Source organism: Rhipicephalus microplus, chromosome 6 (assembly GCF_043290135.1).
Source record: "Rhipicephalus microplus isolate Deutch F79 chromosome 6, USDA_Rmic, whole genome shotgun sequence".
NCBI lineage: Eukaryota > Metazoa > Arthropoda > Arachnida > Ixodida > Ixodidae > Rhipicephalus > Rhipicephalus microplus.
The window spans coordinates 140,503,470-140,634,641 of record NC_134705.1 but is presented as its reverse complement, the minus strand read 5'-3'; the positions used below and the strand labels follow the sequence as shown (position 1 = coordinate 140,634,641).

The 131,172-nt window shown below is 46.3% G+C and overlaps 3 protein-coding genes across 3 annotated transcripts in view; all 3 read left to right on the top strand.

Moving 5' to 3' along the window:
* The first annotated feature begins 42,668 nt into the window (after nt 1-42,668).
* LOC119167299 (uncharacterized) lies at nt 42,669-85,920 on the top strand. Its single transcript, XM_037418759.2, has 5 exons — nt 42,669-42,812; nt 53,646-53,775; nt 74,839-74,984; nt 82,108-82,240; nt 85,527-85,920. The coding sequence occupies exons 1-5, from the start codon at nt 42,755-42,757 to the stop codon at nt 85,783-85,785; spliced, it is 726 nt and encodes a 241-aa protein (XP_037274656.2). The 5' UTR covers nt 42,669-42,754; the 3' UTR covers nt 85,786-85,920.
* A 12,470-nt stretch (nt 85,921-98,390) lies between these two features.
* On the top strand, nt 98,391-113,704 carry LOC119167300 (uncharacterized). Its single transcript, XM_037418760.2, has 5 exons — nt 98,391-98,497; nt 101,036-101,165; nt 101,689-101,834; nt 103,292-103,424; nt 113,282-113,704. Exons 1-5 carry the CDS (start codon nt 98,443-98,445, stop codon nt 113,538-113,540), a joined length of 723 nt encoding a protein of 240 aa, XP_037274657.2. The 5' UTR covers nt 98,391-98,442; the 3' UTR covers nt 113,541-113,704.
* Nucleotides 113,705-119,971: 6,267 nt separating this feature from the next.
* The window catches only part of LOC119168428 (arylsulfatase B), a 23,322-nt gene continuing 12,121 nt past the window's right edge, over nt 119,972-131,172 (top strand). Inside the window, exons 1-4 of the mRNA XM_075867850.1 lie at nt 119,972-120,055; nt 126,985-127,130; nt 128,569-128,680; nt 130,124-130,175. Coding sequence (XP_075723965.1) covers nt 119,979-120,055; nt 126,985-127,130; nt 128,569-128,680; nt 130,124-130,175 — 387 coding nt within the window. The 5' untranslated portion in view covers nt 119,972-119,978. The remainder of the gene's footprint in view (nt 120,056-126,984; nt 127,131-128,568; nt 128,681-130,123; nt 130,176-131,172) is intronic.

Here is a 131,172-nt window from a genome sequence, read left to right as displayed (position 1 = left end):
AGCCTTGAAGAACAAAGGTCCGCTTGTGTGAGCGTCGGCTTCACACAAACCCTGTTTACGGATTTTTCGCCGTTTAGTACAGCACGCATGAAGCCTTCGCTAAGTTTGTAATAATGATTAGTAAATTGTGACCTATAAGTTGTCATAAATAATGGCGTTGCAGAATGTATCAACATTTCCCCGCAGGCTGTTTTTCTTTGCATACCTAACGTGACACTGCAGTGTGTACTTAGAGAAAAAGCATGTCTAACTTTGAAATTTATGCAGAATACATTATTCAGGTTGAATTGATTTGCATCGACTTGCTGTATTACATTTTTTTTAGTGCGCGCAAGTGACATGAATGAGGTGCTATCCTTCTTCTCTCTTTAAATGGCTTTCATGTCAGCTTTGAAAAAAAAAAGACACATCACCTGAAGTGGCTTTCTCAAGAAAACAAATAACACGAGGCCTGTACGAAACACGCAGCACAGTCACACTAAAAGCTAGAAAAGCGGCCTTTCAGAGCCTTTTCTAAACACTCTTTCAGTAACTGCTAGAAGCACACTGGTGGGTAACCACTACGCCATAAATAATTATAATTTTTGTGCAGTAGGCCAGCATTCACTATGCGATCCTTTGTCATTATTTGGAGAAGCGTGGTATACCATGCACACTTGTTACAAATTTTATGCATTTTTTATGCAGTGCCTGACGACGCTGAAGAATTATGCTTGAAGTGAGTATACACCACCATTAACAGGTGATCAAGAACAAGTTTTCTAATTAGTTGGAGCATTCCATTACCCGCTTGGTACGCGATTCGCATTGTGTAACTCCTGGCTGTTCCTTTCAGGTTTTAAAGTGCTTTAATATACTCACATTAACGCAACTTTTTTTCCGAAATCAAGCCTGTCTAAGGTTAGTTCAGAAACGAGTTCAAAGCACTGGCGTGGCTTAGTTGTAGAATACTAGGCTGGCACACAGCGGACTTGGGTTCAAATTCTATTGTGTCGTCATTAGTGTTTTCATTCACTGCGTTTTTTTTTTCTTTCTATACTGGTTACAGACACCGGTGGCGGCGGACAACTACGGCACCGCGAGTGACCCGTGTTCTTATCTCATAACAGCTTTCGCTGTAAAAATAAGCCGGTGCTCGAAGTGATGATTCAATCAGCGCTGCCTACAAACCTAACAACGTATATGAGCACAAGGTTTGGTTACCGAGGAGTGGTTTGGACGCTTTCGCTAGCAATAGCAGCTGGAAATTCTTGCGAAGTACCTATTTGCTACACTAGACACGTTTATTACACACTACTCACAGGTGCGAGCTCGAATGAGGCCTGACACCAAGGTCACCGTGAGATTGAACGTGCGAGTACACTCACAGACGCTATACCGCGTTCTGACGCATACTAAGAGGAACAGTGCGTGTCTGCAATTACGCCTATTGAATCTTGTCAAGTGAGCTCGCACTCACCGGATCTGTGCGGATACGCTCCTCTGCAAGGCTCAACAAGCTTCGTTTTCGTACGCTTCTCCGGTAAAGCAGTTTATGAGGATAGAAGCAAAAATAAATTATTACAGGATGAATCAAACAAATACTATTTTCGGCGTGTGATAAAAGATGCGGTTGTCAATGCATCGCTTGATTCCGAAGCAACAGTGCTGATTAGCACTTGAACGAAAATTGCTGAACCTCTCGTTTACTACTAGTTTATGGTACCATCTTGTTCGTTTAATGGCGCTTCACAACATTCCCGACCATTTATGATCATATTATTATTCAAGATCTCATATTGTGTAATTAAACAACTGTTTCGAAAGTGGTTTCATGTTTTTTTTGCGTTTACAGGAAGCGGTGCAACGTTTCCTCAGAGCTTACGATGTCGTGCAGGTGATGCCAAGGTCGCGAGTCCGACTCACGGTCACAGCAGTTACTTAAGTGGAATAACGCTTTAGAGTAGATTTTTTGTTGAGTTCGAAAAGACGGATTATAAAGAGCTTACACGCATGCACTCATGCCTGTTTTGGTGTCATCTATGAGTGGCCATGGTTCGGTTCTGTAGTTTATTGCACAAGTTATTGAATGCGATGCATTGCTTACCGAACCTCGGCGACTTTGAGCGTATCTCTCTATCTATCTATCTATCTATCTATCTATCTATCTATCTATCTATCTATCTATCTATCTATCTATCTATCTATCTATCTATCTATCTATCTATCTATCTATCTATCTATCTATCTATCTATCTATCTATCTATCTATCTATCTATCTATCTATCTATCTATCTATCTATCTATCTATCTATCTATCTATCTATCTATCTATCTATCTATCTATCTATCTATCTATCTATCTATCTATCTATCTATCTATCTATCTATCTATCTATCTATCTATCTATCTATCTATCTATCTATCTATCTATCTATCTATCTATCTATCTATCTATCTATCTATCTATCTATCTATCTATCTATCTATCTATCTAATCTATCTATCTATCCAGCCGTTTACATTTGTGTGCTCCCGTGGTCACCCCCTTAACTTGGTGTGATTGATTGATATGTGGGGTTTAACGTCCCAAAACCACCATATGATTATGAGACACGCCATAGTGCAGGGCTCCGGAAATTTCGACCACCCGGGGTGTTTCATCGTGCGCCCAAATTTGAGCACATGGGCCTACAACATTTCCGCCTACATTGGAAATCCAGCCGCCACAGCCAGGATTCAATCCCGCGACCTGCGTGTCAGCAGCCGGGTACCTTAGCCACTAGACCACTGCGGCGGGGCAGCTTGGTGTGAACCAAAATTATCATGGTAGGGTAAGATGGTTTGATGAATATGACGCGCTTGTCAAGACAGGAATAATGGCACAATCCCGTTACGTACGTCGTCACACACCTCCCGCCGAACGATGGCACATACCCACGGGCCGGTATGTGCCGCAGCTATGCGGGCGGGCATGTGCCACGGGTGATTTACAATTAGTGCTTACCCAGGAATGACGAGAAGACACATGGGAAATTTTCACGCGCAATCATTAAGAAAAACCCGCCATCGGTAGCGTCGACCGGAGAAATACAAAGAATAAATGCCAATGTTAAGAAAAACCTGCCATAGGAAACGTTGACCCCCCGACGAATGCCAATAATAACTTCAGCATCCCAACGGAATTGAACCCAACAATTCTGCGTGGCAGTGCGAGCATTCTACCACAGAGCTATTCTCGGAACTACTTTTCAAATAGACGCTAATCTTCGTGAAACAACAATAGTGGTTTGGTGCTGCCTAGCCGATTTTATAAAGATTACATATGTACTCCTTTGATGCAGCCGTCACGTCGGGTTAACGTCGATTGGGGTAAGGTGCCATGTGCTGAAGTTGATTTATGTAGCAGTGTCGAGGGCCAGCATCCTCACAATCATATGCGCTTCATATGAGGTTCTGGTGCTGCTAAAACACATTTCCACCTGACATCGTTGTGCAAGTGGAAATCTGGTTATATAAACATCTGCAACTCTTCAACACACATGTTGTCTTTCACATATTTCACTGCGTGCAAGATTCGTATATATATTTAGCGTCGTTTCATGACGTGTCGCTCAATAAAAAAATTACAACACGGTCAACACACGCGTGCTTCGCATAAAGTTGATTCCCGGGCGCGTGGGATCTGCCGAATTTTTTCTGTGGCTGAAAGCAATGCCACCTCACAGCGCTAATTATGCAGCGGCGTCACCGTTACGTGTCCCCATTGTTTGCCCGCATAGCGCCGCGAATGGCGACACGCTATCTGAAAATATCGTATAACTTACAGAGCCAGCGTGACCACCAACTTTGTAATCTCAAGGAATGCAAGAGGTCGACTCAAGGATCTGTACACAACGGAACCGAAATTGCTCTACATTATACCCATCGGGAGGCACTGCATGAGGGGCGCTCTTCTCTATGACCGCAAACGCGAAGGCTATAGGCCATAGTTGAGAGCATGAAATGGCTTGAGGAAAGGGTGCTGAACGGCCGAATCGGGCGCATCTGGCTGGCATTAATAAAAAAAGAGGATGCACTGGCCGAACAAACATGACCATAGAACGTTTCGGTAAAGGCAAAAAATTGTTACCATGTTTGATAAATGATTAGGTAAAAAGTGTGTGATCGTTCACTAGCGGTACAAAGTGGGGTAGGAACAGTACTTGTGACAGATGGAGATCACTATGAAGGCCAAAACTTGCACAGTTCTTATTAGTGTGGGCTTAACTAGGAGGGTCTTGGATAACAATTTTTTAATTCACAAGGTTCAAGTTAGAATGATTTTGAATACAGTAAAATACCACTGTGCCGAACATCATCTAAACGAACTATTCAGTTGGCTGAACTTTTTTTTATCACCCGCCGAAGCATCATTGAACCACTGTAGTTTAACAAAATTAGTGCAGATTGCATTTCTGTCTGACCAACACAAGGTGTGACGCCATCTATTGCGTCCCGCATCATACTAGTGAGAAATAATGTTAAGAAGCGGGCACAGACAGTGTTTTGAGGACAACGTCACCAGTGAAACTCGTGCTGAGACAGGCGTCACTATGTCCACTCCAAACAATTTTAGCGAGAATCTTCTCACCAGAATAATAGAAAATAGCCCTTGTAGGGGAAACACTAAAAATTTTAGTTAAAAAGCCATTGTTGTACTTCGAAAAAGTGAAGTTCTTCGCTTCCCAGCAGTCTATAATGACCGAGAAGTTTGTTGACAGCCTACAACTACACAGTGACTAAATTCATGACCACAGAAGTCCTAAGTGCACAAGTGCAGCGATAGGTCAACACATTCTTCGAAACATGCTAAATAAGTTACATGACCATTCAGCTAGGCAGCAGTGCAAAGAAAAGCGTTCAACTTTGATTTTTACTGCTGATGTTTCTTTTAAGTCTCGATGAGTTGCAACGTAGCTAGTCGACTTCAGCGAACTTTTCGTGGGGTCCCTTCAAATTCGTTCAAGCAATGTTTCACGGTGATGTGGTCTTAGTTAGCAACATAGTAAATAACATGTTCTTAATAACCATGAACCTAAAAGGTATGGTTTTGTGCAATGGCCTCCTATTGGCATGTCTTATGGCAATGCCTCTATGTTTGCAATGCCCTCTTAAAATGCCCTCTTATTGGCATGTCTTATTGCAATGTTTATATATTCGTAGTAGTAGTAGTAATAGACTTTTATTCAGCCACAATTTACTGGCCGAGCATTTCGACCGCCTGTGCGACCAGTCGACGCTGCTCTTCGTCCACTTCGGCGCCGATCCAGTCGTGCCAGGAGGTGATGGAAAGGGACGGGGGAGGGTAATAGCTGGATTGCTGAGCAGTTGGGCAGTAAAACAGGCAGCGTGACAGGTCAGCGTATGGGGACGGGCAATTAGGACAGCAGGGGTTTGACCTATATTTATAAAGGAGAAGGCGAGAGGGGGTTATCAGGCGGTTCATTTCGATGTGCCGTAGAGTTCGAGCCTCGAGCGCAGTGAGTGATGGATGAGAGGGAGGGTAAAGACGCTTGTCGAGCCGGAGCTGGAGATATACCTCCTTGATAGTGTGACGCAAGATCTGCCCATCGTTATTCGCAGAGCTCTCACTGTCTTCCGAAGGTGTGGGCCAGGGAATGAACGGTGCCCGGTGCAATATATCGCGGGCAATGTAATAACGGCAATAATAACGGCAATGAGCTAGCTCATTGCCGTTATTACCCGAATGCCCAGGAACCCAGCGGAGGAAGACGGAGGGTTGAAGAGCAGGTTGTGGAGGGTTGAAGAGCAGGGGGCAACGTGTTGTTCTGTATGTGACGGATGGCGGCGTGAGAGTCGGAGTAAATCTTGTACTCGGGGAGAGAAGGGAGGGAGGAAAATGACTGCATGGCGTGGACCATGGAAAGGACCTCGAGCGAAAGTACATTTGGCGGGTGTAAGTATAGCCCGCTGGTGTGCGTGTCAGGTGCCGAAAGGTGAGGATGGTAGATAACGTAGCCACACGAGCCCCGAGGAGCCATGTATGAGGCATCCGTGTAGACAAATCCCTGTGTAGAGAGAGGAGGAGAATGATGCTGTGCTGCTGCATGACGCCGGTGGCGTGAAGAACGGGAGACATATTGGATGGAAGAGGAAGGATGCGAAGGTTATAAGCAGGGGTGCTAGCGGCAGAAGGCAAGGTGGGAACGGAAACGGGAATGTGAGGGATACCGGCTTGGGCTAATAGCCATTGGCCTTGACGAGTGAAAGAAAGACGGGAAATCTGAGAGTCGTGGCGCAGAGAAATAAGAAAACGTAATGAATAGAAGAGGCCTGTGGCAAAGAGCTTAGTGGTAGAGGTAGTGACAGGGAAGTTTAGAGCTGCCTTGTAGAGGCCTAATAGAGCTCTTTCGAGTGTGTTGAGTTTTGTTTAGGTGAAATGAACGTAGGGTACAAAGTACAAAAACTTGTTAAGGGCAAGCGCATGTGCTACTCGGCACGCATGAGCCTCGTGGAGCCCCGACTGCCGAGTGACAACGCGTCGCAGGAGGTGGGTCACCGAGTGGCAAGTCCTCACAGCGTCATGTAGGGCCTGCGCGTTCTTTGTCACGTGCAAAGGGAAGCCAAGAACTTTGCATTGCTGAACAGTGGAGATGAGAGGGCTAGAAAGATGTAGGCAGATGAGGGTATTGTGGGAGCGCTAATACGCACACTGGTTTAGCAAAAGTTGTTCACATTTCTCCGGTGCAGGGGACAGGCCAGCAGTAGCGAGAAAGGAAGCGATAAGGTCCAGGCCACGTTGCAAAGTATCCTGCACGTGGCCGGGACATCCAGACGTACACCAGAGAGTGATGTAGTCTGCATAAAAAATACGGTGGAGGTCAGGTATTTGGGACAGTTGGGCGGCAAGGGGGGCCACAGCCATATTAAATAGAGTAGGAGATAGTACGGCACCTTGAGGAGTGCCGCGGGTGAGGGAGTGTGGGTTAGACAAATGAGTATCGACTCTAAAGCGAGCAACTCGATTGGAAAGAAATGATCGGATGTAAGAATACATGCGGGAGCCACATGACAGGGAGGAAAGCTGAACGAGTATGTGGTCATGACTCACGCCATCGAATGCCTTCCGTACATCGACGGTTACAAGCGCATGGATCTGACTATGAGAAGGTGAAAGAAAAGTATGCTGAAGAACAAGGAACATGTCCTGCGCACAAACGTGGCGTCGGAAGCCAACAAGAGAAGGAGGGAAAAACTCTTTCGCCTCAATAAAATCAGACAGTCGAGTCAAGGCCATTCGCTCAAAAGTCTTGCCAACGCATGACGTCAAAGAGATAGGGTGAAAGTTAGAGAGAGATGGAGGTTTGCCCGGCTTCGGAATCATTGAAATTAGAGAGGATGTTCAAGAGCTTGGAAGACAGCCGCTGTTTCATGCTTCGTTGAATGTGTGTAAGAGAAATTCTTTCGCGTTGTCGGGGAGATTACGTAGTGTAGTATATGTTATGTCATCCTGACCGGGTGGCGAGCGGGTAGATTGAGTGGCTAAGGCAGCTTCCAGCCCCCTGAGCGTGAATGGGCGGTCCAGGTCTGGGTTAGCTTCGCCACAGTATTCTGGGTAGGAAGGTGTGAGGGAGGGTGGGAGATACAGAGATTTTAAATTTTCAAACACATCAGATGGAGTCCCTTGAGCGAGAGCTTTAGCTAGGCTGGGAGCAACGGCAGGCTTGGTACCTAAGAGAGACCTAAACAGAGACCATGTAGGGCGCGGATTCAAGGCCGTCACACAGCGTGTTCCCACGAGAGTTCTCGAGAGAAGTGCCGTAAGCGATAATTTCAGCCCGCAAAGCATCAATTCGGAAGGAAAGTTGGGCGTTGTGTGGCTGGTAGCGGAGAGCGCGTTTCAAACGTTGATGACGTCGCCATAAGCGGAGGAAGTGAGGATCAGGGTCAGGAATTGGGAGTTGAAAACGAGCGGGGTGACTACAGGATGTCATTGCTGCGGAGATCCGCGACGTCCAGTCGTCGGAAGTTTTAAATGAGTCAGACAAAAGGTTATTACGGAATGCTTCCCAGTCAGTGTGAGCGACTCGTTGTTTCCGCCTGTTGCGGGAAAGAGGGGTGGTGATGTGTTTGAGGAAGTGATCACTGAAAAGATTTTCAGCGGACACCTGCCAGTGAAAAGGAAGGAAACTCCGAGAGAACTTGAGATCGGTTGTAGTGGAGCGCTGTGAAACAGTGCCCACTCGAGTAGGGGTGTCAGGAGTATTAAGAAGGGGGAGATGGCGTTCCTGGGCGAGGCAGTGTAGAAGGCGACCTGGTTGGAGTGTTTTGGGGTAACCCCAGAGCCTATGAGGAGCATAAAGTCACCCCTAAGGAGGATATGGGTGGTCGATTGAAGGGAGTGCAGGAATTCGCCAATAGCACTAATCAAAGAGGACGTGACAGGGGGGTTGTAAAAGGACATCAGAGCGAGAGAAATACGGGTAGATGATTGGTAATAGACCACACCAACTAAATGTTTCAGGAGGGGGGAGGGTACGTCTAGTGGTTCCACGAGAACGTCATTGCATACATAAATGGACGCAAGTGGCGTTCCCGTCATAGCGTCATATGCACGGTAGCCCGGGACGGCAAGGGCTGCCCGAGTCTCCTGTATAAGGAGAAAATTAGATAATGTTTGGCGGGTGAGAAGATATTGGTGGAGAGGGGTCCTATTATGACGAAAGTTGCGGCAGTTCCACTGCAAATTATCGAGGTCTTTTTCACGCGTCATCTAGGTCTTTGAAGAAGGAAGCGCCTACGCGTGCGCTTTCCTTCTTTTTTGCCGGGGGAAGCGACTCTTGCAGGGAGTTAAGCATATAGGTGAAAGATTCCAGTTGCTTGGATTGGGTTTCGAGGGTCGTAAGAATCCGGACAATTGAATTTTCCAGCTGTGCCAAACGAGTGTGATGCGCATTGGTAGTGGTTTCGACCATGTTGGCCAATTTGGTTACATGGGAGCTTGAGGTCGGGGTGGTGAGTGTGGTGAGTTGCTTATTTAGCTCCGTGAGTTGAGAGGTAAGAGAGGATGTGGTAGTTGCGAGTGTCTGCGTCAGTGCGAGTATTTTCTGTTGTAGCTCATCTGAGACGCGTTGTGGCTCGCGCTAGTTGCGCTCCAACATAGCCAGTCGCAGATCGAAGGAGTGGCTCTCGTTACTTAAAGATGGTGAAGATGTGTTTGATGAAGAAGTGCACATGGGAGGTGTTCCCATAACCTTAGCGGCGTATGAGTCCGGGGGGGATGTTGCGGGAGGTGATAGGAACTCAGGCGCTGAAGAGGAGGGCGGCGAAGGCTGAGTGGCTCGGTGCATGACTGTGCGACGGAAAAAAGTTGTTTGGCACAGTCGTGTTGCTTAGCTAGAAGGTAGGGGCAGGTGGAGTCGAGAGATGAGTGGGTGTTGACTTGGCAATGGATGCACCAGGGTTGGGCGCAAACGTGAGCATCGGGATCTGCTGGTAGAGGAGATGCACAGTGGCGGCACTTGGCTGGAACGCTGTGTTGTGGGCATTGATGAGCACGGTGCCCTATAGCAAGGCACCGAGTGCAAGTAGGGGGCTTAGGTTTATGTGGACGGCATCGGAAAGAGACGCGCTTGAAGTACACAAAGCGAGGGATGATGGTTTCAGCAAATGTTATGAAGACGGATTCAGTGAAGCCCATCATACGTGCAGCGAGTATGTCTGAAGTAAAAGATTCGAGGTCATGCAAGAGCTGAGATGATGTGAAGTGATCACCGACGTTGTGTATGACGCCGGGACATGATATTGGAAGACTGGGGGCATAGGGCTTAATGGTGATTGGCTTACCATTAAGTTCCAGACTTGTGAGGGAGAGTAGGAGGTGGGCATTGAGAGGTGAGTGCGTTTTCAGAAACACCTGGCTCTGAGCAGGTTTGGCCTGAAGGGTGACCTCCGCACTGGTTTTGGGAGAGAGATTTGCGGCGGCTATGATGGTAGAAGCAGGTCACAGAGAGGCAGTTTCGGCGTGAGTGTTCCGGGTGGAAGTTGGATTCCGACGTTGATGAGCTCGGAGCGGGGGCGGGCGGTCAAGGCAGGTTTTCGATTGGCACTAACGGTGTTCCAGCTGCCTTCAAGGGATGGTGTATTGTCTTCGTGGACCTGCGACACCGTGAAGTCCATTTCCGTCGATAAATTGTCAGCTGAAGTGATGGAAGGCAAAACTTCGGCGATGGAAGGAACGATGCTCGTCGAAACGCGCTTGTCGACAGACTCGGAATTTCCAATAGGTAGGCCAGACGCAGATAAGGTGGGGAGAGCATCAGGCGTAGTTGATTGCAACATCAACGCTGCATTACGGCTCTCGGGCTCCGGCGTTTGCGTGGCTATCAAGCTGGGAGTAGCAGAGACGCCACCAGCGTTGCACGCTGCCGGACCGTGCGCGCTGTTGAGGAACGCTGCCTGTTGCTGTATTGTTGTCGGCGCGGGGCTGGTGACATTGCCAGATGTTGACAGCGGAGGCACGGCTGTATGAGCGGTACGACTGGAGGAGGCTGGGCTTACCGAGAGGGCGTCAGTTGTCGTTGGTGTGGAGTGCTGTACGGGACGCTGCAACGTGGAGGTGCAGTCGTGGCGCGTTAGGGTTAGCGCGGCGCCGCGCCGCTTCGTACTTTTGAAGGGGCCTGGAGGGCCATCCTGGGGTCGGACCGGGGCCCGGATGGTGTCGGCTTGTCCCGGAAATCTTCTAGAAGGAATAGTGAGCTTGTCCAGACACGGGTGGGGCCCGGTAATGGGCCAAGAACACGTGAAATCGGAGCACTATATGCGGCTGATGGATCGATGGATGGATGAATAGATATGGCTGTACCCTTTAGATCGGGCGGTGGCTAGCGCCACCAAGCCGTAATACTTAATGAACCAAAAACTAGATTTATTTTTTTCCCTAATATCGAGGTTGAGGATTCATACTTTCCAGCGAAGGGTTCAATTTTCACTCGTGCCTTGACTTCAGCCACCAATCAGATAACCTCCTTCTAGTTAATTCTACCCGCTTAAAGTCTATTTTGCCCTAACTGTCCCTAAACCCCAGTGCTTAGAAAAACTCTGCGCCATCAACCTGAACTACAGAGTGAAGCCCTTTACAGAACATTATAAAGTGTTCGACAGTTTCTTCATCCTCTCCACACGCCCTGCATACCGTGTCTACCCCTTCATATTTGGCCCGATATGTCTTTGTTCGCAATACTCCCGTCCTGGCCTCAAACAGTAGAGAACTACCCCGAGTATAATCATAGATCCTTTCTTTGGCTATTTCCTGCTTAAATGTTTGATAGATCTCTAGTGCGGACTTTTCAATCATGCCAATTCTTCACATATTGGTCTCAGCTTCCTTCATCTTCTTCTTAACCAATAATTCTTTTTGATTTGGCCCCCTGCTGTTTTCCAAGTATTTACCATTCAATTTTCTGGTTCGCTTCCGCTATTTTGTATCGACATTATTCATAAACAAGTTGCTGATACCTTCCTAGCCCTACGCTTCTCCCCCATGTCTCTCAATCGCTTCTCAAATTTTATCTTTCTGCTATCTTTCCTGCCCTCAAATGATGTCCATCTTATATCACCTTGTACTCCCTGATTTGGTGTATTCCCGTGAGCTCCTAAGGCAAGCCTACCTATTCCACGTTGCTTAACTTCTAATCTTGCTTGAACTTCTGTTCTCATGCACAAGACCGCATTGCCGAATGTCAGCACAGGAACCATGACCCGTTTTCATATTCCTCTCACAACATCATACCGATTGTAATACCACAGTGCTCTGTTTTTTCATTACCGCTGCATTCATGTTACCTTTCGTCGACACGTATATTCCGTGTTCCCTTAGGTACACGGCCCCATTGTTTATCCATACGCCCAGATATTTGTGTTTATCTGTTATCTCTAGCGTGACGTCCTGTATCCTAAGCTCACTACCTCCGTTGTCATTGAAAATCATGACTGCTGATTTTCCCCTACTGAATCTAAAATTTAACCTATCTCACTCATTACCGCAGATGTCCACCAATCTCTGCAAATCTTCCTTGTTGTCGGCCATTAGCACTATATCATCTGCGTACATCAATGCTGGTATTGCATGTTCAATTAGTTTTCCTTGTTTGACGAAAGGGAGGTTGAAGCCCAGTCCACTTCCCTCCAATTTGGCTTCTCATTCTTGTAGGTACATCATGAACAACAAGGGTGACAGAGGACACCCCTGCCTAAGCCCCCGTTTCACCTCTGCGGGCTTAGATACCTGTTTTTCCCACTTTATAACTACCTTGTTAATTTTATAGATCTTCTTTAAAAATTAGTAACTACATCTTCCACGCCTAGTGTGTCCAGTATTCCCCACAGTTACTCTTGAACCACGCTATCGTACGCTCCCCCTTGATATCCAAAAATGCTAGCCACTGGGGCCTGTGTTCCTTTTCTGCTATTTGGATGCACTGCGTCAGTGAGAACAGATTGTCTTCCAACCTGCTGTATTTCCGAAACCCATTCTGCAGTTTCCTCAGCACCCCCTCATCCTCTATCCATGCCTGCAGTCTTTCCTTTATAATCTGCATCGCCAGCCTGTAGACCACTGATGTCACTGTTATAGGACGGTAGTTGTTGTTGTCAGCTTTGTCCCCCTTTACTTTATAGATCATGCTCATCCTGCTAAATTTCCATCCATCGGGAACTTCTCCATCAATTAATATTTTGCTCACTGGCTCTCTCAAAGCCTGCTAAGACTACGGACATGTCTTTATCAGCATAATTGGAATGCCATCTGGGCCTGTTTATGTACTACTAGGATCCCTTTTATCAGCCCTTTCCCACTCTTGTTGTGAAAATGGAGCCATTGCGCCACTTGATTAATCCTTGTCTCTTGTGGTGCATAAAGTACTTCTGTGTTGAAATTTTTCTGTCACCCTTGTTCTTATATATTCAATAGCTTCGTCCCCTTCTAGCCTAGCACCTTGAGCTGCAGTTATAAACCTCTGTTCTAGGCTCGTCTCATTTCTTAGGGAGTTTAGATGGTTCCGAAATTTCGCAGCTGCCTTTCTATCTTTTTATGTACTTCTGTCAGCCATTGGGCTCCCTTTTTTCTAATGTTTTTATTGTTCAAAAAGGATGCATTCATTCTACAGCTCAGAAAGATTTCCCATTTTTTTCAACATCATCTATCGGTTCACCCCGCTGCTTGGCATGTCTGTGTTCCCTAGAGGCTTCCTGATGTTTTGCTATGGCTCTCTTAACTTCCTCATCCCACCAACTTTTGGGTTTGTGTCTTCTTTTCCGGTGTGACTTGTCACGCGTCTTAGCAAGCTCTAACTCAAACAGCCTATTTAGATTCGTGTATGTCCACACTGTTTTATTATCCTCCGTGATTACTTTCTCAATTTGTTTAGTGGCTACTTCAATTTGCCTTTCTGAATAAAAATTTTCCTGTAGTTGCTCATCTTGTCTCCTTCCCACTTTCACTGCTCTTCCAAAACTTAGCTTGATACGTTTGTGATCACTACCCAGACTTCTGAAGCCACCTTCATCTATGTGCATTCCTCTGAGCTTATCATACATCCTATGTGACATCAGTGCGTAATATATCGTCGACTGCAGCCTTCCTATCTCCCAAGTTATTTGCCCTTCAAACTTTTCGGTACTATTGCAAATGATCAAATCCAGCCTTTCACACATATCCTAGCCAAACAAAACGGCGCCACCTTGCGGCTCTATATTCGTTAAATTCAAATTCAAATTCAAATTCAAATTCTTTATTTCTGCCTTGTAGGGGTACAGACAGTGGAGGCGCAGAAAAAGCTGTCAGAGACAGCTTGACAAAGCCGCGACACCCTTTTGCTTAGCAGCAGCTTCACAGCAATGTTCATTAAACAACAGTATTAACATAGTGTAATGGCAAATACACAATAATCGACAAATACAAAAGAGACTCTAAAAGATATTATAAAATAGAAAAAAAAAGTTCCCTCAAAAACAATGTAATAGTGCAATGTTTATACATTTCGCATTTTGTTAAATTGGTGAACTATTAGGATACTTGGCACTCTAGTATGTGAGAGAATAAATCCATCCTGTGGGCCTCACACTTGATGACACCATGCTCACAAAAATTACGCCGTGAAGGGGTCAAGTCGACGAGCCAGTGGCTGCTCACTCGCAAGATTTAGGTGTGCTTAGAAAAAGTTGTTAGCGATTTAGAATACTTGGTACTCTGGAAGAGCATAAAGCCATACCATAGGCCTCACAGTTCATAAGGCCCTGTCGACAAAAAAAAATGTGCTGTATCAAGAATATGTGTTTAGAAAAAGCGGTCTACAATAACAGTACACTTTGTACTATACTATGGGAGAGCTGAAAGTCATCCTGGGGACTTCACACTTAATGAGGCCATGTGGACAAAAGTTACGGGCGAGCACGAAACACAAGTCGAGAGAATTCACCCAGTATTGATAGAAATGTGCGCTTAGGAAAAGTGGGTAAAGGGTTAGAGTACTAGGTACTCTACTATGGGAGAACATTAAATCCTCTTGTGGACCTCACACTTGGTGAGGTTCTGTGGACAAAAATTACGTAAACATACAGTATCGCAGATGCGCTGCGAGCGCGCGACGAAGCAAGACGTGCGGCGGAGATGCAGTGAGGCGCCCGGCAGGAGCAGTCGCTCATCGCGTCGACTCTGTGTTTTCTGGATGTTTTGCGGCGGAAATCACCATATCCAGCGTATTTGTCGTTACGAATCGACGCCACAAGTCATCGCGACCATCCTGACGAAAAATCAGGTGGGAGGACTTGCATTTAACCATTTTATGTCCGTTTTTGTGTTCGCTGCGCCGGAAGAAGAGCCACCTGCATAGCGTTCGCCGTAGACACCGCCGTCACCGCTGCGACGCAGCTAGCGTCGCGAGGAACCACGAAGAACGTGGCACCGTTTTTTCTTCGCGGTGTGCCGACAAGACGCCGGGTGAAGACTTCGAGGGCTCAGCGCCCTACAGGTACGAGGTTCCGTTATCAAAGATTTGGCTAGTACGCGACCACTACGGTGGTTGGTAGCCATCGCCACGAGCCTTATGCTCGTCCAAGTGCGTTAAACCACATGAGTGATACTGCAGGACACAATGAAAAGCCTGGGGGCTTACAGGTGCGTCCAAGCATCATAAAGCCGGCACGTTTGCAAATTCACAACCGCGAAATGGCTCAAGCGAGCACAGCAGCATTGGAAGACGATGAAGCTGGGAGCAAAAAGCCTCGCTTAGAAGAGAATCCTCTCGATGATAAAACGTCAACTTATCACCTAAGTGATGAAGAAGACATGGGCGAAGATGAACCATTTACGTTGGTTACTTATAAAAAGAAACGAGCAGAGGGTATCCCAGTCGTCTTTCGTCCAACAGCTGAAGGTGCTAGCTTCTGGAAAGTGAACCCAAATCGAGTGTCAGCTGAAGTAGTTTCCGCTGCTAAAGAAAAAGTGCAGTCATTCAGAACGACCAGAGATGGAAGCTTTAGTGTCAGCGTTGCTTCCTTAAGTTCAGCTAAGCGACTTCTGATGCTTTCAAATGTAGGTGGCCTGGAAGTTAAGCCTTTCATCCCAGAGTCATACACTCGGAACATTGGGAAAGTAAAACATGTTCCTCTGCAGTATTCAGACGAACAACTCCTAGAGTACTTGAGAGATGCAGGGGTTATATCGGCGTGACGGCAAATAAAATACTACCGCCAGGAAGATGGAGGAGTAACGACGCGTCCACTTCATTCAGTGATCCTGACTTTTCGAGATGACCGCCCGATTCCAGGAAGAATCTACTTAGGATTCACCAGTCACCCAGGGGAAGAATATCTTGGTCCAGCACTTCGGTGCTATAACTGCCAGCGATTCCTACACATGGCGAAAAGTTGCCGTAACACACGCCGGTGTAAGATCTGCTCAGAAGAACACCATCATAAGGAGTGCAAGTCTGTTCTTCAGCCTAAGTGTGCAAACTGTACAGGTAATCACGCTGCCTCATATTCAGGCTGCCCGCAAAGTAAAACTGCTGCAAAAATGCGTCAGCATGAGCTCATCCATGGGAGAAAACTGCGCCCCAATGAACCATCTCCAAACCTTGAGATTGTTCATCCTGTACGTGATCCACCTCAGCGGCCACCGCAACAACAGCCGACAAGCACGCCAAGAGAACCGCCAAGAGAGACGCCAAGAGCACACTCGAGAGACCACTCACGAGAAGTACCTTCAAATAACCCAACCTACGCGTCAAAGCTACGAACGCCCACGGAACCTCTGCCGGAAAGTAGCAAAACCGACAGTGCCAGTGTTCGCCCCAAAACGCCACGTCATTCTCAACAGGCCTCAGAAAATCAACCATTCAATGGAGACCGTGCCTCTGCATCATTCATGCAATTGATTCTGCTAATGCTTTTCGCAGCACATAAGGCAATTCTGTCTGCTTTACCGGAAGCAAACAACCTGCCAGAAGTAAAAGCCCTGCTGCCTCTGGAAGCACTACTGTGTCAACAGTCCGGGTCAAACCTGCGACAAGTAGCATATGAATAATCGCTACAAAGATGTCTCCATATACCAGTGGAATGCCAATGGTCTTCGAAGAAAGTGTGCTGACTTCCGTAAACTCCTTCTGCAGTATAACTTTCCAATACTTTGCATCCAAGAGGCAGGAATGAATGATGATTTCCGCCTCTCCAACTGCGTGATATATAAGTCATCTCGTCGAAGTGGTCCTAGCAGAGTACATTTGTGCGTCAGAAAGGACCTACCTTCTCATCAAGTTAACTCAAGTGATTCGGACTTCCCGGAATTCGTCGCTTGCAAAGTATCCTTTGGTGAGCAGTGCTTTACTGTGATCAATTTTTACCTACAACCTTCAAGCCGCATTTCGGTGGAAGAGCTAACAAATATCTTCAACATTTCTAATTCATATACGTTTATATGCGGAGACTTTATAGCGCACAACATAATCTGGGGTAGTGATCGATGTGATGCACGTGGGAACATTGTTGAGTGTGCCGCAAACAAATGCAACTTGACAATTTTAAATGACGGCTCCCAAACTTTTCTCCGAGGGCATAATTACTCTAGTTGCATCGATGTAACCTTGTGTTCCCAAGATCTAGTGAATGGTGTGGTATGGACGACGGATGTAGAAACACGTGGAAGTGACCATTTTCCCATTCTAATAAGTCACCCCTACTTGCGAAAAGACGACACCAGACGCTACAGCAAATTGACGAACTGGAAAGCTTTTCGGCACCACATAACAAACCAAAATAGTGAACTCACGACAGTTGAAAGGTTTACTGAACTTCTGCAAGGTAATGCGAATAAATGTACAAAGAAAGTCCCGATTCCAAAAGACTATGCTGCAGTCGATGGAGAGTATGAACATCTAAGAGCCATCAGACGACCTTCAGAAAGAGCATATCGACGCAGCGGTAGTTTAGAAGCATACAAAAATGCACAGAAAATCCACAGTGTATTGCGCAGACGGCTAGAAAATTTAGGTAAACGACGCTGGCGTGATTTCTGTGGCACTCTCTCCCCCCACACACCTGTTCCAAGAATTTGGCTTGTAATTCGAGCACTTAGTGGCCCTGTATCACAGAGCTTCCCATTTCGTGCTCTTGCTGTAGCTTTGGACAAACCGGAAGCTGTGGTAGCAGATGAATTTTGTCAACTTATCAGTAGGCCCGCCGCATCACAATGTGCCTTATTTGATAATTCTGTTGCATTAGCCAGTCAGAAAATTAATGCTTGCTTTTGGGCCCAGCATCCTCAGCTAGACCCTGTATTTACGTTAAGGGAGCTGCATTGTGCTATAGCATCATGTCGTCAAAAATCGGCCTCTGGACCGGACGGCATTACGTACAATATGCTTAAGAACCTTGGGCCCACAGGCACAACTGTTCTCTTAGATATTTACAATAATCTATGGACGCAAGAAATTGTACCCGAGTCTTGGAAGTCTGCTCGCATAATTCCGATCTTAAAACTGGCTAAGACACCCTTGAACCTTGAATCCTTCCGTCCAATCAGTCTGACAAGCTGTTTATGTAAGGTAATGGAAAAAATGATTGATGCGCGACTTCAATGGTGGTGCAACAGAACTGGTGTATTCTCCAACTACTTGACAGGATTTAGGAAACAGAGATGCACAATGGATGCAATACTGGACCTAGTAACGTATGTGGAGCATGAACACGCCTGTGGTAGTTTGACGGTCGCAGTGTTCTTGGACATCAAAAGGGCATTTGACACTGTCAGTCACACTCATGTTCTGCTGAGTATGTTGGAACACGGACTATCCGGCAGGTCTTTGCGGTGGGTATCCAAATTTTTATCAGGTCATAAAATATTCATTCAGACGAGCGAAGGAAAAAGTGCAGAACACGACGTCAGACAGGGAGTGCCACAAGGAAGCGTACTCAGCCCTCTTCTTTTCAACTGTGTTATGGCTGATTTAGCTAAAAGACTGCCTTCCAGGTTGAAATACTCCTTATATGCAGATGACGTGTGCCTTTGGGCATCTGGCACGGACATACGGTTAATTCAGATTGCATTGCAAGACGGAATAAATATTGTCAACAACTTTTTAAAAGAAAGAGGAATGATTCTATCGCACGCAAATACAGCTGTATTGCCCTTCACCCGTAAGAAGTTAAAGAACTTCAATCTCAATTTAGAAGAAGAACCACTAATGATTGTGACACAGCATCGATTTCTCGGAGTAATACTTGATAGGCAGCTATCATGGGCACCTCACATAAAGAAACTCGAAAACGAGGTGAATACACTAGTGAATATACTCCGCAGAATTGCTGGCACATCATGGGGTGGATCTGTATCATCCACGCTCGCTGTTCACAATGCTTTAATACGACAAAAAGTTGCATATTCTGCAGCAGTGTTACACGGCCTTTCCCGCACTTCAGAGGAGCGACTTCAAAGACTATTAGCTAGGGGACTGCGCGTCTGCATAGGTGTTCCACGAGCGACTTCCAGCAGCCTTGTCATAGCAGAGACTCGACAACCACCCTTTCCAGTCATGAGAACAATTGAAACATGCCGCCATTTTTTTCGCTTACAGACGCAACACAGGGACCACCCATTGGCGCTGGATATTTTACTAAGAGATAAAAGCAATGCTCATAACGAAGTCCAGAGTAATGTACATATATTACCCAGCCATGAATTTTGGAACTCTGAAATGGACTATCCTCCATGGGTGCTTGTTATACCAAGCATTGAATTCTCAGTGGATGGCATTATTAGAAAGAGAGACATGTTCATCCAAGCTGCTCAACAACTAGCGCTTTATCAGATACACATGCGGTATCCAGGGTACATACATATTTACACAGATGGCTCAAGTACTACAACGTCTTCAACATCGGCATTTATCATACCACAGCTCAATATTCAGGAATCGTTTAAATTATGCCGCACGACGTCATCTACAACATCTGAGCTCTTCGCTATTCTGTATGCTCTAAAGTTTATAAACTTGGTAGCAGACGCTAGAAAATGGGTACTTTTCAGTGACTCACAGGCCGCATTAAGATCACTTTCCAGTACAAACAGGACAGTAATAAGTGATAGTATGACATACGAAACGCTGAAGGAGCTCACTAAAGCAAAGAAGGCGCAACATGAGATCGAATTCCAGTGGATACCTGGCCACTGCAACATTCCTGGAAACACAGCTGCCGATGAAGCAGCACGACAAGCACATCGTAAAGACGTTACTGTTTCTTTACCGATTTCGAAAAATGAATTGCGTAGTATTATAAAAAATACAACTTTCAGAATGAGCAAAAGTGCTTGGTTTGACCAAAGTACAAAGAGCTGCGATTTATATCACATCGATCCATTTATTGAATTCAAAATTACGCTGGCATTATATAGAAGGATGGAAACTCTAATTCACCGATTGAGGCTAGGCACCGCATACACAAAACATTTTTTGCACAGAATCGGCAGAGCTGAAACTCCCGAATGCGTTTGTGGATTTGTAGATGAAGACGTATGTCACCTTCTCATAGACTGTCCACATCATGACGCGCCAAGACGCCGTCTTAAAAGCGAACTGTTCGCATTGGACCACAGACCATTTAGCATGAAAAAACTTCTGGGCCCGTGGCCAACTGGAGTTTTACAGTCCCACGCTTTAAGAGCATTAACACGTTTTTTACAAGACAGCGGGATTGCTGACAAGTATTAACAAAGAACAAGCTTTCATTTGTAACACATGTACTTATTATATACAGTATCATGTGACACCCATCACGTGTGTGTTGTGAAATGAATGACGTGTCGACTATTATGTACATACGAGCGAATGCATCTTTATAAGGACCAGACGTGTGCTTTGTTGTTTTGTTGTTGTGTTTTGTGTTTGTTGTTTGTGTTTTGTTGTTTCCAGAGACTTCTTACAATGACTTTCAAACATTTACTTACCATTGTGATACGTACGTATAAGTGTGTCTTTACATATCTGTGCCTGAGTTTTCTATTTTCCATGCACTGCTTTGTATGTTTTTGCTTCAAGATACGTGTTCAAGTTTCAATTAACGGCTAAGGAGTAGCCGGCGCCATAATGGTGCGCCAACATCTTCTTATATATCATATCAATAAAAAAAAAAGACGTGCGGCGCATCGGCTCCGTCAATTTTAGGTTGGAGCCGCGGCTCAATCAAGTGCACTCCGCCAAGCCCAACGTCCATCGACGCAGCAAGTCATCTGGACCCCATTGGAATCAACTTTGACCCAGCGGGCCCACTTTTCAAGTCATTACGGCCGAAGTTCTCCCGGCCACGGGGGCGCCGCAATTACGCCTAATGGCGACTCCGGGACCTGGTGGCCTGGAACGCCGACGGCGTCGCACCGGGCACCCGAGGTAACATGGAAGCCACCGCGTCTCACCTGCGGAGTTACAATCCTGAAGACATGGCTTGGACTAGAGTTCTATCCTGTCAAGACGAAAACTACGCTATTCCGAGCTTTCGGCACCAATCGCTGAATGAAGCGGTCGCGTGTCGTGCGTCCGTTCAAGCAAAGACAGCGGCATCCAACGCCATTCCGGACTCCGGAACACCGGCCAGCAAGACGCAGTCTCCCGTATCGTGGGCTGCAGGAGGCCAAGACAAGGCTATTACGAACTGGAGGCCTCACCCATTCTTAAAACCAGGCCCAGACGACTTCGTGGTCGTGCTCAAGCCACGAGAACATGTCTCGCTGCACCAAGCTTTCTCGAAGAACCACTACGTAGCCGCCTTTACGGCCTACCTTGGACCCGATTTGGCAAAGTCAACCAGGGTTGTGCCGTCTCGTGAGCCAAACATCATGTTGATCCACACCCCGAACCTAGCGGCGGCAGAACGACTTCTCAGGGACTTTTCGGTGAGCACTGAGCCTGGGGTGATCCCGCTCCATGGATACCTCCGACAAGACGGCGGCGACGTGTGCCACGGCGTCATCGTCGTCAGCAACTCAGACACCACTGAATCGCTTCGAGAGCAGGTGCAATGGAGAACAGGCACCATCGTCGAGGTGAGGAAATTCGGATCCTCTAACAAGGCTCGGGTCACCTTCACCGGGAAGAGGAAACCACGTTTTGTGCATTATGAGAACATGCTTATTCTGGTGCGCAAATACTACCGGACTATTCTAGCTTTAGCCTGTGTGGGTCCGTCGGTCATCGAGCGGATGCATGTCCCAATACGCAGCCTAACATGTGCAGACTCTGCGGACAAGAATCTCCTCTTGTGGAGGGGGTGTGGATCCCTCACGAGTGTATTCCGCGGTGCTCAGTGTGTGGTGGTGAACATGCAACAAGCTCGCGAGAGTGTGCGGCAAAATTCCGCACCCATAAGGTGATAGCCATGAGGGGTGAGAGGAAAAAACAAATCGGCAGCCAAGAAGAAGAGCCGCCATCTCGGCCTCTCCGGTGAGACACCGCGCCGGGAAGACAACACTGCGAAGCCGGCACCATCTGCTGGCAATGAAAGTAAGGGGCCGCCGACGCAACTACCGCCACAAGGTAACAAAGGAAAACTGTCGACAACGCACCACGTGGTGAGGCCAGGACCTAGGCCAACGTTGCAAAACGCGGAACGCAGGTGAGCGGTACGGGCAGGGCCGCCCCCCCCCTTCTTCCCCTGCGGCCCGCAGAGCTGAGTGAACCAAGATAGCAGCTCTCGGAGGCAAAGTTTAGGTGTTGCTAAAAAATAGCGCTAGTAGAATTCAAATCGAAAGAGCTAACCAATCCCTCCTCACCCGCAACTGAGGCTATGGAGAGTGACCGCGAGGTAGCGCTACTGCTGGTGCTCCCAGTGCTAAAAATGGCGGGTTGCCTGCCTATTTTGAATAGTGCTAGATCAAAAATATATAAGTCAATAAAAGTTATAGTTAATCATCCCTCTGCGTTTTAGGTCGCGAATCGCTGCTATGGCGTCTATGGCTACTCGCTGACGCAAAAGTCTTGGCATGAGTTAATTTGATGTCAGTGATCCTTAAGAATCTTTCGTTCGCAACACTCTTCTGTCGCGCCCTGAAGGCTGTAGGCAGGGATATCCTTGTGATCGTCGGCAATTTCAACGCTCACAGCACACTCTGGGGGTACGTGCGTGATGAGAAGAGTGGGCGCAAGCCAGCGGAACTTGCGTCCATGCTGGGCCTAACTCATCACACTGAGCCTGCATATCCAACGCGAGTGGGTAGCTCCGTCATTCGGGATACCTGTCCGGACTTTACCTTCACCGAAAACATTAGACACGCAGACTGGGCCGACACCGCGGAAACCCTTGGCAGCGACCACTGCGTACTCAACACAACCGTTACAACCATACCACTGGCTAGATCCCACGCCGAAGCGCGCCTACGCGACAGGAAAAATTTCCGGAAGCACTACACCAATTTGGCCCCGATTCAAGAAACAGGTTACCACGCGTGGTCACAAGAATTGGTTACCCACCTTCGTTCGACAGAAACTCAAGTTCAACTCTCAGAGGCTGCGCCAGGGGTGGACAACTACCGCCTTCACCTCTGGGAGGCGCGGCACAGGCTAGTCCGCAGATGACGCCACCAAAAACACAATGGAAAGCTCAAAATTCGCATTGCCGCGCTCACCGAACGAGCAGCGGAGTACGCGACCGAGCTCGCCAACTCGAAGTAGGTGGAACGATGCAATGTGGCTGCTAGACAAATGTTCAGCCGGAACACTTGGCATCTCTTTCGTGCCTTCTTTGATCCGACCCAAACCAGAGCCGAGACACAAAAACATCTCCAACGGGCTATCCATGCCTTTGGTGGAAACACTTCAAAATTAGCATGCAAACTCCGCGATCAATACCTCTGTGTCCGACGTGACATTCAAGAGCCAGCGTACTCGTATGCAGGTTTCGAGAACGCAGAGCTGGATCAACCAATCCGGCTCCATGTCCTGAAGGCGGCCCTGGCTAAAATGAAACGAGGAACGTCTTCAAAGTAACAGTGAAATTACTTGCCTATCTTCCAGATCAGGCGTACGACGCACTACTCACGTACATAAACATTATATGGCTTGCTGGGGCACCCCTCTGAATCGAATGGAAGACTGCCCTGGCCACTTTCATTCCAAAAGCTGGCAAAGCCATAAACACGGATAACCTTCGCCCCATCTCTCTCACGCCTTGTGCAGCAAAGATGATGGAGAGTATGGTGCGAGATCAGCTATCCGAGGTTTTGGAGAACCAACACGCATTTGCTGACACCATGTTCGGGTTCCGCCCGCACCGGTCAGCACAGGATGTCTTGCTTCAGTTGGACCGCGAATTCCGAAAGCCTACCGACTACCCCCTCAATGACAAGGCAATACTCACCCTCGACTTAAAGGGAGGTTTCGACAAGGTCACACATGATATCATTCTGACACACCTTTCCCAAACCAACTGTGGACACAACACGTTTCGATACATTAGACAATTTCTCTCTGACCGACACTCATATATCTGAATACAAGATGAAAAAGATGGCCCCTACCAATTATGAACGAGAGGTACAACACAGGGCACGGTCCTTTCACCACTACTGTTTAATGTGGCTATGATGAACCTACCGGCTCAGCTGGAGAATGTTGAAGGCATACAACACGTACTTTATGCCGACTACATTACCGTATGGGCTAAACACGGATTGGTAGGAGACATAGAAGCCAACCTGCAGCAAGCGGCGGAGATCGTGGACGCCTACGCCCGCCGCTGCGGCATCCAATGCTCCCCGACCAAATCAGAATTTGTGCACATTCGCTCCTCGCCAAAGTGCACTACCAAAATTGAACTGTCCTTGCAAAGCGGACCCATCCCAGAAAACGATGAGATCAGAGTACTGGGCCTGTTTATCCACAAACATTGCCGAGTCGACACAACATTGACAAAACTGGGTAAGGTGGGGGACCAGGTGGGCCGTATGGTCCGCCGGGTTTCCAACAAGCCTGGGGGGTTACGCTGCAGAGACGCCTTGTGGCTGGAGCACGCATTCGTAACCAGTCGAGTCCTCTACTCGGCTCCTTACCTCCACCTGTGCAAGTTCGATGAGAACGCCCTTGTGGTGATTCTCAGGAAGACGTGCTAGCGTGCCCTTGATCTCCCAATAACCACGTTTAACCAGCGCCTTATGGGCCTTGGGATGGTAAACATTTTTGCAGAGCTCCGGGAAGCACACTTGACTAATCAATACACGATGCTTTCAAAGACTCCGTCGGGTCACCACCTATTAGAACGACTACACATCCATCATCCAACTGAGATAGAGAAGCGCGTATGCATTCTGGAAATCTGGAGATACGCCCTGCATGTTCACCCTCTTCCGACCAACATGGCACGTGACGACCACAGTGGCAGGCGCCTTGCGCGGGCGGAGGCACTAGGTCGCCACTATGGGAACAAACAGGCATATTTGACGTGGACGCCTCCGGCACTCACTATGGGGTTTGGTACACGGCTGCAGTCGTCCACCGAAATGTCACGGTGAATGGCGTCACATTGAAAGCACATGACATAACATATACGGAGGAAGTCGCCATCGCACTGGCTGCCGCAGACCTCTACTCACGCGTCATCATTACAGACACGAGAGGGGCCTGCCGAAATATTCAACGCGGGTATGTCCCACACCTTGCATATTGCATCTTACAAAACAGCAATTACGTCGGGGTCCCCGCGTCCGGAAGGATCATATGGGTTCCAGCTCACATGGGCCTCGAAGGCAATGAAACAGCTGACGCCGGAGCCCGTGCGCTCACTCTCCAGGTAAAGCCTTCAGACCCTTCCGAAATGGATCTCGACCCCAATCCGGCATTAACGATTCGAGAAATTACTGAATTCTATTGATTAGGCCATTCAATTTATCCTAAACCCTGTAACGGTCTTACAAAGGCAGAGGAGCGTTTACTCCTCCGCATTTACACCAAGAAACAGCTATGCCCGGCAGTTTTTAAATATCTCGATCCTGCCTGTACAAGAAAATGCCCGCACTGTGCGGAGAAGTCTTCCACATGGTGTGGGCATGCCAGTTAACGCCTGGCCTCACCCCAAAATTGAACCCCACCCGGGAGAACTGGAACGCGGCCCTGCTCGGCTGCTCCGACCTGGCGAGCCAGAAGGCCCTATAGTTAACCGTGCCCGAGTCGCGTTGGACGCCAATGGGCTTCTGCAAAGAGGAACCCACCTAGTGTTTCTGAGGGGTGGCCCACAATGGGCCCCTTCCCACATACTCCCTGTATATAAATAGAATACAGTTTCTCTCTCTCTCTCTCTCTCTACAGTATCGGAGTGCTAAACGTCGCCGCATTGCATTTGGATACTACATCATTACCAATGAATGCACTGTAGATTATTGGCCTCGAGAACATACCGTGGCACCACCCACGTGATGACGTCACTCACAGGATGCCGGGTTGTGTTGCCTGCTAGAACACTGCATTTCCTGCGCTTTTGCTGTGGACACCGTGCGTGCTTCCCTTTTTTTGAAACTCAGTGCTTAAAGAAGCGGTAAGGCCTGATGATATGGGCAAGCAAACTACAAATCCGTGCTTCGGGTGGCACTCTTGTGTCTAATTTGCATCGTAAAGTCGTGACTAAAACCGTTGCAGCTATGGGGGACGATGCTAGTTGTCTCGCGAAAGCAGAGCCGCCGTATTCCACAACTACTACGCAGCAAGGTGGGCGCAAGCGTCCAATCTGTGACGTAAAAACTATCACAGCACTGGCCGCTCTAGTGGAGGCACTCGCGGCCAACATCTGTGAGCTTAGAAAAAGTGGGTAAAGTTTAGAGTACCAGGTACTCTACTATGGAAGAGCACAAGGCCGTCTCATTGGCATTAAACTTGCTGAGGCCCCATTTCTACGGCCCCGGCGTTTAGAGAAATTTATTCTCACGAATGGTCAACATCAATTACAATCCAACAGAACATCGTGACGGAACACAACATCCACAGGCACACCAAAAATTGTTACAAAAAGATATGTTTACATATGTACATGGAACACAACATACACATACACAAGAATTGTTACAAAAAGATATATTTACTTATGCACAATGCATGGTAAACGAAGAACACACAAATGAAATGTAAATATCTATATGTGAGGTATTTACATAGTACTTACAAGGTATTTGTGTGAGTACTAAACAAAGGTTAACCAACCAATACGAGGCATGCCTGAAAACAAGCTCTACACGTCTCTCGCAGACGAACAAAAAAGAGCAGGACCAGTGCCGACGGAATTCCTCCTCACCCAGAAAAAAAGAGTTCCTCCGAGAAAACAGATAGTATTTCTCTGTGCAGTTGCTCCAAAATCGGGAAGAGTGCGCAACGGTGACGACCTGCCGCAACAGCCTTACAGCGATTGCACCAAAGACAGTAGGCACCAGCAACAATGAGAAGGCAGGGGAAGCGGCCTCGAGAAGAACGTCCAGAATAAACAAAGCAGTTTACTTCGAGGCCACGAAATCCAGCGTGCACGGCCCTCCAGAAAACACGAGCAACGACACAATGTCTTAAAACATGCCGATTTGTTTCCCGTCATTCTCCACCTTTCGAGGCGGTCCAGGGAAAGAAGAAAACCCCACCCCAGTCGCGACATGAAGTCCCTGAGGTGGCCAGGCAGAAATGATGCCGTCAGCGTGCTCCAAGACGCACGACTAGAGCGGGTGCGGCGCGCTGGAGGAACTAACGGGAGCAACAAAGCGGCTTTGTGTCAAAGATAGGATTGTTTAACGCATTTACCTCAGGGCAAGTCGACTAGATATGACAAAAAAACGCTACAGCTGTTGCATAAAATGAAGGAAGTAATACTGATTGTAGGCCCCGATTAATGTGCACATTAGGCATCAAATACCGAAGGTGAGTGCCTAGAAAATAATGTGCCAGAGATTGCGCGGGGGGTTCCTCTCCTTGTACGAGGCACAACAGGAAGCGCAGGGTCAGTAGCCGGCAGCGTATTGATACCGAAGGGAAAGCAAAACCTCCCTAGGCACGCTGCTGTTCTAACGTCGCACGAGAAACGAACTCAGCGGCACCGGACCAAATGAAAGAACACAAGGCAGACTGCAATGATCTCACGATGCGTAAAGGCGGCTGCTACACGTAAGAAAGGTACCAAATGTGCCCGCAGAACACAGCCTGCGCAAGGTACCTCCACTCAAGAAGCAGGAAGTCGAAATACCGTGCGTTCTTCATTTTTTGTTTTACTTAGTCGAGGGCATTTGACCAAACGGAGTTACAAACGCCATAGTGGTTGTACAGAATTCATAAAATTCGAAGAGACGCAGCCGGTTGAAGAAGAGATGTGGAGCTAAGTTTGGAGTTAGGACAGCCGATGAACAAATACTGGTATTTTGAGAGGTTTAGCATGGTACCTGTAATGTCACCATACTAAAAGAATAAACGCAGGCTGTGTGAAAGACTATCTTCATCTGGAAGGTACAGGGTTATGTCGTCACCAAAAATCTGTCACTTTCACGGCACTGCTGCCCGGAAACGCATAAGCCCTGACACGCGAATCCTCTTCTAGAGCTTAGAAAAATGGCTCAAGGCTGAGGACAAATAGAACAGGAGACAAAGGGCATCCCTAAGGCACCCCACGTGTACTAAAAAAGGCAGCACTCTCCGAACCGTCTAGAACTAGTGTGCTTTTTATACCAGAGTAGGTATGTTAAAAAATTCCACAAAAAACCAAGAAAACAAAAGGCTGTGAGCACTTTAAGAATATACGTGTGCTCTAGTCGGTCAAATGCGTTCTCTTGGTCCAAAGGCACAAGGAGACCACGCGCAGATCACGACAGTGTAGAGGTTATGATATCCCGGGTGGTAAAGGACAAGCTGAGTATTTCTCGTCCAGGAATAGAAGAAGCCTGGTGATGACCCACCAGGGTGTTGAACAGAGCCTTGAAACGTTGAACGATCGCCGTCGTGAATATCTTATAGTCAACGTTAAGAAGCGTGATATGTTTCCAATCTTCAGGACTAACAGCGGAAGCGTCAGCTTTTGGGATTAGTACAGTACGGCCATCTAGAAAACTTGATGGAAAGACACCATCCTCGAAACATCGTCGGATAACCACGGTTAAGGCAATGCCAAGCTAATTCCAAAATGACAAGTAAAATTTAACTAGAAAACCGTCTAGCCCAGGGGCTGTCCCCCATTTCATAGATTGTAGTGCTGCCTTTACCTCTTGGACTGATGGAAAGACGTAAAGAGAATCAGCAGCTTGTTGAGAAACGTGAGGCAAACCCCTAAGCATAGGCGGTATTATATCACAGTTTGTCCGCATGACCGAACATTGCACCTATTCAAAATGCACCAGAAAAAATGCCGACGTATCCACGAAGTGAATGATGATGAGTGGGCGAAGCTCTGGAGGTAAACCTGGTAAACCATGAATCCTCCGTACATTTTGCCCACTCAATCATGATTCACTTCGTGGATATGGCGGCACATTTTTAATCATCATCGAGCGTTGGTGTTAGAATTAAAAAGCTCCGGTAGGATTCATTGGTAAACCGTGAATCTTCCGTGTAATTCGCGCAGTCGATCATAGTGTATATACGTTAGAAACACTGTGTGTGTATATACACAAATCAACTTTTGTTTGTTTTTAGACGATGAATGGCTTGCGTTTCCCGTCATTATGACGGCTTTATGGTCTGCGAAATGAAGGGAGAGCGGTTCCTGCATGGGTTGCAGAGGACGATTCGTAAATACTAGGTCTATGCATGTTCCTAGGATCGTGGTAGGTTTCATATGGCCAAACGATATACACCCGAGCGCATATATAGAAGCCATATGTAGGATAAGCCAATTATTGTCTATGATATCCACGTTGAAGTCTACAAGTAGTACAAATGGGCCATTCTTGTATTCTATTTTATAACATCTCGCATCTTTCATCATCAACTACAATTGCTGCCATCTAGTTTATAACATCTTGCACTTTTCATCATCAGCTACAAGTACCGCCATGTAGTGGACACTCTAAGAACTAAACAAGAGGTGGCTACATACAGGGGACGCACAACCCACGCCTTAAGAAGCTTCGCCCCTAAAAGAGATAGATCACGTGTAGGAAGCGGCTGAGTAGATGGTGTCTTCGTGGTCATAAAAACAGGTGATCATGACTGCCCAAAGCACGATTGTCTCACATAGCGTAGCACCTCAGGATGGGCACAAGAGTTGTGCCTACAACGCCATGCAGCCACTGCCAGAGACCAGGCGGCAATCAAACGCTGGAAGCGTTCACGTAGTTCATGTTGCCAAGCTCGCATCAGGAGAGACGGTGTTTCGGCGCGCAAGGCGACGCGTAACTTCGCTGCAGTCGGCCAGCTCCTCAGAAACGCGACGACGAAGTGAATGCCCTTCAACTGAGCAGTGTAGACACCACTGCGTTTTCAGAGAACCTCAATCAAATGAATCAGACGCAGCGAGTGACACCCGTATTGCACGGGGCAAATTTGACCAAGAGCACGCGTCCTTGAGAACGCAAACATCAAGACGCTAAGGTTTCTGCGAAAAAGAAAAAAAAACTCCCAAGCATTTCCCCGAGGGTGAACATGGTTAAGTGCGAATGCACGGGGTGATGCTATGAGGGGTATTTATTCATTCGCACTAATAAATTTATTAATAATACTATGGAGCCTTTATGGTGTAATGGCTCCTGGGAATTGCAATTTGATCACACGGGGGAGTTTACGTTAACTCACTGGCGAATGTCAACAGATTTTAACTTTACTCCCCCTCATAGCATCACCCCGTGCATTCGCACTTAACCATGTTCACCCTCGGGGTAATGCTTGGGAGTTTTGTTACTGATGATGATGATGATTAAAGTGTAATTAATGAATTTAAGTGTTGTTTGTCATGAAGCATTTGTACCCAGATACATTATATACGAAGTATTATTTATTTACACTTCACGATTTTCGTACGATGCATTAAATACACACATCGCAAGCGCGTCACACACACACACACACGTTCACGATCTGTCCCTTAATGCCGTATTGACAGTTGCCCCGCGTGAGCCGCCTGATGCTCATGAAGGGGAGTCGAGGCGAGATGAGGCACTCTTCCACCGGGTTCAGATCGGGGAGGTCCGCGGGACGAGGCGGGTACGCGTAGCCGTGGCTCTTGCTCAACGGCGGAACCCGCCCGGCCCGCAGGGACTCTCGGCAAGACTCACACACCCGGAACGCACCGAAGGGAGCCAGCCGCGGGTCTTGCGCATTCTTGTCGTCGCATCGGTGTTCGCCCGACCGTCCTCCGAACTCGTACCAAAGAACCCGCAACACGTTCAACCTGTTGGTCTCGTTCCTCATGCCGGAAATGCAGCTCAGGTTGTTATCGAACCACAGCCGGTCACACGCGGCGCAGCTGTTACCGAAGCTGCGATCCACAAAGTCGCGTTTGAAACGCGCGTCCGGACGAGCAAAGTCCAGGACTCGCACCCTCTCCCGCGCGGCACGTTCACTGGCTCGAACGGCTTTGGGAACGTCCACTCGCCGTTGACGATTGCGAGCGGCGTCTTGACGCCGGCCTTTATCGCCCTTCTCCGCCTGACGCTTGCGTTGTCGTTCCGCTTCTTGGGCCGCGTACGCGGCTCGATGCTGACGCCTAATCTCGGCCTCGCGACCGCGCAGTTCACCATCCGCTGCACGCTTCGCCCGCTTGTCCTCGGCCTCACGAGCGCGAAGTTCGGCATCCTCAGCACGCTTCGCCCGCTTGCACTCGGCCTCGCGAGCACGCAGTTGGGTATCCGCTGCACGCTTCGCCCGTTTACGTTCGGTCGCACAAGCCCTTCGCAGCGCCGCCTTGTCTTCCAACGTCGGCGAAACCACCGTGGTACCGTCACCTCCAACGACGGGTGCAGTGCTGGCATTCGGTTGTACTGCATTCGTTGTTGATGGCAGCGTTGCCTCCGGGGCATCCATCGCACGACCCGCTACCGACGGGAGACTGAGAGAGAAGGCGGGCGCGCGAGAGAGAGGGGTGCGCGCGCAGCTGCAGCGAGCGAAGAGAGCGGAGGAGTGAGCGAAGGGGGAGGGGGACGTGCGCAGCGGCGTTAAAGATATAAGGTGCGTTGCTGACACCGATATCAGCGTCACGTCCGTGGCTTATTCGATAGAGCGTCGCGCTGTGGCCCGCGAAGTCCTCTTTCTTTTAAAGATAGAGAGAAGACTGCGGACACCGTCGACGGCGGTGGATGGTTTGGGGTCGCTTATAAAGTGTATTCACACTTAATAGAATTTTTAGTTCTGAGAGAATCGGACGATGGTCAGAGATGTACACAGGCGAAGGTGGGATGGGCGGAACACGTAAGTTGGAGAAAAACGCCTCTAGTGCATGTGGAATATGATCCCGGTCGAGTCTGTTGGGGGATGGTCCGTGGCGCCATGTCCGAACAAAAGTATTCCCGTGTATGACACTAAGCACATTCAGCAATGTAAAATGCTGGACAACGTGTCGCAGCTCACGTGAATTCTACGCAGAACGACACCAGCCAAGACCATGTACATCGCATCGCGTATTTAACACACAGTTAAAGTCTCCAATTATAATTACGTGACGACCGTCTACAAAAAAACATACAAATTTCGGAAAAAAACAAAGACATTAGGCTGCAGCTTTTGCAGGCGCGTACACACAGAGTATCGTCATTCGAGAAGAAAAGTAGGTATAAACCAGAGCCAGAACTCTAGCGAATCCGTCATAAAAAACAAGGTGGCCTCTCAATAAAGCCCGAATAAACATAATAATGCCTACTCCCGTAAAACGAGTTGTAGTGAAAGAGAAATAGCAATCTAACTTAAACTTTTGTGTAAAAGGCCGAACATCTGATAGCGAAAAGAAATTGGTTTCCTACAGCCGCAAAACATCACAATTTGCAGCAGGGGCGACACTAATCACCTGAGCCTGCTTTACCGGACTGTGAAAACCTTTTACGTTGAAGGAAATAATATTCAATGAGGTAGCCATCATAAAACTAAAAACTAACCTGAATACTAGACGGTGCACAGTTCTGACAGACGCGGGAGCGAGTGCCCCGCAAGCGACCCATTCACTTTTTTTGACCAGGCGACCCTCCGGAAACACGAGGTATTTGGGACGACGTTGAAGTCCGCAGGGGACTTCTGTCTTTTCTGGGCGCCTTTGTGTCACTGCTGGATATTCGGTGGCGATTGGTGCCAAGGCTCTTGAGCGAAGTTGGTACAAACGCGTCCGGACTTTCCCGGCTGATATCGCTTGGAGTGCTGTCGTCGTCTATGTGCAGGGCCGTGTCACTCGCAGTGCTGTTTGAGTCCTCGTTGATGGAAACCTCGTCACCTTGGGGCAAAGTATCTTCAATGATAGGAGGACTAACAGAGGACCGGGCAGCCATGGGGTGAGCATGAGATATCGCATCGCCATCTGCGATGCGTTCACCGAGAGGCGCTCCCTCTGGCGAGGGCCCGACTAGTGGTTCTGTGGGAATGACCACTGGTCGCGGGCCACTGGATGGATCATCTGCACCTTGAGGGGCTGCCTTATCCAGTCTGGCTCGAGACACTGTGGGCGTTTGGCGTGGCGTCTGGTGTGGCGTCACAATCCACCCAACTTCATCCTGGCAAGTATCCGGGCCTGGCGTCGATGATATGACGTCCTTGATCTTGAATTGCGTTCCGGGCTGAAATAGCGCGTAATTCAAGGACGCCGCCTTGGAATACGACGGCCTGATAGTGCAGGCGACGATGGTATGCGGGTCACCACAACGGCGACATGGCAGCGAGCAGCCCTTCCCGTTGTGGCCATAAACGCCGCACTTTCCACAAAACGGAGCTGGGGAGTTCATGCGGAAGTGCCCAATGTCTGCGTATTGGCGGCACACTCGCTGGATCCCTCAATAGTCACAGGTCGCTCGATGGCCTGCGATCTTCAGGTAGTTGGGCACCGGAGACGATGTCTTCAATTCCATCCGGAAGAATCGCGACCCCATGAGTTCCTTGCTGATGTGCAGCATCTTCATTACGGAGTCATGTCGTGAGACATTACGGAGTTTTAGAATAGCGCACCGCGAGCCCTTGCGGTGCCGTCGCTGCCACTGCGCATGCGTCGTACTGCGAGTCAGCGTTCACGCTCTCGGCCCGCGCGCAGAAAATCCGATATAGCGTGCGGCAAGCACGGCTCCATGTGGGCCGCAAACGCCGGTTTCAAGGCTACGTTGTCGCTGTGATCGTGCGTTGTGGTTTGGAGCAGGGCTAACGCTATTTTAAAACTCATATGGCGCCCGCTACGCCCACAACGCTCACAACGCTTGCAAACGGTATTCTAAATCTCCCTAGTGCTTGCGCGAGGACCTCGCTGGGGACACGGCACGGCAGGAACAGAACGGTGACTTGGGGTCTCAAGGGCGCGACAGCAACGCACTCTCCTCTGATGATGAGGTGAGACGCGTCGAAGATTTGAGCCAGAGCGGCTTTACTGTTAATGGTGACTCGGTAATTTCGGCCTCCAAAGTGTTGTACACAGTAGACCTCTTCGATTCCCACTACTGAAGACGTGACGACGACGACGTCTTCGGGACTAGTCTTCTCGGGGATGACTACGTCGAAGGCTAGTGCCTTCTTCGGGGGCTGGCTTGCCATAACGGGTGTCCGCCAGCCCAGGGACGCCCTGAGACGCTAGCGAAGATGAAGGGGCAACACAAGCACAGTTGGCAGCACTGAGAACGGCTGCGGTTATAGGTGTGTTTACAAGAAGTGGAAAACGGCTTAGAGTACTAGGTACTCTACTATGGGAGAGCATAAAGCCGTCCCGTAGGCCTCTTGCGCTGCGCCCCTAACATCTACGAAGTCAATGTTTTATTGCGAAAACAGACGTTGAATGATTATATATCGCACATCTACCATGTCAACCTCAATGAAAGTGCTGGCTATATCGGCTCTACACTCAGCCAAATCGCTATGGAACACAGAAAAACGCACTATACTTATCGTCATTGTTTGAGCGTGCGTCGCCAAGATCAAATTGTCTTTATTTCTAGTTACATTTAGGATGCAGAAGAGAGCAAAAAGAGCGTGCGCCAACCAAATTACCGCGTCGCACAAGCTATGCGTGACTTACTATTCTGGTTACGCGACACGGCGGAAGAAAAGCCGCGAACAGTACTGTGTAAATAGCAGCGGGGGAGCCTGCAGGATAATGTCCTGTTCGGCATGAATTGCGTACACCTGACGTCCATACCTGACAACTAATTACACACTGACAATGAATGTTGGCATGGCGAAATGTCCAAAACCACGACACGATTCTGAGAAATGCCGTGGTGGAGGGCTCCGCAAATTTAGATGACCGGGGGTGCTTTCACGCGCACCTAAATCTAAGAACACGGGCCTCAAGCATTTTCACCTCTATCGTAAATGCGGCCACCGCGGTTGGGGTTCAATCCCACGACCTGCGGGTCAGCAGCCGAGTGCCTTAGCCACTAGACCACTGTGGCGGGCACTAATTGCCCACTCTTTTATTTCTACGGTTATAATTGTTCCTCGCATTTCTCATCTTAGCAAGCTTTGCGAAGAAATGGCTCAACTTCCTGCAGATTCTGTTATGTGCTGCTAAGAACTATGGTTTATGGGGTGTAGTGTGTGACGCTTTTGCTACTTTCGGCCGGGTTTATACAGCTCGTTGCTTTAGCGCGCACCTGAGAGCGGTTGGTTAGCTTACGTACTCATCACATTTTTTTTCTGTTAGCAATACATCACAGGTCGTGCAACTGTACATAATTGTTGTGCAACTACATTGTCCTGTTGAAAATGAATATAAGCAGGCTTCCTCAATCACGGAAACATGCCTATGTAAAAAGCTGGCAACGGTGGTCAATCTACCGTATACCTTCACCCAAAGAAATGAATTAGTGTCGCAATCTTTGTGTAATAAATGGCAGCATATTTCCGTGCTTCGCTGAAAAGGACATCGAATGACGACACTCTTCTTTCGGGAGGCGCTGCTTGAGATATGGCGGTACGCGGTAGTAATGTGAACAAACGAAAGTTTTTCTTTTTTTTTTGAACGTCTAGGTGGCAGCCAAGGGTGGGAACCCGGGGTCACTTTAGTTAAAGCCCCTGAATTTTTCTGCGAAGCGTAGGAAACAACTGCCTTTTTTATTCAAAGCGTCGCATTGTCAGCGCAGAGTAATATACGCTTCGGTCTTGAAAATTACGTATCCGTGCACTTACAAAATAAAAATACACACCGCCCAACACTTGCGTAATATTGTTGCACCTCAAATATGCGTAATATGTGTTTTTCTAGTGACAATGCTTACATGTAAGAACGCAGTCACCAGATCAAGGAGGTCGGGCTGTGGGAACGGGCTGAAACTTTCGCCAGGTGGCTGAATCGTCGAACGGCAGTGATGCCAATCCTAAGGATTTCTCCCTATTCTGGAACACTCTAAACTGCCTATAATAGGTAGTTTTCTGGGCGGCTCATATTTCGAGTACTTTGCACTCGAAATCATTATACACTTTTTGTACACAGACCCATCGATTTTTTCACCTCTTTTAGAGATTTCGCGTCTTTTTTGTTGAATGTAGAGTTTTTTGTAGAACTCTGGAAATGTAGGATTACGCGTCTTGACTAATAGTGGTACTTAGTAATCACACTCTTTTAACTAGAAAGGCTTTAACAAAGGATAATTTTGGGTATTTTCTATTTTTTCTATTTAAGACAGTCTTGGTGTTTTGATGGGCCGCGTGAAGGGGTTGCAGTTCTTTAATCGAGATTGTTATAGTATGAATACAGTGGGAAATTAGGTTCTGTTGTCAAAAAAGTTAAGCACACGCAGATCATGAGCTCTCTAAGTGATTACTGCACTCTGAAACAAAGGTAACTTTTGTAATGTAGTGCACATAAATACGTGTCAAATTTATGCTCACTGCATGTCTTCGCCGAGCATTGTCTCCATTTGAAATAACCACGAACATTTTTGATGGAGGCGAAAATGCTGTAAGCTCGTGTGCTCCGATTTTGGTACACAATAAAGAACCCCAGGTGTTCAATCTTCCGGAGCCGCCAACTACGGCATTTCTCAAAATTATATGGTGGTTTTAGTACGTTAAATCTAACATATAAATTAAATCGATCAATCAATGAAATAACCAGGAAGATTATAGATGAACACGGCTTAAGTAGGACTAAGGATTTGGCTAGGAGAAACGGAATCAGTATTGCGTAAGTGCTGTGAAAAAAGAAGACAAGTAGACTGTTCGGGTTTTTTTTTTCATTTTTTCTTCGTGCCCTTTACATGAGAGATAAAAAGTGGCGAATACATTTGGCCAAATGGGGAGCTGAGCGTTGGTACAGAGCAAAGGCGTAGCTATCAGCCATTAGTAAAGCGCCCACGTACTACAGGCGTCAAATAATACGCCAACAGTGGAGGGCGTAAATGAGGCATTATCGAAACCACAATGCAGGCCATCCATTTATTGTGACAGGAAGTCGCACACATCAGGTACAGCGTCACTGTGTGACTCCAGTCCAATATTTTCGCTTATGCTTGTGTTCTGATATGGCAATAATGGGGGCTGACTTGTGCATGCTGCACGCCTTTGCTCGCTTTGATTTTTATTTTTCTCTTACTTCATCCACTTTTGCTTCGTTTAAAATATCAAAACGTTAAAGTATCTGTTTGTAGGGGGATCTCTCAGTGCTACCGAACCGTATGTGTGCACCTGTCAGTGGTGATGACTGCACTGCGCTCACCGTACCTTTTATTTATTTATTTATTTATTTATTTATTTATTTATTTACCCTCGGGGCCTTTTGGCATAACAGAGAGAAGTCGGTTACAGGAGGAAAAAAAGGACAATGGTAATAGCAAAGGTAACACAGTTCATAATTAGTGCAATGTTTGCTAATCATACAATGTTAGCTAAGTATGACGAATATCGTGCACAACGAGAACATAAATAAATATAAAACACGCGAATGTTTTGCTCATACAGTATTAGCTGGGTAGGTGAAATACAGTGTTGGATGAAAAAGTGCATCTTCATTTAAAATGAGATGATGAGATCGACAGGTGCTGTATGCCATGAGAATTGTTCAAGTAACATTAGTTCATACGTGTGCTTGTTACTGTACATTGATTTGTAATGCTTTACGAAAGTTCTCGTAGTTAATGATACTCACAATATCAGCCGCGAGGTCATTCCCATTATGTTGCGAGTAAGGTATCAATGATTTTGAAAAAAAAAAAGAAATCATCTGGAGTTACACGCAGAAATTGTAACTTTGTGATGATCAATGCGGTGAGATAAGTAATATGGTAGTGATAGGAATTACGGATATAATGTGGGCTGGTGGTACAGTTTATGATAGAATGACAAGAAAGAAACCTTACGTCGTGAATCTAGTGATTCGAGATGCAGACGTGACTTCAATAAATTTCGCTGGGTGTTCGGTTGTAGTGCCATAAAATAAATTGCCAAGAGTTAGTTTGGATTAGTTTATTGGATTGAATAAGGTTGTGGCGATAGGGGTCCCAAATAGCTGAGGGGTATTCTAGTTTTGGCCTTATCTATGGATTACAAAAATAGTAACATTAACGATGATGGATCGCGAGAAAAGGTACGGCGCAAACAACCCAACAAAGGATGCTAAGCTTGGTGTGCGCGTGCTCCGCTGAACATGTTTCATTTGATGTCGAAAGTACATATACTGAAAATACCGCAACATGGATTGCAAATGGGGAAAGTGACGAATACACTACCAGCTCAGAAGCTGCAAGTACAAGAAAGGCACCACAGACTTGCGGTTGACCCGAATGACCACATCTATGTGCTCATTGCGTGCGTTAACTAAACTTGACGTGCTAATCTGTCTATGTGACCACTGGGGCCGTTTGCAAGCTTGTTACTCCACAAAACGTCTAGAAAAAATGGCCTTAAAAGTGGTCAATGCGGATTTTTACTTTTAAGAAAATTCGGGAGAATGAACGGCCAAAGAGTGAGCGAATAATTTTATTCAGTTCCTGCGGGATAGCGGGCTGGTTTCGAGCCTAGAAGCTTTCTATGCCTGCTGGATGGCGCATTGTTGACTATAGTCCTACGCTGAGCAGCATGGTCTGCCAATGCACCCGAATGTCCTCGTTGAAAGCTGCGTCTCTCATTTCGCCAATTAGTGCGGGATACTCCAAAAGAATATGTGCTAGTGGGGCCCTTTTACTTCAATTCTTGCACGAGTTGGTCATATACAAATCGGGGTAAGCGAGTTTCATAATTGTGGGATTAGTGTAGGCGCCTACAGGACGCACGATCCTATACATAGTTGGGAGTCTTTTACCCTCAATAATGACATTGAAATGCAGTCTAGCGGATGACATTGTAATATAAGAAATTTTTGAGGGTCATTTTAGGGATAAAACGATGTCTTACGTTGGCATCACTGTTGGACAGAAGCCAACAGACAGAGCAATGTTTTTGCGCTGAAATATCCCGAGAACGGCCATCGTCTTCAATATGTGTTATGTGCCCTTCGAACTTGCGGCGTATATTTCGTCGTTGGTAAAGGAATATTTTGTTCACTTACCTCTTCTAAACTCTAGTGATGCGCAGCGGGTCCCATGCTTTTTTATTTACTTTTGTCATCCGCTCCTACAACTAAAAAATAATTCAGTAACAACTGTGCGGTTGTCCTAGCCTGTCCAACTTTGAGCGTGTGTTAGCGCTGCGTTGCAAATTAGTCACAAGATATATATTGCACATGCTTTGGAACCTTTATTTAGAGCATCTGTGTGTGGAGTACAGCTGGAAAGTCGCCACTGTTACGAGCAATGCTCATGTTCCCATTTCTGATGGTAATTGAAGCGCTAACATTAATCCTTAGCGAAGAAGAATTGTCAGACAGCAGTTCGTCGCTCGTGAGAATAGCAGTTAGCAATGGCCCAGTTAATAATAACAACGTGTCTCGACAGAAGGTTTCGTCTTAGGTGGTGTATGTGCTCATGAATTCATTAGGAGAATGTCAAATGTGCAAAGTTCGCCTGCTGTAAATACACCGGCAGTGTGAAAGCTGGAGGTTCGATGGGGTTGGTCTTGATCCGCCGAAGTACGTACTGCACCAGTAAAGAACGGGTGTCATTGTCGATTGGGACAAGTGTTTTGATGCACGAAGGAAACCACGATTTGTGCACACGTGTAAAACTCCATAGAGCGGCAGAGCTGTTGTAACACTTCAAACATTCGTTCCTAGTAGCAAAATGACACGAAACATCGGCTGCCAATTGGCGTACAGGACAATGCGTACTTATTTGGGTGTGCATAGATCAGGGAATAGATCTTTTCAGTAGCAACTGTACGAATATTGATCACAACTGTTGCGTATAAGTAAAAGAAATGGGAAGCTAGCGCCAGGTGCAAGTAAACTTTTTGGTTTACTGGGGCCAACGACCTTAAAGTTCAAAATTTTGGTAAACGTTTTAATAAATATCGTATACCATGGGACAATTCACAATAATATCTCTGTATTGAAACCCTGCCAAATGAACTTTAAAGGGAAGAATTCGATATAATATCCAACTTTAAATTACATCGCTAAATGTTGGCCATAGCCTTGACAACATCAACGTATAGTTAAATGAGCCTAAACACTTAAAAAGAAGCTGAAGGGATGTTAGAATTCAATCAAACATCGTGTTTACGAAGAACCGACATTATTGTTGTTGATGTCATAATTTTTTTCGTGGTTGTAGCAGCAGGAGCTTCCGAACAGGTAAAATAAAAGCTCTTCTTGCTCCACCCCGGCAGGCGCGCTCAAAGTGTGGGCGTGCAAACATACGTCATCTTCGTTTCCTCTGTCCTCGAGGTAGTGTACTTTCTTATCTTCACCCATGGCTTCCGTGACTAGCCCATGACGTGCCGTTGCCGGAACTAATAGAACAGGCCACACTTCAGCAGTGCTGCTGTTGCAGATGACGTGGCATGCCGAGAATGACGCCACCGTGTTCGCCCTGCGTCTCAAGAAGCCCGGCGGCCATAGCCACTATTGTTCCACCGAAAAGTGCTATTGGCGCTCACTTTTGAGAACTCTCACATCGCTTTTATAATTCAGTAGGAATCAAACTGTCCTTACACGCTCTTGCGTCATCTTTGAGAGAAGTGCTTCAGCTTCCCTTTAAAGTCTAAATTCTTACAGATCAGATTGGCGAGTTTTAAAAATCTCAGAAACGAAGTTTGCCCAATAGCGATAAGTTATTGTTAAATATTTATCTGACTTTGAGCTTCACATTTGAACTTTCTAAAATTGGACAATTCTGGGAATTCCTAAGCTGTTTAGCAAAATAAAAGTAGTTCCTTGTAAATTGATCGCAAAGAACTATCGTCATCATAAACGGGTATAAAACAAACAGCACGATCATATACCACTACTCAATGTTGTTCAATTAAAACTAAAGGGGGCGACAGTTATCCTAACGAATGAATGTGAAGCGACTGCGGTGAGCCGAAAAGCCAGAATTCATAAAAGGCCTACTTTAACGATGACGTTCATGTCCGTCAATTTTGTAGAGCTGCGAACGCTTTGTTTCACCACGAGTTTCTTTTTCCGGTGTTTGGACAACCACTTCGGGGCTGCAACTGCCTGTGGTTGGAATGCAACGTCTCATTGCGTCACCCAGCTAAGGCTTGCCAAGAACATAACAGCAACCTGGGGCCTAAATCACATAGCCAAAGCCTAAAAATTACCTAGAAGCAATCAGATCAGTCTTCATATTCCTCCTGATTTGCAGTTTCAGTTCTTGCGTGATTTGCGGCATGCTTCATCAATGCTATTCAATGCGAGTCCCAACCCCCCCCCCCGGCAAACTATGGCCTTGAAAATTCTTTCGAGAGGAAAGGGCCAAAGTATAGAATTATTTGGGCCATATATATGTTATGTCGTGAACACATTTTTTGGGTGTTACATAAATTTGCGCGTGAATATTAGTATTCGGCAGCTGACAATACTAGAGAGAGAAACGAGCAGGATTGTAGCATCCCGTTTGCTAGCCTACGTTAAAGAGAGGGAGAAAGACCGATGAAAAGATAAGTGGGGAGAAAATAGCAGCGTGAGAAAAAATAAACAAAGAAATGTTTTGTAGGACAGGAGTACAATATCGCTTTTAACAGGCGAACGCCACGCAGAAAAGTTTCATAATAAGGCATCGATTGATTTTCAGTGCGAACACAGTTAGTTCCAGCGTTCGATCGCGGACCGTGCTGACAGGGTGATGTTGCCAAGGGGACCTAACAGCAGCTAGCAGCCGTCCGTGCGCGCTGTTGGGAAGGTACTGACAAAGACCGTGGTCTATCGTGTCATCACTGCCACAGCGATCTCAGGCAGCAGAGTGTTGTTCCAAAGCAAAAGTTTTGGTGAAAGTGCCTCCAAGCTACAGTGAGCACACCATCGTTTTCTCGAGTCAAGAGAGTACGGACGGCGCTTGATGCCTGCGAGACGAGTGCAGTCTGTGCAGTCAGTGTTGTAAACTTAGTGTATTTGACAAGAATTTTATGTCTTCATTGGCAGTGTCTCGAATTTTCATTGCAGCATCTGTCTCTCATAACGGCATGAATTCTTGTTCACGTGAGCTGATCGAGCACCTGGGTCGGAATGTCAGTCACCCAGTGCGCTGCAGAGACTTAGAGGCCGCTGAAACGCGATGTTTTGTCCTTGCACGAAAAGGTAATGAAGCGGCTCTCGAATTTCCAGCTTTCACCAGCGACCTCACGAGCAACTGCCAATTAGAGATTCTTTTTAAGGCACTGAGAACAAGTTCATTAAAGGCACGTAAGCTTTGACACAATTCGAGAATTTTATGAGAATGTGGAAGCTATTGGTAAATAGATGTTCATGCAAGAAAAAAGAAAACATTCAATGTCTTTAATGAGATTTCCCGATTCCGACCGTTCTCTTGGCGAAGACGTAACTTTTCCTCGCGTTATGGTCGTCATTCGCCTTTTTTTTTAAATCGAACTACGTTATACTGCATACTATAAGAGTAGGCCGAAGCAGCAATGCGCCAACGCGGAACCTGTTTCTGTGACAAGATCTCTGTTTCTCTTTCCTTTTACGTTTCTTGCCCGACCACAGTGGGCGTGCACACACATTAATAAATTTGCGTGAACTGAGCGGCTGGCGACACTTTCTTTCGGGACACCTTGCAAGCAGAAGCGGCGATGATGGCTTCAAGGACTCGTGTTGTCGGTGCCGTGCTACTTTGGGCGTTGCTGATCGGTAAGCCTTATTTCGGTTCGAGCCACTTCATTATAACGCTCTGCATGACGTACTGGCATAAAAAAGGGAAGGGCGAAATAAATGTAGAACAGTTAGTCAGCAGTCTACCATTGAGATGAAGGCGACAATAAATGTCCTTGAACAAAGAACCTAGCGAAGCAACCATGGCCGAGTTTTCTAATAGCCTCCTGTACCGTCAATTTAGGAGAGCTACCAGTAGCATAGCCAAGACTGCATGACCGACGTGTTTTCAGAGGAGAACTGTTTTAAGTGAGAGGCCTCATAGCTCCTTTTAAGGACGTTTGTAACTCAAAGACATTAGAAAAAATAGTTTCTTTTAGAAAATTATATTTTTGAACTACTAAAAAGTGTCTGGGCGCATGCAGTGAACGTGCATGCATACGCTGAGCACAAGAGCAATTTTGTGGAAGCTTTGAGAGGGAAGAAATAAATTTTATGATTTTTTTCTTAAATACAAGTAAAGCAAAATCTCACGGAAAATTAATCTAAAGAATATTATTTATTATTTATTATTTATTTATTACATACTGCGGACACTAAGTGGTCCAAACAGGAAGGGCACGTCACGCATACCACACGCGTAATGACGTACATCATACGAAAAACACACTTTGTTTTACACGCTACAATACACTTCGTTATGTAACAACATCACGCTTCGCTCTATACACTACAATAAACTTCAATATGCAAAGCAACAACACTACATTACACTATGTTCCACAACACAAGTAGTAACTTACGCCAAACAACGACAATACATTGCATACCTCATACTTTACAATACGTTACACATACGTTACAATGAATGATTTATGAAAAGAAACTATTTCTCATAATATTTGCATAAAAATTGCTTGCTCGAAAATAACTTCTACGAAGCTCGCCCTTTTCATAAAAGTGGATGTTCGGTGAAAGCGCAGGCAAAGTGTTCAGCAAATACGTGGGCGAAACCTCTCTATCAGAAAATTGAGGTTATTAGCTTTATTTATGTATAGACCAATATAATTACTCCTCGCGAAGAACAGCCATTTCAGGACGGGGTCAGCGCATGAGCGTGACCACTATAGCGTTATGTCGATAGCTGTTGTAAGCTTTCCACCAGTTTTCGTTCGCTATCAACTGCGACGCTATGAATCCCACAGTCCTTGGGTTAGCAACATACGCATGACTCATTTTATTCATTTATTTTATTGACAAATACCTCATAGGCTCCAAATAGAAGCCTTATGTGAGGGGGACTATACAATAGTTATTTGAAAAGAATATGTATGTGAAGAGTATGTATAAGCGCTATAAAACAAGCGTGCCATAGCGAAGCAATGTGGTTTAAAAAAAGCAAAATGAACGTTGTTTCAACAAGCCGTCTAAAGTGCCGGCCGCTACGGTAACGTTCATAAATACGTATACTTGGCATGAATCAATTTATGTAGTTATCAACAATTGCTGCAGCTTTCTTGTTACTGCTCTATCACGCCGAGCTCTGCTATTGTAGTGTAAGGTGCGTATCACTCAGGGAGTAAGGTAGAAACGTATTTTTGCAAGCACGCATATTCAAATCAGGTGCCCAGTTGGGTCTAATTATACTCCGACTTCACGGTTCTCGACACCGTAGTGTTTCTTATATTTCTGCACCATTTAGCAGCCGAGCCACTAGTAGCGCCGAAACACTTAAAGAAAGGTCTGGTGGGATTCATCCAAATTGGTGAAAATAAAGTGGTCTGTACAATATCCAGAACAATATATTGTCAATATATCAGGAATGTTAGGCAAAAACGGATGCACCCATTTGAAGCGTTGTAGTTCTGAATTAACTACTCCGAACAAAATGCGCGGGCGTAAAAAATTCAGGTGACCCAAACGTAAACCTAGAGAGAGAGAGAGAGAGAGAGAGAGAGATAAATAGAGAAGAAAGGCAGGGAGGTTAACCAAGCTTGGCTCGGTTGGCTACCCTACACTTGGGGTGGGGGAAAAGGGGAATAATAGAACGAAAAGAGACAGAAAAGAAGAGGAGTAAGAAAGAGAAGCATAAATAGTCAGCTCGAAACTACACAGCACGGCCTCGCACAGTTCTTTCACAAGCGGTCGTGAAGTTTGGTGTTCCTTAAAAAGTACAAGAGGGCTTTCGTGGCTTTGCGCGTATGGGAAGCTGTTGGCCAAGGTCCCAGGATCTTCTCTTCTGTAAGCGGCCGTGAATCCAGCTGACAGAGCTTGGCTTCCATAATACGTCGTTCGGTCTGGTATGCCGGGCAATGACATAGAATGTGCTCAAGCGTTTCCCCGCAGGCGCAGATGTTGCATGCCGAAGTGCTCGCCATTCCAAGGAGACGAGAGTACGAATTCGTAAATGCCACGCCCAACCTCATACGACACAGTAAAGTTTCAGCGCATCCTGGGAACTCGGATGGCAAACGAAGTTGCAAGTTTGGGTCGATCGAATACAGGTGCGTGTTGGAGAAACCCTGCGTATTCCATTGTAGAAGAGCTATACGGAGAGCAAGTGATTGTAGTAGCCTTGCAGCGTCCGTTCTCAAGAGTGGTATGGGCGTGCGCTGGTCTTGGTCATGAGCCGATCGAGCAGCTTCATCTGCGCGGTCATTGCCAACGATTCCGCAAGGACTCGGCAACCACTGAAATACAATATCGTGACCTTCCGCGAGCGCTTCGTGGTAGTCGTGCCTTATCTGATATACTGATTGTTCATGTAGCCCGTGCTGCAGAACAAACCGTAGTGACTGTAAGGCTGACCTGGAGTCGCAAAAGATGGCCCATTGGTTAGGTTCCTGGTGAAGAATGTACTTTACTGCACCTTGAAGTGCTGCGAGCTCTGCTGCTGTCGACGTCGTGGTGTGAGAAAACTTGTACTGAAGCAACACATTTTCAGATGGAACAACCACTGCTCCTGTGGAGCTGTTGGAATTAGTGGAGCCATCGGTGTAAACATGTATGCGGTCGAAGTACCTTTCGTCCAACAGATGCAAAGTCAGTTGCTTCAGGGCTAGCGTTGACATGCGTGCCTTCTTAAAGATACCAGGAACTGATAAGCGCACGTCAGGTTGACGAAGACTCCATGGCGCAGTTGCTGGATGCATGGCAAGTTTGAAGCCAGGCGGTAGTATGTCGTGATGTTTTGTCACGATACCGCAGTACGAAGAATGGGGCCTCCGAGCTGTCAAACACGCTAAATGATGTGACGGTAGCCGTGATAAATGCCGAATGTGCGCTCTCAGCGTCTCGACAATGATGTGCGTTGTGACCGGTTGTTCTTGTGCAATAGCAATAGTTGACACTGTCGATGAGCATCTTGGAAGACCAAGGCATGTCCGAAGTGCTTGGGCTTGTACGCTTTGCAGTGCACGGATGTTAGTCTTGCACGTGTTGGACAGGACCGGAAGGCTGTACCGGAGAGTTCCGAGAAAGAGGGCTGTATAAAGCTGCAACATGGAGTGCACGGATGGGCCCCATGATTTTCCGGCGACGAACTTGAATACATTCTCAATGCCAATGAGCTTTTTCTTCAGGTATGTGACATGCGGGCTCCAGGTTAGGTCACGATCTACGATGACGCCTAAGAATCTATGAGTGCTCTTATATGGGATTGATCTGCCATCGATGCACAATGAGTAGAAAGACATCGGTTTGCGTGTAAACGCCACCGCTGCGCATTTTTCTGTGGCGATAGTCAAACCTTGCTGGCGAAGGTATGTCGATGTCATTGTTGCCGCTTTCTGTATTCTTGCGCGCACTTGAGGTCGTGTCACGCCGGATGCCCAAATGCAGATATCGTCAGCGTAGAGAGATACATAAGCCGTCTGTGGCAGCATTTCAGTGAGCCCCACGAGAACCAGGTTGAAAAGTGTAGGACTCAAAACACCGCCTTGTGGCACCCCACGACTTGTGAAATACTTATTCGTAGACCCATGTTCAGTCAAAACGAACATAGATCTCTTTGTGAGGTAGCTTCTTACCCATCTAAAGACACGACCTCCAAGTTCAGCTGCTTCAAGAGCATTGAGAACAGCCTCGTGGGTCACGTTGTCATAGGCACCCTTCACGTCTAAGAACAGAGCTACCGTCAGCCGCTTCTGCGCTTTCTGATGGTGAACAGAGGTCACTAAGTCAATAACGCTATCAACTGAGGACCGACCTCGTCGAAAACCAGCCATAGCATCAGGATAGATGTTATAATGTTCCAGGTACCATTCCATGCGTGTAAGCAGCATCCTCTCCATGACCTTGCCAACGCAGCTTGCTAGTGCTATAGGCCTGTATGATGCCAAATCGAATGGAGACTTTCCGGGCTTCAGCAAAGGCACCAGGCGACTACACTTCCACTCATCAGGCACCATTCCATCATGCCAAGACTTATTGAAAATTTCCAGGAGACAGCGCTGTACCTTCGGGCCTAGGTGACGTAGGGCAGTATAGGTCACTCCATCCGGACCTGGGGACGATGAGCGTCTGCATGTGTTCAATGCCGCATGAAGTTCTTCCATGGTGAACGCAACCTCCATTTGCTGATCTCGTGCGACTGGAACATCCTGTGGCATTAGATCGATCGGTATAGAGATGTCGCCGGCGATCTTTGCACAAAATTCCCCAGAAACATCAAGCTGTGAGCGACGTTGATGTAGCGCCAGAGCGGCGAAGGGGTGACGCTGTTGCGGATGCGAGTGAATACCTCGAAGAGTCCTCCATACGGGAGACAAGGGCTTTCGAGGGTCTAGCGAGTCACAAAAATTCTTCCACCGTTGTTCATGAAGTTTGTGCATTCGACGCTGGATTTTTTTCTGAATGCGTCTGGATTCTCTGAGGTCAGAGATAGATTTCGTGCGTCTGTATCGTCTTTCGGCACGTCGGCGGACCGCTCGAAGTTGTTCCAACTCTTGGTCGAGTGCCGTGCGTCTCGATTCTTTCGAACATATCTTCGTGGAAGTCTCCATTGCACAACTAATCACTTCTTCAATGGATTCCGGTGGTCCGTGCATGCACTTGCTCTCCACTGATATCTGAAACTCTTCCCAGTCAATAAGTCTTGAGTGTCCAGGGGACGGAGAATCGTCCAAACCTCTGACTGTCACGTACGTGGGGATATGGTCGCTGCCACGTGTTTCAATATCTGTGAACCATTGGACTTTCGTGACAATGCTATGCGACACCAATGTCAAGTCCAGGCAACTGCTGTAAGTTACTCCTCGGAGATAAGTAGGGCTGCCGTCGTTCAGCACCTGAAGCCCGTGCTCTGATGCGAGATCAACTAGGTCCGTGCCTTTTCGATTTGTCCTGATGCTTCCCCACAATGGATGATGGGCGTTGAAGTCACCCATCAATATCCAAGGCGCTGGAGTCGTTGCAAATATACTATTCAAGATTTGTTGATCTAGTCGACCTGACGGCGCTATATATGCGCCTATCAGTGTAAACGACAACTTCTTCTTTTTAACATATAGACACACGTAGTGATTTCCATTGTGAGAATCTACTCTTTGGAGAACATAAGTGAGTTCTTTACGGATGTACACAGCAACTTGACTTCGTTCAATGCACGTTGAAGAAATGAACGATTCATAGCCCGACAGACGAGGTAGTTTTGAAAAATGTGGTTCACAAATGATGATGATGGGAAACTTATTTTCGAAAACGAATTGTCGGAACTCAGGCATTCTTGACTGTAGACCTCTTGCGTTCCACTGAATTATGGAAGCACGCTTGACTTTTTCTCGGAAAGGCTGATGCGGTCTAAGGTGCGCCATCTTGTTACTGAAGTCCGGCAAGAACTGGTTCTAGTGTGTCCAAGATTTGCAGCGCGCATTTAGCGGCAGGGATCTGTAGACTATCCAATAGAGTGCGAATAACACTCATGAACGACTTCAGTACAGAAAAGACTTGTACCTCTTGGGCGGACAGACTGCCTGCTGGGGGCATATTCGTTGTTGACTGTCGATATTGCGGTTCCGTAGACACGTGTAACCGCGGTAAAGTGGGCCAGTCATAGCCGGATGTTCTCTGTAGCGCCACAGTGTCTTCCGGTACCTCTGGACGTACCCCACCTGGTGGCGGGGCGGTGGAGGTCTCTGTGGTCGTAGCGGCGGTGGTGGTGGTGGTGGCGGCGTTAGTGAAGGCGCCTTCGGCACAGGACTGCTTTTTCTTTTCTTCGAGCACCGCCGTCGACGGGAACGCCGTCGTTGAACAACCGTTACCGCTTCCTTTCGTGAGGATCCGTCTTTAACCATTTGTCTCAGAATGCTCCTCTCTATCTTCAGTACTGGGCAGTCTTTGGACGAGGTCTCATGGTTGCCGTTGCAGTTGCTGCATTTTAGCAGAGTTGCTTGGCAAGCCTCTGCTTTGTGGGGTCCGGCACAACGTGGGCATGGTTGCTTGTAGTTGCACACAACACTAACATGACCCAGTTTTAGACAGTTGTGGCACTGTAGTGGTTTTGGGATGTATGGTCGGACAACGTGACGAAAATGACCAACCTTTACATGTGATGGGATGCAATCGCCTTTGAAGGTCACCTTGATGCAACGGGATTTGCCAAGCCGGCATACTTGCAATATGTCCGTTGCCCCAGTAGCTGGCTTTATCAGAACAGGAAGGTCTGCGTTCGGTATGGAAACATCAACGTCATAAATGACGCCTGCCGTCGTTTCACTATCCTGCGGAATGTAAGTTCTGAGATAGATGCCTCCAAGCTCAGTGACAGTTCGCAGGGTATGTAGCGCAGCCGGGTGCTCAACGTCTATGGCCAGGATATTCTTCCGTGGGTTGAGTCTAATGTCCTTTATCTCACGTGGCACGATAGCTTCGAGACGCGCTGATATCACTTGCCTGTTCATGTTCTTCAGATTGATCGAAGAGTCGACAGGAACAAAAAGTATGGTATGGCGTTCAGAACTGCACGCCGCCTTCACGGTAGAGACGCTAGCTGGCGAAGACGCGCCGACCATTCTTCTTTTTTTTAGCTTTACGCTTCACTGCAGGGATGAAATCTTCATCGCTGTCTTCACTACTCGCCGTGTACAGTTCAGTGCTGTCACTGGTGCTGTCGTCCTCCCGGCTGTTACGCTGCCTTGAGGTTGACGTCGAAGGTGACGCCAAGTCCGGATTGCGTACGGTGGGGCCTGGATCCATCGCTGCCCGCAGGAGAGCGATGATCCTCGGATAAAACGTAAATTCACACAAAAAACACCAAACGAAATAGGCAGCGTTCGGTAGAAATACACTTCGTCGTCGTCCTCTCCGCTCAAAGCTCAAAGCTAGAAGATTTGAATGGGGTTAGCTCCTAGCGCTCGGTACTCGAATGAGTGCGGGGAGGGCGCGATGCACGCGCCCCCATGCGGTGGAGGTTGACGCACCACCACGAGGAAGCTTCCAGAAGTGCAGGCTGCTATAGCTGGCACCTGGCGCAGCGTAAAGGGGGCGAGGCGCGCACAGGTGCTACGCTTAGGTACAGTGTACCGACCAAATTTCAGTTTAATCTGTTCAGTTACGGAGAATCGGTGTTCGTTTATGCAGTTTTGATGCGCAGTTATCGTCTTTCCATTAGTTTTCATTAATTACACCGGGGTGTAATTCACACTTTGGTGCACTACACGAGCTCCCGCTTAAAACCTACCATATATGCTCTTCAACAGTGCTATACTGTGTTCACACATTTCTTCTTCTTCTTCTTCATTATTATTATTATTATTATTATTATTATTATTATTAATATTATTATTATTATTATTATTCGTTTATAGCCAACCCACCATCGTTCGTTTCTCTGCACACATGGGACATATCGGCGCCCTATCTGAGTTCAACGAATCAGCCCCAATAGCTGCATGACAAGTCGTCGACTGCGTAGCCATCAAGTGGCGTGGCTCTGCTGCTTTTAATAATACTGGATCGCAGACGCAAGCACAAAGAACTAACAACAAACTTTTATCTAGGTCGCCGAAGTATCGGCCACCACACCGATGATCGAACAGGCATCCCGCGTTGACACTCGGACTCCGGCGAGTCGGGGCGTATCTATGCCCCGCTGTCCCGAAATTGAGACGTCAACGATGCGTGCTTCGTTCAGGTTTCGCAAGCCGGAACACACGCTCAGGCGATGCTCCGTGTTACGAGGTGAAAAAAGATGATACGTCGAGCAGATGAGATGCTGCGCTACGCCTTCCGGATTTGGAAGCAAAAGTACGACCAATGTAACAGGTCGGCGACGTGACGGAGAGGCTAGGCCCACCTGTTCCGACGTAAGAGTGGCCCGCCACTTGCTAGTACACGTCCTGAATGGACGCGTATAAATAAAGTTCTTCCACTTCTTTCCCAGTCATCGAATGTATGGAGAACAACACTAGGTGATGATTCCGAGAAGTCCACATGAAACGCACTATCGTCAGGGGCTGGCACCTAAAATACTGCTCAATCGTTTAAAGCAAGCCTTTTATATTTCTAATCCCCTTTCCTACCTCCCCCAGCATAGAGTGGCCAACCCAACTGCTGCCTGGTTAAACTCCCTGCCTCTTCCCTTCTGTAGTCCTTCCTTCCTTGGAACGTTTGCTTCACCGGGAGGGTACAATTTGTGGAAACAACTATAGGCCGAAATTATTTTTGATGGACTTAAATACATCCCTATAAACTCGCGCTAGTCCAAAGTTTGATTTCAAGCTGAATCACCATTTCACTGCATTATATCAGTGCGAAAACATCGTCCGAACATGGACGGAGTATACGTAAAAAAAATTTGGTGGATATTGAGGGGTTTTCTAAGGGGTATCTTATGAACTTATGCATTGTTACAAGAGCAACTAAAGAAACACTTCTTTCATGATTTATTTCGAACAGCAAATTTCAAAGATGGAGAGAGCACTGATTTTTGAGCGAGTTGGTTTTCACAGCAGAAAAGCCTAGTGAAAAAAAGTACATTTTTTTTCTGGAAATTCGGTTTTTAGTTGTTATTATTTTAAATTCGCAATTTATTGCCTTTCGATTCGTTGTGTAATGCTTCCGTCTATGTAGTTTTTTTTTCAAACATACGTGCAACATGGTTAGACCAACCGTCACCTATATGAAACTGAAACTTAAGGTACCAGTTTTGTGTGAATCAGAAGATTAGCCTGACATGTCTTTTGTTGGTTATTTAGCAATCTTATGAAGTGACAACGTGTCACAATGTTCTAAAAGCACTGCGAACACATCATTTATAATTATAAAGTTAATGAACCTCTCACCAGAGGAACGCATAATGTGGTAAATGTGTTGTTCACCATCAAGGACAGCATAATGTGAGCTTGTAATACATCACATTACGTTTCCTTTGTTCAACGATGTGTGCCTTTTAAAAAAGGTAGCAGAAGCACATCTGATATTTTCAAAGCGAATTCGGATCGAGCCTGGCTTCTACACTGGAAAAGCTTGCCTCGCAGAAGAATAGCACCGCAGCGCGAAAGTGCCCCTTCAAGGCATTGATGTTGCAAAACAAGATAAAAAAAAATTGAGAGTTGCCGCTCGAGAAAAGACACACGGTGAAATTGGCAACAAATATTAAGAATTTCAGCCCTCCCGATCATCTTGTGTAAGTACCGAGTCTCTTTCGAATATTGTTTGTAAATTTTCTCGGTGTTTATATTTGTGGTGATTTTCCGTGCGTGAACACTTGTAAATCTCTTGGAAATAAACATTTGTCATTCAAACTTGACAGATTTTCTCATCACATTAGTAGGCGGAAAATGAACATCAATAGCGAAATTGTACCGAAATATTTATTATGGCTGCCTGTTATACAAAGGTGCTCTTAGATCTAGAGCATGGTTTTTTGGTTATTTTATTATTAATTACGTATTTGATGTTTATTAAATTACATTTGTTTTAAACTGTTGCACAGGCAAAAGCTTTTTTGATGGTCATGCAAAATCTAAAATATTTGCAGTGGACGCAACTTCAGCTACCAGTGCTTGCGCAAGGCATACAGATTGTTACGACGTAAAACAAGTGTTCCTTTTATGCAGTTTTAACGCGATAACGTTAAAGAGCTCGTTTTGGCGTCGGCAGTTGCGAACGAAAAATCATATTATGCGTGACCTAAAAATTGAGAACAATGCAAATTATTTAAATAATTGATAAAAAACCACGGAGAACAGTGTGGACAAAACCAGGATTGTTGGAGTCTGAGTGGAGTTCTAACCCAGGTGCTTTGCGTGGCAAGTGGATGTTCTACCACACGGACACACTTCAGCTTGTGCGAACGGTGAAAAGAACTTTTTCTGCTTCGTAATGCAGTGAAAGTAGTTTTCATGCTTCACAAACACACGCATCCTTTATAATGACTCACAATGCAACATGAAATATTGCATTAGTAATGCGTGGTCAAGCGTCCATTGCCAAAGGGCGTCAGACTATGTGATTCTCATAAAACCTCCATGGTTGAAAGCCAGTACCTTACTAAAAAAGACACAAATGCTACTGCGCCTATTTCCTTAAGGCCCTGTAGAGTGTGCATGGTAAGTTTGAACAGATTTCATGCACTAAGTGTTTGAAGTACGCATTAGGAACAGATGTCGCTACCGCATGCAACTCCTAAAGGCTAAGCTTTAGAGTCCCCTAATAGTTTTGGAATAACTGATTCATCGCAAGTAAGTGCTTGTGCTGTGATAACCTACATCTCGCCTTGTTTGCAAGTGCTTATGTGTTCTGCGAAGATGCACGAAGGTTTCAACAAACTGAGGGCCCATAAATTGCTGTGAGCATATCGCACCCGGGAAGGTAGCGCGGTGTTGAAGAACCGCAGCCACGTATACACTCATCCACTTTGCTCGGTCGCAGGCCCTTGTCGAGCGCAGCTGAAGGCAGGGTGCAAGCTGGAGAATCTAAGGGCTTGCGGCGACGACTACGTGCCATACGCGAAGACAACGCAGCTTCACTATTCTGGGGAAAACTTCAAAAAGTCTTGCGCGTAAGTATTCGCAGCCTGTGTGTCTGTGTTAACCAGCGTCGACAGACGTCAGACTGAAATATTGACGCGTTGTGCCACTTGACGGAGCAGTGCTAAGTACTGAAAAATGTGACTACCTTCCACAATATGTTGTGGAAGCAGGTGCAGCTAGCGAGTGCGAAACAATGATTCGGCCTAATATTGCGAGTTTTTTTTTTCGTTGAACGCTAAGATGAAGTACTAAGCATTTCTCTCCACTTGTCGGACACGCTGCAGAACCACCGTGAAGTATTTGTTGAACCGCTAGCCAGAACCATGGCGAAAACAAAAGCTGACGCAACAGCGTCGTGTGCTACAAAGAAACACGCAGTCGACGCTGCAGTTGCATTGTGAAATGGAACGGGAGTATAAAACACCGAATAAGAACGTTCAAGTAGCATGAAGCCGAGAGGTGAGAGTGCTGTGTACGAGCGTTCAACTAGCTGGGTAAGTATCCTCCACAGCATCGTCCACAGCAGCTCGCGGGAGAACGTGCGATCACGTGGCTCTACTGTAATGCTTGGGTAACCCTTGCAGAGAACCATGAAAACCTTAACTCCAATAAAATTGTTTTCATGTCGCACCTCTAATTACCATAATCTGATATGGTATTCAACACTAGGTATCGCGCACGAACGTATTGAAGGTCCAAGGTTTCCTTTCCGAATAAGAAATAATTGCACATGTGACTAACAAGCCAATATCAAGATGTTCGTCGTCACCGTGGTTTGAGGTTTGTTTTCTATCGGTCTTACCAAGGGAAAGTGGTCACGCACATATGAGCCTATTCAGTACGTAAAAAAAGACAACTATTAAAATTAGCAATAAAACGAGATGTGTGACCGGGCTTGTATTTATTCCATAGCTACGTGAAAAACGTGCCAGAGACGGCACTAGCCTTCGTCAGTTCCTTGTCTTTGAGTCCCCTACGCGATATTCACGTAGCTGCGTAATAAATCTGTCCAACGCGCAGGAAAGCGAAAGCTAAAGCGAAAATGCAACTGAAAAGGCGAAAATTGCCGAGGTCATCTGGTCGTAATGAAACTATCTGACAACTGATCTAAACATAAAAAGCAAGCTTGGCTGATCGTGGGTGCTTCGCTGAGGATTATATAAACAGGGTGCCCCAGCCATATTTAGCCAGAGTTTAAAAGACTGCTGGCACACGTAATGACGACGCGATCAAATGCCTGTTGCTGACTGTTGCCTGGAGTGAGTTAGACGATTCTTTGTCTTCCGATTGATTGTTAAATAGGTCATTTTTCTAACTTTTCTAAATAACTAACTTTTCAAGCAACCAAAATTGGGAGATATTCCAATGAGAAAGTTTTTAATTGCTTTGCCAAGCGCCCTAATAGACATTCGCGAGCTTTATATTTGTTAATTTTTAGTGTTTTCCTACTAACTGCAAATGCCCGTGAAATGCAAAAAACACCACGTGACAAGCGTGCTCGTGCGCCTGTGCGCACGATGATTCTATAGTGCTCGCTAACACTCTGCGTATACGAATGGCCATAGCATTTGCCCAATTGTGCTGTCTCGACAAGGCCACAACGATGGTGGTGGCTTTACAATGAACACGTTTCACTATCGGCCACAAAAGTGATAACGACTGTGGCTGCTTGCCATTGTCACGAACCGGTGCGAAGGCAGTGCATCGTTCGTATGCGGAACGTTAGAGAGCACCAGAATCCCGGGGCGCGAAGACACGTCAGTGGGTTTGTCACGTGCATTTTATGCACCATATTTGTATACGTATCTGTATATATGAAAACGCAAGAAAGAAAAAAAAATCCAGAATAAACACTCTGGCGCACGGAATCAAACGTGGGACCTCCGCGACGTGAATGAGAGGTGTTTACCACTGGGCCACCGAGAGGTACCTCCTTCAACGTTCTAACGGCAAGCTATTTATATTTACCACTTACCGCTGTTGGCAGGCATCTGTGAGGGGAATTATCGTGTTTTCAGCATTATCAGCAAGATGGTGCAGTGAGCGCGCGGTGGCTCTCATCTCTCACGCGTACTTTGGCCCGCGTAGAGAATGAGCGAGGGCACGTTCGATAGAACGCCCTTATCTTGCAGTGGAGAGGATCGTACGTCTTGGATGGCCTTTGAGGCTTGTCGGAACAATTCTGTTGTAGTTACCGGGTGCACAAAGGTCTCTGCAATCGTTGCACTGCCTCCATTAGCGAAAAGGGCGCACTTTTAAGACACAGCGAAGTAACAACTGAGACGCTTATTTGCGTTCATCTGTACCTGTGAGCACGTTTCGTGCGTCATTTGTGCGTGAGAAACGCGGGGCACGTTTTGATCTGCTTGTAATTTTGCGCAGGACCTTCGAATTTGTTGCTATCGCGTTCATTGCTTCACCGTTGCAGTGAAGCTTTTTTGTATTTCGCAGGAATTTGTAGTTAGCAGAAAGACAGTAATATTTACCAGATATAAAGTGTGAAACTGTCTGATCGGACGCGGTGGTCAATTACCTCGACCACGCTGCAACTTTTCAAGGAAGGCGGTTTCATTTGCCCCTGGTGGACTGTTTAGGCCATGTCGTCTTGGTAGCTCGGGCTTCGCTTGGATTTTTTCGGATGGCGGATCCGGCTGTCCACATTGACTGTGTCGTGGTGGTCGAGATGAGTCACACTATGACGTTGCATAAAAAACTGTCAGAAGCTACTGTCATGGACGGAATCGGCAGTTCAGTGGTACTCGACGCCCCTGGCCATAAAGTAACTTCGCACAAAATCTTGGTGACGGTTCTTGCGGACGGCACTGAATGTCTCGTCTTGGTCACAGGCCCATCCCAAAACGCTGACGCTTGTCCTGTTGCTGTTCTGATGACTGGACAACATGCTTAACTGTTGCGTATTGCGCAATGTGGCGTCTAGCGCACTTCATACGACGCGCCCAGCTGCACCTTGGTATCCTGCGAAGCATATGTACCGTATTCCTCGAAATGAGTTGCGAAGCAGCTCATGACCTTGGAGCCTACTTAATGTACAGCTCCCACAGGTAGCCGAGCTGGTGGCCCGTGCCGAAGTCTCTCACATGCACGACGTGTCCCGGTAGGAGGCAGTCTCACCAGGTGGAGAGTTGGTCTGCAGCGACCCGTTTCGGACCAGAAATTTCATCTTGTCACGATCTCGACATACGGCTCCGATATGTGTGGACTGGTTCTGTGGGAAGGAAGGAAAATAGGAGGAAATGAAAGACAGGTAGGTTAGCCAGCCTGGGCGCAGCCGGTTTGCTACCTTGTGCATGGGAGGTAGATGGGGAAGATGAAAGATAGAGAGCAGAGAGGGAAGAGAGATAAACTCAATACAATCCGCAGCACACGCGCGCATACTCAGTCATAGTTCAGTATTGTGTTTCGCAATGTGTGTGAGAGAAAAAACATTTATTGAAAGAAGCTTGTGAATGAAGGTGGGAGGGTCCCTTATTCCAGGAACCCTCTGGCTTGGACAGCCCGCCGAACTCGAGCAATGAGTTGACGCTGCTCGACCAGGTCCGGCTGGGAGATCACGGCCTCCCACGCTTCACTGAGGAGGTCTTGGTCCGCATCTGGTGCTGCTGCTGGTAGTCTTGGAACGCTTACTTTGCACTGCAGTAGGAGGTGCGCCAGAGTGTCTGCCACATTGCAGTGAGGGCAGATGTAGCTGTGCAACGTTGACCTCATATAGTGCAATAGTACGCCATGGGTGAACGTGTTGCTTTGAAGACGCCTATAGTCAGTCTCTTCGTCTCTTGTGAGTTTTGGATGTGGCAGAGGGCATAACCTGCGTTCGAGCCGATAATGTTGCTGTAATGCATGGTACGTTAGTGGTATGGCTTCTCTTGCCTCTGATTCTGTTGTTGAGTGGGAGGTGCCTCGGATCTCGTATGGGAATGCCCGGTTGACGCATTCGCGGGCTGCGGTGTGTGCCGCTTCATTTCCCTCGAGACCTTCATGTCCCGGAATCCACACGATGCATGTGTAGGAAGGAGGATTGTCAATGCGCTTCAGTAGCCTAATCGCCACCGTGGAGACCCTGCCTTTCAGGTAGTTCCGTGCCGCTGTTTGTGAGTCGGTGAAGACCACGATGGGATCCTCACTCGTCTGGGTGGGGAGTGCTATAGCAGCCTGCTCAGCTGTTTCCGCACGTTCGGCGAGGATGCCAGTACCGCGCCCTTGTAATCTGCGACGGTTATCACGAAGGCATTACGTCCCGGATATTTGGCTGCATCGACGTATCGTGCCTGCGGGTCATTGCCATGCTTTTTCCGGACCATGTTATCCCTGGCGAGCTGCCTTTCTCGGTAATGTTGAGGATGCATATTTCGAAGAATCTGCTGAATTTCAAGGCTTTCTCGCAGCTGTGACGGTATTTTGCCTTTGCGTTCTTTGTTATTTCTAGGGTGGTCTGGTATCCTGTGCGTCGAAGGACGGCTTGCCCTGTGAGTGAGAGCTTGAGTCTCTCGACCTGGTTGATGAGATGTGCTTCGGTGAGTTTTTCCCACGTATTATGAACTCCCATGCGAAGCAGTCGGTCAGTGGAGGCGGCTGCAGCAGTCCTAGGGCAAGCTTTGTAGCCTTTTATATCAGCAGATTAAGTTTTTGTTTCTCCGCTGTCTTCAGGTTGAGGTAGGGAGTTCCGTACGTTATGCGGCTGTAAAGGAGAGCTTGTATCATTTTTAGGGTGTCGTGCTCTTTGAAGCCACTGCGGCGATTAGCCAGCCTTCGGATTAGGTCGGTGAGCTGTGTCACAGTGTTCCGCAGCCGGGGTAGGGAAGCGGAGCCAGACCCATCTTTATGTATGTGTAGTCCAAGGACTCGAAGCGTGTCGACTTGTGGTATTTAGACTCCCTGTAGAAAGACTTGTGCGTCAGGAGTGTCGTAGCTTGGTGGTCTACCCCGGGTGCATGCCGCAAGTACTAACAGTTCTGACTTTTCCGGAGCACATTGGAGGCCGCAGGTCTTGAGATATCCTTCAGTGATGTTAACCGCCTCTTGAAGTCGGTCCTTCTGTTCATCCGTGCTTGAACCTCTTGTCCACATAGTGATATCATCGGCGTATAACGCGTGATGTATCCCAGGGACAGCGTTCAAGAGACGTGGGAGCTTAAGGAGGGCCAAGGTGAAAAGCACTGGCGATATCACTGAGCCCTGCGGCGTGCCTTTGTTAGGGAGTTGAAAAAGTTCGCTCCTGATATTGGCAATTCCTACAGCGGCAGTGCAGTTGGTGAGGAAAGCCAGCATATAGGCGTATGTCTTGGCACCGCAGCCGACATCTTCCAGGCTACGCAGAATGGCTTCGTGGCTCACATTGTCGAATGCGCCCTTTACGTCCAAAGCTAGAACGGATGACTTACTGTGCTTGCTCAAGCGGAGAAGAATATCTTCCTTTATCCACAAGAGGACGTCTTGTGTGAGGAGCATTTGGCAGAAGCCGAACATGGTGTTGGGATATTGACCATTGTCTTCGAGATGTGTGGTGAGCCGCTCGTTTACCATGTGCTCAAAGAGTTTCCCAGCGCAAGATGTAAGGAAATGGGACGAAGATTCGCAATCGAGATTGGCTTGTTTGGCTTGGGTACCATGGTCACCTCTGAGTGCTTCCAGGCATGTGGTAGCTCGCCCTTCCTCCAGCAGTCGTTATAGTGCCGAAGGAGCGCCGTCAACGCCCGGGGCGGTAGCTCTCGTAGGTGCTTATTGCCCACTCCGTCTTTTCCTGGGCTCGTGTTGCGCGTAGGCTTTGCAGGGGCCGCGTGTAGCTCTGTCAGCGTGAAAGGCTGGTCTAGTGCTTCGTTCGGTGCTCCTCGGTACTCCCTGGGTGTCGAATTGTTGATGGACGTAGCTCTCTGGTTAACCGAGCCACGCAGTTTTGCTTGAAGTTCTTGGAGTAACTGGTGCTATGTGCCCTCATAGTTGTTCGTGAGCCGCTGAATTGTATTTCTTTGATTTGTTTTGGTGGGGGTGTCGTCGACCAGGGCTCGAAGAATGCGCCAAGTCTTCTTTGTGCTCAATGTCCCTTGACGTTTGTCGCAAAAGGACCGCCAGTTCTGGCTCGCAAGGTTTTCGGCGTACTCCTGTGACTGTCTAGTGAGTGCGGCGATGCGGCGCTTCAGCTTGCGGTTGACCTTTTGCCGTTGCCATCGTTTAATAAGCGATCTTCGAGCTTCCGATAGGTGAAGGAGATGATTATCGACTGCCGGATTGTCCTCGTTCAAGTGTATCGTTTTGATATGTCCATCAGCAACACTTACATTACTGTTTAACCAGGCTTCAATGTCTTCGATAGTCGAATCATCATCAAGGTCACTCCTGTAGGCGGTCCAGTCCGTGAGCCGAGCTTTTCCTGTCTTGAGCGAGCGGTGAGCCTGTTCGACCACTATTTGAATTATGTGATGGCCACTCGCTAGAGTGTCTGGTAGCCTTGTCCACGTTGCGTTGTGCACGGCTCTAGCGCACGTGAGATGAGGATTAGTAGCCCTCGGCACGCTGTTGCCCACTCGGGTTGGATGGAGCAAGTCATTCCACAGCGTCAGACCGTGTTGCTGTGCAGCGTCGTGAACACGCAACCCCTTCTTGGTGGTGCTGTGATAGCCCCAGGCCGCGTGTGGAGCATTGCAGTCCCCAACTACGACGAGTCGGTTGCCGTTAATCATTTGACGGAGCTCGTGGACGAAGCGGTCGTATTGGTGTAATTGCTCCCGCGGAGGGCTGTAAAGGTTGGCCAGGTATAAGCTTTGTTGAGTCTTCCGAGTGGGGATTATCTCCACAATGGTGTTGCTCGATCCCAATGTCTTCAATTTCATGAGCCTGTGCGGTTAGAGTCTTCTTGACTAGAATTGCGGTATGGGGTGAGCATGTGAGAGTGCTGTAGCCAGGGAGCTAGATTTTTTCTGTGTGGGTTTCCTGCAACGCGATCATATCTGGATTATTTGTTTTAACATATTCTTGCAAGTTTGCAGAACAAGGTCTGTAGGATCTGCAATTCCAGTGCCAAATTCGAAGAGTGGGGAGTGGCTCAGACTGTCTATGTGTGGGAGCTGCCATTCTGGCAGTTGAGTCCCGTCTGGTGCCGGTCGTTTGGTGCTGTCGATCGAATTTCCGCTGCAGTTTCATTTCCTAAAGTCTTTCGCTCTTTCCGCTTGGTCCCTGATTGCTCCACGAGCTTCTCATGGGTAACGAAATTTTTGTATGCATATGTTATGAAGTTATGCTGTTGTGCCGTGAAGCCATCAAGCTTGGCGTCGAGCGTGCTTACAGTACGGGTCATTGGGTCTACCTTTTCCACAATTTTAGTAACCACTTTCTCAATGGTTATGTCAATGAATGCGAGGAGTTTCGCAGTGAGGGCTTTCTCAAAAACTTCAAGGCGTCGTTCGACGAGGTCGAGCATCTTCGCTTCGTGTGCTTGCAGCCTTCCTTCTACCCGCTTCATTATTCTGGCTTCCGTCTGCTTAAGTATGCTGTCGTCAAGTTCTAGTGTGCTACACTCGGCTGGTGGGCGTTGTTGTACCCTCCGTTGTAGTTCTTAAACTTTATTTTCTAGAGCCCGGATGGTCGCTGTTTGAGCAGACGAGATGGTCGAGGCACTTGTAGTATTTAGAGAACTGGGCCCGTCACTACCGGTCACCGCAGTGGCGTAACTGATTCCCCTAACGGAGCGAGACCGTGATGGCGTGTGGGATCCAGAGCAACCTTTTTTCTTAGAGCGAGAGCAACTTCGGTCAAATTTTGGGGGAAAAGAGGGGGCCCGTGAAATTTCTGGTGTGATAACTGACTCGGGTAAATCATTGGTGCAAGCACTCCAGTGATTCTCACGGGCGCGGGCGTTGTCGAGCTACTGGCGTTTTACTTGATAAGGAGGGGGGGTTGCTGCAGAGTTTCTTCTTGCATTCCTTTCCAGCAGTCTCATGGTCTTCTCTGCAGATCTTGCACATCGGTTGGCAGTCAGGTGGTTCTGTGTCCTTGTCGTGGCCGCATTTGTAGCACAAGTTCGCTTTCGGCTGAGGGAAGATGTCTTGTCGGTGACCTAGGGCGCCACAGATTCGGCAATATTGGATGGACTTCCGGTATAAATTGCATCGGTAGTCTCCACTGAGGTACGTCACGTAAAAAGGAACATGCTGCCCGTTGAAACTGATAACTGCAGTTGTGGAAGATCCCAGCATGCGCGAGCCAAGGACGTGGTATCTTGGGTCCACGCGAAGTCCTGCAACAATCTCTGTGGGGCTTGTTCCTGGTTCGAGGCCGTATATCACTCCGCGGCACACATCATAGGGGTGTCGAATGAGCGGATTCACTTGATATATTACTCCACTGAGCTGTATAGCTTTTATACTTTGCAGTTTGGAAGCTCGTTCAGTACTTGCTGTACTTGCGATGATCACATTCTCTACTTTCTGCATCTGCACTCGCACATGGTCATAGAAGTTCTGCTGGGCCAAGCCACTGGATCTTCCGATGGCATGTGTAACCTCGATGAGTGTTCGTTTTGAAAGATCTAGTCCTGGTTGCGGGCGGAATACAATTTTGAAGTCATCAATAGGGAATGGCCGCATCCTGGTGCTGCGTTGACGTGGCGGTTGAGATTCGGCGTCTGGCTTCACAGGTTGCGTAGCTCGTTCTTCGGCTGACTTTTCTTCTTTGGCTGACCTGCCTTTACGGTCAGCTTGAAGCCACTCAATGTGGGCTTTGCCTGTCGTTTTGCCACTATTTTCTTCAAACGTTCATTGTGATGCCGTTCTTGAGTTATCCTCCGTGTTGTCCACTTGCATCGTACTCGGGTTTTCTTGACGTGGTTTAGACGTCTGCGTTTCCATGAGAGCATTAGCTCTTTACCTCAGACGCTGCGTCTCTGTGTTGCGCGAGCAGCGTGCTCGTGCACCAACGAGACCCTGGCGTCCAGCTTGTTTCTCAGGCTCGTCCTCGTGCCACAGCGGCGTTCGCGTGCAGCACGTCCTGTGAATTCGTTGGCAATGTTGCGTCCCAGCGAACAGGCACAATATGTTTAGAGTTCAATATCTAGTAAAAAAGTACTCTCACTGCGATGAATCTGGTGTCAAACGATGCCTTGCAACGTGAGGAATCCCAGATCAGAAAACGCGAGTAGTGTCCAGGCAAGGTTGCACAAAAAACAGCAATAAGAGCAGGAACCCATGTGAGGTGCGACTACACACCTCAGCCCCCTGGCGGCTTTTTTCCTCGCAATGTGTGAAATTGCTGTTACAGCCACTTGTTCAAGTCCGTGTCGCGCAGGAATTTCAATAGAGCTTTTGTCGCTTTCTGTTGCAATGTCTTCTCTCGGGCACTTGACAGAATAGTGTCCACCGACATTTGGCTGTTGTCGATGCGCGCAAGAACAGACGCCAGTGACTGTCTCTGGATGTTATACAATGGACAGTCGCACAGGATGTGGTGTAGCGTCTCTTCGCAATGACAGGCATCGCAGGGAGCGTTGTCGGCCATTCCTATGACAAAGGAATACGATTTTGTAAATGCCACTCCTACCCATAAGCGATGAATAAGCGTGGCTTCTCTTCGGTCGAGCCCAGTGGACATGCGGAGAGCCATCAAAGACGACAGGTGGTGTTGACGATTCGTCCTGTGGGCATTATTTGGAAACTCTGCTTGGCGAAGGGGTAGATCGTTGGTCGTGCTGCTCACGATCATTGCGTTGCAGGGTTCGTCAGCTTGTAGATGGCCCGGCACAAGTGGAATGAGTGATCTCATGCGGCTTCAGACGACCATGAGTTTGAGGGCAGTATCTCCTTCTGAGTAAGGTCTGGCAGCGATATTTTCGGTTGAAATGCCGGTGCAGGATTCGGGACTGGCAGATGACGACTTCTGCAACTTCCGTCAGGATCGACAGCATGGAAGTCCCCTATGCTTTCTAGGTTGTCATACAATAAACTGCAATGAACCATTTGAACCATTGCAGCCTCAAGGAGGTTGCAATGAGCCCTGTTCTGAATGAAAGTCTTAGACTCGCTGGAGGCACATCGAATCCAGTCGAAAGCAGCCATGAGCTTGGAGCTCCACTCCACCCAATACTGCTGCTACAAACCTTCGTACATGTGCCACGCCGCTGCACCTACCCGAAGGCGGCCCACGGACACAGGCCATTTCTGCGGCTCCGTCCAGGCTTCACGCACTGCTAAAGCACTGATGGTTGGCGCCCATTGGTCGGTGCGGTTCTTGAATTCGTAGAACTCCGGTAGTGCGCTGAGTGCAGGTGATGGTTAGGTGGCAGGTGAAAATCCAAAGTGTGAGACGCAGCTGAGCTGCCGATGAGAATGGCCGCGTTTGGACAGCTCCGTGAATGTCGGCTGATAGCATCGGCTCGTGCGACCATCGCCCCAACGGCGTTCCCGCACTGTCTGTGCCCTGGCTCAATGCAACGACGTCCAGCTGTCTGGCCCCACCGGCTAAGGACAAACCTGCCGGACGCCCTGGATGAGGGCGTGGGGTCGCCCCAAAGCTCTCTTCTTCCGGACACCATCGACGACCTGGACTAACCACCCTTGGCGCCATTCGCTTCAACGTTGTGCGTGGGACGCTCGCCAGGACAGTTCCGGCGTCTCGCCGGTTGCATCTGGCGGTGGCAACGCTCCTGCGTTCTTCACGCGAGCCAGGCTGCAGCGGGGCTTCTGATGCAGCCATCACAACCAGCCTCCACTCCGAAACGCTGTGCGAAACGCGTGGCTGACTAACGAAGGGAAACAGATGATTTGTCTGCTTCAGCCACACAAGCTAGCGGAAATGCCCCTCTCCGGTAGCTGTTGCCTCGCCTGGCACCGATTCTAAGTACAAGGTCGTCGTAAACCACGTGAGTGCTTCGACGTATCAAAATTGTCAAATCGCCTCCTTCAGTCAGCCTTGAACGCCTGCCTAAAAACCACCACGTTTCTCCATTCACCATTCCACTAGCAGCTTATCCGTATGGGTGCGTTTGCTAGCGGATGTTGACTGCTTCACCCAACTGCGAACTCTGCCAGTCGCAGCTGATTGTACCGTGCAAGTGCAAGCGTACTTGAGTTCCGGCTCGGACTAGCGTCAGAATGTGTTCTCTGGGGTTGACCCAGCAGAATCGCGGAAGGGCCTTGTCGCTGCTTTGCGCTCTTCCACTCACAAGATCCTCACAGCTCGTTATATGGGCCGTATACGCAAGTGCCTGGTAACTCTCCAAGGTCCTCGAACGCCACCAAGCCGCATTGCGTACTCTGGATGCATCCTGTGTACAAGCCCGGTGTGGTACACTCCTATCGGTGTTTTCGTACCGGTCACATGCGAAATTCTTGTTTCCAACCCACAGACACTTCCATGGAGTCCGCGGAGACGCGCACGTACAAATGCGGGCTCTGCCAAACGGAAGATGATGATATAACGTCCAAAGATTGTCCAGTTAAACAGAAGGCTCAAAGCCCATCGTTCACGCAAGCGCCGCCAGCGTTCAGTCACACAAGAAGAAAGGAATGCCGACATTCTGACTAGCAATTGATTTGAACTGTTCTTTCCCTCCGAAGAGGTCACACCAGCTTTGATATAACTTGACAATGCTTGCTATGAAGCCCCCACGTACAGCGACACCGTCAAGCAGGGCAAAAAACGCGTTCAAGCAGGCAGCGTACATGCCTAAATTGAGTGTTACGACGACAGACGATCTGGCGAAGCTTGACCAACAGATATCGCAGCTCCAAATGGAAGTCGAGCACCTCATTCAACGCAGAACCCATCTCGCTCAACCCGCTGGACCAACTGCGATGCGCGGTACAGACGTGCCGTACACTGCTTCTGTGCCTGAATCATCTTCCGCAAGCGCGTCATCACCAGTCAAGGTGACTCCAGCAGAGCTCATCCACTTTGTTGTCCGGCCACTCCAAGAGCTTTCAAAGGTATTGCTCGCGACCCTTCCTCCGTAATGACCGCTCCTTCGAAAACAACGCGCCACCACTGTGTCCTGCAGTGGAACTGCCCGGGACCTGCAAAAAAAGGTTGGTAAGCTTCGCTATCGCCTTGCGCTGGGGAAGCTCCCCGCTTGGTGCCTGCATCAACAGGAAACGAATCCGCTTCCACGCATCCCTGGATTCACTTCGTATGCTTCCCCAACTATCCCTGATCGACGCTGCACCTCCAGTCAAGGCTGTAGTGTATGTTGTGACCACATATCCTCAAACGCAAGTTCCCTTGCTGCCGTGGTATAACCACTGGCAAGAAGTGGTGGCAGTGCTCGTTAGACTTCCGCGTACTGACGTGATTGTGGTTTCAGTTTACGTGCGTCCTTATAGTGGCAGCACTCCTTGATTGCGTTTGAGGTGGCTGGCTCACCTGCGTCAAACCTACCCTGGGTGACCAGTACTAGTTCTTTGCGACCCTCCAGACGGAAGCGCAGCTCAACACCATCGAAGAAATTATACACTAGCGTCGAGTCGCTCGTTACCTAAAGAGTCAAGCTGTTTCTGTGGCGGCAGCTCTAGCTCACTACTATAATTCAACGCTGCCACAGCCTGACGCATCCTTGGCGGAAGTTCAACCATGGCTCAAGGCACAAGCCAGTGATAACTGACCACTGCCCCGCCTGCGCCAATGCACCCGGCAAGTAGCGCAGGAGGGCGTCGTCACTACCACCGACAACTCACTAGTGGTATACAGACGCAGCTATTGATGGCTTCGTTCTGCACACCGGTCTCGTATGTCCCGCGCTACCTGAAACTCAACATATCTGCTCTTACATAACAGAGGCACCGTTCCCGTCCGTATTAGTGGAGCTCACTGCGATACGGGACGAGTTGGCAGTTATGATATCCAAAATGGGTTCTTTGTCACACGATAAATTGCTTGTATATACGGACTTCACGCAGGCAGTTCGAGAGCTGCAAAAAGCAACTAGCTCCCTCGATATAGCCTCTGATATACACCAATTAATTCACTCGTGGGCCTGTCCTGCCCACGTATTGTGGACCCGCCGGTCTGCACCGGTTCAATTGAAAGCAGATGCCGTTTTCCATCCAGTGGCTGATCAACACCCGCTGCCTTTACTTTGTTTGTCCCCGAAGCTTGCTCGTGCACAAAAGAACCCTCCGGAGCTCCACGCATCTAGTCATTCCTCCGCGTGGATCAGACTTTCCCGGTGGCTTAACTCACCGAGAGGAGGTTGTGCTCAGAAGGATTCGTGTGGGCGCCGCCTTGACACCTGCTATCCGGGCAACATGGAAATACGGTGCACAGCCTCCCCCAACGGCATGCCCATTGTGCGTTGCTCCACCCACAGAGGCAACGCTCGATCACCTATTGGGAACCTGCCCGGGCCTTCACCAGGCTCGCACTTGCCACCTACACGGCCTTCACTACCATTCCCGCCGACCACCTGATTTGACGCGCATGACGCACACCCCACTGCATTGACCACTCCTGGCCTTTATACAGAAAACATAACTTTTCCTTTTTATTTACCTGATTCCGTAGGGCCTACTGGCGCCAATAAAAAAATCCAAAGTGTGCCTATGCCAAACTTCTAAGTTTCTGTGAGAGTTGTGCGAGGACGCACCTGAGCTCTCGGCGGTTCTCGGTTGAGCTTGAGGCAGCCGCAGCCAGCATGGCATTCATTGAATAGAATTTTGCTACATCAGCAGTACATATCGTGGAAGGCCACACTATCACGGCATTAAGCTCAAAGCGGAGTTGAACCAGAGTACACCGCAGCTACGCGGCGCTTTACGATGACCCGCATGAGGAGCCACTTAAGTGGGAGGTGTTGGTTGTCGTCATGGTAGCGGGTTTCTTGTCCGAGGAAGCTTGTAGAACATCCTAAAGGCGCTTCAGGATCCATTGAGCATTGAACGAGAGGGTATCCGGGCTGAAAGCATAGACAGTGTTCACGGACAAAAAAACGGGCTGTCTCGATGGCGTCGGGGTACGCCAGGAAGCCCAACCGGTGGCCCTTAGACGCTCACCCGTTGGAACAGTTTTGGGCCTGGAATTCATATCACAGAAAGCCTACGTGACGTTTATGATTGACAGGAGCTTGTACACCTTCTCAGACGAGGGTGGTAGTAAGGTTGCTGTCAAATCGCAGCTTGTAACCACCAATGAGCCATCGATGCTGTCCGCGAATGGTTCATTCGGCAGCTGTAGCAGTGGTAGGGTAGTGAAGTTCCTGACTGAAGAAGCGTGGACGACGTTCCTGGAGGGAGAGAAGAGTGCTGCCGACGACCCGCCAGATACAGGTAGGTTCAGCCGCAAGGCTCAGTTGTCAAATGGCGCCGTTGTAAAGAGAGAGACAGACACAACACCCGTTCATAGAGTAGAGCAGACCCTTAAGCAGTGCCACATACGCACGCTGGGGGATTGGCCAAGAACCGGGTAGTTTTCAAAATAAATTCTTATTTATCAGATTAACTTTCGTCTAGTTTAAGATGAGAGTAGTAATGTATGGAAATTGCAATTACTACCAATACATGAGTAAAAAAATACATATTAACTGTGAGCTGGGCAATTTACGAAGTAATATTTAGGAATTTGACGCAATTTAGAAAAGAGAAGTATCAGTTGGCTCTACGATCTCAATCTCTTTGAGCATATAATGAATTTCTTCAAGGCATCGGCAACCTTCCAGCCACTATGGCTCAGGAAAAAAGCCCTGAAAGAAAGCACATTTCATACAATTATATCAAGCCTAAGAGGTCATCAAACGGTGCCTTAGGTATTTTTCTGCAAAGTAGAATAACTGATGCAGGAAATAAGACAATGTGCTGTTGTCAATGTACTCCGCAAAAAGAACAGTTGGGGAAAGCTGCCAGCAAGTTCAATTCTCCTTTTTCTTCCTTCTTTACTTCGCTCTAGCTGCTCTCGTGCAAACCTAGCCTGATATTCAGTGCCACTCTTGGTCATCAAAATGTATATATTCATATATGCGCCTCGCACTTAGTCTGTGATATTCGTCGTACTTGTGACTTTGTACGCAACAAAACAACTCAAATTTTTCTGCATCGTATTCGCAGTTCACTTTAATGAGCTTCCAGCTCTTCTGATGCGTGGACTGCCGAAAGAAACTTTCTAGGTCCTTGATTTTCAGAAAACCATGTCACGACACCACCGGCAAAGGTGATATTATTCTAGCGCACGCGCATTCACTTGAGGTTGGCTCTCTTTGCCCGATACGCAGCGATGAGGGCACAAGTGGCGATGTTTCTCGCACTTCCACTTGGGTCTCTGGGATCTACATGTTGCCGACAGCGAACATGGTGAAGTTACTGCCAGGCGTTCATAGCTCATCAGTACCGGATACTTTCCCTGTAGACATCAGTGCCTTTTTTTGATGGCTCAGCCAAAGCAGGCAAGTTCGCCATTATCGTCCACCCTAGCCGGCCAAGAGATGTAAGCGGAATAGCACGATTGATGGTAGTAATGGGATGGTCTCCCATTTCGGGAGGCGCTCTTGAAGAACAGTAAACGACCCCAAGGTCCAAAAATTGTTATCAAGATAAATATGTGTATTCGTACTTCGTGAACATGCTGCCACAAAAACTTTGCGAATACATGCTATATTAAGCAAGTTAGTGGGGTTAGAACATCGCTTTCAACTGGTTTCAAATTCTCGCGCAGTCTTTTGCCTCAGAGAAAGGGTGAGGCATAGCCCGTCGTCGTTACTCCGCCCTTTTTGGCAATGTGGCACGACGTGACCAATTGACGTCATAGACGAACTCAATCAGTCGCAACGCAATTCCGCTTGCTGAGATGCCTAGCTGTTTACTGTTCACCAGGTGCCGATGCTTCTGCTCAGCCAAGTCGCTCAATTTGCAGCCGACAATGATTTGAATCAAAGTGCGTTCCAAAACCCGCACATGCAGTTGGCTCAATTTTTCGGGAGTCTGCAAACTGTCGCACCGTCTGGAAACAACATTATAATACACAAATAATGCGTTTAATAGCGGATGTGCTGGTCAACAGGTGGCGCGACAATCTGCTCACTCCCAAAAACTGGGGCCGGATTTCGATACATGGAGCCTACGAGGAGTTTCGCAACTCGTTTAATTCAATAACTCTGTAGTAGCTGTGGGGGGATGGCGCGGAAACAGGAACTCTCGTTGACTTCTCTATGGTTTGCTGAGAGCGGCTTTAGGCCAATAAATGAGCTGCGGGCTGCGTCACGTCACCGATCGCAGAGCTGACGTCACTGCGCGTGGAAGGAGGTTGTTCAGGCGCAGGAAAGATGCGCGGGCATTGTTTCTTGAAGTGGAGGCTCTACTCAGCGCGCAGTGCTGTAATGTTCTTAAAACGTCATAGCTGCAGTCTACTCTACAAATTGCTGAGCTTGATTGGGGGTGGGGGGGACTGTAAAAAAAAGTAGGAACCTGTTGACTGGTATTTTCAGTGCCTTGACACAGTATAATTCTGTCTGTATCCTATATACTCGATTGATCACTCACTCATTGGTCAGGGGCATATACTCAGATGTGGATGAGCGGGGGAAAGACAGTAGCATCTACGGTAAACAGAACGCTAGCAGAATGGCAATAAAGGTTTTTACATGTCGGAATTGCATGCTTTCTCGGCACGCGTGCTAGAGTAGAGCCGCATTGACTGGAAACCCAACATGACCAAGCAGAAAGGGACAGGCAGAACATATCGTCATCATCATCATCATCATCATCATCATCATCATCATCATCATCATCATCAGCCTGACTACGTCCACTGCAGGACAAAGGCCTCTCCCATCTTCCACCAGTTAACCCGGTCCTGTGCTTGCTGCTGCCAATTTATACCCGCAAACTTCTTAATCTCATCTGCCCACCTAACCTTCTGTCTCCCCCTAACCCGCTTCCCTTCTCTGGGAATCCAGTTATTAACCCTTAATGACCAGCGGTTATCCTGTCTACGCGCTACATGTCCTGCCCATGTCCATTTTCTCTTCTTTATTTCAACTATGATATCCTTAACCCCCGTTTGTCCCCTAATCCACTCTGCTCTCTTCTTGTCACTTAAGGTTACACCTACCATTTTTCTTTCCATTGCTCGCTGCGTCATCCTCAATTTAAGCTGAACCCTCTTTGTAAGTCTCCAGGTTTTTGCTCCGTAGCAAAGTACCAGCAAGATACAGCTGTTATATACCTTCCTCTTGAGGGATAGTGACAATCTACCTGTCATAATTTGAGAGTGCTTGCCGAATGTGCTCCACCCCATTCTTATTCTTCTAGTTACTTCAATCTCGTGGTTAGGCTCTGCGGTTATTACCTGCCCTAAGTAGACATAGTCTTTCACAACTTCAAGTGCAATATTACCTATCTCGAAGCGCTGCTCTTTTCCGATGTCGTTGTACATTACTTTCGTTTTCTGTAGAATAATTTTAAGACCCACCTCTCTGCTCTCCTTGTCTAACTCTGTAATCATGAGTTGCAATTCGTCCCCTGAGTTACTCAGCAATGCAATGTCATCGGAGAAGCGCAAGTTACTAAGGTATTCTCCATTAACCCTTATCCCTAACTGTTCCCATTCTAGGCTTCTGAAAACCTCCTGTAAGCACGCGGTAAATAGCATTGGCGAGATTGTGTCCCCCTGCCTTACACCCTTCTTGATTGGTATTCTGTTGCTTTCTTTATGAAGCACTATGGTAGCAGTTGATCCCCTGTAGATTTCTTCCAGAATGTTTATATATACTTCATCTACGCCCTGATTCCGCAGTGTCTGCATGACGGCTGATATTTCTGCTGAATCAAACGACTTCTCGTAATCTATGAAGGCTATGTATAGTGGTTGGTTATACTCTGAGCATTTCTCTATTACCTGATTGATAGTATGAATGTGGTCAATTGTTGAGTAGCCTGTTCTAAATCCTGCTTGTTCCTTTGGTTGATTGAATTCTAATGTTTTCTTTACTCTGTTAGCAATTACCTTTGTAAATAGCTTGTATACTACAGAGAGCAAGCTGATCGGCCTGTGATTCTTCAAGTCCTTGTCATCTCCTTTCCTATGTATTAAGATGATGTTAGCGTTCTTCCAAGACTCTGGTACCCTTCCCGTCAGGAGACACCTCGTAAACAGGGTGGCTAGTTTTTCTAACACAATCTGTCCTCCATCTTTCAGCAGGTCTTATGTTACCTGATCCTCACCAGCAGCTTCGCCTCTTTGCATGCTCTCCAAAGCTTTTCTGACTTCTTCTATTGTTACTGGTGGGGTGTCATCTGGGTTACTGCTAGTTCTTATAGTATTAAGGTCGTGATTGTCTCGGCTACTGTACAGATCTCTGTAAAACTCCTCCGCTATTTTAACTATCCTATCCATATTGGTAGTTATTTTGCCTTCTTTGTCCCTTAGTGCATACATCCGACTTTTGCCTCTCCCAAGTTTATTCTTCACTGCTTTGACGCTTCCTCCGTTTTTCAGAGCGTGTTCCATTCTCTCCATGTTATACCTTCTTACATCGCATACCTTACGCCTATTAATCAACTTCGAAAGCTCTGCCAGTTCTATTTTGTCTGTTGTACTTGACACTTTCATGATTTGACGCTTCTTAATTAGGTTCTTCGTTTCTTGGGAAAGCTTGCCAGTGTCCTGTCTAACTACCCGGCCTCCAACTTCCACTGCACACTCCGTAATGATACTCGTCAGATTATCATTCATTGTACCTACGCTAAGGTTGGTTTCCTTACTAAGAGCCGAGTACCTGTTCTGCAGTGACACTCTGAATTCCTGCACTTTCCCTCTCAGTGCTAGCTCTTTGATTGGCTTCTTGCGTATGAGTTTCTGTCGTTCCCTCTTCAAGTCTAGGCGAATTCGAGACCGTACCATTCTATTGTCACTGCATCGTACCTTGCCAACCACTTCCACATCCTGCACAATGCCTGGGTGTGCAGTCATTATAAAGTCTATTTCGTTCTTATTTTCGCCATTAGGACTCCTCCATGTCCCCTTGCGGTTTTTTCGTTTTCGGTAGAAGGTATTCAAAATTCGCTAATTATTGCGTTCTCCGAATTCTACTAGTAGCTCTCCTGTGGCGTTTCTAGTACCGATGCCATAATCTCCTACTGCCTGGTCTCCAGCCTGCTTCTTCCCTACCTTTGCATTAAAGTCGACCATCACTATAGTATACTGTGTTTTTACCTTACTCATTGCCGAATCCACGTCTTCATAGAAGCTTTCAACTGAAGCGTCATCATGGCTTGATGTAGGCGCGTAAGCCTGTACTACCTTCATCTTATATCTTTTATTCAGTTTAATTACAATACCTACCACCCTTTCATTAATGTTATAGTATTCCTATATGTTGCCAGCTATGTTTCTGTGAATTAGGAACCCCACTCCCAGTTCTCTTCTGTCTGCCAAGCCCCGATAGCAAAGGACGTGCCCATTCTGTAGCACAGTATAGGCCTCATCTGTCCTCCTAACCTCACTGAGCCCTCTTATATCCCATTTAATCCTCTAGCTCCTCGAATAGTACAGCTAGACTTCCCTCACTAGATAAGGTTCTAGCGTTAAATGTTGCAAAGTTCAGGTTCCAATAGCGGCCTGTCCGGATCCAGAGATTCTTAGCACCCTCTTCTGCGTTGCAGATCTGACCGCCGCCGAGGTCAGTTGCTTCACAGCTGCTGGGGACTGAGGGCCGTGAGTTATTTGACGTATGCATGTGGGAGGTAGTGGCCAGATACAGCACCAAGATGGCCAATCCTCTGGTGAGGGAGTGCGTTCCCGGCGGTGGTTACCGGTGAGGCCGCACCCCAGGCCTCTTAATGCAGTTGCATCAACACGCGGATTTTTTTTTTAAATCCGGTTGGGAACTGCGCGGCACCGGGATTTGAACCACGGGCCTCTTGCATGCGAAGCGGATGCTCTAATCACTACGCCATAAGCGCACCCGGATTGTTATGTTCTAAATGTAGATTACAGCAGTGTATCAGTCAAGTTTGTGGTTATTTTTATAAAAAAAAATTTAATAAAATGAGATTTCTGCTGAATACCCCCTTAATTAAGGGCCTAGAGAGTACAGAGTTGGGCCTCCGATTAGCCTATGGGGTGCTGTTTATTATTATAATAAGCGGACAAAATTTAAATTGGTTTGTGAGGTGATGTTAACAAATTATTCTTTTTAGTGATTAGGCTTAATTTTGGTCACGAAATAATTCCGGTACTATTACTCCTGTCCTGATGAAACCTGAGCGGCGACAGGTCTAAAACTAGGGCTTTACACTGTATGAGTTAGAAGTTTCCCGGTAGGTTATTAGCAAAGTTAAAAGCGATCGTAAGGAAAAAAACACGTGGTTCAAGATATTTATTTGACGGGCGTACCTTTCTCCCGAGCAGTGAGCCAACCTCCTCCTCTGAGCGAGAGCGAGGAAAGACGCAGGCGCCACACGTTTATTTGCGGTTCTCGTTATATTCTTTCTTACTCTGTATCTTCCGGTTACCTTAAGCTATCAAAATGATTTTTACACGGAAAAAACCGGACTGTTGTGTTCTAAAAGAAGATATTACCTATTTTTCGGTGGCGTTTGTAGCTCCTTTTGAAAATTTGTTTTATTAAAAATGAGCTTTTTGCTGATTACCACCTTAACTAAGTGCCTGGAGTGTACGGAATTGGGCCTCCTGGAAGCCTATGGGGTGCGGTTTATTATTATATTAAGCGGACAAAATTTAAATGCGTTTGCGAGGTGATATTACAAATTTATTCTTTTTAGTGATTAGGCTTAAAATTGATTGCGGTATAATTCTGGAGCTATTAAACCTAGCCTGATCAAACTTCAGTAGCGTCAGGTCTACCTCAAGGACTTTCAACTTTATAAGAAGTTTCCCGGTACAATAATAACGAAGCTACAAGCAATCGTAAAAAAGCACGTGGTCCGACTGTTGTTGTTTTCACAGATTCACACTGTTTTCCTATCCTAAAATTTAAAATTTTCGTTTGTAATAGCAGTATTTGTAGCGGTTGAACTCCTTGTATCTTCACGAACAAATAGACACCACTCTGACCCTCCTAGAACCAAAATTGCTAAAGTTATAGGTAGATATGTGCAGATCTAACGTCATCTGTTTTTAAACATTCTTTTTTTTTTCAATTGCAGGAGCCACAAACAGCAGATCGCGTGCACTGAAAAGTTCGTCAACGAGTGCATGGAAGGTGTGACCAAGGTCGCTTCGTTGCCGGTTGTCCGTGGTTTTAAGGAGAACGTGGAAGGCATCTGCAACGTGGCTTCAAAACAACACGAATGTATGATTCCTAATGTTTGCTTAAGCGGTATTGAAAGCCTGCCTTGCGGGTGGTCATATTATTGAAAATGGGGAGTTTAATTGCGCTTCATTATATTCGCGAGTGTGGTTTAGTTAAACTTATAGAACATGGCAAGCAACCAATTCGAGGCAGCAACGCACTAATCGTGAGAATATTGGTCAAACGGTGCAGCTGCTGGCCTTACACTTCTCTATTACCTTCTCCTCTCCTTCGCTTTTCTTTCACACCCTCTAACCGTATTATAATGCAGATGACTGAAGCACACTTTCTCGCAGGTAAAGCTGGTACACTCATTTAGCGAGGTAAGTCAGCTAGTGAACCGGAGTAACGAAGTTCAGTTCCAGAAGGACCGGGACAGTCAAGCTGGCGGAAGTGGGGGAGGGGGTAATGAATGAAGAAAATGTTCCCTAAATTTGCCGTCTGACAGAAAGAATTTCCTATATTTCATATATTGGTCCTTTTTGAAGGGGATATTACGTCAGATATGGTACAACAAGTAAACACTGATTTCTGCAATTGTTAAATTCTGAACACCGATTTTGATATCTGTCCTATATGTCACATGTAACGTGTCAGATTTTTAAACATTTAGTTTTCATTCCACGGGGATGTTTTAACCTATAGTAGACGCATGAGGTGCCTCGCGAAAAAAAAATGCTTGGTAGCAGTCCTATCTGTGTAGCTTACCCGAAGAAAGCTTTACTCATTTGAACAGGCGAGAAATTACGGTGAATGCTATTTATCCAAGCCACAAAACTTGCTGCGTGCTGTTGGTAGTAGGGGTTAGAAGAAAAAAGCACCTAATTTCTGCAGTCCGGTTGAGAGCTCGGCGCAGCGCCTGATTGCTACTTGGGAAGTCGTGGCTGGCGTGTCTGACACCTCTGCTCTACCCTTTTCGCTTCTACTTCCACTGCTCCTTACTCCCACTTCTCTTCCGCACTTGCTATGCTGTAATATACGTGGCTTTGTGAAAGGTCTTATAGTCAAGAGTCCAACGGAATCCCGTCTGGTCGGGGACAAACACAGTGCAAAACATTTTGCATTATTTTTGTCCCCGACCAGACGGGATTTCGTCGGACTTTTGACTATATAAGCCTTCGCAAGGCGTATTGCCACGCCTTCATCCAGCAAGTTCGGCGTTAAGTCACGCTATCCTGCAAGGTGGCTTCCTTCAAGTGCCACTTGAAGTTCAACCTGGCCTGCAAAGCTCAAGGTATGATTCCTCGCTCTCTTCTTTTAAACAGACTTGTACCCACAAAGTTTGGCATCAGCGTTGTTTCGAAGGCAGAGCGACAGCTACTTCAAGCAAGAATTTTAGATTGGAAAAACCGCATACGAACCTTAGAAAATGATGCCTTTTTTGCCCAGCGCCGCATTGAATTCGAGTGCCCGGACGAATTCGCGAGCACACAGCAACACGCGAATTGCAATGCCATGCTTCAGAGCCTTCGTTGTGAACAATCGCACGAAAAGAAGCTGGCTAGCTTACAACAGCGACATGCGAAGGGTGCGCGTGCGCCAGGCAAATGCACTGTGCATAACCTTTCTTCCTACAAGCCAAACGTCGCTGAGACTGCGGTCCTAAGTCTGGGACTCAATTTCAATACGAGTCCTGAAACACACCGTGGGAAGATAATTTGCGCCGTCGAGAAAACTGTGAGCCTCGTAGAACTTTCTCGTATAGACGAAGCCCGTACGCGTGCTGTGTCTGTGCTCTCTTCACTTCGTCATATGCAGCCTTCCCCTCTGACCTGAGCAGAACTTCACGCGGTGAAGTCACTACTAATAAAGACATTGTAATACTTCTTGCGGACAAGCGCAACGCTACTGTCTTGCTCGACACGAATGACTACGTGAACAAGATTTAACGCCCTTTCTCGAGGATGCCAGCACGTACCTTCCACTACATAGCGACCCGACAGCAAAACTTCAAAACCTCCTAAAGCTGCTAGCAGACGTCTTTCGCTTCGTGCCGCCTACACAGAAGTCTTTATATTACTCTCTTCTTTGTAACAATGGATCAGCGCCAGCTATGTATGGACTGCCTAAGATTCACAAGACAGGTGTCCCAATCCGCCGGATTGTCGATTTTACAAGGTCGCCTCTGAACAAGCTTTCGACTTACCTACACAGAACCCTCTCGCCGCTCGTTGGAAAAAGTGAAACGCACTTAAGGAATTCCAGTAATATCATTGATAAGGTACGTGACATGGTACTAGATGACAATGATGTTCTAGCATCTTTTGATGTACGGTCGCTTTTTACAAGTGTACCTGTTGGTCTGGCAATCGACGTGTCCAAGACAGCCCTTGAGTCAGACCCATCATTGTATGACAGAACGCCCATCGATGTTCCTGATCTGTTACGGTTGCGTAAGTTCTGCTTGGAGAACGCCTACTTTATATTCAGGAGCGAATACTACAAGCAGGTGCATGGCACTGCAATGGGATCTTCTGTGTCCGTCACTATCGCAAACCATATCATAGAGGCTGTTGAAAACTGGGCTCTCACTTCATTTGCTGCCCCGCCCAAGACTTTCCTTCGATAAGTGGATGATTGTTTCTGTGTTTTGCAACGGGATGCCCTGCCAGTATTCTTGGAACAGCTAAATTCTGTGGAATCCGCGAAACAGTTTATCGCGGAAGAAGAATCAAATGGATGCCTTCCATTTCTTGACGTCCTCGCGAAACGAGACGGTAGGCGCCTGACTTTCAGCGTGTACAGAAAAGAAACACACAGCAGTCGTTTTCCAAGCTTCAATTCTGTGCACTGATCCTGCCATAAACGTTCTGTTGTGTCTACACTCGTAAAGCGCACTTGGAAAATTTGTTCTAAGGAAGAAGACGCAGTAGAAGATGTTGAGCCCATTCGACGGGAGCTGGCTACTTGCGAATACCCACTTTCCTTCATGAACTCGGTGCAGCGACAACTGCAGCGGGCGGCTCAGTCACACACCATTGCTACAAAAAGACGCCCATCGGTGCCTTACGTCCCAGGCTTCAGCGAGACCGTCGCTCGGGTATTGCGCGGCTACGACGTCCAAGTGGCTCACGTTCTGACACGAAAGCTCCGAGGCCGTCTTACAAATGTCAAAGATAAGTTGGACAGACATGATTTGCCCGGCGTGGTGTATAAAATTCCTTGCAAAGACTGTGAATACGGATACATTGGCGAAACGGCCAATTACAAAAGAAGGCTCTGGGAACAATTTAATGACGTCAAGAACAAGAAAGTAGCATCTAATGCCCTCGCAGAACATGTTGCGTCTACTGGACACGCTATAGACTGGGATAAAGCCTGCATCATTGCCACGGAAAGAAAGTTGTTACCACGATTGTACATGGAATCTCTGGCCATGCAAACAACTGCGCATACGTTGAACAGAAATAATTGGACACTACCCCCTGTGTACGCGCGATGTCTGCAACGCGTGATTAAACATGCATAAGAAGAGCGCACTACGCCATTTGCGGTCACTGTGAACAAGGCTCCCGTGTGGGGAGCCGAAACGTCTTTTTAAGTTGTGTGTATTTCACCTTGGTCGGCGTTTTTGTTTTTATTATTTTGCATAAAATGTCTTAGCCTCCGCCCTCCAATATTCTGTGATGCTCAACACTTTTAACATTTCCCATTTATTTATCTGGCACACTACACAAGGCAATGCAAGGCTTTACCCTCTCCATCCATTTTTTCCCATTTTTCGCACTCAAGTTTCTCTCATGAGCTCACTCTCCTGCGATCCTTGGAGCCGCATGGCAAGCTTTTTTCCAATTTCTTGAAATTCTGCACTATGCAAAGTTATGATATGCTTTACCCTGTCACTTCATTCATTTCAATCGTTTTGCCCTACTTCCCACTATGTCATAAATATACTGCCCACCACCACTTGCCTGCGCCATACCCTTGCTAAATTACACAGTGCAAGGCTATGCAATGATTTGGCCTCTCCTTTGCCCCCTCTTTGCTTTCCTCATCCTCCTCGATTTCCTTTCTCAACACTTTGCTAATATATTCCATGCATGGCTATTCTATATACGATGATATACTTCGTACATTCCCGGTTTCTGTGGAGTTCTCGCCCAGTTTTTTTTTTTGATGATCCCAGAAATTTGCTGTTAAAACGCGAGTTCCAGAAGAAAACACAACAGGCAAGCGCATGTGTTTTCTTATGACACCCATGTTTTTACCCAGCGTAGAATTTGTTACACCAACTAGGACACATCAAGCTCCTTCGGCATGATGTGTGTCCAGCACAATAACCTCAGAATCTTTGAGCTCTCTTCCACGTCACGAAAACGTGGGGAGGGTGCTAACACGATGCTGCTTGTTATTTATCTAAATTATTTTTCCCTAGACAAATCATTTGTGCGGAGTCTCTCTAATATAATGAAGGACATTTGTCATTTTCTTCCCCAGCGAATGCTTTGTGCCACGTCTTCAGATTCGAAACGGAGTTGAGCAGGTCAATCCCACCATGAATTGAGACATCTTCATGTCGTAAAACCCCGTGTCAAAAAGACATATTCATTATGGAAAAAAATCATTTCTATGTTTGAACTAAGCGTCAGTGTGCTTAGCGACACAGCAACCCAGCTAAGAAACAAGTGTAGCGTCACACGCACAAAATGATCGTTGTAGAATTGAGCGAAGTTCCATTTGGTGCATGTATATTGTAGAATAAGTAATATGTAGACGTTGTCTTTCTCTTCTTGCTGTTAACACTCTTATCTTATGACAAAAAGATATCTTCGAATAATTAATACGACAAGGAATTTAGCGCCAAGTAGAGAGACATTGCAGTAGAACCTGTACAGCGTGTTCTACAGTACTTTTTATCGCTTGCATTCCTGCACTGGATGAATGAATGCCCTCCCTTAGGAGTTATATTTAGCGCTACTGTACACTTTTACCAAAGTCCTTGAACACATGGGACACTAGGAATTCATGCTGCCGCAGCATGACATTCCGTGGCACAGGGTTTCAGAGAACGTGAACTTTCTTACAGCGCAACACCAGAAAAAATACAGGACAGGGAAGGAGTAAAACAGAAAGAAAAGACGGCGCTGACTCACAACTGTTGTTTATTGGAAAAAACGGGGTGAAAAATATTGGCAATATATATAGGTCCCGTGGTGTAGGCTGCCGGGACCTATATATATTGCCAATATTTTTCACCCCGTTTTTTCCAATAAACAACAGTTGTGAGTCAGCGCCGTCTTTTCTTTCTGTTCTACTCCTTCCCTGTCCTGTATTTTTTCTGGTGTTGCGCTGTAAGAAAGTTCACGATGAATCCTAACCAACTGGCCCGACTTACCATCTTACTTTCAGAGAACGTCCGATACTGTGAGAATAATTAAACTATCTTTCATTGAGTGAAGTTAACGTGCTCTTTCCTCAGCAGCCCTAGGGACAGCCCATCGAAGTACGCTAGGGATTCTAAGCGCAGCCGCGGTTCGCGACGCACGTGTCGTGATTGTGATGAAGTCCAGGAGGAACGTCATCAAAAATTTTGACACACTACCGCTGCCGTTCTCCTCATTTATCTACAACAATGAACAGGCAGAGATCCTGCTACCTCACAGATCGTAACTACGATCACAATACGATCACATTGTGATATGCTATGGGGAACTGTAGACCTAAAACGTCACAACAGCGCGGAATTTTTCGTGGTGCCCCGGGCTCAACAAACGACTCGCAGTTGACGTTCTCCTTCGATGATGCTGTGAGAACTTTCAGACTTCAATAGCTTCGAAGAGAAACCAGTGCGCATGCACTGCTGCACTTGCAGTAGTTCAATACTTGGTGGAATCAAAAATACTACAAAAATTACTAAGTTAGAAAAAAAAATGTGTTCAAGTTTTTGCTAACCGGCATAAATTGCTACAATATTCTGCTGTTTTGATTTTGGCAGACAATTCTATGTGAAAACCAAACTGTTGCAGATACAGGGCCGCACTTAATAGACCGCCCCGAAAAGACGTGGTCACCTTTGGCAACACTTTAGTGAACTTTGAAGTTTTGTATGAACATCTGAATCCGTGATCACTTGTTTTTTTTTTTTTTCAACTACTGTCTTGCGTGTACAGAATTTCGTATTGAACAACTTAGACCCAGTTCGTGAAAGTTGTACTTTGTGCCTTTGTAAAGCCTTGTGTATGTTTTGTAACATATGATGATGGCTGTTGTGCAAGAGTATTGGAGTAGCCAGCGCCGCGCATTGGCACCGAGATTTCTTATATAAATTTAATTTTAAAAGGAATGGTGGGCGCCAAAGTGGTGTCACCACGAGTGTGCCTGCGGCGCTTTCGCTCAGTTGAAGTCGAGGCACGTTCGATGTATATAGCGACATTCTTGAGCAATGGCAGAAATACCTCTATGTTAAGGTATTTCAGGTTGGTATTAAAGAACTGTGTCGATTGTGTGCCATGGGTGGTCACTGTCAGACAGAAAGAAGAAAAAATTGTGTTGCTCTCAATTTTGCGCGTTGGTTATGCAAGGCTGAGTTTATTTGAAACCGCTTCGTCGGGAACGGTGGATTCTTGGCGGCTAAATTTCGAGTGAAGTGTTTAAAGTGAGAAATATCTCTAAAAGTGCACAAATATATAGTACGTGTTGGTTTAGTCAAGTCGGTGATGGTGTGCAGTCGGGTGGAATTATAAACGATTTCCTTATGAACGAAACGTAACCTGAAATTCTCAACTGCTGGGCCAAGAATCAAAACTCCAACTGCAGTAAATAATCGATGTTTCTCAAACGCGCCAATACAGGTCGAAGGCAGTGAAGGCGAGTCCATGCGAATTGTCTCGTGGAGGCATTGATAATGCACACGCAACCACGCACAGCTGCAGTTCTTCGTCACAAGCAACGCTTTATACCGTGTCGGGTGAAATTTTTACTCCTACTGTGGCAGTGTAAAACTTATGTTGAATCTGTATTCTTTATGACTGTGCTTTGCAAGGACACACGCCTGCATGAATGGCACTGTTGCCATTAAAGCTGGCCGATAAATGTACAAACGCACAAAAATATAGTCTAATGAACTATTCATTGTTATTTTTACAGAATAACCATTATCAGTTATAATCTATTCTCTATACAGCGTTTGCGAAAGCCGTCGGCTGCATAAACTCTGTCGGCAAAGAGCTGAACTCATGCTGGACGACCTTCCGAGAAAGCGTTCGGAGAGCTGTACTCAAGGCACGCACTAATGAAGTAATCTTCTACACGTGCTGGTGAGTACAATATGCAATGGATGTTACGGTGTTGATGTACTAATTGTAACGAACCATACGCAGCGGCCCCTTCACAAAAGTTGCGAGACATTACATTTTTTTTAAAGTGGAGGACCGGCAAAGATGTGGAGAACAGAACACAGAGGTGACAACAAATCCGTACCCTGTCACTCACCCTCGTTTCTGCTCTGGTATATCTGTCCAGCAATTAAATTTCGCGCTTAACGCACTCTCTCACATCCTCCATTTATTTTTTGCTTGCTTCCCGTAGAGTAAGTATGGAAGACTAGTATATTCATATATAGTGTAATAGCACAAGGGAAGCAATGAAACTATAGTACTTTGTGTGGAAATTTCTAGAGGGAGGAGGTATAAAAATCAAAATTGCAACACAATTGTTGAGCCCCAAACGCCTTCCGCAAGGGCCATCACTTATGTAAAGCACATTTCGTAATACAACGAGAAATGATGCTGTCCGAATAAATTTTCTGACAAATAAGACCCACACGACATGTGCGAAATTCTGAAGGATCTCAAGTGACCAAAAAATTTCTTTCTCAGAAGTATTCTAGCGCTACACTGTTTTTAAGGAAAAAAAAAACAGCGCAGTTGCTGAAGTATGTTTGAGCTGATCGTTAAAATGGCTGGTGTCCTTGGTGAGGAATGGCCCAAATATGGGCATCCCGTTCATCTGCTTTTTGTGTGCTCTACTGACCACGAAAAAAAAAGTGCGCTTTTATGAAACCTTCTAATCTAATTCTGCGGAACATCTAAGCAATGATCAGTTAGGCAGGAAAATCACCAGTAAAGGTTACAGAGTAGCTAACGAGGATCTTTGTTCTGCTGTGTTTACAATGTGCTCACAACTTCATATATCAATTCCGTTTTGATTATTTTCGAACTTAAATGTCTGATTACCTTCCGGGTGACACAATAAGCATAAAGACCGGATGTGCTCACATTTTGCCGATTAATGTGTGCATCACGAAAAAAAAAAGAAAACCAGCCAGACCTGCGCTGAACGCGCACCACTGTCACAGCGAAAACTGCAAGAGCGGCCTTCCTAGAAACCCCTTTTTTCAAGCCTTCTGGGAGCAACTACAAAAAGCACAATTGCATGATATTCACAATGCCGTAAATCATCATTAATTTCGTGCAGTGAAGCGGCGTCCACTACGCCATACTTCGTCATTATGCGGGTAAGTATCACGCCCATTACACACTTGCAAGGCATACTGTGTACTTCGATGATGCTGTGGCTGAGGACGATGAAGAATTACGCCTTTACAGCGAAAGCTGTTATGACATCATGACTCGGCGCTGTAGTTGTTCGCCGCCGCCACCGCCGCCGCCGGTGTCCGTAACCACATCGGGCGAATTAAAAAAAATAACCTTGCACCAATGATACAGTGAGGCTCAAACCCGGGTCCGCTGGGTGCCAGCCCGGTATTCTACTACTCAGCCATGCCGGTGCTTGGGACTTGTTGGCAAACTTGCCAAGGCGGGCTTAATGTCGGGAAAGCAATCGCGTTATTACGACTTATAAAGCGTTTTATAACAGCGAAAGAACAAGCAGTCATCGCACAATGTGAATAGCGTAACGATTAAGTCATCCAATGCTCAAACCCGTTACAAAAGCTTGCTTTTGTTCAGCCACATACACTGTGCCACATACACACACTTTAGGCATAACTCTTCATCGTCGTCAGCCACTGCATAAACAAATGGCACGAAATTTCACGGAATAGTTTAGCGATTACCACGCTTTTAGAAGAATGACGAAAAATAGCATAGCAGTTGGAGACATACTACCCTACAAATTTTATTATTATTGCCATAGCGGGCATCAAGCAAGTGTGCTTGCAGCAGCTACCTAATGTGTTTTTAAAAAAGGTTCTGGAAGGCCACTTTTCTAGCTTTCCCTGTGACTGTGCTGCGCCTTCCGCGCAGGCCTGGCGTTTTTTAACGGGTTGGAGCACTCAATGACGCACTGGTTACGCAATTCGCACTGCGTGACGCCAGGTTGTTTCTTTGCTGTTCTGAAACGCAATATTACACATGTTGTGGTCACAACTGGTCCTTGTGATCTCTTAACTACTTTAGTTCTAAAGAAAAATCAATACACTGAATTTGGTGGTTTTATATATGTGGTGGTTGTGCCGGGTTTTTTAATAAACAAAAAAAAAGATGGGAGGAGTACGAAGACCGCTTGCGCTGGGTTAGACGAGGTTGGCCGAAATTCTTTGAGATACGCTAGTTTTCACCCTGTGCTAGATGCAGTCTAGAATAATTTCTCACAGGCACATTATTATTCTTTTCCTGACACTAAGCTTGGGAGTTGCCTTTTATGGCATATAAAAGAGGCGTGCTCGGAAAAAGCACTAAATAAACAAACAGAAGACACCCTTAGGCATCCACGTCCTAGTTCTAAGTGCTTCAAAAATAAAAAAAAGTCCGAAGCAATGCTTAGCGGCTATGATGTTCGGCTGCTGACCCGGATGTCTCAAATTTGATCCCGGCTATGGTGGTCACATTTGCACGCAGACGCAATGCTAGATGCCAGTGCACATTCGGTGTCAGTGCAGCTTAAAAAACACCACCTGGTCCAATTTTCTCGAGCCATTCTGTACAGAACGCCTCCTAACCATGTCATGGTTTTTGCACGAAACTTCCGATATTATCAGTATTATAGTTTCACATATATTTTGGTAGGCTTATAAACTTACATGTGCGAGGATATGCGCCTACACCCACGTCATTTAACATTGTTCACATACCCATTAAGTAGAAGGAAATGCTCGGATACGTTTAACAGTATGTTTATGTTCTGTACTTTCAGACACAAAATTTCGAAGAAACTTTCCTTGTTTTCCAGTATGTTTGAAATGCGTAATAACTGTATTGTGACGTGCCGTTGTGGCCGTCGGATGTACTGGGTTCCGAGGCGCCCTAAGAAGGACGTCCACACTCTTTTAAGGTCAGGAAGGCACTGCCAGACCCCTCTTTTTTATTTTACGTTCCTCGAGCGCCCGCGAGCTTGGCGCCAATCTACTTTGTTTTCCTCGCGCAAAGGCGCGCATCGAGCGTCGTCTGCTATCGCTCGTCACATGTATTGTGCGTGTATTGTGTCAGATGTGGGTCTTCTTTGAAAATTTTCTCCCGGTAACCTTTTGACGAACTCCGAAAGAGCCTACACATTGTAATGTAGTGTATGTTTGCATGTATATTACCTCACTCATGAAACTTGCTCTATTCATTACTGGTTCTCTTGCGCATGCACATGCAGCTCATTCCAAGAATTGACGAGTTGTGCCAAGAAGCCGCTGACACCATGCGAAAGCAGCGGCGGACAGCGCATCGCCCTCGACTGGATGGTTGGAGTGTTCAGAGAGTCGTTGAGTCTACTGTGCGGCGACTACGAAGAAGGATCCCAAGCTTGCAAGGCACTACCCAAACTGCCTGATCTGAGCGCCAACGATCGCAAGATTGAGAACTTAATTGAGCTTTTGGCGGAAGTGGCCATTGCTGTCGGCCACAAAAAGTAGCTGGTTGTTGCAACGTAAGCAACCGTCACCTTGAAGTTCCCTATACCTGCGCAAAGTGAACTTTTTGCCCACATAAATGGTACACGATACGTATACGAGTGTCAAAAAGAATAAACGTCATGCTCAGAGACGAAATCACACTGACGGAACATTTTTTTTTGTTGACATCTAATCGTGCACATGTTTTTACGTCATTTCTGTGAGGGAAATATGCCACTGAAATATTGATGGACTTCGGCACAAAACACTTTCATGTTAAAAAAAAAACTGTTTATAGCCTTAGATGCCGATAGAATGCAATACAAAGAGAACTAAGAAAACAAGTGGTAACAATCCTAATAAGATTTCAAGAGTTCTTTGGTATAAAATCGCCGGGAGGAACGGATAAGGAACGCCAAGATATCCCTTAAATAAACTCCTATTCTATTAGAACTCGCAACGGTATGGGTGGTGCTAGCTTATCTTATTCTAGCATAAGTTTATCGCATGTAAGTTAGAAATAGGTCTACAAGAACCTTCAAATCGCTTATCCAAGAAAGCCACGTGAGGCAAAGCGACCCCGTGGTTCAGATTTCGTAATTAAGGTCAACGCAGGAGAACGGCATAACAATTTGTGCAATCTTCGCAGCATATATTGTGTGTGATACAATCTGTGGTAAAGTGGTAAAGTGGCACTGATACAACGGAAACGTTAAAAAAATTGAGAAAACAAAAACAATTGGGTAAGCGCACAGACGTCTGCTTTTCCTCGCTTGTTTAGTCGAGTTTGCTCGAGCGCTGTCATATTGTTTCACGAAAAAAAAAACAGAAAAGAATGCACACATTTCCTCGGCTGTCCTCTCGTGCACTCTGGCAGAAATATTAAATTATATCTCTGCTAAAGGTTTTATTCAGGTAGCTTAGTGATACAAGTACCACATTTTAAGAGTGGAGTTCAGTCAACAATTATTTCGGAAGGTAGTGTTGCAATAGCAGTATTTATTATCTAATGATGCGCGATACATGATTTAACGTATCCAAGATGCAGATACAGACAACCGTCTCGCCAGATGTGTCATGATACAGCTACAAGATACGCAACGGGTATTTAAGATAGTATCTAAGACACATGTTTCTTCGATATGTACAGCCCTGGCAGCCGCGCACTTTAACCTCTGTACCACCTTGACAGAACGTTGTTTAAATGGTATATAATTACAAAATTAAGAACAGTTTTCAAAGTCTAGTGCTATACACTATCGCTAAACAACCTGCTATGTAGCCTGCTAAATAACCCGTATTAAATAACCAATGAATAACTGAGCGTGACCAATACCGATGGCTGGATCAGTCGCTGTAGCTGTTCATTGAACATATGAAACCCAGCGATGAAAGCCGGAATGCTAAGTGAGGTGAGCACATTTCTTATTAATGAGGATAGAGCTAAACCGAACCACAGAGGACCGGCGAAGTTGGATATTGTTTGAATAGAATTCGTCCTAGAGGGGAGTTGAGCGCTTGCCTTACTGATGCGCAAGTGTAGCAAGAGTTTCCCTGAGTCTATTTCGGAGGCTGCAGTAATTGACGAGACATAGTTCACATGCGCTGAAGTACCTACCACCGATGAAAGCTTAGGCTTACCTGAAGCAACTGAGCCCTACACCGCGTTTCGTGAGACAATCATTACAGCTCCGCAATCATCAAGCACCACCGGAAGACAGCGGCGTTCAAAGGGCGAATGCTGCGCGAGAGAGTTTTGTGCAGCGAGGTACACGCCATAGAGAAGCGGGAGGCCGTCACACGTTCACAGCTCAAGCTGAAAACTCCGCCTCTCGCCTCTTCGAAGTTGGGTGCATCGCGACCCCACTAGCTGTCATACGTCCCTAGAAGCGAAACAATCATACCTTCGTCAAAGTGACCCATCGGCCGGAAGCGGCTCGCCAACACGTTTCTGCATCCCATGACAGTCCGCAGGATGATCACTGACTCCGTAAATTTTGCACCCTTCACTGCAGTGAACCGTGAGCTGACAGAACTATTTATTTAAAACCCATTCGGTTCCGCTTCCTTGGTCTGGGAACACCAATGCTTCGCGTGCAATTTGCGCGATGCTCCGGTGCACACAGGGCAAAATCTTCATTTCCTATGTAATTTCTTATCGTGATGGAGAAGTGTCATCAAGTGTCATCGTCCGTATGTAAACGTCTACGCGTACAATATCTAACAAACACAAATAGACGTTATATTTCAATGTGTAATGAACACTGAACTATTTTTCTGAAGGCATGTCTCACTTTCCATTATACGACTCACTTTATTTTTTGTCCCTTTCGCCAAAAAGACACAGGAGCAGCCAATAGAAGCTGCCTTCTGCCTTCCTGACGCGCCCACCACCCCATTGCAACGACTGAAAGCAGCACAGCGACAGTTATATACAAAAATAAAAATAGGCCTATTAGGAAGGAAAAGGTGTGAGGCTGCCTGGTCAGAACTTATCAGGCCACTATCGCATGTATTTCCATGGCAGCGTGTCCTGGAAACTTTTTAGCACCGCCAGTCCACGTTCATCATCGTAAAAATGATACAACACTTCGATACATAAGTTTGAATGAAAGGAGAGCAACAAGCACCAAAGAAACGTGATAATAATAATATTTCATGTGATATACCAATTTGCATACCACATGGATACACCAGGTTTTTTTATTAGCATGCATAGCCAATACAGCGGCGAAACTGAGAAGACGCATCTTCAAGCCCCTCTCGCTTGTGTTCATGAGAAAACGGTATGCGCGTTGGGGGCAAGCCACTTGGACAGACGAACCTGCCACCGCGTAAAAGGATGCTTTAAGGATGTGCCCCCTAGTACAGTACTGTTGTTTCTATAAAGAGACAGTCCATACTTCCGAAAAAAAAGTGCGGTAAAAATCAATTTATGGTACTATGATTCTAAACTCGAAACAAAAATGCAAAGCGCTGCATAACCTGCATGGTGATTAAAATTGTCCAAGTTTTTCTTCCAACTCACAAATAATGAAGCAAGCTTACTTTCAAAGTACTTTGACATCCATTTCTTTTACACTCGGCAAACGAGCATGGTTAATCTCAGGAACGTTCTCAATGCGAACCAGATCCGAAGTCTGTACTTTCCTGTCATTCCGATGGTATAGTATAGCATCGCGGCTGTAGTAGCCCTCATAGACACTAGCGCTTATTTGTCTCTAGATATTATAGTATGATACGCTAAGGCACCAATCCTGCAGAGGGAGTGAAAATTCAGAAGTGCGTATGGCCGACTCCTCCACTGCACAGCGTGCCCCCGCCGCAGTGGTCTAGTGGCTAAGGTACTCGGCTGCTGACCCGCAGGTCGCGGGATTGAATCCCGGCTGCGGCGGCTGCATTTCCAATGGAGGCAGAAATGTTGTAGGCCCGTGTACTCAAATTTGGGTGCACGTTAAAGAACCCCAGGGGGTCGATATTTTCATAGGCCTCCACTACGGCGTCTCTCATATATGTATACTTTATGGTGGTTTTGGGAGGTTAAGCCCCACATATCAATCCTCCGCACAGCGAGGTTCGCTGCCGACAGTCAAAAAAGCTACCATGCAGCTAGCTTCGATAAGGTGAGGGAAACATGGTTTTGCGCGTGTTCATAATCTGCCACTAATTTGAAACATTAAGGTCACGGTGTGCAAAAAACAAAGAACATAGTGAAGCCTAAATTTATAATGAGCTGCGCCTTTTTTGCTGCGTACCTGCGCCTTTATTATTGGAGAACTCAGGAGTGCAACGCCTCTGCAAGACACCCACATATGCTCGAAACGGACTATACTTGAAAGTTTGTGAGCTGTGTAGTGAGGGAGCGCTGGCGAAGGCCCACGTTGATGCCAAGTGGCGCATCTTCATCGCGACGACTAACGCCAATGCTGATGATGGAACTGTTTTGGTTGTTGTATTGTTAACATATACCTGGACAGAAGAAATCGTGAGTACCCCAACGATGTTATCAAGAAGTAGCTAATAATTACCGGCACTTAATGTCAGGTTCATCAAGGCGTCGCTTGTACCGCAGAGAAATGACATGTGCGCTTGCGAGTAATACAGTATTCAACGCCTGTGCTGTGTGCTCAGGTATACACTTCCATACTGTGCTTTGGCGACACGGGATCAAGAAGTTCGTTGCTTGAGCGGCGCAGACGTGCACACGTTCCACCGGCCTCTTTTCGACATCAGTGGCTTGTTGTAGTGTGCACTGAAGTAGTGTTATTAGCCGGTGTCGTCGCACTGGAAGCAGTCGGCAGCGGAGACACACCGTCAGCGCACTTGGAAGCTGCGCGACTCCGACAACGAACCGTCTCACCCCCTAGCACAAAACAAAACGTGGAGGTGGCAACTGCATCCACTGCGTGTAGGACGCCTGCCCGATGCCAGCGTGGACAGTGTTCTTCTCTCGTACTGACACGCCATCACCATGACTTCCAAGATTGCGAATATCGGAGACCAGGTTTTAGTATCGTCGTTGCCGATTCGTTTGCTACCAGAGCTAGTAAGTGTCACGCCGCGTTGCTTCCATTTATCGCTCACAAACGGCGGCACCACAACGCCCCATCCTGTCTCTCTAACAGAGAGCGCCATGCGCCAGAGAATGTGTGAGATATATAAGGCACGTTGGTGGCGCGGTGCGCAACTGTCTAGGTTGCTCATAACAAAAAGAAAACGTATTGATAGCTCAGTTTGTACATCGCCCGGTGCTAATTGTCGAGGACCGAGAGTCGTAGATTCCCTGTGGAGGAACTTACGTTTTTTATTTATTTACCGGCATCCAGTTTATCAACGTCGTATCCATGGCGAAAATACCTAAAGGAAGTCTTGATGTAGCTTGGCATAAAACACTTCCGTGGTAAAACATGAGGGATTCCTCTGTCATGAAATCGGTATAGCCCGAAACTGTGACGTGTCTTCGCAGAGGTAGTTGAGCAATTATAGTGCATTGTTTCTCCACAAGATCGAACCATCGATTGCTGCAGCAAAATAAAAAAAAATAGCAGGCCCCACATACAGAGCATAGATGGCATTCGAAGCATGCGGAAAGACGATGAAAGTGATGTAAGTCTTTTGTTCAACCAAACGTTACGATATGACGCTATACACGTGCACAACGATGTAATATTCTATGTAACACTGTCATGTGCACTAACTACATGTCTGTTAGCGATTTCCCCACCTTGGGGATTTAGAGGCTATGTAAGGTACTAGAATACTGACCCGCAGGTCGCGGGTCAGTATTCGCGGGATTGAACCCCGGCTGCGGCGGCTGCATTTCCGATAGAGGCGGAAATGTTGTAGGCCTGTGTGCTCAGATTTGGGGGCACGCTAAAGAACCCCAGGTGGTTGAAATTTCCGGAGTCTTCCACTACGGCGTTTCTCATATATGGTAGTTTTGGGACGTTAAACCCCACATATCAATTCATCAATCAATTTGTTAGCGATTTGCAACAATGCCAAAACGATGCAAAACATAAGCATTACCAACACGACAAGTTGTAAACAGAAATGGAGCCTCTGTGCTTGAGAGGATGGCATAGTTCTGGGTAGCGCTACGTAGACGAACTACAGTGAAACTGATGCTAACAGCACGTGACGCCTGTATTTTGGACTGTGTAGAGTTTTAGCATGATATATATTTGAGACATTCTGGGGAGAAGGACATACTGGCATAGAAATTGCTTGAAAAGGCCGGACCTTACTGTCAGTAGCAAATAATGCGTTTTTGCCTGTTTCAGTTACAGCGCCTTTCGCTCGTTTATGAAAAAGAAAACGCCACATTCGGTCCATTCATTCTTAACAGAACAGACACCGAAAACCGGCCGCCTAAATGCTTACAGGCCAAGTTCGTCCGCTAATTTTCGGTTTCACTTTTCTTATCATACGCGTGTCGGTTAGGAGCTGATGTTATTGCCGAAGTTAGTGTCATATATTTGAGGCCTCCTGTATACGAGAAAAAAAAATCGCGACCCCTCCCCCCCCCCCCCCCAAAAAAAAAACTTTTTTGTTTTAGCCGGGTGGTACTCTAAATTTCAAAAGTGCGAAGAGAATCCACAATATGCAGATACGCACAACTCTTCTCGTCAGTAAATGAAGCCTATGTATTGATAGTTCTGCATCTGATGGAAACAGCACAAGGCGTTGAAAGTACGTAATTGCGTAGATTTACACTGCTCATGGGAGCGCTTTCAATTCCGTAGTCAACCAAGTGCGCAGAATAGTCGTAGGTGAACGTGCGTGGCATATTTGAGCTCGTAAGCTTTAAAAATAAAATCTTAGGCCAATTATTTTTAGGAGCGAAGCTCTTTAAGGCTTGGGCTGAGCGCCCCGTCGTAATGGTATCCAGCCACCTCTCGTTAGTTTTTGAAACAGCTATCGAGGGTGGTACCTGTACAGTGTGAATTTTCATGAAAGGGAACACGGCGACGCGTGGCCAGCGCGCTCCAGCGGCTGATGGCAGCGCGTTCAAATGGGAGCGAGAGCGACCACCGTCTCTTTTCGCGTCATCTCGCGGTGAGCAAAACAACCATTCGTTGATGATAGAAAAATTGCAACTCATCCCCCTTCAAGGCGATTACCGGCTCTCGCGTAATTGCCTTGAAAGGGGAGGGGGTCACATTCTTGCTGCTGGTTTCATATCAGCAACGAATGGTTGTTTTGCTCGCTGCGAGATGGCGCGAAAAGAGACTGTGGTTGCTATAGCTTTCGCTTGAACACTAAAATACCAGCCGCCGGAGCGTGCAGGCCACGCGCTCCCGTGTTCCCTTTCATAAAAATTTACACTTCATAGAAAGAAATGTATGTACGCTGAAAAACACAAATATTACGATACTAGAGGGCATTACCTGTAGTATGATAAATAATAAAAATCGCAGCATATCCATAGAGTGATTGCTGATGAGTGGGACGAAGCATCCGTTATTCCGTCCATGCTTCCGCCTGTCCGTTAGTTATTGCATCCGTCCATCCATGCGTCCGTCCATCCGTGCATGAATCCATCCGTCCACTCCTGCATCCGTCCGTTCATGCGTCCGTCCCTGAGTTTGTTCATGCGCCCGTCTTTCCGTGCGTCCGTCCCTGCGTTCGTCTATGCGTCCATCCATCCATCCGTCCGTCCTCTCATGTGTCCATTTTTGCGTGCATCTGTGCGTCTATCCATCAGTCTGTTCGTGCTTCCGTCCCTACGTTCGTTCATGCGTCCGTTTGCCCGTTCATGCGTACATCCATTTATTCTGCGTCCTTGCGTCCATCCGTGCGTCCGTACATATATGCGTCAAACAGGCAGGCAAACAGACGACGGGCGGACGCGGCCAGCGGATGATTCACGGTTTGCCGATGAAAAGTATGATACGCGCAAGGCGGTGGCGGCTCGCGCTCGAAGACGGTACCCCGGTGTGTGAGCGCGCGAGAAAATAGGAATGACATCACACGTAGACATTGGCGATCGCGCGTTTATCGGCAGCACCGTACGCTAGGGGGCGCGATGTAGTAAAATAAAAGTCGTTTTGGCGCGCGCGCACGTTCAGAAGGTCGGCCAGGTCCCGGAAACTCTCACGTTACCGCGATTGCTGTAGAGGGCAATAAAGTCGACCGTGGCGAGTTTCGTCATTTCCGTCACGTCCTGCTGCGCAGCCTCCAGCGTGAAAATTCAACGCCGGCAAATCGCTCGAAGACTGCCTACGAAGACGGAATAATTTTGCACCGTGTGGGCGTGTTCGCCGGTGAGTGAAAATGCGCTGCTTTGCATCTGAACATGACCCTTTTATTTTGCACGCGCTACAATTTTTGTCCTTTCATAAGGCTTTTCGACTTGTACACCTAATGAGATTCACTTTTCTGAATGTTTGAGATTGTTTACTTCGTTGTCGCTTTCGCTGAAAATATTTTTACTGCTAAAAGTTGTAGCACAGATCACAGCATAAGTTCTACCTGTTTCTGCTCAAAATGAGTCTGCTGCAATAAATGCTGATAAATTCAATACATACTAGAGCCAAGTGAACCCTTGTACATATACGCATTTGTACATTTTTCGTAAGTTTGCCATGAAGCATATTACATTTGCATGAACCATATAGTCCATTCAATCGGGGAATTGCCTAGCTTTGTCCTCTGAAGAACGTCACTAAAACAAAATATAACGCCATCCACAAGACAAATTCACAAAACAGCAATGTTATGTCCACACTACCTTTCTTACATGCAGTGTTCCCATATACATTCTTTTTAGTCATGCGTCACAAATCCATTCACGCTTGTACCAGAGTAACCAGAACTGTTTTTTTTTCTTACAACCCAACCGCTGCCTCCAAGGAACTGCTCATATCAGTATACGCTTGCATGCCTCATCACTCTTAACCTACCTCAAGTCAGCGGAGAATGTGTCAATACTAAAATCAATCTCATGGGCCAAAATCCTCGCAAGGTATGGTTGAAGACATTTTATTTATTGAACATAATTTGTTCAACCATTTCTGTCTTACCCTGCTCATGAGTCTGTTTTTTTTTCTTCTCGGAAAACTAGACTAAAGAGAGAACATTGATTTCCCAGCTACCCTACATCCAGTCGCAAGAAGCTCTACAGTTGCCATAGTGGCAACCCCATGCGTCACCAATATGCCAGGCGGACATATGGAAACCTTATACCGAAATGCAGTGATGGCGTACGGTATGTTCAAGCTGCAGAAAATCGGGTGCACAGGTTGTTGTTTCTTATTTTATGAATTACTCAGTTTACTGGAAATGTGCAGTCTTCAAAATTCTTGGACACGGCATGTCATGGGGTGTACACACTGCACTTCACGCTACATGTCAAACTTTTCATAGAGTATCTCATATAACTAGGTAACAAATGGGCTTGTAGTAGTTCATATATAGCAGCACTTCTTTTTCACATTGTGCATAGATTGCTGTGAACGTAAAGACTGTTGCAAGGCAGTGGTAGACACAGCTATAGTAGTGTTGAAACAGTTACTGATACCACGTGCGTATTGGGGGTCACACTATCAAAGTACTAAAAAAACTGCCCAAGAACTTGTGCATTAATTAAGCAAGACATGTCCTGCAGAGGTAGCAATCGCGGAGCCAAATAATGGCAATAAAATACCTAGAAGAATAAGGAAGAATAATAATGGGTGGATCGCATTCGGCAAGCATTCTCAAATCATGAGTGATAATCTGTCACTAACCCTCAAAAGGAACGTATATAACAGCTGCGTCTTGCCCGTACTTACCTACGGAGGCTTACAAAGAGGGTTCAGCCTAAATTGAGGACGACACAGCAAGCGATGGAAAGGAAAATGAGAGGTGTAACGTTAAAACACAAGAAGAGAGCAGAGTGGGTCAGGGAACAAATTGGTGTTAAGGATATCGGAGCTTAAATCAAGAAGATTTTATTCAACGTGGTGTGCTTCTCGCCAATGCATTGTCAATTATCATATTGCGGCTCAAGCTAATCGTCCTGACACTGCACTTTTTGAGAGCATGTGTGGTGAGAAAGCCAATAGACAGCACTGTACCAAGTACAGTGCAAGAGGTGTCCAGTGTAAATATCGTTGTCTGACTGAACGAGCGAAGAAACAAAGTTGCACAATTTGATCAGGTAATTTTATTGAACAGATGAGTATCATTGTTTTTTTTTTGCACGTAATGTTCAACTCTGTGAGAGACAATGTTCCTTGTTTACATGTATACTGCTGCGTTCACGATTTGATTGATTGATTGATATGTGGGGTTTAACGTCCCAAAACCACCATATGATTATGAGAGACGCCGTAGTGGAAGGCTCCGGAAATTTAGACCACCTGGGGTTCTTTAACGTGCACCCAAATCTGAGTACATGGGCCTGCAACATTTCTGCCTCCATCGGAAATGCAGCCGCCCCAGCCGGGATTCGAACCCGCGCCTTGCGGGTCAGCAGCCGAGTACCTTAGCCACTAGACCACCACGGCGGGGCGCTGCGTTCACGATTGTCTATAAACAATGTAAGCTTACTTGCTTGGCGTGTTTTTGCCAGTTGAGGCATCTAGGTCACGTAGCGGCATAGCAGAAATATTTATAGTAAATTTTGGGTGCCATGTGCGCGAATACCACCCCGCAATAAGAGCGAATAAATGCCCATGAACCTGCGGGTGCGCACCGCGACCCTTCGCACCCGCTACCAAAGCAGCGCCATATTGCTTCAGCGCAATGATGATGATAGGCGTACCAGCGCCGTCTCTAGGTCGGATAAATTAGTTCACAACGCCACCGCTACTCTTATTTTCGTTGCATTGTCAAAGGTACAGTTTCCCTTCTCTAAATGGTAGTGTATAGGTGTTCTGTGGGTCGGCGGATGGACAAGGCTGCAGAGCGACATGCGCGCAAGGCGGCGGCGGATCGCGATCGAAGACGGAACCCTGATGTGCGAGCGGGCGAGGCAGAAGCGTGCCGTGACGCTGCGCGGTGGCGTCGACAAGATCTCGGCGTACGAGAACACGAGGCCGGAGCGGTGCCGGAGTGGTGCGGCAGCAGCGTGTGGACCTAGCTTCGCTCCATTCTCCATTGTTAACCCCATAAATATGCTCTCATTTTTTTACATATCTTACCTGTAATTCAAACCTCGAATCATGACACTGCCCATAACGTTACCGAAATAATCAAACTATTGCGAATTCGCCTAGAGGTTCTCTGTCGAGGCGTTTTCGGTATAGGTGTAGACGTTGGTTCCTTAACCAGAAAAAAATGAGAAAGCAATTTTGTTTTTGATGGAATTCATAACGCCTGTGTGCGAAAAGAAGTGAACGAATTTATTGAAGTGTTGCTAACGTACTTGTGCCGTACTTCAAATACTATTTGTAGTTCGTTTCATGGCAAACTTAGCCCTCTTTACCGCCCTATTACTATTCTATATCTCCGTCTAATAATCAATGCGGCTGGAAAACTCATTTCTCGTAACCTTGAACGAACACTACCAATATACGCCTGTATACTGGCTTTGTTTCGCTGTACGCGGTCCACAGTGCCGTCATAAGAGGCCTTCAGGCACTTTCAAGCTTTTTGTAACAGGTTTTTGCAGGAAGGACCCCCATCAAATTGCATCAAAATGTCGAAAATAAAGATTCCATCATTTATTTACTAGGTGAATATCTCATTCATTAACTGATTGATTGATTGATCAAATTGTCCCGTGTTTGCGACAGTGAAGAAAGAAGTGACAGCCTGGAAGGATCCGGCTCTTGATTGGGTGCATTTGTAGTGACGCTCGAACGAACACAGTCACGGTTCGCAATTATTCAGAGCAGCAGTTAAGCTCGTAGGCAATTCTATATGTCTCATCCAATATTTCAGCGTTATTGTTGCTGGCCGGAAGACTTCGAAAGTAGACTTTATTGTTCGCGTTCGGCCCGCAACCTTATCGGAATACTATAAAATCTTAAGAAATGTTCCCAAAGATTCGGGCGCGGTTTACGTAAAAGGTGCTTACGTAAAAGTAGAAAAAAAGCGCGCGTAGTGTCATCTTGATTGCGATTCTGCATGGTAGATCAAGGCCCGTATTTACAAACCAACCTCACCCATTCCTCGTCGGTATTAAGCTGTTATTGCGCTTGCTGAACAAAGTAGGCTAGTATACCTGTACCAATCTCGTTGTCATATTTTACCCTATTACCATTTCTGTGCCTTGTGCACGTAGAGAATACAGAAACTTGAGGAAAACGTGAGGAAAGGCCAAGCTTGGTTTGTGAATATAGGCCTAAGTTGAACGTAAACATCCTGATTCGGATGGAGGTTCCTCTCAAGAATCCGCAGTGTCGTTGATTGCAGATGCTTGAAGGGCCCCTCACCACCCCGCGTTTAAAGACGAGGGTGTGATTTTCTCCTCTCATTCATACACACCATGCATCCTCCTCGCCCTTTAGTTTGTAAATGCACGTGAACAATATCAGCACTAAGCGCTAGAGCCTATAAGGATTTCGTGCTTCTCAGGTGCACGCTGTTATCGCTGCTTGCGCAGTTGTACACACAAAAATTGAAGCTTGATTAGCTGATTGTGCACGATATTCACGTGAGACAAAAAAGAACGGATGGACGGCGGCATGGCGAAGCAGTGCGGGAGACAAATCACATGTGATATTTTGCGTAAATCAACAAATTGAGATCGCGTACCCTGCAGACGTCACGCGAACTACTGTCTACGTCACAGTAGTGCACCAAGAAGGACGGGAAATATCAGGAAAGAATATAGCGTTATTTTTTGTATTTTGGGAGCCTGGTGAGTGGCCCTTTAAAAATATGTGTGATTGCCCCACTGTTTGCGCTCGCTAAGCTATTAGGCAATATGCGTTAATGCGAGAAAAAAGACCTTTCGGCTTACTCAGCCATTTTCGCAATTTTAATGAAAAGCTCCAAGTTTTCCGCATAACTTCTTTGACTTTCGCATTGTGCATTCATATTGAAATACGGAGCCAGAGTCTTACTGCATACTAAATGCAATGAACCAATCGCTTTTCATGGCAAGCTTTATATTTCTTTTTTGTTTAGGGATATTTCTTTCCCAACTGTCGTCACGTACATAACCACCGGGCTTAATAAAAAGGCGTAAACCAAGTAGCTGGAGATCCTTTCTATAGAGGAAGCTTGTGAGTACTAGTCGGGATCATGATGTCAAGACGTCGTAGTGTCCTTGTTATGCTACTTGGGGCTTTGCTGATTGGTAAGCCTTGATTTCGTTTTAGCCATCCAGCTCGATATCCCGCACGATATGATCATATATATGTATAGGGAAAGACATAAGTGAAAAGAAGAAATTAGTAAGGGGAGCTTCGAAACAATTCTATTTCAATAGCTTGGAAAACATCAAACATGACGCCAAACGCACTACTTCAATCAAGCTCGTCAAGAAAACCACACGGTGAATTCGAATATACTTCAGCTTCAGTTCACGAGGAAAAACGATAGTATTTAGGGACTTGTATAGGTAACCCACCTTATGTTTGAGGCTTCATAACACTTTCGTGTGTATTGAATATACTGATTTCACTCCTTGAGAGATTCTTGAATTGAATTCGTCACTGGCTCTAAAGCTTTGAGAACTAAACCAGCTTCTCTTCCTCAAGCTTATCTTCGACAAGGCAAGTCCTCTTGAAAGTAGCTTGAAAAACCCTTCCTGTTCTAATATTTTCATCTTCGCGCTTCCATCTACTGGACTATTTCCTCGTAGGGCTATTGTGACTCGAGAAGTAAAGCAAAATTTCAGTAGCTCATCGATACCAATATTTTTCAACTTCTGAGTACATGAGGGGTCCCGGCTGTTGTAGGCTATCGTATGCTGTCATCGCTCGACGTAACGTAGGTGAAACCACGAATAGCATATCCATCTGTATAACAACGAGCCGTTGAATATGTGTGTCTCTTTCCGTCATTGTTCTACACGTCGTTCACCATTTCACAATGCTTGAAACGATGCTGCGATGCTTATTGCATGCAGTATACCGCAAAACTTGCCGAGATACCGCCGGGCCGCACTCCACAGCTTGAATTGTCACCCACTTGGCCAGAGCGGAATCGCTTATATTTGTCTTCAAGGAAGGATTCACATGCAGTTAATCTTGAAGTGGGCCAGGTTTGTGCTTGCTTGTCAGGGCACCTTGTGAATGTCGCAGTGCTATCGGTGGATGTTGCGTACGAGTGCACCATTCATAAATTTAATGAATGATAATTAGACCACATTGTGCCGTTCTCTATCGTGTAATATATAGTGTCACCTGTGTGGTCTAAATAAATATCAGCACCTGCATTAAGTGGGTATTTTTTTATTACCTGCCAATTTGAATGAGTGGTTTGTTAATACCACACGTATCGACCATCTCGCGTCCTCACGCACGGGCAGTATAACACGCTGTGTATAGCTGCTGTTTCAAACGTCGGCAGCTTATCAGTAAAGCTAGCTTTTCACGCTATGATTAAGGGCGGTTCAATAAAGGATCAATTTTGATCGTTCGTGGCATACTGCGAAATTGTTTGTTCGAGGATAAGCCGTACGCGGCCGATCCTTTTTTATAAAAGAGTATACCACTGGATCATTCATCGAATGCTCCAGCTACCCTTCTTAAGCCGATCATTCAACTTTGTTGCTATGTCTTAGGAAATGACTTAGCAGCAGTACCAGAATCTTTATTGCTCGTGTGGCGCATTCATTTATAGCCGGGGGATGTGCAGGAATACTCATTCTGGATCAAATAAATAGCAATATTTTTTGAAAATTTCGCGAATACTGAGTCAGCATACAGGCAAGCTTGAGGCGCATGTTAGTTAGGAATTCAAAAAGTGGGCGAAAAGAACAAAGTGTATAGAATTAGATAAACGCTCCACAGCTTCTCTAGGAGCGTTAAAGCAATGATTGGAGCGTTTTGTTGTCTAGTTGAAAACAACAATAACAAGACGGTGGTCATATTTTACGGGATGAAGCATGCAGGTGATTGCATTCTCGTCACCCATTATTAAATCGACAACTAGATATTAGATGTTTGCTCAGTGTCGAACGGGGTTCTCTTAGTGAGCACAAGAACAGGGGTACTTGGACACGATTACGTAAATGAGCTAAACTTTATCCGTGATTTTCTCTCGTGAAGACGCTAAAAAATTCAAAATGCATTTCAAACCCTAAACTGTTGGGTCACTCGTGAACCTGGGAGCCTTTACAAGAGTTAAATAAAACTTAGTTGATAATTTGTTGTGTCAATGAGCTTTCGAAGTTAACAACTTTTCATGAAAACAACTGTTGATTTTCTATTGTTGGACTATAATCGAATGATTGACTGTATTGATCATCAATAGTTCCGAAATATTCGTGGACTTGCTTCAATACTTCGTCGACAATATTTATGTTGAGCGCTTTGCATTAAAGATGTCATTGATTCATTTCTATTGAAATATCATTGAGGAAGTATCTTTCAAGGGTATCTATATTGAGTTCATTGACGGCTTTTCAATCGAAAGTCATGTGCCAATTTTAATCCTGGTCAATACTTTCTTCAACGATATTTTAATCGAACCGTCATGTATTTTCGATGCCATATGTTGTCATTGCTCAATAACCTTTCTGTGTTTCTTCAATAGGAATTTTTGTAAGAAATATATGACAGCGACGTTGTGGTAACGCGTGAACCCACAAGCTTTCAGACTGTCAATTGTTTGGAGGTTAAAAAGAGAAAAGCACTTGCCTTTACCTTTCCACGTCAATTTGTCACAGGCGCTTGTCAAGCGCAGATCAAAGCCGGTTGCAAGCTCGAGACCCTCCGGGCTTGCGGAGACGACTTCGTGCCTTACGGAAAGGCGACGCACCTGCTGTCGTCAGGGGAGCAGTTCCAAAGGGCATGCACGTAAGCATTCAAAGGTCATGTGCCACTTTCATCGGGCACCAATACGTTGTCGGCAGCACCAAGGCAAGACTTTTTGTCATTGCTAGCACTTCAACCACTAGGCTGTGTCCTGAAGTTGTTTAACCACTAGACTGTCCCCATCGCAGCGGCTTGTCATAGGACTGCCCAATGTCGCGCACGTGTTCGCGCAGTAGGCTTTTCAATACATTTGACAGTGGCGGCAAAAGTAGTGTAGACCGGTTGCGACAAAGAAAGCCGTGCTGACACAGTGCAGCAGCGCTGTCACCACTTTTAATCATAATGATCTAATGATTCATTTCATTGCTATATCAACTGTCAAAGACACCTTAGGCAAAAGAGAACTACAGCGTCACCAAGCACCTCCTAGGTTTGAAAAGAAAGTAAAAGCAAAGCGGCGTCGCTTTCGAAAACTTCAGCACAGCTTTAAAATTCATTCATGCGACTGAAAGCCACCCGCAACATACAGTGCTATCTCATTGTGAATATCTTATCACATACACAGGACCAAGAAACAGCAGATCGCGTGCAGAATAAAATTCGTCCACGACTGCATGGAAGGCGTGACGAAGGCTGCTGCTTTGGTGATTCTCGATGGTTTCAAAGAAAACCTGGATGGTGCCTGCGACGAGGCTTCGAAACACCATCAGGGTATGTGCCGTAACTTTTCGTAAAGTGATGAAAAACGTCCTCTATTCGAGGCTTCATTCTCGGAATGCACCATGCCTGCGTTGAACACGCAGTACCTTTAGTACAGCAAAAGCTGAAAAAGCGACATATTAAAGTTTTGTTAGACTGTCCCACCGCGGTGTTTAGTGGCTAAGGTACTCCACTGTAGACCTGCAGTCGCTGGATCGATTTCCTGCTATGGCGGCTGTTTTTTCGATTTTTGATGTAGGTGAAAGTGCTGTAGGCCCGTGTGCTCAGATTTGAGTGCACGTTAAAAAACACCAGGAGTTTGACATTTCCGGAGCCCTCCACTACGGCGTCTGTAGTAGTGAAATGGTGGTTTTGGGACGTTAAACGCCGCGTATCAATCTTTCTCGGGATAATCGGTACATGCTTACTGAAATACAAGAACACTCGTATCATCGAGGAAGAAAAATAAACGACCCAACGGAAAGGGCAACCGAAAAAAACCGGTTTTTATCAGCATGGAACTGGCGGCAAGATAACAACCCCCTTCAAGGCGATTACATCCGCTCTCTTAGTAATTCCTTTCAAGATGAAGGGGTTTGCTATCTTCTTCAAGACAATTACGCCCACCCTCTTAGTAATTGTTTTGAATGGGGAGGGGTTGCTATTTTGCCGCCGGTTCCATATTACCAATGACCAGTTGTATTGCTCTCCACTAGGTGACAAAAGTAGAGGCTGTGGTTGCTATCGCTTCCGCTTGAAAGCGCTACAAGCAGCCGCCAGAGTGCTTAGGCCATGCGTTCGCGTGTTTCCTCCCTTTCATAAAAATTTACACAGTACGTTTGTGAGGTACCCACATGTCATAAATGATCATAATTTTCGTAAACTTGGTGGTATTGAGGACGGAGCTCGTAGAATGATTGACATCTGCGCACTCAAGGGTACCGGCCATCATACCAGTAGATCATATTTGAATTTATATTAGGAGGCGGATCATATGAGGGGCCTGTGTCCCGAAATTTTGAGGTCATTATGAGTGACGCCATAATGAAGGGCTACAGACATTCCGACCTCGTAGGGTTATAACGTGGCACACAAGTCTTCGAACATCATGTTGGGCAAAGCGAAAGTGGGGAGGGATTAAAGGGGGCATCGCAAACTCTTATACACTGCTTACGGTTTGTTCAAGCCTTAAGCGTACGTAAACAACTACAATAGAGTCTATTGAAAATGCATTTTACCTTACGCTGCATTTGGCCATGTGAAGTATATATTTAAGCTATGTCCTCTTAAAGGCGTGGTGCCTTGGCGCAGATTTTCCACGGTGTGGCTCGCGCCTATGATAGGAGTAAGTGATTGGGTGAGTTTATGATTGTGTGAAGCAACACGTTGATCCAAATGAATTCCTTAATGAGTGAATCTACCAATCTAACGGCCTTTTCTGGTGATTCAATATTTTTTGTATGATGCAGCGTTCGAGAAAGCCGTTGGCTGCATGAACTCTGTTGGCACTAAGCTCAACTCATGCTGGAGGACATTCCGAGGAGAAGTGCAGAGAGCTGTGGCCAAAGCATCCACCAAAGACGTAATCTTCTACACATGCTGGTCAGTACAGAACGCAGTGCACGTTGGCAGGGTTGCGTGCTGAAATGTTTTCAGGGGCGAGGGGGCGGAGGAGCTGAGAGAACACGCGCTTGGAGCGCCACCCTTTGGCTACACTATTGAACATTGAGGTGGCGAAACTTGACGTCTTGAAATTTTTAGTATGCAACAATATCACTAGAACAATGTCAAGAAAGCCCACTTTAGCATTTTCATCGCTGTTAAAACGACTGGCATTTGAATAATACAACCAAAATATCACATGAAACGTGCATAAAAAGCCATGTTTGTAAGTTAACTATTTAAGGAGCTGATTTTGGCGCTTTGTGACTATTGCTTTTACTCGCATTTCTTCACTCTCTAAGGGGACGGTAACCAGGAGCACCCTACAATGCTTACTATCAGCTCTATTGCAGCTATAAAAGTTTACTATCAGAAAGTAAAGAGGGATTTCCGAAGCAGTTTACACTTCCCCAGCACAATATTTCTTTGTGTAGCCTTAAAGAATAAAGCAAAGGTGAAATAGAAAAAGCTACAAGGTACAGCACATCGTAAAATCTACCAGTAAAAGTACAGGCTACACATACAAAAAGTTTGGGAGTAAAGTGACTTGCCAGGCTGTTACTTATTGCAAGTCAAAAGTTTGAGACGCCAAGTTGTATAATACATGCACTGACGTATCTTAGTTAACTGTTGACTAATATTAGCTTGTTTTGCCGGCGCAAGGTGGTAGTAGCTTGGTGCACACAACATGTTGCCTTGGGCAATCGAGCATTGATTGGGCGAGAGTGGCTCGTGCCATTTTGTACAACGTAGCATTAAAAGTATTATGCGATACCATGTCAATACATCACTGGGATTGTGGTCGGCACAGAGGCTTCAACGACTAGACTTGTTTTCGTCTAGGTCAGAACAGGCATCATTAACAGCGAGTTTCCGTATGCTCTTCTGCCTCTCTATCTCCCTCATTTGCCATAACTATAGGCGCAGCATCTCATTACACTACTCTGTACAGCTGCTCCGCACACTGCTTCGCAACATCGAAATGATTTCAAGCAACTGAAATACGTTTTTCATATAAGGAGAACTCTTAAAAAATGGGGGTTAACAATGCTGTGCTACTCCAAATACCTTTTTGGTTTGCGCATAAGTTAATACTTTACCTAACCCCCGATTCAGGAGCTAAGGATGATACGGGTTTGCCGAATGCACATGTGACCTATTAAAGAGCAGATCATCACTGGCACTCACTGATAAAATCTGCCATCGATGTTAGGCGAGTTTGGATTCGCAGCTAAGTCCCTTTTAGGGATGCCTACAATCACATTACAAAATTATGTGCATGCTGGAAATGTATATCGTTCAATCACGCGGAACATGGAATATTCCGGCCGGCATTGAACGGTGGCTCAAGCTATTATGGCTATACATGCCAGGTAGTCGTTGTAGAGAGAGAGAGAAAAATAAATAAAAGGGAGAAAAAGGGAGGTTAACCTGGAGGAACTGGTTTGTTACGCTGCACGGGGGTGGGGAAAAGGGTCGGTGTGACGAAGCAGGGAAAGCGAGAGCAGACGACGGAGTGGCCGATCGCTGGAAGGCGAGAAAAACGAAGGAGCTCGGGCTGCAGAGAAGATTAAGAAGGGCGCGCGCAGGCGAGACAGTTTTTTTTGGAACGCCGGCAGAACGGGCGGCAGGTTGTTGGAGAACCCGCATCTACGCGCGAGGTTCGCATACACAGGGCGCCTGTCTTCGGGACAGCGAGCGCCTCACGGTCCTCGCCTGGCAAGACCTGGGACGCGGCCTGCTGCTCTCGGAGAACCCGCACCTACGCGCGAGGTTCCAGATTGTCCACCGCCGTCGAGACGAGCGTCGCAAGGTCCTGGCCTGGCGCGGACGAGCCCTGTCTGGCTACCGGCTACCGAGCGACGGTTCGTTCACTCGGCCCTTAACCCCTGCTGCTGCTACGTCGTTTCCACACCGGACATCTACCCGACGACGATTACGTCATCACAGGGACGCAACCAGCCCACAGCCTCCTGGTCCCCAAGCACCGCCACGTGAGACAATTGACTAGTAGTGTACGCTGCCGCTTTATGTATTTCGTGTGTGTATGCTGTCAAATACAATTGTAGTGTGGTTTGTTAACGTCAGATACCGTCTCCTCCATCCGCAACGCGTCACACGCTCTGCGGCGCGACGAACCCCACTAACAACTATCACATCTGGCGTCCGCGCGACAGGACCGCTCTTATCCTATAAAAGAGCAGCGCGTCGCTTATGCGGGTCTGACGGTTGACGATGGAGACGGACAAGCTCACAGCAATTGGAAAGGAACTGGGGTTGAGCGGTCCAGGGCTAAAGCAGTGGATCGATGAGGAGCGCGTACGTGAACGAGAAGCGCGGGAAGTACGTTTAGCCGAACGCAATGCGGCAAAAGAAGCTGATGCCGAGGCACTGGCGAGGCTACAAGCAGAAAAGGAGGTTCTCGAACTAAGGTTGAAGCTCCGAGAGTTAGATGCGACAACGGGTAGCGTGACTACAGGTCAATCAGTAGAGGGTCCGCACATGGGTTCTCCTCAAAGCTACGAAAGTCCGCACAAACTCATACCGCCCTTCAACGAAGTTCGCGACGAGCTGGACGCGTACATCCAGCGCTTTGAACGCGTCGCCAGGAGCCAGGATTGGCCGCAAGACAAGTGGGCCCTTTCACTGAGCCTTTGTTTGACGGGTGAAGCGCTAAGTGTTGTTGGCAGAATGGCACCTGACCATGCCATGGATTACGCAACGTTAAAGAAAACGTTGTTGCAGCGCTTCCGGTTTACAGAGGAGGGCTACCGCACTAAGTTTCGGTCGGCGAAGCCTGAGGACTGCGAAACGGGTCGACAGTTCGCTGGGCGATTACTAGGTTATTTCGACCATTGGCAAGAGATGGCCAAGACCGAACGGACGTACGAAGCTCTACGAGACGTTATTGTTTCAGAGCAATTCATCACGCAGTGCCACGAGAAGCTGGCAATCTTCCTGCGGGAAAGGGATTGCCGAGGAATTGAAAAGCTAGTAGAAGCTACTGATCATTATATGGAGGCGCAGGGTTTCGTCAACCTTGGTAAAGGTAAGGACGACAAGGACCATAAAAAGCCACCAGATCGAGCGCAGGCCGCACTACGGAAAGAGGAAAAGGACAAACCACATTGTTTGCTTTGTGGAAAGCGCGGTCATAAGGCCTCAGATTGCTGGGCAAATACTAAAGGGCCAAGGACAAAACCAGCCTTCTGCGGAAAATGTAGACGTAGTGGGCATAGCAAAGAGGACTGCCCTAACAAGGGAAGCGGTAAAGCCTCGTGCCTGAAAGAGCAAGTAGAAGGTCCGAAAGCATCAAACCAGGAGACACAGGCTTCCCGGCAAGGTACTGATTGCTCGAAACGTACGAGAATCAAGTGGGAGGACAAGTCTATGCCTACGGCCGAAGGCGTCCTTGAAAACCAGCCCGTTACGGTCTTACGGGATACAGGATGCGACTCGGTTATTGTGAGAAGGTCCCTTGTACCAGTCAGCAATCTGACGGGGAAAGTTTCCTCTGTGTGTCTTCTTGATCGAAGGGTACTGAAACTGCCGGAGGCAGACGTGCGAATTATTTCACCCTTTTTCTCAGGCAAGACTCGCGCGATCTGCATGGATGACCCACTGTATGACGTCGTTCTGGGAAACGTCCAAGGGGTCCGTGACGCCTCCGATCCTGATCAAGATTGGAAAAGACACCTACGTCCAGCTAGTCCGATGAAAATATCATCTAGGGTGGGAGCGGACGACGGATCGCTGACTGGATCTTATACTACAGATGCATTCACTTCGGTTGCGAGGCAATCAAAGGAAAACGAAGTCGCCGCGACAGTCGGACAGAGTTCTCGTCGCCTGCCGGTACCAACAATAAGTCCCCTAGATATGAGTGCACGTGACTTGCAGAAAAGTCAGAGGGATGACGCTAGCTTACAGAAATGCTTTGAGGCCGTCGATAAACCCATCCAGACCAGGTTTGCCGAGATTCTTTTCTTTACAAAAGAAGAAATTCTATACAGGAGGTACAAGCTCAGATCGAAGAGAGAAACTGAACAACTTGTTGTACCTACAGCCCTCCGCCATTGTGTAATGCAAATGGCTCATGAAGGAATTCTTGCGGGCCATCAGGGTATAAAACGCACAACAGACCGTATCCTCGAGGAGTTCTATTGGCCAGGGGTACTTTCTGACATCACACGATTTGTGAAATCGTGCGACACGTGCCAGAGAACTTTCCCAAAACACTTAGTTGGGCGAGTACCGTTGGGTAAAACCCCCGTCATTGATACACCGTTTAAGAGAGTGGCCATTGACATTGTGGGACCATTATCTCCCAAGTCAGAAAAAGGGAATAGATACGTTTTGACAATGGTGGACATGGCAACGCGGTATCCTGATGCGGTGGCGCTGCCAAGCATTGAAACAGAAAGGATCGCTGAAGCACTGTTGGAGATGTTCTCGCGAGTGGGGGTACCTCAGGAAATCATCAGCGACCGAGGCACGTCTTTTACGTCCCACCTAATGCGCGAATTCAGCAGGCTTCTATCCTTCACACAGTTGCCGACGACACCATATCATCCCATGGCAAATGGTCTTGTCGAGAGGTTCAATGGCACACTTAAACGAATGATAAGACGAATGTGTCAAGAGTGCCCGAAAAGTTGGGACCGGTACTTAGCGCCTTTACTTTTCGCCTATAGAGAAGTTCCGCAGTCAAGTTTGGGCTTCGCCCCGTTTGACTTACTGTATGGCCGTTACGTCAGAGGGCCCATGTCAATATTGAAAGAGATGTGGACTGGTAATCATCTAGATGATGAGACGAAGACCTCGTACGGCTATGTAGTTGACCTGCGGAGACGTCTTGAAAACACTTGTCGTCTAGCCAAGGAGGAGCTGCAGAAAGCCAAACTTGTGCAGAAGAAGCACTATGACCTGAAGACTAGACCACGGCGTTTAGCTGTTGGAGACAAGGTGCTGCTGCTACTCCCGTCGGACAACAACAAACTGATTCTAACATGGAAAGGGCCTTTCACAGTTCTAGAGAGGAAGAATGACGTGGATTACGTTATTGATTTAGGAACGCGAACATCTCTGTTTCACGTCAACCTCCTCAAAAAATATCAAGAACGACCATCGGTACCACAGCCAACAAAAGAAGCGTCAGTCGCGTGTCTGGCTGATGATACTGAGCACGACGATCTACCATGCGTACCTTTTCAGCAAAAAGAATCTGCTGCCGATGTGAACATATCGGAAGCACTCTCTACTAAACAGCGCACGCAGATCGCTAGAATACTGCATACCTACGAGAATGTATTCACCGACATTCCCGGCAGAACACATCTCACCCAGTGCAAGTTGAATGTCGCAACGGATACACCAGTGAACATACGGCCGTATCCACTACCGTTTGCTACCAAAGAGGCAGTTCAACAAGAAATTAGAGACATGCTGAAGCAAGGCATCATCGAGCCATCTGAGTCTCCCTACCAGTCGCCGATAGTAGTTGTCAAGAAAAAAGACGGGACAATACGTCTATGCATTGACTTCCGGCAACTCAACAAGATACTGCTGAACGACAATGAGCCCATACCTCGAGTTGATGTTATTTTTGGACAACTGGGGAAGGCACGATATTTTTCTAAGTTCGACTTTGCTAAAGGGTATTGGCAAGTCCCGATGCATGAAGAGTCCAAAGCAATGACAGCGTTTTCTACATCAGCAGGCCTTTATCAGTTTCGTTTCATGCCGTTTGGCATTAAAACCGCCCCAGCTGTCTTCAACCGCCTAATGAGGAAGGTGGTAGCAGATATACCCCATATTTACTTTTACTTCGACGATGTGCTCGTTGCAACCGAGACGTGGACAGAACACGTGGCCACACTTGAAGCCTTTCTTCAACGAGTTAGCGAATCCGGGTTGACGATTCGACCAACGAAAAGTGAGATTGGTCAGCGGTCAGTAAAGTTCCTCGGTCATCACGTCGAAAATGGCATCATCAAACCCCAGATCGAAACCCTTGATAAAATACGGGCAGCCAAGCGCCCACAGACGAAAAAAGAAGTACGCTCTTTCCTTGGACTTACGGGCTATTACAGAGATTTCGTCCACAAGTACTCCGAGATAGCAGGACCATTAACTGAACTGACTAAAAAGAGAGCCCCTAACAAAGTAATTTGGGGAGTGCAGGAACAGAAAGCCTTCGATGCACTCAAGACCATGCTGTCTACACAACCTGTCTTGAGAGCACCCGATTTCGCTCAGCCTTTTGTACTTCGCACCGACGCCTCGTCAACAAGCGTAGGTGCCATACTTATGCAGCGGCATGGTGCTATGCTACACCCAGTGTCGTACGCTAGCCGACGACTGCAACCACGAGAAACTGCCTATTCGACAATCGAGCGCGAAGCCCTGGCACTCACGTGGGCCATCCAGAAATTTCATATTTACTTGTTCGGGCGAACGTTCATACTACAAAGCGACCACAAGCCTCTCGTTTACATCAACTCCGCCAAACACATCAACAGCCGTGTTCTACGTTGGAGCCTCATACTCATGGAGTACGACTTCAGCGTTGAATATATAAAAGGCAGTGAGAATGTAGGAGCAGACTATATGAGCCGGTTGCCAAGCGCATGAACATCATCGCTACACGGCTTGAGGATTTCGCAGTGTCGGGTATAATTGATGGAATTTTTTTTTTTTTTCGGTGCACATTACTTACCGTGGCGGACCAACTTTCATCTCGTCTTGCGAGTACCTTTGAGAGTGTCGGGTGTGCGGGGCCCTGAACACTGGTGACAACTTTCGTGTCTCTTATGTGTGCCGAGTGTGCGGGGCTCGGAAGTGTAGTGCGGTGCTCCGAGTGCGCGTGTACTACGGTGTCCCAAGGGGTCCAGTGGCAGCTGCAAGTTCTTCACAGCGAAGAACCTTCTTAAGTGGGGGGGTAAATGTGACGAAGCAGGGAAAGCGAGAGCAGACGACGGAGTGGCCGATCGCTGGAAGGCGAGAAAAACGAAGGAGCTCGGGCTGCAGAGAAGATTAAGAAGGGCGCGCGCAGGCGAGACAGTTTTTTTTGGAACGCCGGCAGAACGGGCGGCAGGTTGTTGGAGAACCCGCATCTACGCGCGAGGTTCGCATACACAGGGCGCCTGTCTTCGGGACAGCGAGCGCCTCACGGTCCTCGCCTGGCAAGACCTGGGACGCGGCCTGCTGCTCTCGGAGAACCCGCACCTACGCGCGAGGTTCCAGATTGTCCACCGCCGTCGAGACGAGCGTCGCAAGGTCCTGGCCTGGCGCGGACGAGCCCTGTCTGGCTACCGGCTACCGAGCGACGGTTCGTTCACTCGGCCCTTAACCCCTGCTGCTGCTACGTCGTTTCCACACCGGACATCTACCCGACGACGATTACGTCATCACAGGGACGCAACCAGCCCACAGCCTCCTGGTCCCCAAGCACCGCCACGTGAGACAATTGACTAGTAGTGTACGCTGCCGCTTTATGTATTTCGTGTGTGTATGCTGTCAAATACAATTGTAGTGTGGTTTGTTAACGTCAGATACCGTCTCCTCCATCCGCAACGCGTCACACGCTCTGCGGCGCGACGAACCCCACTAACAACTATCACAGTCGGAAAGAGGATAGAGATAAAGAGATATAAAATAAATTGGAAAAAAATCACATGCGCACACATTCAGGGAGTACCGATCACAGTCGTTTGGACAAGCCGGTTCAATGCAAGAAGCGTAGGAGCGCCTTCACAGCCTTCTTCTGCGACATAAAGTCCTGTTGGTAGCGAAGGATTCTTTCTTCCGAAAGAGGCTGGTTGTCCAATTCATCTAGTGCATTGCAGAGTGAAAGTCTCTGCGAGCAGCATTGGGGGCATTCACACAAAATGTGCCAAGTTGTTCTGTCACTGCCACAATGGTCGCATGCAGCATTGTCAGCCATTCCTATGCGGAACGCGTACGCATTGGTAAATGCCACGCCCAACCATAATCTGCACAGCATAGTAGCGCCTCGTCGGCGTAATCCCGGAGGAATTCGAAGACTGAGAGTTAAGTCTAAGGTATATAACCGTGCATGGATTAAATGTGGCTCGTTCCATTGTGGCGTGGTGCGCTTGAGAGCAATCATGTGGAGTTTCCGTGCAGCGTCAGTTCTGGAAAGCGGAATTGATATTTGATCGCTTTCAGTATGGGCAGAATGGGCAGCTCGGTCGGCCTCGTTCATTGCCAATTATTCCACAATGACTTGGAAGCCATTGAAAGGCTATTTCATGTCTTTTCTGAATGAATTGGTGAGTCGTTTCTGCAATATCAAATACCAGCTGTTCGTACGGGCCATGGCGTAAAGGTGATAGAAGAGATTGCAGTACCGCCTTTGAGTCACTGAAAGTTGTCCATTTTTATGGCTCTTGATCGCTGATGAATTGCAATGCGGCACGAAGAGTGGTGAGCTCTGCTCCCGTTGATGCCGTAAGGTGGGATGTCTTGAAGTTTCTTGTCGTGTCTTTTGTCGGTATAACTAATGATGCCGTTGAACTCTTCTGTAAAACAGAGCCGTCGGTGTATACGTGTATACAGCCTTGATACGTCTCGTATAACAAGAGCAGAGCAAGCTGCCTAAGAGCAGGTGATGACATATCTGCTTTTTCTGGATGCCAGGTACAGTGACCCTGATGTTAGCCTGAGTCAGGTCGTTGTGAGTCTGCGTAGCACAAACGCGCTGCTCACGGGGCATCGTACAGCATGATTTGTTCCGTGTATGGTTGGGTGAGTGTGTGAATTTTAGATCATAATGTCATCAGTCACTGCATCTTCCCTGAGTGGTAGTCTCTATGTTTGACTGTTTTTCGAGGATAAAGATGTTTAGGCGATGGCCAACACTTCGTGATAAAGGTGCTGTGATTCGTGAAAGTGCCTTTTTTTTTCTCGGGATGTAAGGCATTATACATGGTAAAACTCCCGGAGAGTGTAAACTGCTTTACTGTGCTCTCATTACAACTGTGAAACTTGGATTCACTACTCTCACGAAATCAAACTGAAAGTTTAACTATTTTCATATGGAAGTACTACGGTTTAGGAGCTACAGCTTTTACAACTGCAACCTAATCAAATTATCTGAAGAACGTTGCGCCCGTAGTTTTCACTGCGCAATTTCAGAGCGTTACCCCGACCTCTAAACTACTGAAATTCTACATTGTTTTCTTTTGTGTGGGATATTTTAACAGTTACTGGTATTCGTTGTTGTTGTTGTCTCATACTAGCATTATATAACGTTTCGATTCCTGCTAATATTCCATGCAAGGCGGAAGTATACGTAACTGAATAAATGAATAAATAAACTTCAGAGAAAATCTTTTTGTGCTAGTTGGTTTGTTACCTTGAATGCCACCATAGCGGTGATAAGACAAGGACAAAGAAAAGAAGACTGGACGTGCACTACTCGCAACTGAATGTTTATTTCGTAAACATCTTGCACTTCAACAAAAATGAAAACGCCTAAAAACACCAAAGATCTGTATCAGAAGTGCAAATCGCTAAGATACGCGATTTTCTTTCTGCTTAGAGGGGCGCTGATAGGCATCTTTTCCAGTAGTCAGCCAGGCCTCGACTATCTCTCGCGTCTGTACTTATCACAGTTCTATACAAAATGCACACTCATTAAGCAGAGGTCGGCAGTTGCCATCGTTGCAATACACTGGTACGTGGCCATCGCGCAAACAATATTCTAGTATACCAGCACGCTCGTTTTGATTTCACTGGTAACGCATCCCGCATTTTTGTGTTCCCGATTGCAGCTCGTACCATGAATTGGTGAACTGTGCCGACCAGTCGCTGACGCCGTGTGAAAGCAGCGGTGGAAAACGCTTGTCTCTCAACTTGCTCCAAGCAGCGTTCGGAGACGCGGTGGACCTATTGTGCGGCGAACACAAGAAGGGATCCCAAGCCTGCAAGGCACTTCCCGAACTGCCCGCCCTGGGTGCAAACGACCGAAAGGTTGAAAACTACGTGGAGCTTTTGGCCGCAGCTGCCAGCACAATCGGCCGAAAGAACTAGGGAGCGATGTGCTGATCCTTAGTTTTTCCCCTGAAAGTATCCTATATATATATGTATACATGAAAGTATCCTATATATGTATACATACGAGAGACGCATATTCACACACAACCGGGAAATTGTGAATAAAGGAATGAACGTCGTTTCCAAACCGGGTAAGTATATCACTTGGAAGGTAATGCGTCTGATAACCCTCGTGCAAGATTTCACACATGCTAAATTGCTCAAAAGATTTTTGAAACATTCTTTACTAAGAGCATACCAGTACTCCCCTGCATTATGTTTTCTTGGCAGCGCCCAGTCTGCGCTGCAGGTGTGCGGCAAACGAAACTGATCCTGTGCGCCCCGCCGCGGTGGTAAGGTACTCGGCTGCTGACCCGCAGGTCGCGGGATCGGATCCCGGCTGCGGCGGCTGCATTTACGATGGAGGAGGAAATGTTGTAGGGCCGTATACTCAGATTTGGGTGCACGTTAAAGAACCCCAGGTGGTCGAAATTTCGGGAGCCCTCTACTACGGCGTCTCTCATAATTATATGGTTCGTTCGGGACGTTAAACCCCACATATCAAATCAAATAAAAACTGATCCTGTGAAGCCGTTCTTGCTATTTTCACATTTCTAGGACTTCGAGGTGAAAAATCTGTTATATACCGCTTACTTTCCGAATCTCTATTATGTAAAGCACGGAGACGTAAAGTGGCTGTCTTGTAATATTTTTATATATAGAAATTTCACAAAGTGGTGCTAAAGATACGTGCACGTGCACGCATAAATATTCATTAAACAGCCGCATACGCTTTTATAACCATTTGTTTAAAGTTTCGTAACAATACCAATAGCATCATAGGTATTACCAACACCAGAAGCGGTAAGCTGATATCAAGCCAATGGGGAGATCACGAGAATGCCCAAGCGTATAGCTGGCTAAAAGATTAGATAGATAGATAGATAGATAGATAGATAGATAGATAGATAGATAGATAGATAGATAGATAGATAGATAGATAGATAGATAGATAGATAGATAGATAGATAGATAGATAGATAGATAGATAGATAGATAGATAGATAGATAGATAGATAGATAGATAGATAGATAGATAGATAGATAGATAGATAGATAGATAGATAGATAGATAGATAGATAGATAGATAGATAGATAGATAGATAGATAGATAGATAGATAGATAGATTCTCAGAATGCCTACAGTACTCCAAGAAATGCGAAAATACTTCGCATTCAATATCGTTCTCCCGCTTAGATACCTTAATGTCGGGCCAATGAGCTGTTATCTGCAGCACGCATGGTGGAAGCAGGGCGCGAAGAACACACGCGGATTGCCCATGCATGTGACGAGTGTCCGTGTCAAAAAAAAAAAAAAACCAAAAAATCTAGGGGCGGGGGCAGAAAATTGGGCTAGCTGATAAGGAGGCAAGTTAGACGAGCCCGGGAGTTTTTGGGTGGGAGGCCAGCGATGGGATGCGGTGACGGTCGCGCTGGGCGCCATGGTTTCCTTCCGTGCGTGCTACAGAGCAGAGGCCCCGCCGGTTTGGGGTGACCGCTACGTCGAGTCGATGGCTCATGTTCTACAGCGAATCGACGAGTGGGTTTGCTTTCCTGTAGTTGTTGTTTCGGGCCGGCTTTTTTGCTGCTATGTTTCGCGCCCCATGCTCCATTGACCGCCAGTCTGCAAGGATTGTTCGTTCCAGGTTTTTAGTCTTCCTGTGTGCGTTAGTGCCATGTTGTGCCTCTCCGCAAGGCTGGTTGGCATTTTTTTTTTTGAGCCGTGAATTAAAATCGGTTTTTGTTACCGATGTTTCCGGCTCCTGTACTGTGAATTGCGGTGCACTGACCCCACTGAGCGCAGGAGGGGCCATCAAGTTTGATATAATAAGAATGAACACGTTTATAAAACTCCATAAATTGTTTTGGTGATGCCAAATTAGAGGCAACAGCTAATATTAGCGAAATGGTGCAATTTGAAACCTACGTCAGCATCTCTTAATTATAAATCGCAGCGTCATATTTGGTGAAATGGGATCGCCACGAGAAACAGTAATGAAGTGGCTTGATATTCCAGGAGCCAATTAAATAGTAGCTTTGCGGGCAACACAACTTATAAAGACTGCGGTATGGTGAAGGTTGTAAAAAAAAGAAACTAGCTCAGACACATATTCATTTCAATGAAGTATGTGAAGGATCTCGACTTTGGCAGTGGTCAAGCAAAGCACTCATAAAATTAGGTTTCAAAATGAGCCGAAATAGGAAGCAAGCAGTGACTCTAAGCTAGCCAAAGCTTGTGGTTGTTCATTGGCTGAGCGCTTTGCATTAAGCGCCGCACCTGCAAGCTACGTAACTCTGCCGCAGTGTCAGAAAAAGGGCCCTGAACTGCACCTCTTGTAGCGACAGAACCACGCAACTACAATGTTTTAATTAGCCGCTGTTAACTACTTTGTATAATATTGCACTATATAGAAAGGCTTTTCTTGCAGAGCTACTGCATGCCTGCTAAATAACATACAAAATGTAAGTGTACGTCACTCAGAGTAATGAAATGGATACGAGGGGGAACGAGGAAGAGTTAGGATTTCGCCGGTAGAAAATATGATCGCCTGGCACACGGCGAATCAAGTTGGATATCATTCGGAAGGTTACTTGAACGACAGTTAGCACAAAACAGGCTGATTCTGTTGATGATGATAAGTCCTAATTGTTGCTTCAATTGAAATTACTTTAGCAGCCCAACAGGTCTCTGCAGATGAGAGAATTTTTAAATTGTTCTTTTTTTCTCTCTTAATGACCTACCGAGATATCTCGAGAAAAACTTGTTGCCTATTCTTTCTGGGTTTTTACTTCAGTGAAGCTTAATTCAGTGCTTTCGTTCGCGAAATAGATATCCTTGTCCTTGATATACTTAGGGTCCACATACCTAAAACGTCATTGGGTTCATAGAGAGTGCTTTACTTCGCTCTGACCGGTAAATCCGTATAACCAAACTTTCAGGAGTGTTACATATAGCAACGGGTCAAAGTTGCATTTGGGTGTAAATGATCATCCTCAGTCAAATCAGAGAAGCTATCACAGAGGTATAGTGAATGGGCACTCCATGCCAAAATAGCCAGTTTACATATGCTAGTACCTCTTCGAATCAATAGGAATGGTGGCCATTGGTCGTTGTGAATGATATGTTAGAGCACATAGGTGGAAGGACGGAGGCCAGCTCTCAGACTGGTTGGCTTCTCTGTGATCTTTGAAAAACTCAGTGTAAGAATGACACAGGCGATGCTGACTTCCAACAGGCGATGCTGACTTCCAATGGAATCTCATTCAATCCCACATTCTCTAGAACCTATGTGACCCATGGGCCGTTTATGCTCCGAGTTCCAAGATGTTCAAGCTCTGTTACTAACGGATGCAGTGCTCTATTGTTTGAAAAAAAAAGTGGTAACTCTTCGAAGGTGGGGTTCCGTCTCATAAACAATTTTCTGAAGTGCCCTGTACTGAATGAAATCCATCCATCTGTTCGTTCTTTCGCCTGTCTGTATGTCCGTTCATCCGTCCACCTAGTGATCACATCTTTTCACCATATACTCATCTTATACAAGAACTGACATTTAGCGGATATTACAAGACCTAAACGAGAGGGGGCTAATTACAACTACATACATAGAAAACACATGACCCACGGCTTAAGAAACTCCACCTATAAAAAAAATTAACTATAAGGGGATTGAGCATTGCTACCAAGACGAATGTGCTTGTCTGTCAGTGGTGATGATTGGATGGCGCGTACTAATATAGCTTTGCTACTATTGTGATAAAAATTATATGAACACTCTCAGCTGGATTTTGCCGCCGTTGGCGACGTGGGCGTCGACATCATTCACCGGCTTTGTATAAGTATATACTTATGCGAAAACGCAATAAAGAAAACTAATCCAGAAAAAAAACGCCTGCACTCGAAATCGAACGTCTGACCTTTTGCTTGTAAGTACGAGGCTCAAGCCACTGAGCCACGAAAGAGAGTCACTTTTAACGATGAAACGGCAAGCGATTTATATCTAGCACTTACCGCTGCTGATGGTCATCTCGGGGGAAGAAGTATCGAGCGAGATGGCGCTATGAGCGCACGTCGCCAGATCGTCACGACGTGGCGGCGGCGCGCTCTAATCTCCGACGACTACTTTGCACCGCGGAGAGCCGGAGGGGGGGAGGGGGGACGCTCACACGTGTGTGCGCTTAATTCGGGTGGGGACGATTATATGCCTTGGGCTTTCACTAGAATGATTCTGTTGTAGTTACCGGGAGCACAAAGGTCACTGCACTCGCTGCACAGTCTCCGTTTGCGAAAAGGGCGCGCTTATCAGACACAGTGAAGTAACAACTGAGACGCTTATTCGCGTTCATCTATATCTGTAAGTACATTTTGTGCGTAATTTGTGCTTGAGAAACAGGGGCACGTTTTGATCTGCCTGTCATTCTTCGCGTGATCCTCAAATTTGATGCTATCGCGTTGATTGCTTCGCCTTTGCGGCAAAGTTGGGACTTTTTTATTGCTGCAATAATATATCTCCAACCAAGTCCTCTGCGGTTCACGTTCATTGGACGTCGACAGTGCCAGTGAAAATGTTGAGCAACTGTGTCTGCTTTTTTCACGAGGACACGTATTCGCTCTCTTCGCGCAGAATCTATTGTATAAAAGAATGAGAGAATCCTGACGTAGGTATAGTTCGTAAACCACGCGCAAAATCTTTAAGTGGCCCTCCTTTCCAGCCGTATATCTGGAGGATTATTTTCGAGTAAATGTTAGCATAACGCAAAAAGAAAAACAAAAGCTTCTCTGCGACACCCTTAGAATATCTTGAAGTGGCATTCCGTGTTCTTGAGCTGGCGGAGTCTTGCATTACGTCGCACTGAATAATCAAATAAAAAGAACGACAGAGTGATGCACACGCAACACAGGACCGTAGCTCTAAGTTGAAAAAAATCAAGTAATCAAAAAGGCACGCCGTGTTCTTCTGCCCCAAATTATGCCGCGATCACGAAAACTGGCCAAACGGGTATCCGAAGCCGAAATGACCAATTTCCGCAATCACTTGCGCCCGCCCTGACGAGACAATTGAAGACCCTGACTGGGCGGGCATTCCCCTCATCGGCTTCCGGCCAGGGCGGCGTGCAAGTAATGGACGACCTGCGGTCCGGTGTGAGGGTGTAGAGAGCGAAGGACAGCACGATGTGCTTCAGTAATGCTTCTGAACTCGGCCTGCTTGGTAGTTTCCACAAAAGAATAAAATACAAGAAAGCCGAAGACGTGCTGCTTTGGGTGATCGCGAGAAGAAGGTGCGTAAGTTTATTTTGTCTTGTACTACTCAGTGTGTTCGGAACGACACAATTTTTTATGCTTTGAAAAGCCATGCACGCAGTGGCATAACGTATAAATTTTATCTTCAGGGACGGAAGAACGTGCGCTAAAAATGCCCGTGCGCACTACCATCTTTGAATAATGTTAGACCTTTATCTGGTCAGAATTCGGGTTGAAAGTGTGTCAGCTTTGGTTTCACTAATAAATGGTGCCACACCGTGTTTAACGTCATTCGTTAATCAGTTTTTCGTACTGCATTATCAGTAAATTATCTTCGTTTCGTTCTGCATTGTGGGTCTTCTTTATCTAAAAATGGCCGATGGGATTCACTTCTTTCATCGACACTCTGCCGCTTATATGCCACCCGGTGTGATCCGAGATGACCAATTATTATTCGCTTCTATCGCATACTATTATATTCGAAGAAAGATTTTGATAATGATGATAATTATGATGATTACTTTGGCTTTGGTCCTGAGAAGACGCGGGGAGGGCACCACGAGGCCGATCCTACCGTCCAGTCTTCTTTTTTTTAAATCAAAACACAGTTCGTTAGTATACGTTACTTGAACGTTAAATGGTGATGTTGAGTATAAAATAAACTTTACGAGTTTACAACGATCAAAAGGCTTGAAACTTTTTAAAAACGTTTCCAAGTAGTTGCAGTATTAGACAATTTACATTATATCTTAGGAACAATGTCTCAAAAAAGTAGCACTTGGACCTGTTACTGCAAATCAAAAGAAGCAGTGAAGAATTCTGACTAACCCAAAATTGAACATCACTGAACAACAACTACATAAAGGTGGGAATTAAAGCTTCATTTGTTCTGTGAATGTTAGGACATCAGAAGCAGCGTAGCTCAGTGAAGTATATATTTTGTGTTTTTTTTTTTTTGGTTCGTTCACCATTCTCCGAAACGAAAGCGGTCATTCTTAGGCACGGTTGTCCTGCGGCGGATAGCGGGAAAAGCTGATGACGGGTTGTACCGGGCGGGCCAGGTCATTGTGGTTCAGCGCCCCTTGCGAGCAAGCACAGTCATTACCGTAGTCTGGCTGCGCGCGAAGCCCATTGCATGTCCACACTTCAGCGAGCTGTCGACGCACACGTCGTGAATGCAAGAGAGAAGCAACACGGCCGCATTTACTTCAAGTAAGTGTTGATTTAGATTTTCGGAATGATTCGTGTTAGCGTACTGTTATACTTTCAAAAACAGGGCTTAACTTTCACAGTCAAGTGAGGATGAAACATATGGCGAAAGCCACGCTTTCTCAGAGTCGGTTTCCAGCGAAGAAGCCAGCAGGTAGTCAATTGGACATTCTTTAGCATTTATCCATTCGTTGCGATGGTGATCGACGTGTCTTTGTAAGCGTAGGGGTTGCGTGCACAGGGTAGCCTTACCAGGAACGCTGACTAGAACATCATTTGAAAAGTAACTTGCTCTGACGGAACGCTACCAGTGTCGTCAAAGCACATAAGTGAATATTATCACAATGAAGTACAAATACGGTGTAATGACGTGTATACCCTACGTAACTTCCGTTTGCGTACTCCTCTGGGGTAAGCAATACTTTAATATAGCCTGCTGGATCACAGGGATACATATGTATAGTTTTTATTAGACTGCTACAAAAGTGACAACAATCGACATCAATCTGACAGGACACCTTTACTTGGGAGTACACATGCAATGATGCCTGCAGTGCCATCAGATAGTCTGCACAGTAACCCCCGTTACGCTTGGAGCAACATTACGCCTGCATAGGGCCGATTTCCGAAGAAGTTCCGAAGCATGTCCTAGAATACCTGACTGCCAAGCAGAATTTTCAGGATTAGACATTTGCTGTGATCCAGATTATTATTTTTTGCAATGAATGGGTCAATGCTGTCGATGTTGGGTCTACTCAATGGTCCTACATTCAAGTAACCAATGTTTGTTCTCGCCGTTTCTGGGTAGATATAAACTGTGATCACCGACGAGGCAAACTTGCATACCACGGTCCCTGATATATGTGATTGTGCCACATGTGAGGGAAGGACAAGGTTTGAACATGTGCAAGATGGTCCCGCCATTTAAATAATGACTAGATTGTCATGTTTGGCGAACCCTCTTACCCTCCCATTGCACTTTTGGTCTGCATCATTTGAAGGAGGCGATCACAACATCAATCAATACAAGGCGGATAGATAGATAGATAGATAGATAGATAGATAGATAGATAGATAGATAGATAGATAGATAGATAGATAGATAGATAGATAGATAGATAGATAGATAGATAGATAGATAGATAGATAGATAGATAGATAGATATAGATAGATAGATAGATAGATAGATATAGATAGATAGATAGATAGATATAGATAGATAGATAGATAGATAGATATGCTCATTGTGCCTTTCAATTTGGTTAGAATTACACCACATTTAAAATTACTACAGCTCTTTTCGTGTCCTTTTTTGTTGGTCAAATTTTAGCACGCTGTAAATTCGCATATCCTAATAAAACATGGGCCAGCTAAGAGCCTTGATCTATGCCCTAGTGTTATAACTGTATGACTCTTGTGGTGACGTTGCAGCTTTGCGCTTATATCAGAAATGCGTCAGCTGACAGCGTAACTGATTGTATGACTAGATAGTTGCTATAGCCTGAAATCAGGACAAAAGACACGTGAAGACAAGGCTAACTTTCAGCTAGGCTTGTTGCGCAGAACACAAGACTACAGTAACAGAAACACGTGGCGGAAGATGAGTATGACCAAAGCTCGCTATATCTTACAAGCGCCTAATGTGAAGTCACAAATGTTCATCAACTAATTTGAAATAACGACTGCAGAGCGTGTTCGTTGCGAAAAACAAAGAGGGTTGTTGCTCATAAGAATGCTTTATGAGCATGTTTACGCCTGAACACTGCAACTTTATACGTAAGAGGCTAAAATTTATGTTGCAGTACCACAGAAAGTTGGCCGAGTTGGTTACTATTCTTGATAAAATTTTAGCACAACTAAATGAAAAGAACACCGCACTCGTTTGTCCGTTTGTCCGCTATTCGTCTTCGTCGCTTGTGCACCCGGAAATTTCATCACGAATATTTTGCTTGTTATATTGAAGATCGTTTTATTGCGTTCATCGGTAGTGTTAAAAAAGTAATTGTATTGACTTATAAAGCCAGATTTTCGCAAAATTATTTAGTGTGATTAAGAACACGAACATTAGAAATAAATGAATTTTGATTACGTCTCGCTTCGGCATGAAGTGTATGAATATTTCCGTGGGGTGCATCCACCGTTATTATAAACGTTGCACTGTATTTAGGAAAAGTTTATCTCAAGGTATTGCGATGATACAAGAGTAGTAGGAAGACTTTATGAGCTGTAAAAGAGGCCTTTTGATCTTGCATGTGGGCCATTTGTTATATGTATATAAGACTTTGATAAAAATGTTGACTGCATCACTGTTCACTGTTGCGGTGTCTTCAATATTGTTTATTGGAATCTATTAGGTAAACGTACATGCTGTGTGTGTTATTAAAGCTTCTTAATCATCCTAATACAGTGCGATACACAAATGCTCCTGCATTGCGCACATATGTGGGACAAAGGGAAAAATGAAGCCGCATAGCACAAATACTGCAATGCGTCCAGCTAATGTAATATTATGTACCTTAGTAAATTTTCTTACCTCTGGCACCAAATAATTCTTCTACATCTTTTTGCGGTTGTTGCCCTCACACACCCAGTGTCTGAAACTGGCCATAAATCGGATCATTACCAGCCTTCGACCTGGTCCGGGAACTGAACCCAAGGCCAACGTTTGTCTTGCTTGCGTTCAATCTCCGCAGCCGGGCTAATTCTTTGTTTATTTTGTTGTAAATGGGTGCTAGAAATGAGTGGTTGCGAATTATCTGTTTCGCAACTCTGCAGTTTCTTTGCGGGCTTCAGCTGAACTCGATTGTGATGATAGCCTTTTCGCCCAAACATCACCGTTCTAATAGGCATCATAATATACGACGTATACGTCATCTTGCATTATTAGTACAGCGCCGTTGCAGTAACTATTACTAAAGTTAAATGTGCAAGGAACCAGAATCAGAAATTCCTAAACGTCGTGCGTGTATAGGGCTGACGTTTCTTTACTAGTGAACTTCTCTTCATCAGGGTTGCAACTAATTCACTTTGCGCTCGTGTTTGTATGTTTCTTACCGTCCTCTCCAGTTCGAACTGAGGGGAAGCAAATGAAAAAGCCGGGGAGGGTGGACGATGAGACGCCTTTGTGGCAAATTGGGTTAGTCAGAACGAAATGGGCATTCAGCGAAAAAAAAAAGAGAGAGAGAGGGGTGGAGGCCGTGCGATCTTACACGTCTAGCTCAATTATGGTTGTCAGAAGAAAGCACCACTTAACAACGGTAAGTGAGAAATTCGTAGAAGAAGCACTTTATCGATATTTACGTACCCTAAAAGGCCTTGCTGGGCATAAAAGAAGAGGGGGGGGGGGGGTATGTGGTTGCAATGAAGTAGATATACTATTGTTAACACCAAGATGAACGACACAGATAATAGAGAACACCGTGAACCACACAAAATGTATAACAAGGTTTTGATATACAGCTAGGTTTTAAAAAATGATAATGAAAAGCTTTTTTTTTCATACGATAAACAGCAACTTGTTGACATCTGTACGTAATCATCGTGCTGTTTTACAGACACAACATTGTGTGGTAGATCATTCCAATGACAGATGGCACAGAACAGATACCACATATATCAGAAGTTAGTACGTGCATAGGCAACTTATACTTTTAAGAGGGGATATAGGCGCAGAAAATAACGATGGTCAGGCATATGTTGATTGTAGCAATTGAACGATCACAATAAGTCTTGCGAAAACAAGAAATGAGTGCCAAAAGTCATTTTTCTAATGACGGGAGGTTCATTGATGTTTCTTGTTAGTGACTCTCAAAGGATTTGAGTAATCTTTAGTTATAAACTGGGCAGCTTAATTTTTTTACAGATTCAAGTTTGTTCACTTGTGTGACTACAAATATTTAGAGTGGGCCCTACGTGAATGAAACATATTCCATTTTACGCCAAACCAGAAAAATCCATGCTGTACGTTTTGACTTCCAGTTATCTTGATGTAAGTGGCGTCTAATCAGTCGGAATGTATTAGAAATTCTAAATGTCATTGCATAAATGTGAGCATTCTACGCGAGGCCGGCGGAAAGGTTCATGCCTCAGTATTTCTTTAAGAAAAACTGTTCTGTTAGCATTGGGTTACTCATACAGGAATTCAACGTGGTTTTTGGTAGGAGTTGTAAACTTTATTGCTTTTTTAGAAACACTAATGTTGATTTGCCAGTGATTGCACTAAGTATAAATGCTGTTGAGACCATTTTATTTAAAGCAGTGTGGTCGTTGCGGGGAGTAATCAGTCTTTAAATCACACAGTCGTGGCCAAATAATGCGCCTAGTAGATGTCACTTTTTAGCCATGTCGTTGACGTAGATGAGAAACACTATCGGTCCAAGTATTAACCTTGCGTTACTCAGAATTTAATTTTAGTTTATTCAGTAGAATACTAATTTAGAGTCAGGAGGTGATGACGCTTGCACAAAAGTTATTTAGTTGGTAGCATTTCAGTTTGCGTCATAGCAGTTTAACTTCAGGTGTAGGTGACTGTGGGGAACTTTATCAAATGCTTCAGCAAAGTAGATAAATACGACTCCAGTTATTGTAGACACGTGATAAATATGACGGAGGTCGTAACAAATTCGAATATTTATATTTCGCATGAACATCCGCACTGGAAAATATGCTGGTTAAGAAAGAACTAAGTATACTCGGTGAAGAACTTCATTACGCCGACGATATGATGTACTATAGCAATTTGCAAAGTATTCGTTACGTCTACATAACCACTTCAGCCGTATATGCAACATATCGCCGGTACGTGATAGCCCCCTTTGAAGCATTTGCACCGGCTGTCTAGAGTATGTTAAGTTTGTCAATAAGGTATGCCCTTATTTTTGTCTCATGGAGTTCGGAAGTTTCAGTGTTGGATGCAAAGTTTGAGGTCATCGAAGTTGGTACCTGTTCCGTGAAAATGAATTGCCACTGCTTCCAGTAATTTCATCGCCATGTCCATGAGATGCCAGTTTAAAATGACATTAACAGGCTGTCCCGTTTCGCTAATTTATACTGTCTGTGAGAGTATGAACACTCTATCTTGAGTGTGCTCGGATTTGGGTTCACGTTAAAGAACCCCAGGTGGTCGAAATTTCCGTAGCCCTCCACTACGGCGTCTATCATATTCATATAGTTGTTTTGGGACGTCAAACCCCACATATCAATCAATCTCAATCAACATTCGATCTTGGAGACAACGTTTAAACTAGAGCAGATAAAACTCCGTTTTATAATGTGCACATAATCAGTTCCAGCACTTTTTGGACATGAAGGCGGAGCCCATTTTGGGCTCTGCCTTCATGTTTTACATCTTAGACGAGTATAAGGTGTTATGGGGAGCAGAGGGAGAGTTTCGTATTGCATCCACTGCCATATTCCCACATTCCTAAATGTTTTCTGGCGGTAACTCACGGCAAAAGAAGCTTCGAGAAACGCTTTTCAAAGACACTAGTTGCTTGCTAGTATTGTATAACAGTTACATAATATAATATTCATGTTTGGAAGTGCAATTGAGTGTTTGGTTATAAATGCTAGTGGCATGCTGGGATACGCTGTGGGGCTACTTTCAGATGGTGGGTGGTGTTCACGTTTCACTTAGCCAGTGTTAATTTACTTTGAGTTTCTGGTGCTTTTGTACTCAACAATTGCTAAAAGGAATAGAGCACTAGTTAAGTGAAACAGAAACACTCAAACCACGTGCATGACACGTCAATTACATAAAAAGAAAGGGGTGGACTTGCCCGCACATTGCAACTCGTGAACGAGGTCCACGTTTATATTCAAGAAGGTGAAAATTCTAGGCAAGAGCAAAGATAGTGTAGGGCGTGAACTGTTAGAAGCTTTTTATATTATTAAAATAGGCGGCAACTGCGTAAGTGACATTTCTGTTGATCTGTATAACGCAGAAAAAAATTTCCTGCGCAGCTTTAGTAGACACCAGATAATTTTGACATGTGTTTCCTCCTCCTTCCTTTTTTATTTTTTTATTTGTTTTGAACGATTTGAAAAAAATGCACATATATATATATATATATATATATATATATATATATATATATATATATATATATATATATATATATATATATATATATGCAGCGACAAAGTAAATCAAAGCACTTGATATTTTGTATTTTGCGTCATTTCCGTTTACTATGTCCTTTTCTTGTGTTCTTGCGATTGATTGCGCAACGGTTCCTTTCACAGTTATGTACCAACTCTCCCAACAAGAAGTACTTCTCAAAAAAGGAAGCTTTGGTGGTTAGGAGATGCCTTTAACATAGTGTGCCTTTGACGGTAGATTTTTAGGAGGGCTACGTCAGACCGACTCGAGGAGCACCCATACTGGGCACAAAATGTGGCCTATTTCTGCCGACACGAATGCTTAATTGGCTTCATCCCGAAGTCTCTTGCTGAGCCTGCGTTTTTGTCCTTGTGCTAGCTCAGATGCAGAACTTTATAGTGTATCAAACGGCTATTGTATTATCTTCTTGTTCCCAAACAAATTACTGTAGCTTAGGGGCTTTCAACACTGGATTTAATACTGTATTCGCAATAATGCTTTATCTAATAACAAATACTGAGTGGTTCATGGAAGCTTAAAATAGAACTAGTTCGAAGTATTTCGTTTCAACAAGCGGCGAGAAGATTTGTGACAAGACTGTCACAAGCTAATGCAGTAAAAAAAAGTCCCTATTTTTTAAATTACCTAGCACAGCCCTGTTGCCTATAAGTTACACCTTGCGCAGTTTTTTAGGTGTATGCTGCATGGGGCTATTATCTAGAACAGGCTTAATTGATTATTGGCATTTGTTTGAAAGTCTCGTAGACACTGTCAACCCCGCAATTTACGGCACCTTTCTCTACTTTCACTGTGCGTGCCATGTCTCTACAGCTTCCAACATTATTTAGAGGAGCTTCTTCCTGGCATGATGAAGAGATGTTGTGGCCTAGTACTGCAACTCACGCTGTTGCATCTCGTCGCTACGAAGACCAATGAACGATCACCACACATTATTCTCATCGTTGCAGATGACCTGGGTAAGCTTCTGCGATGGCAGCTTCTCGAACTTTGTCTTTCGTCCACCTCGATAGAGCAGTGGTATCGGGGCTCGGCTGCTGACCCAAAGGTCGTGGGTTCGATTTTAGCCACGGTGGTGGCATTTCAATGGAGGCATAATGCTAGACACCCCTGTACTATGCCATGTCAAAGCATGTTAAAAACACTAGACTGCTTGTCGGCGGTGGAAGCGATTGTGGTCATGTGGTTGTCGAAGCAATTGGGAAGTGGAAGCAAAGGTGGTCGCATACCTTGCAGCTGAGGCCAAACGTTTTGTCGAATAAATCGCACTTGGCGCGCACGTCGGCGCAACGAACTTCAGGTAGCAACAGCTTTCGGCGCTTATCGGCTGCATCCCCCGCCCGTACCTCTTCAATGATGTCTTGCCGCCGCTTCCGCGCTGCTTCGGCTTCGAGGGCTATGATCTAATGTTCCGCACGACACTGACGCCTCCCTTCGAGCTCGCTAGCTCTCTCCGCCGAGTCTTGGCGGTGAGCATGAGCTGCTGCTGTCTTGCGAGCTCTCACCACCGCTTCCCTGGCTTCTTCGGTGTTAATGACTACTAGCGGTGGCAAAGCGTCGTCTATAGATCACTCTTTAAAACAGCTTAACATCTGCGCCTCTCTCGTGAGCAGCGAGAACAAGCGGCTATGACGATGGACAAGCCTCGATCATAAGGAGCAAGTTTCTAATACCTGCTTATTGTTCATCGTCATCAACCACGCTGCGAGAGGCACATAATGCCTGACAGACGCGGAGCGGCTATGTCCCTTATCAGTTGAATGATTAATGGCATAGTAAGTGATTCATCATCATCATCATCATCATCATCATCATCTTCGTCATCGTCGTCGTCATCGTCGTCATTACGTAGTCATTACGTAAATGGGTACCTTGCATGTTAGGTGCCATGATGGCAGAAAGAGAATGTGGGGTCTAGAATGCCCTTGTTCTTCATCATCGTCAGCGTCATCGTCGACGAGAGAGCGGCTACGTTGATGAACAAGCCCTGAGCACAGAAAGCAAGCTCATAAAATGTTAATTTACGTACCGCTATTGTAACTTCCGTTACCCAGCCTCCCATGCTCCTGCATTTGATACGACTGGTGTACGTGGACACATCAACAGCTACGTTGCTGACTGTGACTGTCTCTTGCTTTGCCAATCCTGGTACCTCAGATGAAGCAAGTTTATTTCATGATATCCTATTACACTGCAGGCTACGATACAAGAGATAGAACACACGACAGGTGATGCACACCACTTATCCTGTAGTCCATCTCATCCTCATCTCGCAGTAAGAAGTTTTCGCAAAAAAAATTATGAACCACCACCAACAACCCCAATTCATCGTTCAGCCCAAATTTAGCTGTTCTACAACTAAGCATAAAAAATGTAACCAGACACTACCTTTTCCAGGCTGGAACGATGTCTCATGGAACAACCATAAGATGCACACGCCCAACTTGGAAAGACTGGCGCGGGAAGGGGTTATTCTGAACCAAAGCTACGTCCTGCCAACCTGCACCCCGTGCGTATGCATCTGATACTTACCGGTGGTTGTTGCAGCTGTGTGTAATATGCGGAACTTGTACCAGTAGTCCTTTTCCTCATGCAAGAGGGATTGCATGTGTTTCTAAATACGTTCAGGTCTATTTTGCGCTGTGTCAATGGTGGCGAACACTGACGATACACTTACTCTTGTTGGCAAATTACCCCATTGACATTATACATATGAACAAGATAGATGTGGAGCCGTTCAGTATCATTCTGTTATTATTTTTTCGCTACAGAAGTTATTGATATGGAGTAGCCAAGGCAGCATAGACCTCAACCTCTCCCCTTCAAAACAGTTAGAACGGAACAGAACAGATGTGGAACAAACAAAAGGTTATGGATGCATGGCTTGTTTTATTTTCTTTTAGGCAGGACGTGATCAAACCAAGTGACAGTCAATACAAGAAACGGACGGTTGGCATTATATGTAGTTCAAACTGCAGTGTAGTAATTGGAACATAAATGGAAAGCAACTTGAGTTGGCAAAAAAAAAAATACTTTCTCTATATTGGTGCTGCACCAACAGCATTAATATATAATTATTAAAAGTAATCACAGCGATACAAAGGGTGTCTAGCCATATATAATGCATTCAGGTGACATGCGAAAGTTTATTGATCATTTGCCAGCTCGTAAAAAGATGGCTTGAGGAGTGACGCCAGCTTCTGTAAAAAAGGGCAGTCCACGTTCACGGTCAAGACTACGAACGGCGCTCTCAAAAACTTCTACGTTCACATGCAGAAAAATGCTGTATCAAACGGGTGAGGGAAGGACCGCCGCAGAAAACAAATGGGCAGGTCGTCCGACGCACTATCCGAATATATTATGCTTGACCTTTAGCAGCGGCTAGACTTTCGTTTTAGCTCTTTAAAAACACTGTTTTGTGGAGACCTCACGGGAAAAATTGACTGAAGTTTTACGCCCCAAAACTATACGATATGTTTATGAGGGCTCCAAAAATTATGAGAGCTCCACATAGGAGGGCTCCAAAAATTTCGACCGTAAAGTGTTTTTTACCAAGCAGCTGAGCACCATAGCCGCTATATCAAGCTGGCGCGGTCACTCTCCCCCGTCCCCACAAGCCACTCCTGAGGAGTGCGACTAGTTGGTGCCGAGAAGCTGAATGTCTCTGCAAAAACAAAAACGATTCTGACTTGCTACAATGCTTGAATTTCCCTTGTTTGAGCCGCAGGCTTCATCCCGACCAGCTGAATTCTGTCAAACTTTCGCAATGACATCGTAAAGAAGACTAAATAAAACTTCGTCATTTTGTTTTGCATAAATACAAAATTACAGCATGTGGTTTTCAGCCAGAAAGTCTTCAGCTATGGAACAGAATATCTGGCGTAAAGAATACGTCCGATGGAGAAATCAGCACAATGTGTTGTTTACACTGATTCGTTGTTTTTCCTTCCAGAACGAGGGCAGCACTGTTGACTGGTCGCTACCCGTACAAGCTTGGCATTCAGGTTTGACCTATTCTTTCAGTGTAAAGGTGCGTCCTTTGACAGATCATTGAACGACAAGGGGCAGTGCCGCTCTAAATTACAGTAATCATAACCAATTGGTCTGTAGATATACTAGTCCTACATATAATTGATAGTTCCTTCGCCGCTCAATTCAGTGATACTGAGTATCTGCGTAGCAATAGGGTGGCACACCGCACCCAAGTCCACCCTATTTTTTTTTGCCATGGCATAAAGAGCATGAAATGGCAGTCAACCACACCTGTCTGCCCGGCGTCCATTCAAAATCAAAAACGTACCTCGCCCCCGTAAAGCATTTGCGCCTATAGGCCGGATACTGCGCCCGTATGAACTTGGTCGACATCTCTGCATCAATTAGCCTTATTCTCTATTTTGCCTGTTAGCTCTATATAGAAAATAGCAGGCACACACATAACAAGCACACACACACACACACACACACTTACACGCACACACACACACACACACACACACACACACACACACACACACACACACACACACACACACAGGCACACGTATATATATAAAATATATATCCAACAGTTACTTCAATACATTCATGCTGTTTGTCACGTTTAACGTTGTGCCGGTGGAAGTTTTCAATGACGACGCTTACTTTTCACTACACTCCTGTATAAAAGGACGGAAAAAAACTATAGTAACGAGCTGCGAAAAAATTGATTCAGGTTCGTGCTTCCGAAGCAGATAATTCAAGCCGGATATTGTGTGATGCACTTCAGAGTTGAAAGACGGATAGCAAGAAGTTGGTAGGTAATCCGAGGTATAAGCAATTCAGGTGCAAATTTTGCCATCGCTGTTGAAATCAGAACTTCCCCATGATCGATATATTAATATAGACCAATGTAGGTTGCACTGTATGCTTTGTATTTAGCTTTCTTCTGTGGCCAAAAATAATGTTGCATCAGTCATACGCCCTCATTTGTTAATGTGTGAACATAAGCAAAGGAGCTCTTAG

Coding starts and splice junctions, on each gene's coding strand:
- LOC119167299 (XM_037418759.2), top strand. CDS start 42,755: ATGATGGCTTCAAGGACTCGTGTTGTCGGTGCCGTGCTACTTTGGGCG. Junction 42,813..53,645: donor ACTTTGGGCGTTGCTGATCG/GTAAGCCTTATT, acceptor GCTCGGTCGCAG/GCCCTTGTCGAGCGCAGCTG. Junction 74,985..82,107: donor GGCTTCAAAACAACACGAAT/GTATGATTCCTA, acceptor TTCTCTATACAG/CGTTTGCGAAAGCCGTCGGC.
- LOC119167300 (XM_037418760.2), top strand. CDS start 98,443: ATGATGTCAAGACGTCGTAGTGTCCTTGTTATGCTACTTGGGGCTTTG. Junction 101,835..103,291: donor GGCTTCGAAACACCATCAGG/GTATGTGCCGTA, acceptor TGTATGATGCAG/CGTTCGAGAAAGCCGTTGGC. Junction 103,425..113,281: donor GTAATCTTCTACACATGCTG/GTCAGTACAGAA, acceptor TCCCGATTGCAG/CTCGTACCATGAATTGGTGA.